The sequence below is a fragment of the Pantherophis guttatus genome, chromosome 1, assembly GCF_059756535.1.
Source record: "Pantherophis guttatus breed Tessera chromosome 1, ASM5975653v1, whole genome shotgun sequence".
NCBI classification, from domain to species: domain Eukaryota; kingdom Metazoa; phylum Chordata; class Lepidosauria; order Squamata; family Colubridae; genus Pantherophis; species Pantherophis guttatus.
This window is the reverse complement of record NC_142063.1, coordinates 96763974-96908152: the sequence shown is the minus strand read 5'-3', so window position 1 is coordinate 96908152 and position 144179 is coordinate 96763974. Positions and strand designations below refer to the sequence as shown.

Genomic DNA, 144179 nt, shown 5'->3' with positions numbered 1-144179 from the left:
AAACTTTTATTCATTAAACATGAAACTCAGTCAACTGAACATTTAAAAATGTATCACAAATATCATTGACTGGCTCAGATGGTTGATAAGGGTTGCTGCCAGCATCCTAGGTATCAACCAAGTATCTTCTTAAAATGTATGTTGTTCCCAGTAGTGCAGTCTTTTGCAGCTCCACTGGTGCTACAGCAGGAAGCTGCAACTTCTTGATGTATTTTGCAAAATTCTTGGACATGGTACCAAGTGCCCCGATGGGTATCACTGTTACATGTTTCATCCATAATTGCATAGTTTCAATGGCCAGGTCGCAATATTTCGTGATTTTTTCCATTTCTTTTTCTTCTTTCTGGCATCTCCTGGTACAGCAATATCAATAAATTGTACATTTCGGTTTTTGACAACTGTGATATCTAGCATGTTGTGTTACAAATGACATTGAGTCTGTATTCAAAAGTCCCACAAGATCTTCACCTTCTTATTTTCAATAACTTTTTCCACTTTATGTTCCCATGACTTTTCGGATATAAGTAAGTTGTATTTTTTACATAGTGGATTAATTTAGCAACTCAATCATGTTGTGCTTTGTAATCATTTTGCTGCACTCACATATTAAATGTGAAACAGTTTCAACTTTGTTGTTGCAAAGTCGGCAGTTTGGATTGTCAGTGGGTTTTTGTATCTTCGCTTTCATGGCATTAGTTAGTAGTGCTTGTTCTTCAGCAGCAAGTATTAAAACTTCCGTTTCTTTCTTGATGGCTCCCATCTTAAGCCATGCCCATGTCAAGCTGTTATCACATATTCCTTCAATGTTTTTCAAGTGCTGTCCATGCAAAGCTTTGGTTTTCCATCCATTTAATCTGTCATCCAGATGTTTTTCTTTATATTCTGCCTTTGTTTCTGTTGTTTTTATAATGTTCTCCATTTTCACAGCCTGCAGCAATTTTTCTGTACTTTGGTTCACATAGTTATTCAAACTTCATGTTTCTTCTACAGTGATGATGATGATGATGATGATGATGATGATGATGATGATGATGATGATGGAAAATCAACTATTCATTAATAGCTCTGGAAACAGTCTTAATCAGAAGCAATGGGTAAATATGAATGAATGGCATCATATGAATGCTTATGAGAAGAATATTTCACAATCAAGACTGAGTCACAGAAAAGGCTGTTATGTCTAGATGCCACCTAAAAAATCTTTTAAGCCAGGATGCCTTTGATGATCTTTAGAAGGAAGTATGGATAAATGTTGGAACAGATGATTTTTCAGAAATCCTGATCCCAAAGCTTTTAATTCAAAACTGGCAAATCTTACTGAGCAATCCGGCTGTCCTATTCTGAATAAGCTATAACTTCTCAGTTATTATTCAAAATCAGCCCAAAGGAAAAATGTGTTGTATTTCTTTAAAATAGAGATTATGGATAAGAACCTAAGAAAAATCCTGCTGGACCATTTCCAAGGTTTTTCTAGCCCAGAATAATAATGATACCCTCCCACTAATTTTCCAGAAACTGCTATTGTGAGATAAAATGTAATAAATTTAATTGATGTATGGAAGGTCAGAGAGACTGCAAACTGCTGGTAGTTCTGATTAAGGAAAAGGGCATGCTCATATTTCCCTTGGCCATTTAATAACTGACTGACTGTAAAATCACCATTTTCTACCATGGGGAATTTTTCTGAAATCCTTTTTTAAAAAAAAAAAATTTGAAAACAAATTGAGAACCAGTTAAAATATAGAACATTTGGGTTAAACTCTACTACATATAAATTGTATTTGTGAACTCAATGGCACAGAGATTATTCTGAGAGCTTATACACACGTAATATTAAGGATGTGGTATCCTTGAGACAGGGACAAATCTGTCAGTCTGGAAATAACAGCTCCCACGATGTTCCTTAATAAACTATCGAGGTGAACATTGGTTGTATAAGTTGCCTTCTAGTATAGAACCACTGGCACTACTTTTTTCTTTATAGGTCTATAAAACTGAAAAATTATATTTCCGAATGTTTTCCTTCTATGAATCCTGTCTTGTACCTAGTAACCTAGCACATCAAAGCTATTGGAAGCAATAAACAAATGAATTGAACTGAATCCTCCAGTTCCCAAACTTCTGCAGTCTTATTAAGTGTTGTTTCATTTCCTCCAAGATTAGGTGAAGCATGTAATTGTGTACAAGTTAAATGAGCTGAGCAGTTTGATCCTCTGGGATATAACTTTCATAGTGACAACAGAAAGGCCACTCCTTCAGGAAACATTTTTTTCCCCACAATTATAGATAGGCTGCAGGATAAGAAAGGGATTTTAATTATATGCAAAATATTTCAGAGAAATGCAATCAGGGGCTCCTCTGATATAAGCAGATGAGGTGATTGTGTTGTTGGCATGAAAGCACATCCAGGATGTGGTCTTATCTTTCATCTGTGGAATTCTTTAAGCCTACTTTGCTAGTCTATACAATGGTGACTCCAAGCTAATTGGTGGAGCCTTGGTGGCGCAGCGGACTAAAGTGGTGTTAAGTAGCACTTAGCTGCCAGCTGCCTGCAATTACTGCAAGTTCAAATCTCACCAGGCTCAAGGTTGACTCAGCCTTCCATCCTTTCGAGGTAGGTAAAATGAGGACCCGGATTCTGGGGGCAATAAACTGACTTTGTATAAAACAGAACACTGCTTGGGGGGGCTGAAAGCCCTACTAAGCAGGTACATACAAAAGTATAAAGGCTATTGCTTAACGCATTGTATGCCGCTCTGAGTCTCCGGAGAAGGGCGGCATATAAATTGAACCAATAAATAATTAAATAAATAATAAATTGAGTTTCTCAGTAATACTAAGCAGCCATACTTACAGCATAGCAGGACATCAGTCACAGCTATATGTGTATATTACCTGTTAAGGAAGCACCACAAAGACAGCAGCAAACTGTAAAACCAAGGAACTCCAAGCAGCATTGGAATATGTGTGTGTGTTTTGTTTGCAGGCAGAGACAACATCATATTGTTTCAATTCTAAAACATAATCTATCTGGGGAGCTCAAATTCTAGTTGCCACCTAGATCTACTCTTATTTTTTTATTTTTTATTTTTTAATGATAAAAACTTAACAGCTTTTATTGATACATGTAACAATCATTTAAGCATCAGCAATAGTAACTTCAACTTCCACCCCAGGCTCAATGCTGATAGAAGTTATCTGTTTGACAATCTCTGAAGGACTGTGTAAATCAATGAGGCACTTATGTATACGCATTTGGAAACAATCCCAAATTTTGGAACCATCACCACATGGTGTTTTTCTCGTAGTGATTTGCAGTCTTAGTAGGCATGCAAACATGCCTTTCACTTTTAGATTTTTTTCTTTAGCACCTCTGATGAGATCTGCACAAACCTTTTCAAGAGACTTCACATTGCGACTTGTCAAAGTAATTCTGATTTGATAAATTGCTACTTCTTGTTCCACAGGGGCCTTCCCAGTATCTTTAAATGCCATAGTTGCCGTGAAGCCTTCCTGACCGACTTAATCCCGGCCGAAGTGAACAGGGAACAGCGGTGAGTCAGGAAACAAAGAAGGAACCACAGCACAGACAACTGCCCACCTAGATCTACTCTTATTGTGATACTCAGTGAATCTTATTTTTGCCACTTCATTCATCATTGTGTCCACTCTTATAAGAGACAACAGCAGAATGTTGACAGGAAGGTTGTGGCCAAATCAGCCTAGAAAGCCAAATAAGCACCTCTCTGCTTTTATCCATTATCAGTCACCTTACTTTACCGCCCGCCCAAAAAATGGATGGTGAAACATAATCATTTTTTTAATACCATGAAGTAGTTGCTGTATAATCTGGACTAAAGGAGAAACTTTATTTTAACATTAGCAGAGTTAATAATTACTTATGCCTCTCTCACTTATCACAAACTGTATAGGTCCGTGATGGCAAACCTATGGCACATGTGCCACAAGTGGCATGCGTAACCATATCAGTGGGCACCCCAGCTCAGCTCCGGCACACATGCCAGCTGATTTTCGGGCCTTCTGGGGACACCAGAAGTAGGGAAACAGGCTGTTTCCTGCTTCCAGAAGGCCGGGGTGGGTGGGGAAGGCCCGTTTTTCTTTCTCACTTGGATCCAGATCCTCTCTATGCATCTGGGGAGGGCGAAAATAGCCTTCCCCACCCCCTCAGAGATCCTCCAGAGGCCCAAAATGGCCCGCATAGAATTATGGGTGTGGGTACACAGGCGCGCACGAACCTCCCCCGCCCCCCCTTCCTGGCACGCGATGGCAAAAAGGTTAGCCATCACTGGTATAGGTGATGAACATAGAATCAATCACGGGAAGAAAAAGAATTTGGGAGGGTATATTTGCCCCATGGCTAAATGAAAAGGGGAAAATCCCTTTGTAAAAAAGTCAAGTTCAGAAAATTTTTGTGACAAAGTTGTTAACTGTAGGACATAGATGATACAGGTGACACTTGATTCTGGTTGCATTCACATCTTCTGTTTAAAGAGGGCCCTTCTGTACCCCGACATGATGGATTTGTTATGAATCTTGGCAGCATTCTTGCCAAATTCAATTTCTATACAGCCATACTCCTGTTAGTATTTGCCAAATAGGACCACTACTGTTTAGGGCTTCACCATGTCTAAATTCAGCCATGGATTAAGTAATACTTTATCTCAATGAAGATTAAAATGAGTCAATAGAACTAAGCCTCGGACATTATTACTTTCAAATAATTATAAGCTGTTTGTGAAAAGCACCCTAACTGTGTTCCTCATTTGTCATGCTGCTTAATAGATTTTTTATTAATACAGTGCGAAAAAACACCTATAATACATTTTTCATTCTTCTTTCATATTAGCCAGCTAAGTCTTTATATTTCTACAGATAAATGTCTGCCGAGTAATCATAAAACTTTAATAACAGAATCACAGAAGGACATAGACCACTTCGGACAACTTAAATCATAGGTTGATACTTTTATTAAAATAGAATTTCTCTTTTTACATAATGAAAACACTAGAGCAACAGCTCCTACGCCTTGCATAAAGTTGTTTAATGTTCATTTTGATCAAGGAATCTCATCAGATTTGACGTCATTTGCTTCTGTTTTGATTTCTTTTCTAAGACATGTATTAGCATAATGGAATGGGCAGGAGCATTTGAGGAAACTCTTTGCCACTCATCCATTTTTATTTGCATCAAAAAGCCAAATATGGATCTCTCTCTAGGGAGCATAGGTTGTGCTAAGATCATGAAAGACATTTTAATTCATCTTCCATGACCTTTCATGATCATGATACAACATTTCTTAGAACTTATTTTCTGATATCATTCCCAGCATGTATGTGTGTGTGTATTACACATATTATTCTTATCAGCAGAAAATGTCTTAAAAGAATAATTTGCATAATCACAGCATAAATCCAAATATGAAATAGAGGTTAAATAAAAGAGATTCACAGCAAATGGGGAAGCATTGGGGTAGCATTGTTTGCTAGCAGCAGTAGTACTTCTATCTGTTCCTTAATTCCAGAAATGAAACAGAGAACATCTTCACAATCATAGTTCCACAATGTTTTTTTCAATAAATCATCAGTCAGGAATGATCAGGAATGATCAAAAGCCTTATCTGGGCATTCGCCTCAACTCCTCCATGTATTTTCACATTACAGAGGTACATACCAAATTATACCTCCATTGTGGAGTTATATTTGTAACAATCTCCTGTGAAGTGATCTGGAATTATGGTAAGGATAAAATATCTTTATTTATGCTCCCCTTGCTACAATTAAGCATGTGAGGAAAATGCCCAAGTCACACTAAAAAAGGAGTTGTCCCAAAATTTAATTTAATTTAATTTAATTTCGAATTTATATACCGCCCTTCTCCCTGAGGACTCAGGGCGGTGTACAGCCAAGATAAAAAAACATAGAATACAAATATTAAAACATTTAAAAATATATATAAAATTTGGCCCAAAAAATTAAAAATCGCAGACTAATTAAAAGGATTTAAAAATTTTAAAATTTCTTCTTAAGCCAACCCGGCTTGCTGAAAAAGATAGGTTTTCAGGGAACGACGGAAGGCATTGAGGTTCTGGATTCTTCTTATCTCCGGGGGCAACTGATTCCAGAGGGTGGGAGCCCCCACAGAGAAAGCCCTCCCCCTGGGGGCCACCAGCCTACATTGTTTGGCTGATGGCACCCTGAGGAGGCCCTCTCTGTGGGAGCGCACGGGTCGATGGGAGGTCATCGGTAGCAGCAGGCGGTCTCGGAGATAGCTAGGCCCTATGCCATGGAGCGCTTTAAAGGTGATAACCAACACCTTGAAGCGCACCCGGAAGACCACCGGGAGCCAGTGCAGCTCGCGCAGGAGTGGTGTTACATGGGAGCGCCATGTTGCTCCCATCACTACCCGCGCTGCTGCATTCTGGACCAGCTGGAGCCTCCGGGTGCTCTTCAAGGGGAGCCCCATGTAGAGAGCGTTACAGTAGTCAAGGCGAGAGGTGACGAGGGCATGAGTGACTGTGCACAGGGAATCCCGATCAAGAAAGGGCCGCAACTGGCGAATCAGGCGAACCTGATAAAAGGTCCCCCTGGTAACAGCCGTCAGATGTTCCTCCAAAGACAGTGCCTATCCAGGAGGACTCCCAGATTGCGAGCCCTTTCAGTGGGGGCCAAAGACTCGCCCCCAATAGTCAGTGATGGAGTCAACTGACTATATCGGGATGCCGGGAGCCACAGCCACTCAGTCTTGGAAGGGTTGAGCCTGAGCCTGTTCCTCCCCATCCAGATCCGCACAGCCTCCAGGCACTGGGACATCACTTCAAGGGCATCGTTGGGGTGGCCTGGGGTGGAGATGTACAGCTGGGTGTCATCAGCGTACTGGTGGTATCTCACCCCAAAGCCACGGATGATCTCGCCCAGCGGCTTCACATAAATGTTGAACAGAAGGGGCGAGAGGACCGATCCCTGCGGCACTCCACAAATGAGAGGCCTCGAGGTCGACCTCTGCCCCCCTGCCAACACAAACTGCGACCGGTCGGAGAGAAAGGAGGAGAACCACCGTAACACGGTGCCTCCCACCCCCAACTCTTCCAGCCGGTGCAGCATGATACCATGGTCGATGGTATCAAAAGCCGCTGAGAGATCTAATAGGACCAGAACAGAGGAATAACCACTGTCCCGAGCCCTCCAGAGATCATCAACCAGCGCGACCAATGCTGTTTCCGTGCTGTGCCCAGACCTGAAACCTGACTGGAACGGATCCAGATAGGATGTTTCCTCCAGGAATTGTGGAAACTGTTGCGCGACCACACTCTCAACAACCTTCGCAATGAAGCGAAGGTTGGAGACAGGACGATAGTTAGCCAATATTGCTGGGTCCAGGGATGGCTTCTTGAGGAGAGGCCTCACCACCGCCTCTTTCAGGGCAGCGGGGAAGTGACCCTCACTCAAGGAAGCATTAATAACACCCTGGAGCCAGCCTCGTGTAACCTCCCGGGAAGCCAGTACCAACCAGGAGGGACACGGGTCCAGTAAACATGTGGCCGCACTAAGTCTCCCCAAAATCCTGTCCACATCATCGGGAGTCACAGCATCAAACTCCTCCCAGATAACATTCTCAAGACTGTTCCTCGTCACCCTGCCCTGATCTACCCAGTCAGAGTCCAAATCCCCCCGGATCTGAGCGATTTTGTCATACAGGTATTGTCCGAAATCCTCCGCCCTGCCTTCTAAGGGATCCTCCCGCACTCCCAGATGGAGCAGGGCACGGGTCACCCTAAACAGGGCGGCCGGACGATTCCCTGATGACGCAATAGAGGCGGAAAAGTAGTTAGACTTTGCCGTCTTTATCGCCACTAGGTAGGCCTTAATATGCGACCTTACCAGTGTTCGATCAGATTCAGCGAGACTGGCCCTCCAACCGCTCTCCAGGCGTCTTTTCCGGCGCTTCATTTCCCTCAGCTCCTCAGTAAACCAAGGAGCCACCCGGGATCGGCATCGGGTCAGAGGCCGCAAAGGCACAACTCGGTCCAAGGCCCCACCAGCCGCCCGATCCCAGGCGGCTACCAGGTCCTCGGCCGAGTCATGTGCTAGATCCTCAGGAAATGGCCCAAGCTCCGTCTGGAACCTATCAGGATCCATCAGGCGCCTGGGGCGGATCCATCTAATTGGGTCCGCCTCCCTGCGGCGAGGGGTCGCGGTTCGAAGATCTAGGCGAAGGAGTGAGTGGTCAGTCCATGACAAGGGTTCCATGTCTATATCCCCTATAACAAGACCACTCAACCACTGGCCAGAGACAAAAATCAGATCCAGGGTGTGACCTCCCCTGTGAGTAGGGCCATGAACTAACTGGGTCAGGTCCATGGCCGTCATGGAAGCCATGAACTCCCGAGCCACCTCAGACGTTTCACCGACAGATGGCAAGTTGAAATCACCCATGACTAAAAGCCTGGGTGTATCTACTGCCACCGTGGCTATCACGTCAAGTAGCTCAGGAAGGGCTGTTGCCACGCGGCAGGGAGCCAGGTACGTAAGCAACAAGCCCATCTGAACCCCACGGCCCCACCTCACAAGGAGGGACTCACATCCGGCTATCTGAGGCACAGTGGTCTCCCTCGGATCCAGATCCTCGTTAATGAAGACTTCAACATCATTGCAGTCAAATCTGTAAATAATAATTGTTATTTTGTGACCATCAACTTGTGGTAATAGAATTCTGCTCTTTGTTTGGTAGGCAATTATTTATCTTGTTGCTTTTTCCCCCTTTTGTTTGTATTGTCTAATGTTTCTGTTTTAAAAATGAAACAGATGTGGTGTGGTTTCAGAGGAGCGGGCTCTGTTATAAGTGCCTTCAATGACAATGCAGGAAAAAAATCTTATTTTGATCATCTTTGCTGTTTCTTTCAGTGACATGCTTTCTAGTAGTATTATTAACCCAGTTACTATTATTTTAATTACCAAAATTCAATATTTGCCAGAGTACAGACAATACAGTTTCACTGTTGATAGAGATGAATATGATTACAAAGCTAGGTTTAGATATTCATTTTCTCCCATCAAAGATTAATATGAAATCAAAATGTACACATAATATATAACTGATGTTCCACAGATGCCTGGTTATGTGTTTGCTGTTCTAATAAAAGCTGATAAAAATGGATATAGCATTACTTTCAAAGTTCATACACATTAACTATTAGATGTGATAAATAACTAAAGATTTAAAGAAAAATTCATTTCAGTGGAAGAGAATATTTGGAACTCAGGGTTGAACTGGTGTTTTTTGAGCGTAATTGATATCCTCCAGTTGTTTCATGACCCAGCTAGATAACATCATCAGTATGAGGGAGATTGGGGTCTGCTAGGTGTTGTAGATAGTGGCTTCTCCTACCAGTCTTAGGGTGCCTTCTTCCTTGATTCTTTCTTGATTAAGGCATTGTTACCACTCTGATTGTTTATCCAGTACTGTTTCCTGCTTCCCTGGGTGTTGGTCAGTGGTGGGATTCAAATAATTTAACAACTGGTTCTCTGCCCTAATGATTTCTTCCAACAACCAGTTCACCAAACTGCTCAGAAAGTTAACAACCGGTTCTTCCAAAGTGGTGCGAACTGGCTGAATCCCACCACTGGTGTTGGTTACTAGGTGTGTGCATGTGTTTTAGGCTGTTTGTTTCCTAAGCTTTTCGTTGTGACTTTTGCAGCAAAAACAAACAAACAAAATCTTCATTTATTAATGATAAATTGAGAGAGAGAGAGAGAGAGAGAGAGAAATGGCTGCACTTCTATACACTGTGTATATCAGCTTCACTGACTGCAATACACACAAATAACTTTGCTATAATTTACCAGATTATAATGATTTGTTGGCATAGTGGTTAGAATGCCGTATTGTAGGCTAACTCTGCCCACAACCAGGAGTTCAATCCTGACCGGCTCAAGGTTGACTCAGTCTTCCATCCTTCCAGTAAAATGAGGACCCATATTTTGGGGGGCAATATGCTGACATTGTAAACTGCTTAGAGAGGGCTGTAAAGCACTATGAAGCGGTATATAAATCTTAGCGCTATTGCTAAGTGCTATTTGTAGCAGTCAAGTAGAAAGAGTTACGTTGTGGAATTAACAGTCCATTTCCATAATTTCTCTGAAAGGAAAGATAATTTTTCAGGCAGTTTTAAGCATAGTTTTGCTCAAAGAATGACTAATGTGACATCTTGACTGGGTTTTGCCAAGCAGAGAATCTGAATATCTAATATTAGATATTGCTTGGCCTGCAGTTAATGATTTTGCCATTTTTGCCATGTCAGTTAAGAAAAAAAAAAGTCTCCTTCTAAAATAGAATGCCAATCCTTTTTCTGCCCTCTGAAAAATCACTTTACCCACCCAGAATATTGGTATATATTGTCATACCAGCATTTGGTTCCAATTAATCTTTAAGGTTTTTATTTTTAACTCAGCTTTTCTAGTCTGAATGAAATAAAAAAATAAAACCAGTTCTTTTGGGACCAATCATTTCAGCATTTTAATCATATAATAGAAATATTGTGGGAATTACTTAAAAAAAAAAAAAAACTTCCCTGCTAAGAGAATTTACCTGTTTCCCTCTACCCTACTTTTTACTTTCTGGAAAATAACCTTTTATTCATCTTCTGTTTGCCCAGCTTCTGTCTGTAACTTGGCATTGCCACTGCAACCCAACCCAACCAGCATTTCCCTCCTACATTAACCTGATTTCATTTTCTGCACCATATGAGAAAAGTGTATCTTCCTTCCCCTGTCCTTACCACTTTCTATAGAGGGACAATTGAGAGCATTCTGTCATATGGCATTATTGCCTGGTTTGGAAGCATTACTGCTTTAGGCAGGAAGGCGGTGCAGAGAGTGGTGAGGATGGCAGAAAAGATTATTGGTAGTTCACTTCCTTCTTTCCAGGATAAGGCATATCAACAGTAGAGACCTTCAAATTTCTAGGTTCTACCATATCGCAAGATCTAAAATGGACAGCTAACATCAAAAACGTCATAAAAAAGCACAACAAAGAATGTTATTTCTGCACCAACTCAGGGAGCTCACACTGCCCAAGGAGCTGCTGATCCAGTTCTACAGAGGAATTATTGAGTCTGTCATCTGCACCTCTATAACTGTCTGGTTTGGCTCTGCAACCCAACAAGACAGACACAGACTTCAGAGGATAATTAGAACTGCAGAAAAAACAATTGCTACCAACCTGCCTTCCATTGAGGATCTGTATACTGCACGAGTCAAAAAGAGGGCTGTAATAATTTTTACAGACCTCTCACATCTTGGACATAAAGTGTTTCAACTCCTACCCTCAAAACGACGCTATAGAGCACTGAACACCAGAACAACTAAACACAAGAACAGTTTTTTCCCGAATGCCATCACTCTGCTAAACAAATAATTCCCTCAACACTGTCAAACTATTTACTAAGTCTGCACTACTATTAATCCACTCACATTCCCATCACCCATCTCCTTCCATTTATGACTGTAATTTTGTTGCTTTTATCCTTATAATTTATATTGATTTTGTTTCCTGATTGCTTATTTGTACCGTATGACTATCATTAAGTGTTGTACCTTATGATTCTTGATGAAGGTATCTTTTCTTTTATATACATTGAGAGCATATGCACCAAGACAAATTCCTTGTGTGTCCAATAACACTTGACCAATAAAAAATTCTATTCTATTCTATTCTATTCTATAAGCAATGCTTGAGCAGGATCCGCAGGATTGTCTGGGATGCTACACATCCTCTTCATGACCTATTTTCCTTGTTACCTTCTGGGAGGAGGCTTTGTTCCATATAGCATCAACCTTGTGAGCCCTCAAGTTTCCTCTTTCTACTACGTAGTCAGTAGTGGAAAGAGGAAGTGTGTGTGTGTGTGTGTGTGGTAATACACACATACCCCTCAATCGGGCATTTGAGCGCATGGCAATAAGGCCAAGCGCTTATTTCAGGGCTCAAAAAAATATAAGACAGGGTCTTATTTTCGGGGAAACACTGTGTATGTGTGTATAGCATATTTATGTATGTATATAGCATGTGTATGTATGTGTGTGTATTATATGTGTGTGTATATATATGGCATATTTATGTATGTATATAGCATGTGTATAGGTGTGTTGTGTATTTTTTGGGTAGATATACACTTTCTCTTGAGAGCAGGCAACATAATTTGATTTTTAATGTGGGCCAGTGTGCTCACAGTAAAAAAACCAACAACAATAAAGTTATCTTATCTTATCTTCAATTGTGTGTTCAGTGTTAGGGCCCTATTTGCAAAAGGAGCTAAAGGCCAAGTATACTTATACCTTTTCAAGCATTTTACCACCTTTTTTCTCTGCTTTATATTTTCTTATTTTGGTCCATTTTATAATATTTTTCACCCATAATTTAATATATATATATTTATATGTAGTATTGAGGGTATTTTTATTTATTTATTTATTTGTATTCCACCTTTACTATTTTTCAAATAACTCAAGGCAGCGAACATATCCAAGGCAACTTCCTCTTCCTATTTTCCCCACAACAACACCTTCTGAGGTGGTTTGGCTGAGAGAGAATGGCTGTGTCTTTTTATTGTGAGGAAGAGGGAATAGAAAAAGACCAGGTTTCTCTATCAGCATTTACTAATAAATTAGATGTGGTGTACACATGTTTTGGTTGAAAATCCTATTGTATTTTTCATGAATAGAGCATAGCCACTTGAATTTTCCAATAAATTCAGTTTTTGAGACAGAACACAAAAATAACTCCACTTACCAGGAGTATAATTTTCCAGATAGCACATCAAATGTTGAAAATAACATCTGTGTTTCAATACACCCACTCCATTGTGTTTCTCAATGTGTATGTGTGCAATACAATTTCAAGTATCACTTGATCCAATAAAAGGAATTATCTCAACTGCCATGCTTAATCCTTTCTCTGTAGCTTTGATGCCATCTAGTGGATAACAAAATATTTAACAAGAAAAGCCAAAGACACATTAGTCTAGAAGAAAATATCAATCTTCAAAACTGTTTAAAAGCAGTCACATTTTTGTGTATTTCAACTTGGAGATATTTTAGGTATAATATATTAAAATTCATTAGATCCTCTCCCAAGCTAACCCAAGAGCAAGCTACATATGAAAACTAAGCTATGTACAAGTATTGTGGGATGAGCCATATTTGAAAACTATCAGTTTAAGTCAAATTCAAGGCCCGGGGGCTGGATTCGGCCTGTGGGGTATTTAGATCTGGCCCACAGGGCCACCCTAGAAACAGCAAAGGACCAGCTCATGGTGTCTATGCCAGTGAAAACAGAGTTCAGGAGGCCCTCCCAAGCTCTGTTTTCGGCTGCGATGGCCTCCTGCCGCCCTCTGCCAGTGAAAACGGAGCTCGGGGAGCCACCCACCCACCCGAGCTCTGTTTTCACTGGCAGAGGGTAGCAGGAAGTCATCACAGCTGAAAACGGAGCTTGGGAGCCCATTTTTGCTGACAGAGTACTCGGGCCCCCTCAGATGCCTCCCACATGAGTGACCTCAAGCTGGCCACGGCCACCCTGGCCCCCAAGGTCAAACACAACCCTGATGTGGCCCTCAATGAAACAGAGTTTGACACTTTTGGTTTAAGAGATCTTGACAATCCACTTCTTTAGAACCTGAACTCTCAAATCCTAAGATGCTCGGCGACCACTGGTCTCCAGGCTGAAATGCATTCCAACTATGATTCAAGCGTCATGGTTACTCCATATTTTACAATTCTCATTTCTATATATAAATCATAAGCTTGAGGATGCTTAGTTTCATTTTTTTAAAAAAATATTCTCTGATTTTTCTAAAAGTGGAGAACAAAACAAAATGAATAGTCATTATTTTACCCATTTTACCCAAAAGGCCTTTTCCAGATTTTCAATGTTAGTAGCTAAAGAATGAACCATCTTCACAGTTACTGATATATGCAGTCTCTGGAGAAGGTTCCCTTTCTTCCCAAAGCATACAGATGGTAGATGATTGTTGGGTGAGAATATTTCAGAGAAAACAAGGACTATTTATTTATCTACAACAATTTGTATCCTGATTACTCCAGTAGATTCCAGGTGGCCATGACGGATAGACATTAAAGTTTCTGCAGAATAATCTGTAGCAAAAAAAATATATCTTTGTTCCTTATTGGTCCAGAACAGAATCTAAGGATGGATAGCAGGTTAGATCAGGTAACATTCTACAAGTGAAGAAAAGGAAGCAACATTTTTATTAATACATTATTTTTATACTCTGCTTCTAAAAAAATCAGTTACCCAAATCAATTACGCATACTTCAATTTGTTTTTTGTCTGAGCAAAAGAACTTCTGTCCAATCTGGATTAAGCATTGATTTGTTTTCTTTCACCACATCCATGATTAATAGCAGCTTCTATTTAGTACTTCTACAGCTCCCTTGAATTTGGTAAGAGTTTTAATCAATGGTTTATTCTCTGAAAAAGAAAAATTAGAGTATCGATTCCTCTCAAATTCATGCTTATCAGCCTAGTAGAGAATGCCGCTCAGGGTACTCAGTCACCAAAACTGGCATCATTATCATCATTGCTGTTGTTGCTATTGTTTGTGCTATTGGCACAAAATGCGCAGTTCCAAAAACAGACATGCAGTTCCAAAGGTATTTGGGCAACGTAAATGCAAGTAATGCAAATGTTGCATCACTGTAGATGAAAACAGGTAAGCATAAACTAAACTCCAAATCCCACATAACACATAACATAACAGTGCTCGTTTCCCCCTATTCTCATTGGAGAAGATGGAACTTACATACACTAGTGTTGTTTCTAAGAAAGCACACCTCAATGTTTCCAGAATGAAGGAAAGTGTGGCTCTTGCAGAATACAGAATAATAATGTTGGAAGGGACCTTAGAGGTCTTCTAGTCCAACTCCCTGCTCTAGCAGGAGACCCTATACCCTTGATGGCGAGTCTATGGCATGCGTGCCAGAGATGGCACACAGCATCCTCTCTGATGGCACATGAGCTGTCACCTCAGCTCAGCTCCGCTGCGCATGCACGCATGCCTCCCGCCAGACAGCTGGTCTTTGGGTCTCTGCTGTGCATGCGTGGGGGGGCGTGGGCGTGGGGGGGGAATGTGCACATGCACAGGGGGCAGGGCGCATGAGGGGGGTGTGGGGAGCGTGCAGGGGGCATGCATTTTGGGGGTTTGGGCACACGCCTTTGGGCACTCGGTCCAGAAAAGATTAGCCATCACTGTCCTATACCATTCCAGACAAGTGGCTGTCCAGTCTCTTCTTAAAAGCCTCCAGTGATGAAGGTTTCTGAAGCCATTCCACCAGGAGCTCTGGTGGCTCAGCAGACTAATTAACATCCACTTACATCTGCTGCCTGCAATTATTGCAAGTTCAAATCTCACCAGGCTCAAGGTTGACTCAGCCTTCCATCCTTTCAAAGGTAGGTAAAATGAGGACCCAGATTATAGGGGCAATAAACTGACTTTGTATAAATATACAAAAGTATGAAGGCTATTGCTTAACGCATTGTAAGCTGCCCTGAGTCTCCGGAGAAGGGTGGCATATAAATCAATTTAATAAAAAAAAAATTGTTCTCACTGGGAAATTTCTTCTTAGTTCTAGATTGATTAGTTTCTATCCATTTTTTCTTGTCTTGCCTTCTGGTGTTTTGGCAAATAGTTTTAAATGGTTAAAGTTCCACTTGGCACATGCCAGCTTTAAATCCTGGCCACTCTGGGGTGCCAGGGAGGGGGGGGTCCATTATAAAATGTTGACAGCTGCTGCCAGTTCAGTTCATAGTACTAAACTAAATGGACCAATGGTTTGACTCGTCTAGAATAGAGAAGGTTTTTTCCTGACAAAAGCAAGTGGGGTTTTTCCAATGTATGACAAGCCTGTCGGCAAAAATGAACCAGTACATTCTTAGGACCACTGTGGTGCATCTTTTCCTGAAACAGGATTCTCAAGAACAAAGCATACCTATAAGAAAAAGGAACAGATGTGATGTGGCGATGCATGCTGTGTGCACAATTTATAATTTCCCTTTACTCTGCAGTTTTGTCTTCATCCCCAAATAAAAACACTGTGGATGCTCATGCATAGCATGACTCTAAAGGTGGAATGCAGCAGGATCTGACCAAAGAAAAATTAAAATCAGTGGGGAAAGTAACAAAGTAGTTAAGATAACAATGGACCACAACAACTAATCAGCAAAAGACAAAGGGATGTACTCTACATAGTTAGTTATGAGCATGTGAATAAACAAAGCATTTCTGTGTATTTGCTGCACATTTTTAGCCTATCATTACCAAAACCTGAGCAAAATAAGTAGATCTGCCTGCATTTATATATTTATTTATTCACTCATACATGGGAACACATACACACACACAAATACAAATTTAACTCTAAATGATTCCAAGTAGTTGATCCTTTAAAAAGCAAGAAGTGGCAGTGTTGCCACTTCTTTATAGAAACAATCTTCTTATTTATTTGTTTATTTATTTATTAGTTTGATTTATATGCCGCCCTTCTCCGGAGACTCAGGATGGCTTACAATGCTTTTAAGCAATAGCCTTCATACTTTTGTATATACCTGCTTAGTAGGGCTTTCCCCACCCCCCCAGCGGTGTTCTATTTTATATAAAGTCAGCTTATTGCACCCACAAACCAGATCCTCATTTTACCTATCTCGGAAGGATGGAAGGCTGAGTCAACCTTGAGCCTGGTGAGAATTGAACTCGCAGTAATTGCAGGCAGCTGGCAGCTAAATACTACTTTAACAGTAGTTTAGTCCACTGCACCACCAGGCTCCTGGCTGATCAGTTCTTGATTCTCCTTCTTGATTAATGAATGGCAATAATAATAATTTGGTAACACCAAATCACAGTAAACTCAAAATATGAAGTTGCAGCAAACCACAGAATGATGATTTATTAAACATCTATGCTATCCAACTCTCGGTTATATTAATTTATTTTATTTTATTTTTATTTTATTAAATTTGTATACCGCCCTACTCCCGAAGGACTCAGGGCGGTGAACAGCCATAAAATAAAACATATAGATACAAAATTTAAAACAGAGATAAAACCAATTAAATAAATTTGGCTGAACCATTTTAAAACCCCAATAATTTAAAACCAAATTTAAAATTCCCATTTAAAAGAGGAAAATTTAGGTCAGGCCAGCTTGATGAAACAGGAACGTCTTAAGCGCGCAATGGAAGGTACGCAGATCCGGGATCCTCCGTACCTCTGGGGGGAGCTCGTTCCAGATAGTAGGTGCCCCCACAGAGAAGGCTCTCCCCCGGGGGCCGCCAGTCGACATTGTTTGGCTGACGGCACCCGGAGGAGCCCCTCTCTATGAGAGCGTACCGGTCGGTGGGAGGCTATTGGTGGTAGCAGGCAGTCCTGTAAATAACCAGGTCCTAAGCCATGGAGCACTCTGAAGGTGATAACCAAAACCTTGAAGCGCACTAAGAAGACCACCAGGAGCCAGTGCAGCTCGCGCAGGAGAGGCGATACATGGGAGCGCCACATTGCTCCCATTACCACCCGCGCGGCCGCACTCTGCGCCAGTTGGAGCCTCCGAGTGCTCCTCAAGGGGAGCCCCATGTAGAGAGCGTTACAATAGTCCAGACGGGAGGTGACGAGGGCATGAGTGACCGTGCGTAACGAGTCCCAATCCAGAAAGGGACGCAACTGGCAGATCAGGCGAACCTGATGAAAAATCCTCCCGGTCACGGCCGTCAAGTGCTCTTCTAAAGACAGCCGTGAATCCAGGAGGACACCCAAGTTGCGAGCCCTCTCTGTGGGGGCCAATGATTCGCCCCCAATAGTCAGCGATGGCACCAGCTGACTATATCGGGATGTCGGAAACCACAGCCACTCGGTCTTGGATGGGTTGAGCCTGAGCCTGTTTCTCCCCATCCAGATCCGTACGGCCTCCAGGCACCGCTTCAAGGGCATCGTTGGGGTGGTCTGGGGTGGAGATGTACAGCTGGGTGTCGTCAGCGTACTGATGGTACTCCACCCCGAAACCACGGATGATCTCGCCCAGCGGCTTTACATAAATGTTGAACAAAAGGGGCGAGAGGACCGATCCTTGTGGCACCCCACATATAAGGGGCCTCGGGGTCGACTTCTGCCCCCCAGTCAACACAGACTGCGACCGGTCGGAGAGAAAGGAGGAGAACCACCGTAATACGGTGCCTCCCACCCCCAACCCTTCCAACCGGTGCAGCATGATACCATGGTCGATGGTATCAAAAGCTGCTGAGAGATCTAATAGGACCAGGACAGAGGAACAACCTCTGTCCCGAGCCCTCCAGAGATCATCAACCAATGCGACCAATGCCGTTTCTGTGCTGTACCCAGGCCTGAAGCCCGACTGGAACGTATCTAGATACATCGCCTCACCCAGGTACTGGGGGAGCTGTCACGCAACCACACTCTCGACAACCTTCGCAACAAAGCGAAGGTTGAAGACTGGACGATAGTTAGCCAATATTGCTGGGTCCAGGGAAGGCTTCTTGAGGAGAGGTCTCACCACCGCCTCTTTCAAGGCGGCAGGAAAGACACCCTCACCCAACGAAGCATTTATAATCCCCTGGAGCCAGCCTTGTGTCATCTCCCGGGAAGCCAGCACTAACCAGGAGGGGCACGGGTCCAACAAACATGTGGTCGCGTTCAGTCTACCCAGAATCCTGTCCACGTCCTCAGGGGTCACAGGATCAAACTTATCCCAGATAACATTCTCAGGACCTGCCTCCATCATCCCCGCTGGATCTATCCAGTCGGAGTCCAGATCTTCCCAAATCTGAGTGATTTTGTCATGCAGATACTGAACAAAATCCTTGGCTCTACCCTCCAAGGGGTCCTCCCTCGCTTCCTGGTGGAGCAGGGAGCAGGTCACCCTAAACAGGGCGGCTGGGCGGTTATCTGATGACGCAATAAGAGCAGCGAGATGAGTGCATTTCGCTGATTTTATCGCCACTAGGTAATTCTTAATATGAGATCTTACCAGTGTCCAGTCAGATTCAGTACGACTGGCCCTCCAACTACTCTCTAGGCGTCTTTTCCGGTGCTTCATCTCCCTCAGCTCCTCGGTAAACCAAGGAGCCAGGTGAGATCAGCGCTGGGTCAGAGGCCGCAAAGGCACGACTCGATCCAGAGCTCCAGCGGCCGCCCTATCCCAGGCGGCCACTAGGTCTACAGTCGAGGCGTGAGCCAGAACCTCGGGAATTGGCCCAAGCTCCATCTGGAACCTATCAGGTTCCATCAGGCACCTGGGGCGGTACCATCTTATCGGTTCTGCCTCCCTGCGGTGGGGTGCAGCGGTTCGGAGGTCAAGGCGAAGGAGAGAGTGATCCGACCATGACAAAGGCTCGATGACTATGTCCCCTATCTCGAGATCACTCAGCCACTGTCCAGAGACAAAAATCAGGTCCAGTGTGTTTCCCCCCATGTGCGTAGGGCCATGAATTAACTGGGTCAGATCCATAGCCGTCATGGAAGCCGGGCCACCTTAGATGTCTCACCCACGGACAGCAGATTGAAATCCCCCATGACCATAAATCTGGGGGTATCAACCGCCACCGCGGCGATAACGTTAAGTAGCTCGAGCAGGGCTGCTGCCACGTGGCAGGGAGCCAGGTACGTGATCCGCAAGCCCATCTGAACCCCTTGACCCCACTTCACAAGGAAAGGTCTCACAACCGGCCATTTGAGGGACAGTGGCCTCCCTCGGCCTAAGGCCTTCTCTAATAATAACCACTACTCCCCCGCCCCTCCCCTGTGACCTCGGCTGATGGAATGCCTGGAAGCCTGGTGGGCATATTTCTACCAGAGGGACCCCTCCCTCCGGGCCCAACCAGGTCTCCGTAATACCCGCCAGGTCCGTTCCCCCCTCCTGAACCAGATCACAAATGAGGGGGGCTTTATTTATTACGGACCTGGCGTTGCACAACATCAGTCGAAGGCCTGTGCCCTGAGGGTCTGTACAACCTGGAGAACGAGTGGAGCCTTATTAATGAATAAAACATTATAATAGATGACTGTACTGAAGTCAGAAATATAGATGAACTAAGAAATGGCTGGTTGGATGGTCAGATGCTCTCAAGGCAATGTCATAATTGTTTGGATGATGGGAAATGGAACTGAACTGTGAAAAGGGCAGATCAGCTTGTAATACAGAAAAAGAAGTTAAGTAGACATGGTTTCCTTAAGTCAGTGAAAGAGGTAGTTACCTTGAACATAAAAACTCAATAGATATTGCATTGATTAGACCCTCAGTTTAGCAGACCTTGATTTAGCAGTCTTTAGATGCACTGATGTTTCCCATTTGAAGCAGGCATAAAATCCCATTCCCATTTTATGCATCTGCAAAGTACACATAAGACATAAAATATGCGATGCATAACCTACCCGTTTACCATTAAATTTATGTATTTATATATCAAATGCACAAGGTCACCTATCCAACCATGTATGAAAAGTCATTCAAATGTAATGAATATTTGAGCCTAAAAGACATCTTTACCATTAGTTTGCTAAATCCACCATTTGGTGCCATAAAATACAGTAAAGAGAATAGTGACAATATCTCATCCAAGAGGGACATGCTATGAGAAGACGCAACCTGCTCATCTCTGTTGTCTCACCTGAGAGCATTAGAGTCACCAGGTTTTTCTCACCACTTACCCACCAACAGTCTCTACCTCTTGCTATCATTGCTACCAGGGGTGGGTTCTACTTACCTTTATTACCGGTTTGCAACGGGGAAGCGCGTGCTCGCTCACTTTGCTCGTGCACAGAAGCTTCCTGATGACATTGGGGTTGGTGGGCGGGGCCTCCCGCTGGTTTTACTACTGGTTCTATAGAACTGGTCCGAACCAGGGGCAACCCACCACTGATTGCTACATGGAGTGTCCTTTAAGTTTGGGTAGCCTTCACTGAGCCCATGCAAATTTGCAGGAACTCTTTGGGAATGTTAATATCTTTTGCAATTGCTATAATTCTTTTTAGCTGTCCTGAATAAAACCTATGGACTAGAATTATGAAATACACATTTTAATGTTTTTTATATTTAGTTTTTATTGTATGTGTTCATGCTGTACTGGGATAGTGGTTTTTATGTTTTAAAAGTTATTCCTATTTATTTAACTATTTTATTTACTAAAACTGTGTAGTTTATCTACAGACCTTCAGTAATTGGGTAGGTTGTAATAACAATATTTTTTTTATCAATAAAATGAGAGGCAAGTGCAGAGACATAATAAAAATGTATGTACTGAAATCTAGATTTGTTTATTTATTTATTCAATTTATACCTCTACCCCCCCCCCCAAAAAAAGCCAGGCAATTTCATAGTGAAGGCACAAGAAATATTTTAGCAAATGCATGCAGAGAAATAGCAGCATGTTAGATATTTGAACAATAATAAACTACTATTAAATACTGCTAGAAAATCAAGATATAGTTTGCATGTTTGCATAAAAGAATAAATGGGTACACTTTTCATTCCCAAGAGAGTGTTTTGTTTGTATACATTCATGCATAAAATTAAATAAAAATTAGTCTTGCTGTGTTGTGATTCATTCCTGGAATGCAGGAGAAATCAGTGTTAACAAAAATACAACCCTACACAAACTTAGTGAGAAATAGAAGTCATTTACTTCAAAGAATTTTACTCATGCAAAAATACAAACAAGACAGCCCAAATTCCTTGACTACTTGGAATGAAAAACAGAGCAGGGATTATGAACCTGTGCTCTCCAAAATTTCATGAGATGTTTTCTTTTCATTTTAACAGAAACCAAGAAGTCATAATAATGATAGTCATATATGGTAATCATATACTGGAAAGCTACTGTAGAAGGCTGCTAAGAAATGCATTAAATAAATATTGATAACTTGATTTGCATAGGCATAAGCCTGTTGAAAAAATGCAAAAACAAATAAAATTACCTTTATCTGCAGAGTATGACAAAGAAATGAAAAAGAAAAGAAAAATCAAAGGACAAGGAACTAAACAAAGGATATTCTAAATTTAAATAAGATGAAAAATAGACAATATGAATTAATTAAAAATTAAAAAAACATGAAAATTGCTATGCGGAATAGTGCTAAAATGAATGAAAATGAAAATAAATTTACAATGGAATAAAAATGAAAGAAAAATCAGTAAAGTCCAAATAAATCTTTTAATGAACCTGTACAAGCTGATCTAAAGACTTTCTGTTTGCATGAGGTAATAAACCATCCAAAAGGTTTTTCATAGAGTTTGATGAAGAATACATCTAATTGTGCATCTTTATAAAAACTATTTTAAAACCTGCATGAATTAACAGTTCAATAGCTTTATCTTCACAAGAAAGAGTCAATCATCATATGGCATTCCTAGTGGTGGGATTCAGCCAGTTCGCACCACTTCAGGAGAACCGGTTGTTAACTTTCTGAGCAGTTTGGCAAACTGGTTGTTTGGAAGAAATCATTAGGACCTGGTTACTTACGGGACCACCTACTACCATCAACAGCCTCCCACCGACCAGTACGCTCCCACAGAGAGGGGCTCCTCCAGGTGCTGTCGGCCAAACAATGTCAGCTGTCGGCCCCTAGGGGGAGAGCCTTCTCTGTGGGGGCACCAACGATCTGGAATGAGCTCCCCCCAGAGATACGGAGGATCCCGGATCTGCGCACCTTCCGCCGCGAGCTGAAGACGCTTTTATTTCATCAAGCTGGCCTCGCCTAAATCTTCTCCCTTTTAAATGTAAATTTTAAATTTTTAATATATTTTAAAATATGGGTATTTTAAATTATGGGTATTAATTCAGCCAAATTTATTTAATTCATTTTATTCAATTTTAAATTTTGTATATCTATGTGTTTTATTTCATGGCTGTGCACCGCCCTGAGTCCTTCGGGAGTAGGGCGGTATAGAAATTCAATAAAATAAATTAGGACAGAGAACTGGTTGTTAAATTACTTGAATCCCACCACTGGGCGTTCCCCTGAAAATCAGGGCTGAAAACCGATTCTAAGAATTCCTCTAAAGAAAGGGGAAGTGACACTTTTTTCTTTGGAATTGTTGGTGCACTCCAGTAAAATGCATGGGAAAATCCCATTCCCGGTGAAAATTAAAGTGGGGTTAGGATTAGGGTTAGACTTAGGTCTCCTTGGACTCAGAGCGAAATACTGATCTGAAGGATATATTCTTAGTGGTTTTCTAAGGAAAGTGGAAGGGACAGTTTTTCGTTCAAGCTTGTTTGTGGACCATAGTAAATTACATAGGACAATCCCATTGAGAATAAAAAATAAAGTAGGGACAAAATAAGGGTTAGGATTAGGGTTAGGTCTTGTCACGAGTGTTTTCAGAATTGCTGTAGCTACTTGATCAGTCACAAACAGTATGGATCCAATCAAGCCATCTCCTGTTTGCAATTAACTGCAAGCCTTCCCTGCCCTAATTAATTGCAGGTTAACTCCCCATATAAGCACGGACCTTTTTGCTTGCTATTTGGGCCTAGACGCTGTTTAGGCCTAGATGCAGAGCCAGTGCTGAAGCACCTGGACGCAGAGCCCAGAGCAGAGCTGCAGAAGGGAGGAGAACTCAGCTAAGGGGTCCTGATGGCTGCAGCAGAGATAGCAGCAGAAGAGGAGTCGAAGAGCTGCATAAAGATACTCCCACGGAGCTAGCTGCAACTGTGAGGTGAGATAGCTGGGAACCTTTTGGAGTCTCCAATTTCGGCTTGCCTTTTGCTGAGTTGAAGCACGCAAGCCAACATCTGAACTGTTGCTGCTGTTGGAGCTACAATCGGAGGGATAGCTGGACAGTTTCCCTCCCAGGAGCTTCAAGCCACGTTTGCTGATTGAATTGTTTTTCACAGGTGATTTTTAGCTGTGAAGCCTACGCTGCTGCCCTTCTACCACCTCGATGATGTATCGATACCGAAGCTGTTTAATATCATGTTAGTTTTTTCTTATGGACTGTTTCAGTATTGTGGAGAGGAATTTAGGGAGATGGCCTGGCTTCATTTAACCAAGATAAGACTTTGTTGTTAATGTGCCTTTTTAAAGATATAGTGTTTTTTAAACATTTTGAAGTAAAGTATATTTTTATACAAGACTCCTCTGCTAGTTTTATTTCAGTCCTAGTGTGTTTGTTTGTGAGCTGGTTCACGGTTCACGGTTTGGGGACAAACCTCAACCCCATCAGGTCTACTTAAACTCAGGACTGAAAACTGGTGTCAGGGATAGATTCTAAGAGGTCCTTTAAGGAAAGGGGAAGGTACATTTCTTTCTTTGGACTTGTTTGTGGACCACAGTAAAATGCATGGGAAAATCGCATTGCCAGTGGAAATTAAAGGAGGGTTAGTAGAGTTGCCAGGTGTCCACTATTTGAGCGGACAGTCCACTTTTTTCACATTATATTCACTATTTTTTTTCACAAAATAGTGGACATTTTTTTATTCAAAAGCTTTATGATGAAATGGTACATACTCTAAAGCTATACAGTCTAAGAGAATAAGGATAGGAGAATCACGTTTTGTCTTTTTTTTCATAAGTTAGAATGAGACAAAGATAGAATATCCATTGAACTCAATTCTCCAAAAAAATTAATGATGAGATTAAAATAAAAATATATTATAAAATTATGTACAGTTCACATTTTTAAAATGTATTGTAGCTTGTGTCGACTGACCTAAAATGGCGTCGAGTGATGAGAGTGATAGCGGCGAGATTTCGAATTCTTTAAAATGAAAGAGAGGAGTGTGCAAATACACCAAAGACTGGGAAGCTACTTTTGCATGGATTACCAACAACGAAACTGACAGAACAAATACGACGGCCTACTGTAAATTGTGTCAGAAATCATTCACAATTGAATATAATGGTATAAAAGCTGTCACACAGCATGCAAGCACAAAAAATCATTTAGATAAGGAGAAAATAGCTTCCAGCAACAAGCGAATCAATTCGTTTTTTATTGTTAAAGACTCCTCTTTCAGTGAGAAAGTGACTGTAGCTGAAATGGCTGAAACTTACCATGGGATCAAACACCATATTTCTTTCCTGGATCAAGATTGCGGTATTAAGTTAATGAAGCAAATTTTTGATGATTCAGAAATTGTAAAAAAGATGTCTTGTGGAAGAACCAAATCATCAGCTATTGTCAATGAGGTTTTGTATCCTTTTTCTATTGAGTTGATTTTCAATGATTTTAAAACTGGAATTCCATTTTCTCTCTCCACTGATGCATCAAACAAGGGAAATCGCAAAATGTATCCCATTGTTGCACAATATTTTACTTGTGAAGGACTGTGTGTGAAAATTTTAGACTTTTATGAGGATTCTTTCGAAGATTCGACATCAATAAAAAATCAGCTGTGTCGAGTTCTTAGTGATAACGAATTGGAAATAAATAATGTTTCAGCTTACTCAGCAGATAAATGCATCGGTCAATTATGGAGTGAACAAATCTGTTTACCAAAAATTATTGCTGGAAAATGACAATATTGTAGCTGCTCATTGCAATAATCACATTTTACATAACAGCACAAAAAATGCATTAAAGCAGTTATCTTTTGATATCGAAAATGTAGTGCTGAAGGTTTTTGCTGAATTTTCGAATTCTGCAAAGAAACGAGAAGAGTTGAAATCATTTTTTGAGTTTTGCGAGTCAGAATTCCATGAAGTTTTGCGCCATGTTCCAACACGTTGGTTAAGTTTGTTTAAAGCGGTCGAAAGACTTCTTTTAAACTGGATACCTCTAAAATTGTATTTTATTTCTCTTGGATCTGATGAGTGCCATAAGGTTATCTGGAACCTTATTTCGGATCAGGAAAATGAACTCGCAAAGGACGATGAACCAACAATTTCAGAATTGTATTTATATTTCACGCACTTCTTCATGTCAATAATGCAAGACACCGTACTGAAGCTGGAAAGCAAGAAAATTCTTGCATGTGATCTTCACATTATCATGTGTAAACTGCATGATTCTTTGCAAAAAAAATACGATGAGCAGTTTTTTGGAAAGAAAGTTTTATTTGCCTTACGTAAAAAACATTTGCCTTAGAATGCCGTGCAAAAGTTCAAGAAAGAAGCCATCAACGTGTATCAAAGAGCCATTGCGTACCTAGAAAAGTGGTATAATTTCACCGATTCAGTATATGAGATGCTAAGTTGTTTCAATCTAATTGATCGCAATAATCCTCCAACTTTAGAAGAAATGACAAACATCTGGTTATTATCACCATGGCGAGAAGAACTTCGACCCAACACTCTCTTCGATGAAATTTCTGCCTTAAAAGAAGTTTATGTTCATCTGCAGGGTGATTCATCCCTTGATAAGTGGACGTACTTTTTCAAGAAAGAGTCAGCTCCGAGTTTACTGAAACTGTTCCAGTATTGTGCATCAATTCCGGTATCAAATGCAAACATTGAACAAATTTTCAGCGTCATGGGAAATTTGTGGACTGACGAACGTAACTGACTGCTTGTACCATCAGTTCGAAGTGAACTTTGTATATTTTTTAATATTTCTCAACGTTGTACTGAAATTAAAGAATTATTCCTTAAACACAAAGAATTGATCAAAGCTGCGCAGTCAAATAAAAAATACACACGACAGCAAAGTAAAATGTAATACACGAGCAGCAAGTGGTCCGTTCAGCACTTTTATTATGAAAATCAGAACAGCCGACTGTGCTGCTGGGCTCGCCTTATAAAAGGAGTCAGCAGGCAAGCCGGCCAATGACAGATCTTCAAATCTCCCACCGGTGGACTGGCCAATCCGGCGGGGATGCCCATATACGGATATAACAATATTCTTTCTTTAAACGGGATGTTTTGTGATGTATCTTCTTGTTCCTATTTATTCACTCATTCGTGTCATCTAACATACCCTTTTCCCTAATTGTAGGAAACATTTAAGGAAAAGCTAGGTTTTCATATACTTCCAGAAGGGTAGCTCCTCAAACATCAAGTAGGACTATTCCAAAGAGTTGGGGTAACTTCAGAGAAGGAAAGCTTCTGAGGTCCCATCAGATGACAACATCTAATCAGATGACAGGGGACCTGGATTGTGCATCATATCTGACCTTTTGAGGCAGGCATATACCGTTGAAGGGGCACAATCCCACAAATAATTTGGCACTGTGGTTGCGGTGTTTTCAAAGAGCTAGTATTTAGAATGAAGAAAATAATTGCATCTTTTTAAATAAAATGTAATTAATAAGGTACATGAGTTGGAAAAGCCTACATATTTATTAACAACTAACTTGTTCATATATATTGAATAATATATGAACCCCTGGAGGCAAAAATAAAAAGTCAAATGAGCAGTTAACAAAAACCGCATTTGCCTATAGTGTTCTTCTATTTAAGAAATAACATTTCAATATGCTAAGAGGAGAGAAAGCTGGGGGAATTGGAGAGCTGATAACATTCACATGATTTTCCTCCTCTTTTATGTATTTCAGAATGAATAAGTGATAGAATAAAACTAAAAGCTGAACTCATTTGACCTTAAACCTGTAGTATACATGGCATTGATAGAGACAATACTATTACGCTTAGGCCAGAAGTCTACTTACATATAAACTACAGATCATGAGTTTCAAACTTTTGTGACTAAGAAGGCAGAAAACCTTCTCCTTCCTCATCAAATACCAGTGACAGGCTCACTGAGTAGCACAGTGGGAAGCTCTAATCTTCTGAAGGATATATGAGGATCATCACCAGCTTCTCCCATAAAAGAAGGAATCAATTCTGCACTTGCAATATCTTATCTGAGCTAAGATCCAGAGGTTGCTCACAACAATCTGAAATTTTCCTTCAAGAGGAAGACACTGCTGAGGAGCTGAAGAAATTTTCTCTCTGAATTGCACATTCTCATGTAGCTGGAAAAGATTCTTCACTCTAGGAACCTGGGATCAAAAAACATGGACTCAGCTGCGAGCCCATCTCCAACATTTCTCTTTCTGCAGACACTTGTGAACTCAATGATGTGTCAATGCTGCTGCTGTGGAAGATCTCTTCATTATTGCTAGATAGCTGAATAGGCAAGTAGCTGCTGAGAAGAGCAGCTTTCCAGTTATGAATAGTTCTCGAGTATTAAAATTACTATCTAGTGCTTCAAGATCTGAAGCCACAGAAGGAGGCCTGTCATACCTTTGCTCTCCCACATGGAATTTGTTGGTTTAAGTTCCATGGACAAAGGGGGTTCTGTATTACTAGCACAGCTATTTATTACAGTAGCACTAGCTTCATATGAAATGTTTTTGCTTGACCATGTGTTCTGTTTAAAGCCTTTTATGAAGCTACAAAGTCATAGATTGTGGACTCAAGGCTTGCTCTTTGAAAAGGTGCCAAAAATCATAAAGTTGCCCTCTCCTTTAATCCTTTCTGATCACCTCTGCCATTAAAACAGGGATTTTGGCAGTAAGGGAAAACTGAGTTCCTTCCCCACATGTTTATCCTTTGGAACTGCCTTCCATGTTTTATAATATTATTTTTGTTCTGGAATTTGGAAGACTTTTTTATAATCTTTGGTAAATTCAGGATCATGAATTGTCTTTATTTTTTGCTCTCCTTTTTAATAAAAAATTCCATGATTGAGAAGATGGATTTCTTGCAAATCTCTTTGTCAGCATGGTCCAAGTAGTTTGACTCCTCTATATGATTTTCACTACTCTATCTAAGAAGTGAGTCATTTATGGTTCTTCCACATTGAAGCACATTTTCTGATCAAAGCAACAGACTTCTTCTGAGCTTTTGCTGCTCTTGACTTCTACCTATGTTCTTTAACTTTTTGTAGGCATTTCCAAATAATCAAGATAGTTTCGAAACAGGCACAGAAGTCTAGCTTCAACCTCCTTAGACTCATACCAAATAAACTTACAAGAAAAAGTCCACATTATTAGTTATTTAATCCCATCAATGTTTGCTGATAACACACTGCCCATGAAGGCTTATATTAGGATTTCACCACTGCAATGTACTTTATGTAGCCAATCTTCGGAGCTGACCTGGAAGTGACAATTGACTTTTGCCACAGTAACCAGACTCTTGGATAACTCCATGAGGTTAGAATCACACTGAACCTGAAGTAGCTGTAATCTTGATAGTAAATTTCTGACTCCAAATCAATCTTTATCAGCCTAAAGCCCTGTACAACACTGCGGCAGGATATATTAAGCAGCACCTTACCTGACTTGACTCCACCATGCAACCCAGTCATTGAGAAGCCTGCCCTTACAAATATCAGGCCTTCTCAGTGGTACCCCACTTTATGAAACATTCTCACCCTGAAAGTACAGTTGACCTCTATCCAACATAATCTATTGGGTGTCTGTGAGATTTTCATTGTAAAATATTGTAAAATATTTCTACATTGCATTTTAATAACTTGTCTGTACTCTGCCCAGTCCTCGTTCATTGGGAAGACTATAAATATTGCAAACCAGTGGTGGGTTTCAAATTTTTTTACTACCGGTTCTGTGGGTGTGACTTGGTGGGCATGGCTTTGTGGGCATGGCAGAGGAAGGATACTGTAAAATCTCCATTCCCACCCCACTCCAGGGGAAGGTTACTGCAAAATCCCCATTTCCTCCCGATCAGCTGAGACTCGGGAGGCAGAGAATAGATGGGGGTGAAGCCAGTCAGAATTTTTACTACCGGTTCTCCGAACTACTCAAAATTTCCGCTATCGGTTCTCCAGAACAGGCCAGAACCTGCTGAAACCCACCTCTGTTGCAAATAAATATTAAATATACGAAGACCATAGTAAGCAATTGGGTTCTACTTGGATTACCTTTAGATGGAAGTCATACAGATTTTTGCAGCCTGGATTAAATGGCCCTATATAACATGATCATAAAAGGGAGAACGACATTTTCTAATGGTACTATAAAAATATTGTGATACATATGGATTCACTCAGAAAGCAACCCTATAACTCACAGGTTGGTAAAATAAAGAACCAGCCTGAAAACAATGAAAGTCAAACAGAGAAGAAACACAGGCCAAAAGTTTCTTCCTGGGTATGGTAATAAGTATGATCATCTTCTTGTTGTTGTTTTAGCTTAAAGCTATTTTGCTACTTTCTTTAAGCAAAACTATGCATGTTTTATGTAAAGATATTCTTTTTAGCCTGAAAGTATAGCACTGGCTTTGCCTTTTGTTGCTTATTTCAAAAGAATTCTAAGGAAGTCCTCCAAACTTCTGAAAAACCAAACATATTGATTAGGGAAGCCACTTTGGCAGACAAGTGTCCCCTTCCAACAAGAACAATACCCTTTGCAATTAAAAAGTTTTAATTAGTTTATCAAAGTATAAAATACAAAAGAGAAAAACATGGAAAAGTAAGAAGAGAGGAAGGAGGAAAGAGGCTATAGTGTAAAGGGGAAAAAAAGGAAAAAAGGCACCAATTTCCAACTCTCTTTGGCACATTCAAAGGTAACAATATTACAACCACAACTTTTTGCTTTTAGACAGCAATATGTACAAGCCATTTCTATAACAATAAGCCTGTTTAATTTACAAAAGTAGAATCAAAGTTTCTTTTTTGTCTCTCTCTCTCTCATTGCAAACACAAAATCCGGAAGCAATTTTGAACTAGAGACAAAATTAAATATAATCTCTTATTTGGATTAAAGAAACGTTTTAACCATCTCAGCTTTCCTTGCAGTGGGAAATAATATATCATTCAGTCTCATATTTTTAAATCTAGTCCAACAAGAACAATACTCTTAACATCTGAGTGGGATGCACAGAGCTCCCAACGTGCTGGGGGTGATTCATGATGCCCACCTGATACTCCACTGTCCATGCAACTCTTTTTGTGTCTTTATGTAGTGTCTCGCACCCACAGAAGGCATTTATAATCCTTGAAGATGTTGCTTTCCATTACTCGTACAAGTGATGGTTAGAAGCAATGCCTGCTTTCTTTGCTTCCTTTTGAAGCCATGTTTTGTTTGTTTTGCTATATATAAATAATTTGGAATTCCTCCAAGGCACACAGCCCTAATTAGCCCCTTTTCAGATGTGTTTGTCAATGCACCTCTTCAATAATAACAGTTTGATCAAGGCATGTTGGCTCTGGGGATGAGTATCCAGATTATTCTGGTAAAGAGTATTTAAAGACTTCTTGGATGGATTGTGAGGAGCTCAATGACACATAGTCAATCAGTAGCATCAGCATCCAGAACAGGGGTCTCCAACCTTGGAGCTTTGCTGGCTGAGGAATTCTGGGAGTTGAAGTCCATAAGTCTTAAAGTTGCCAAGGTTGGAGACCCCTGATCCACAGGGCAAAGGAACTAGGTGAGGCAGAATGAGATCACTCTCTTGGAAGAAGCTCAGCTCTTTTTTGTGTGCATTTGTGTGACATTACACACATACAAAAGAGGCATTGCGATCCTGCAGAAGTGTCTATGAGTGGCCATACTGAATATGTACATGATAGTAAATTTACTTTTGACTTAATCATGTTGTGTGAACTTGAAGTTTGAAAGCTGGCTCATATGCTGTGTGAATGCAACTGCTCTCTTTTCATTAATCAAAGTATGACTTATAGGATACGTGAACCCAGTCACTGAGTTTTATGACTTTGGGTAATTTAAACCTTCAGGTTTTATTCAATTGATACTTATGCCAACATTTCAATTATGACAATCTGACACAGCACAACCATTCTTGCCCTCTGGCTTCTGAAAAGTCAGCCAAATTTCTTCTGTTCAGCAGAAAATGCTTCCAAGTGTGCATAAATAGAGCTTGTAACCTTCTGATAGTGCTCATGAGAACTTTTTAACAAATTCTCACATCATATTTTTGCTATTTTACTCTCTTCATCCCCAATCTAGGATAATATTTTATGAATTTTAGTATGTGGAAATCAGTCCGTCAAACCTTAAGCTGACACAGCAACATTTTTCAGCTGCTGAGCATATTTGGAATTTTTAAAACTTACTTTAGGTATTCTTATAAAATAGCTCCTGTCAGTGGGCTTTACTGAGTGAGGTCAGTGACAAAGCATTCATTTAACCCCGGGCAAACAAAACAGATTACTACTTGCTAATTCTTTAAATCTTTCCTCAGGAAGACTTCTTATAATAAACTTTGTTTCCTAAAGCTAAAAATTCTTAATAGCAAACTATAAGACTGTGTTTGAAGTCTGGGGATACCTAGAGGCATCTTTGTAGATAAAAATGATGCTAAAGGCTGGCAATTTTCTTTGCATCATTACAACCTTCACGATTATTATTTGTAATTAAAAGTATATTTCAAAAAATGGAGAGTGAGGCCTGGGAAGTACCAAGAGAGATGTGTATAGGCTTGTCATTTATTTAGTCTTAAAATAAAATATTATTTTAAAAAAAATAAATGCCCAGATCTCAGGAAGTTGACAAATCTCAGGATGCATTGGGACAAAACATCTAAATCTTGCCAATTTTCAGCATTCTTACAGATTTTGGGAATCTTCGGGATCTGCTTTTTTCCCCAAGATGTTGCCTGGAGTATCTTAAATAAATGTTGAATGTCCTTAAGTGTTGAACATTGTCATTATCTCCTTTAAAATTCCAGAATGTAGTTCACTGTTTTAAATGACAAAGTATTTGATCATTTGAAACCTGTTCCATTGTTTGAATTAATCATACCATGAAGCAAAATAGGGTCTAAAATATTCCAGAATTACCTAGAGTTGGTCAGCAGATACATTTAATAAATAATAATTAACATGAATTGAGTCCCATATATTTAATATGCTGGCTTATATGCTCCATCATATCATCTGAGCATCTATAAAGTTTAAAACAAATTTTGCGAAAAACTAAGTATATTTTGTATATTTACAAGTCTTTCTATTCCTAACCCTAACCCTAACCCTTGCTTTTCAGTGAATGCACCAATATGATCATGGACTCTCTAAATCACAGGTGTCAAACTCGATTTCATTGAGGGCTGCATCAGGGTTGTGTTTGACCTTGGGGGGGGTGGCCAGGGTGTGTGTGGCCAGCTTGACGTCACTCGTATTGGAGACACCTGTGGAGGCCCAAGCTCTCTGCCAGCAAAAACGGGCTCCCAACCTCCGTTTTCGGCTGCGACAGCCTCCTGCAATCTTCTGCCAGAGAAAACAGAGCTCTGGAGGGCCGCACGCCATTTTCCCTGACAGAGGCACTGCAGACCGGTCCTTCACTGTTTCCAGGGTGGCCTCATGGGCCAGATCTAAGCACTCCGCAGGCCAGATCTGGCACCCGGGCCTTGAGTTTGACAACCCTGCTCTAAATTGTTGTAGGCCAAACAGAGTTGCTTTTTGTAAAATAGGCGGCCATATAAATGTGATTAATGAGCCACCCTGTGTCTTCAGAGAGGGGCGGCATATAGAGGAGCCTTGGTAGTGCAGTGGTCTAAGGCACCCTGTTATTAAGCTGGTTATTAAGACCAGCTGCCTGCAATTACTGCAGGTTCGAATCTCGCCAAGGCTCAAGGTTGACTCAGCCTTCCATCCTTTCTAAAGTAGGTAAATTGAGGACCCAGTTGTGGGGGCAATAAGCTGACTTTGTATAAATATACAAAAGGATGAAGGCTATTGCTAAGCACATTATAAGCCGCCCTGAGTCTCCGGAGAAGGGTGGCATATAAATCAAATTAAAAAAAAATTAATTAATTAAATTAATTAAATTAAATTAAATTAATAAATAAATAAAGCAGGTGATGAAAAAGATTTCCACAAGTACAGAAAATGGTCAGTGTATCTATCCCCAATGCATTTGTTTACTTTCAACAATAAAAGTGTACAATTAAGAACAAGCTGGGGCTAGTTAAAGAAGCATGGAAGCAGGACTGAAGAACACATAGCCATTCATAAACAGTGTTCTATCTTTTTCCTCTTTATTTAAATTTCCTGGTAGCATTTGTGATTTAGTTTAAGCCTCTTGGGGAACTGATACAGTTGTGGGTTCCTACCTGTTCACCCCGGATCGGGCAAATCGGTAGTGGTGGCAGCAGGAGGCTTCGCCCACCCACCCAGACACTTCTGCACATGTACAGAAGTGTTGCGCGTGAGCACGCGTGTGCCCACGAGCGAACTGGTAGCATCGAATTTTGAAACCTGCCCCTGAACTGATAGGTAATATAAATGCAGATAAATGTAAATGCAATAATAGAACGGATAACTAACATCAGTTGGCCATACCTTTGTTTTGAAAACAATATTAGTAACCAATTGCAACAATATCTTATAAAAGTTGATGATTTTGGGGGGAAAAGCAATGTAAGGAATTAAATGGAAAATGTTGATATCTCAATCACGAAGCAAGATACAACTGGCAGTCCTGAAGCAATTTCCCTGGAATTATTCTTTATGCAACATCAGCATAAAAATGAATAAGAAATCAACATTTTAGCATTTACAGCAATTTTAAAGAAGGAATACTTCACATCGATAAATCAAAATACATCATAGTACTATGAATACATTATGTTAGAAAGAAGTGGTATCAGTCAGCCTTAAATATTTTTTTTTTGCACTTTTGTAGAAAATAATCCAGAGTAACATCTAATATAATTGTTTTTAGAACGTATGATAAGTTATATTTTTCTTAAGATAATTGGAGTCAGGGGCTAGAAGGTTGACTCAGCCTTCCATCCTTATGAGATCAGTAAAATGAGGACCCAGATTGTTGGGGGTAATATGCAGACTCTGTAAACCGCTTACAGAGGGATGTAAAGCACTGTGAAGCAGTGTATAAATCTAAGTGTTATTGCTTTTTAACTTGATTGCATCATGTAGCACTCTCTCTTTTATCTTCCCTACATTGAATTAAAGAAAATAATGAAAGTGATAAATTAAATGTCTGACTCCATAGATCTAAAAATATAATATTACCATCAAAAAATTTGTAAAGGTCATTAAGCTGTTTTGAAATAGAATACAATATTCACAAAATAGACTGCTCGATCAATCTGTGTCTAGCCTTCATTTTGAACAGAAAATAACAATAACAGAGTTGGAAGGGACCTTGGAGGTCTTCTAGTCCAAACCCCTGCTTAGGCAGGAAACCCTACACCATTTCATACAAGTGGTTGTCCAATCTCTTTTTAAAAACTTCCGGTGTTGGAGCATTTGCAAGTTCTGGAGGCAAGTTGTTCCACTAATGAATAGTTCTGTTTCTGGAAATTTCTCCTTAGTTCTAGGTTGCTTCTCTCCTTGATTAGTTTCCACCCATTGCTTCTTGTCCTGCCTTCAGGTGCTTTGGAGAATACGGTAGCTTGACTCCCTCTTCTTTGTGGCAACCCCTGAGATATTGGAACACTCTTTCATGTCATCCCTAGTCCTTCTTTTCATTGAAGCAGACATACTCAGTTCCAGCAACCATTCTTTATATGGCTTAGCCTACAGTCCCAGTTATCTTTGTTGCCCTTCTCTGCACTCTTTAGAGTCTCAACATCTTTTTTTTAAGTCGTTGAGTTTTTTCAAATGGAGTCATATTAAATCAACATAACCCTTTGCTGTATTATTTTCATCATCACTGAGCAATTTGCTCCATGTCCAGGTATATTCTTTCGACAGTCTATACGTTTTGAGCAAATTATAATCAAATAAGTGCTGCTGTAAAAGTATCATAGTATTGAGTGGGATGCCCTGTATAGTCATTGGAAAGAATGCTTTCCCTTCCCACATCTCAGCATCTAAATATGGGGATGGGGGGGGGGAGAAGGTGGCCAAATGCCAACTGTCATGCCAGGGGATATGCCCTAAGGAACAGGCACAAGTCTTATAATGTGCCTTCCGGAGAAGGGTGTTACCTTGGCACAAAATGTAGGTGGTATGGGGGCTTCTTAAACTGTTCATCATGACCTACTTGGGGGTCACAAACAAATTTGATGACAGTTGTAGCATCGGGGGAAGAATTGAGCATGTAGGGAAGAATTAGTTTCATAATTCATTCCCACTCTGCTGTAACAGCTCCATTGGTCCTTCAAAGATCCACTCCAGATGTTTTTTGTATTGATGGCCATGCCCAGAACATTTCCAAGTAGGACATATGTGCATGTTTCTGTGAATATGGGAGATAGTGTGAGACTGTGAACTGCCTAAACACACGGGCTGAATTATAGGAATTATACAAGTCTGGATGGGCTCAAAATACTAGCAACAGTTTTGTTACTCACCACTAGCTCTTTTGTTTATGGGCCTCTAGATTTTTATTCTGATTAAAGGACTGCAGAGGAATTTGGCTCCAACAACTCTGCCTCAAGGGAAATATTCCTCTCTGTGGATCAAAAACAACTTAAGCAAAAACAACTTCTCTGTTTGTTGTATGTACTCTTGTCTGAGGGATTATGTTCACCCTTACCTTCTCCAATTAGTTGAGCTTTCTCTTATTAGACTTGGAAAACAAGGACCTTTTATTGTTTATGAAAGGTACTAAGAAACTTCACACTTTGCTATGCATCATTCAGTTACAAAGAAGAAATTTATACCTTGTTGGATGCATTATACAGAATCAATTATTGATTGACTTGTACGACTAGAATGCCTGGTAAATTCAAGTCCTCCAAGAGAAGATACAATTTCCTTCAAAAAATATACCTCTCTTGTGGATAAGCGCTACTGTAGTACTGTTTGCAGTTCAGAAGCAGAATAAATTATTTAAAGAATATAAGTCTTATTTCTTTTATGTAGAAACAAATTGTTTTTTTCAATATGCACACACACTTGCTCTAGATTAAACCAGAAGGAATGTCTAATCCAGCATGAATGATTTTGTTGTTTTAAAGTACTTCTGTTTGACCTGAATTTCCCTATTTTCAGCCACATTGCAGAATCCTGTTAATTTTCTTGGTATCATGAATTATTTTGTAAAGTTTTATTGTGTCCTTTCTTAGTCATTTTTAACCTAAAACATGCAAATACAATCATTGTCTGCTTTTTTGCATTGCTTACAATTGCCAAATCCTAAATTGCTTTCTGAAGCCATAGGGTCAGTTTAAAATCTATTGATTTAATTTCAGATTCTGCTAATTTGATTGACACCTCTGATAGTCATGATAATTCCTTAGTGTTGAAAAATCCTTTTAAAACTCTTCTCTATTCTCTTCATTTTAAGTACAGTACCAAAATTTCAACCTTGGTCTTGTTTATTATGGGTAGTCTTCATTCTGATATATATATTAGTTTACTCTAAATGTTACTGAAACAAGAAAGTCCTTCTACTCATCCTGAGACAGAAGGCATAATTTATGGGCACTTCTATAAAATATACACTTTATACAGTATATACACAATACACACCGAAAAACAGCTGTCTTTCTGGCAAATATAAAAAATATGCACCCACTCATTACATCCCTTCAAATAAATGTATCTAATCCTCCCAAATATGCACATCTTAATGTATACAAAATGCTTAAAATGTATTTGGATCCCTTTGCTATATATAGCTTTGTGTTTTTATTTCTGACGATTTGCCACAACAATAGAGCAAGAAATAAAAGCACAACATGCTTAACCATAGTTTATACAATAAAAATCTATATTAGTTGAGTTTGCACAATATTTGAAACTATAAACAATGCTTCACAAACCACAAAGGTTGAGCTCATACAATCAAGACTGGACAAATTATTATAAATTAGCATGTTATAAAAACCCAGTTTATATGTCCATGGAGATTCTTAGTCATCCAGACTATGGTTGTCCCAAAGGTGCTTTTTCATGAGGCAACTGGACTTTCTTGTTATTCTTTGAAGATGTTTCCCTTCTCATCCAAGAAGCTTCTTCAGCGCTAATGTCAGAGCTGAAGAAGCTTCTTGGATGAGAAGCAAAACATCTTCAAAGAAAAAGAAGAAAATCAAGTTGCCTCTTGAAAAAGCACCTTTGGGACAACCCAGTTTATAAAAAAAAAAAAAAAGAAGGCGGCAGCAAGTACCCACAGGATGCCTGGGAGCAGATTCCTTTATCTTTTTGGCAGGTCAGAACTAAAGGTGAGATTATGATGTGCGATTAAACAAACACAGGTCTGCTACAGCTTGCAAACCATTTTCTGTACGGCAACCACAACATTATCTCAGTTATGTTTTTAAAAGGACCAGCCTTTACTGTAAGAAAAGTTAACATGTAATAATATCATTTAAACAGCCAATGCTAAATAAAGCGGAAAGGTTCTCCCATTACTTGCACTTGAAAAATGTGTGTGTCTGTACGTACACATAATTTTAACTCTCTAATAATTGTTAGTGCAAACTAATCCCGAGCAACACATTGAAGAAGACATGCATAGCGCTTTCCTTGGGAGTGCAGTGCAACATGGAAGCTTTGGTAGGTATCCTAACGCGAGCGTCAAAAGGGACGGGGAGTAAATCCACCCCCACCACCAAAAAAAACCCAGTGCGCTTGTTCGCCTGAGAGAGGGATAGATAGATGTCATCGCATTTATTTAATAAATAGCAAACGAGGCCGACTCGCCCGTGTTGTTGTTGTTGTTTTCCCTCCAGAGAGCGCGCCTCCCCACCACCCACACGGCAGCGCAACTCGGTTGGACTTCGGGAGAAGTCGGAACGCTTCGGAGCCTCGGCGAGGGAGGGCGGGGGAGGCAGAACCGGAGGAACCGTGAGAAACGACTCGGGCGACTTCTCGCGAGAAACTTGTCGTCGGCCATTTTGCCATTGATTGGCGCAGACGGCGATAGGGGGGAGGGCGCCTTGGCTGAGTGGAAGGGTAGGGGGCCGGGCGATAGGGGGGAGGGAGGGAAAGGACGGTTAGGAGAAGAGAAAAGCGGAGAGAGGAACATGAGGATGAGTCTCCCGCGACACCCTTCGCCGCCTTCTCCCTCCACCACCACCACCACCACCTCCTCTTCTTCCTCCGGAGGCTCTTCTTGCTGACGACGACTCCCCGCCCGAGTCCTCCGAGTCCTCCTCCCCCCCCCGCCGGCCCCAAGCTGGCTGCGCCACTGGCCATGGTGCCCAGCGAAGACAACCAGCTGGTCCCTAAAGAGGTGAGCGCTCCTTTCGCGCACGCTTCTTCTTTCCGGACGCCTGAGGGCGGCGAAGGAAGAGAGGCCAAGCGACGCCTCTGCCTGTGCGGGAGAAGGGCGAAGAGGCGAAGGCCTCCTTGTCGCGGTGGGGGTTAGGGTAAAAGGGAGCGCCAAGGCGGAGGAGAATAATCCCTCGCCGCAAGGGAGCTGGCCGTGGTTGAAGCGGTCTCGCTGCGAAGGCCGGCAGGTCGGGCGGAGAGAGAGAAGCGGGGTAGATTCCAACGAGCGGCGTCTTAAGGGGAAAGGCCTAGCGGCCGCTTGGAGAGGCCCTACGGCAGAGGCGCTGGGAAAGGACGATTTAACAAGGTCTCGGCAAGAGGCGGCGGCGGCGGGCCGGAGGGTTTAGGGCCGGTTTGGTGGCGGCGGGTGGGGGGGGGATGGATAAGAGCTGTCAGTCGCGGGAAGCCTGGGGGTGAGAAGAGATTTGAAGGGTTGTCATTCCGGCTATTTGGGGGGTGGGGGGGTAGCAGACCTTTGGGAGATTTCCCCCCCCCCAATTTTTTCTCCTCAAGGGCAGCTTTGATAGGGAGAGCAGTTACGCGCAGAATGGCTTTTGCTGAATGGTTTTTGCGTTCGGCCCCCGAAGCGATAGAAAACATCCTTGGGTGGGAAGGGCATGATGGTTAAGTCAAGAACTAACCATCGTAAGTACGAAAAAAATATATATATATAGGTCCGCTCTCTTTGGAGGCAGGTGTTTTGCAGGTGTGGATAAAAGTTGTTGGAAAGAGGAGCGTCTTTTCGGTTAGTTTTCAGAACTGAGTTTTGTGAATTGGAGCGGATGGTGTTAGTATTTTTTTTTTTTTTAAAAAAATAGGATTATAGTCTTGCGATTGCTACCACGTCTATTAAAATGAGTTTTCTTCTTGCTAGCGTTCCCCCACTATGGCAGGGTCCTTGAAATGAGTTTTAAGCTATTTTAATTGACTTATAAATTGCACTTTACTTTTGTGAGTGTTACTGTGTGCTAAGGTTATTGATTTTTATCAGGGATAGTTTTATGGGCCATTGGATGATGTAGTACAGTAATAGGATTGGAGTCAGATTGGTCTAGTAGTGGTTAAGGTGGTGGATTAGAAGTTGAGAGACTGGGAAGCTTTGAGTTTTCATCCTGCTTTAGGCATGGAGGCCAACTAGATGTCTTTGAGCTGGACTATCTCTTTCAGCCCTAGGAAGAAGATACTGGCAAGCCATTTCTGATAATGTTGCTAGAAAAAAAAATGCATGGACTTGTTCCTGCAGTCACTGGGAATCAGATTTGATAGACAACAACAACAGAAGTGTAGTAGTAGAAGTAGCAGTGTTCCACATAGAACTGTAGCTGTCAAATTTTATTTTTTGAAGGAATCTTTATCTATTCAATTTGTCTGCCATAGAATCACTATGCACAGTAAAAGATACTGTGATTTCTTCTGTTGGCCTATAGAATGTATGCTTAGATCACAGGGTTGAAATTAGGCTTAGTGGTTCTCATACTTGTCCCTTGTGATTTGAAAGTTCATTTGAGAACACAAGTAATATTTGTTATTATACGCAACAATGTAAAATCACAGCTGCCAGTTCTTTAGCCAGTGTTGGCTTCAAATTCACCTTGAATTCTTCCCAGGAACCTAAGATGTCATAATGTACTGGCCTAATATATTTGCAGTTCCAAGCAGTATGACCTTTTGTAATTGAATGATGGAAATTTTCTCAAAGCACAGATTTTCTAAGTGCTATCCAAGATATTTTTATATGGCACTTAGTTGTGTAACCACCACTGCCAATTTATGCGATAATCTTTCAATTTTGATTTTCAGATCTTGATACTTTGTGATCTTCTCCAATTCTCTCTCCCTTATTCTACATAATCTGGTATTATCCACACTTTTTTCTTTCCAACCACAATTAAATCTGGCGCATTATGCTCTGAGACTTTATCATCTTATATTTGACATGTAATATTATTATTATGAAATGGTTATATAGTGTCATTGAGACAACATGAATTTGCGTAAACTCTGGAAAACAGTGGAGGACAAGGGATCCTGGTGTGCTATGATCCATGGAATTGCAAAGAGTTGGACATGACTTAGTGAATAACATTTATTATTAGATTTTTATCTTTTTGATATACAGTATATTAGATCATCTCAAAGCGACAAACATACCTAAATTCCTTGCCTCCTATTTTCTACACATAACCCTGCGAAGTGTGTTGGACTGAGAGAGAATGATTGATCCAAAGTCACCCAGAAGGCTTTCTATACCAAAGGGAGGCCTAGAGCTCCCAGCTCTTCCGGTTTCCGGCACTGCTGCATGCACAAAGGCCAGCTGATTGTCGCATGCATGCCAGAAACCCAGAAGAGGAACGGACAACGCTGTGCATGCCAGGTGACATGACTCCGTGTGCCACTTCGGATAAGCGTGCCATAGGTTCGCTATCTTGGCTCTAGTTCCTAGGCCAGCATTTTAGCCACTACATCAAAGTGACTCAGTTTACTTTCCCTCTCCAACTTTATCATATAGAAAAATAAACAGTATAGACAAATGTAATTCTCAGGAAAGCTGATTTATCCTGATTTAATCTTTTTTTATTTGTAAACTGCCCAGAGTCACTTAGGTGAGATGTGTGGAGTAGAAATTTGATAAATCTTGTTATTCATAAATTCTGGTTCTCCTAAGGAAATTTCAGATTGGTAGATATGTTAATAAAGAAAATTGTGCAGTAGATATCACTGGTACATCAGACTAAATACGTTACCACTTTAAAAGAAGGTATATGTTAAGTGTACAGAACCTCTGTCAATACCCTTGCACGGTATGCAGAAATCTTATGTTAGGTTTTGATACTGAAGCAGCTTACAAGATGTATGGCAGCTTAATATAACAAGTGAATTTTACTGTAAAAATAGTGTCATGTTTAATTATTTTGATACCAGAGAAAACTGGGGTGGGGATTTTAATATTTAGGTGGTGACACAGCATATAATCACAATTCATTGCTGAACTGGAATCCTGATTCTAAACTTATTACCATATTCAGTATAATATATCTGTTTTATGGCATTAATGTAATTAACTTCATAAAAAACACATAAAGTAGCTGTTTCTGTAAACAGTATTTTCCTGTTATTCCACCCTATCCACCATAATATTGTTATATCTTGTTTATCTTGATGTTGCGGTTTGGTGTATTTCTTAAACCCTAGCCAGCATTAATCAGCATTTTTCTACCTTAAGCCTTAATTCAATACATTAGTATTAAATAAATCTTCTCCAACTTTGATTCATTGCAGGTCTATGCACTTTAGTTTCTAGAATTTTCAGGAGTGACCATGCTAGCTGGGGACTTCAGAGAATTGAAGTCCACCCATCTGGAAAGTGTCCAACTTGGGCAATGCTGTACTAAATGATAGCAAGGACATTATTTTGGCGGCAGTTTTATTTTTAAAAGTAATGGACAACTCTGCCTATAAAGTTTAAAATCCTAATAATATGTAATGATTATCTAGATATACATAGATCACATTGAATGAGAGAGAAAAGAATAATAGTTCAGCATTACTTGGTGTCCAAGAAGCAAAGGGAGTGTTCGGCAGTAATTATAGATAACTAGCCTAGGCTGGAATGATTAATGGCAGAGTCTGGCTGTGATCATTGTGCTTCTAGTTATAAAAGATAGCATTTAGGCTATCAATTTAAACAGCATGAGCCATGAGGATTTAAAATGCTTTCCCTTTTTGTGAAAAGGATTCTGGAGAAAACAGGAAATAATTTTCCCAAATCATATATTTTGAAGAAATCAGTTACTTATATCTATAAATAATATAAAGAAATAAATACTTTATAGTGTTACATAATTTTATCTTTCTGGTTTTCTTAATTTGAGGTAATCCTGCTTTGAAATTAATCTCATGTTTCTTTATTGAGAAATAACATCTGAATTTATGAATTATAAATTAATTGCCAAATTATAAAAAGCATTTTTAAATTCAGCAGAGTTTATTTTTCAAGTATGTGTGTTTATGAACGCAACCTAGTGTTAAAAGTATTTTTATATATAGGAAAATAGAAAAATACACTATTCCATATTTGTGTAATGATAATGACAAGAAAAACATGCAGTATGATACTTTACATTCTCCATTTAATGATTGCTTAAGAAATATGGTAAAAAACTTCATAAAAACCAAGAATGCTTTTATTTATATTATTCATATGTAATTAATTCCTAAGCATTTGTTCAGAGTCCATGTATTAAACTTTGAATGCTTGTTCTACAACATGAATGAAAACAAATTACTGATTTCTTTTTGAAGCTTAACAAATTCTGAGGTATCAGATGAAATACCACTATATATTAAAAAAAAAAAAGAGAGAAACCTTGATATAACTAGTATCAATCATATTGTTGTAGCAGGGTTCATATTTAAAAGCACCAGGGAAGTGTAGAATTGTCTTGTGTGCCTTATGCATTTTTGCAATAATGGTGAGATGAGGCTAGTATGAATGTCTGTAAAATAGACCTTGGAGAAGCACATGATTTGTTGTTTCTGTGTGTCCAGTCACAGGAACATTGTCTCTGTGGGTAGGGAATCTTCCTGTATCAGAATCTTCAAGGACAGCTGAAGGGAGGACATGACATCATGCCAGTGATTAAATACTTCGAATTTAGTTAAGTATGTTATAGGGGAGGCAAAGTATCTGTTGGATTCACTGGCAATAAAGGTGGGAACTTGTCTATATCAAATTGGTGCTCTGTGGCTACTGCGGGCTGTTTAATGAGAGCTTTGGCCCGATCACATCCCAATCATCCCATGCTGAGTAGAACACCTGGGTTATCAGATAAGAGTATGCCCACACAGTAGCTTCCACTTTCATGAGGTCTATCTCTAGTCTCTAAGAGGCATTATAGACACCTTTTTGGGCTTGAAGAGCCAGTCTTAGAAATTTGGATTGAACAAGCTCTAATAGTGCAGAGTTGGAGAAAAGGCCATAAAGAAGTTATGCAGTTGGTTTGGCTTTGAACAATATGAGTGCCGCAGGTATATTTCATGAGGAATTTAAGGATGACAGATTAAATGTATTACAGCATCATCTGCATAGAGCAGAGCAGAGATGGTCTTCCAGTTTTCAGGAATGAAAGTTTGTGTTGAGGAGATAGCCTACCATGAAGTTAATAGCACTTAACAATATCCCTTAGCAAAGCTGGAATTCTGGGAGTTGAAGTCCACAAGTCTTAAAGTTACCAAAGTTGGAGACCCCTGCCTTAGACTTACATACTGCTTCAGAGTGCTTTACAGCTCTCTATGCAATTTACAGAGTCAGCATACTACCCTCAACAATCTGGGTCCTCATTTTACTGTCCTCAGAAGGATGGAAGGCCGAGTCAACCTTGAGCCAGTGGGAATCGAACTCTGGCAGTCAGCAGAATTAGCCTGCAAAACTGCATTATAATTATTGCGCCACCACCATTAATATAAACATTTAAGTTAATCTAAAAATTGAATAAGAGTGGGACCAATATGCAGCTTTGCTTGATGATCAGTTCCAATTGCAATGAGATCCCTTTATATAGCATATGTATTAGATATAATAAGCATCTGGCATTGAAGGTTTCCCGAGTATTTCCCATATTTAACTCAGAATACAAAATCAAAAGCTACTTTAAAGTTTGTAAAGGCAGGACAAAGAGATGTATTGCAGGAGAATATTTTTCAAGCAGATGTACGAATACTAGGCAGTAATAAATGGTGGATTGGCCTTCCTTAAACCTGGCTCGCTCTTCTGTAACTATGTTTTCCTGTCCCAGCCAGTCCTGGAATTTCCATTGTAGGTGTCTTGCATAGATTTATGCTGATTGTGTTGAATCATTCCAATTTTAGTATATGTGCTGCCGAAGTGAGCACTGATTTATGCTGATTGTGTTGAGGAGGCTGATCCATTTATAATCAGCAGGATCATGCTTTCACCTTTTAGATAGATAGATAGATAGATAGATAGATAGATAGATAGATAGATAGATAGATAGATAGATATAGACGGACGGGATGGAAGGACGGAGAGACAGAGTTTCCCCCAAAATATGATCTATTCAGGAAGCAAGTCCTAGCTTGATTTTTACACATGTGCTCAATATAAGCCCTCCCCAAAAATAAGCCCTAATTAAGACCCTGCCCTCTCCAGGACTGATCCGGAGCTCTGTTATTGCTGCAGAGGCCTTCAGGAAAGCCTTGCTGGCCTTGCCAGCCAAAGAAGTTCCTGAAGGCCTCTGACAGCGAAAAGGAAGCCGGGGGCGACATGTGCAAGTGAGGTGAGTCAGTGGATAACACCCCCACCCCCACCCCGAAAATATGGCACATGGTGCCTTTTTTGGTGGCAAAAAAATATAATACGTCTTATTTTGGGGAAAACATGGTAGGTAGGGAGAAAGGGAGAAAGAGAGATGATTAAAAGTCCCCAATCTTTGGGGATTCAGCTATAGCTGTTGATGCAGGTAAAAGTGAAGCCAGGATGGGACGTAGAACCCCAAGTTAATGGATTCTGAAATGATTAGATCATCTTCTAAGACCTTTTGTAGTCTTAGTTAAGCAACAAGATTCTTGATCTCTGTCATTGTCACTGGTGCCCATGTTGGCAAATGTTCTTAGTTTGACTAGGATGTCTACTTCCAATAGAGATGCCATGTAGAGTTCCTGAAAATATGCCTTCCAGGACCTGCAGGGCTGATGTGACAATCCACCATAGAATGACTATTTCTTTGGAAGCTTGATGTGATATGCCAAAATGAGGATGGACCATTGGATTTGACTACTTGAATGAATTGGGTCAAGTTATTTTTTATTGCTTCTTTTTTGTTGTATGCCAGAAGTTGCTTGTAGTATCTTTTCTTCTGGAGGAGAAGTTGTCAACATAATATTGGATAAATAAACCTGTAATGTTAGCAAGAGCTTTTTTGGCATTAACACAGTCATCAAACCATGGCTTGAGTAGTGCTATTTTTGCTTCAAGGGCACTGACCTGGTGTGTATCACCGAAATCAGGATAGGACCAAAATGAGATTTTCCCTTTTCTGAGATATGCCCTGTTGGGTTTGGGATGTGGCATCAACTGAGACCCCAGGATAGGGGTGGTGCAGTGGCAGTGCTCATCCAAAATACTTGAGAGACATCCAGGGGCACTATCCAATAGATTACTGGGTGTGAGATCCTATTTATTAGGTTGGGTTCTAGGGTTTAGTTGGGATTATTGCTATTCTTCCAGTTTCCTTGCTGTGTGGCAATCTTCCTTTCTGAACTCCTTGACTCCAGGTTAGTGGTGAAGTTCCTCAGATTTATGGTCTTGAGAGGCATTACCTTGTCATCTGTAGGTGTGGACTTGGAAGTTCATGGCCATTGTGACAGCCATGGGCCTGTAGCAAGTCACCCATGGCCAATGTTTAATAGTGGTCATACATGTGATCTTTTATTTATGTCTGAATAGTGGCAAGGTGTTGAGGATTTGAGGGAAATACTGATTTCTCCTCTGTCATAGTCAAATCACAGTTCTGAATTTGCAAGTCTCTGGTGTCGCCCACCCCTCCCTACAGGAAGGCTGGAGTTATTGTATTAGTTCATTCCAGACAGCTAGTGGACCTGGTTGCGTTCCAGAGGGAGCTTAAAGTTATTTCAGAAACTGAAGCAGTTGACTTGTTTAGTGATCATTCAGTTATTATGGTGGTGACAAATGAATGGCTGCTTCTGTATTGTTCAGAAAGCTATCCAAATTTTTTCAAATGTATAGAATACTAGGGTTGATAGTACATTTTGGGATTTTCCTGACCCATTTTGGGGAGACACACAAAAAATACATAAGTATTTTAGGAAATTTAGTACTTCATATGGGATACCAGTTTCTTCACTTAGACAAATACGTTTTAGTGTATTGATTTTAGTAAATTTTGTCATTAGCCGTTTAGTCCCATGTTATACTCCCATGTACTTTTTTGTAGAATTAAACCAATCTTTTTTTATACATATTAAATATTCATTTGTGTGAGAAAATGAATTTTACATTGGCTAAAAGTTAGCTTCTTTAAAAGCTGAATTTTTAAGTAAATATTTGATAGCATAATCATACTATTTTGTGTTTATATATCTTAGGAGATGCTTTGGAGATGCAGACAGAATATATTTGATGAAATGAAGAAGAAATTTTCACAGGTAGTTTAGTTGAAGTGAATGTTTAAAACAGCTCAGTTTTGATAGCATGAAATTAGCACTGTGCACGAGTAAATAAAATGATTTGCAAATGCATTAGAGTACTAATTTTTAATATATTTCTAAGAGTGGAGGATGATTTGGTATCTTATATGAAACTAAGACTTCATTTTAATATCTACAAAAATCAAAAGCATGGTTTTGAAAATTCTAATAAATGATAATTTGCATGACTTCAACTTTGAAACTTATAGTTTCAAAACCGATACTAACGAAAGGTATTCTGGATAATTTAAAAATTGTGCACCTTTTTCAATTAATTTAGCAAAGGTACTGCTCTAATACCGTTTTTGGAATTCTAGTCAAAACAGCTTGCTTTGTTTTTTATATTAAGTTGTATTTTAGTTAACTGACAAATGTGAAGTATGAAATAGTTGATGAAAGTACCTTGTGTGTTTTATTTCAACTTTTCAAAGTTTCAAAGTTACACTGCTCATACTAATATTTCAGTACACAAATACTTCTGCTCTTTCTGTTGGATGTGGGACTTTTCTACCAATAGAATAGACATTATATATATATTTAAAAGTAAAATAGCCGTTCTCTTACTTATCAGCTTTTTCAATTTCTTCTGTGCTATTTTTTTTTTAATGGTTGGAATATTTTATAGATAGTCCTCATTTAACAATCACAATTGGAGGTAGCAACTCTTTCGTTAAGCTAAATGAAATTGCGACTGTGCTTATGATCTCATTTCAACTTTTCTTTCTTTATAGAGGTTGTAAATGTGAGGAATGGTTGTAAAGTTACTTTTTCATCACTATCATAACTGAACAATCGCTAAACAAAGACCAAATGAGATGCTGTTACTGAAGAGTTAATAGCATTAATGTGTCATAGCATAGTATTTCAAATTAGAAAAAAACAAAGTATGACAATGAACATAATCCAGAAATTGCCCATTCTAAAAGGTAACCCGTATGATCAATTTTTAATAAATACATGTTTTAATTTTTAATTCCCTCTTGTTTTTTGTGTAATTCAGTTTCATCCTAGTTGCAATGCGTCCTTTCCTAAGCAGAAAGAACAAAATAGAAAGTGATCTAGGAGGGAGTACCATTTTTTTTTCAAAGTGAAGCAAGTCTCTGTATGTATCAATATCTTCGTTTGCATGCAAACTGACCATTTTGATAATCATCTAATTACATGAATAGCATTAATAGACTCTCAGAGAGAACCTTGTATCCTCTTACTTGATCATTATAAAGCAACATGCAATTTCAGGCAAAAATTGCTTTTTTCTAGTTAATGTGTTACTTTTTTTTTAGGAAGGGCATAGAAATGTTACGTCTCAATTAATTTTTTTTGTTTCTAAGCCCAGCCTAAATGTGAATATATATTATTTGACTTAGAAGTACACTTGCTTAGTTCTGTAGGATCTAAAAATATGATGTCTTGCCTTTTGGTTTCTCACTTTCTAGTTTTCTGTTCTGATTTTTAATAATTAATTTTTCATGCTGTTTTCAGTTATTGACAAATAGCATTTTTATTGTAAGCACCATTCATCTCTGCAAGCAAGTAGGCACTTTTAAAGTGGTTCTCCTTATAAATTCTTTGGAATTTCCTAGAAGGCTTAGGGAATTTCCCAGTGATTTAGTGAACAGCTTGATTATGTATCTAGTCAACCTCTGAATAACATTGCCTCCAAATGGCCTCTGCATTGATTGATCTTGGGTTTCTCCTTGATCAGATGAGTGGTTCCTAGATATGAAACAACAAAATAAATTCCTAGAATGATGCTGCCAGAGAGAAAAAAACAAATGCAAATGAACATGAAATAAATCCAGATTTGTACCTACAAATGGTGGTTAGGGCAAAAGAACATTGTTATTACTCAATCCTTATTGCAGGATACTGCCCAGCAGCTTTATTCAAAACAACCTGGGTTTTGATGAAATGGATAGGGTTCTCAGTGGGATACCCTATCTAGAGTGAATTGGATACTTGCCCATGCTAGCTCAACCAGAGAAGACATAAAAAGATGGATTCAAGAGAGGGTGAATATCTCTCAAATGGAACATTCTTCAAAGAGGCAGTGGTGTACTCCTTTCTTAAGAGGCTCCCACTCCATCCAGTCATCTTAAATAACTTCTGCCTGATCTTTCTTTTTTAGAAAAGATATTAAAGTGATCTTCTTTCTTCAGAATGACATAGATGCAAAGTACTTAGATCCATTTAAGATTTAGAATATGAGAATGGGTGGAAAATTGGTAGTCTCCTGAGTTGTCAGCATTAGTTAGGGATTAGAAATGTTTTTCTGCAGAGTTATACACCTTGGACACTGAGCAGTTTTGCAGGAGGTAAGATGGAATGAGAGATGAAATCATTGGCCATTTCATTATGATGGATTCCTAGTTCCACCCCCTTCCTTATATTGACCTCTGTATGAAGCTTATGGAAGAGGTCATCCGTTGGCATATGCAAGGTATCAAAATGTAGGTTATCTCCTATGTCTCCCTGGGTAAAAATGTTGACTGGGTGGTTTAGAGGCTTCAAGGACTAGATATGGAAAAACCTCATTCCAGTGAGATGGAATGGCAGTTGACTGAGATGTTTTCTCATCCCAGCACAGTTCACCCATATTGCAAATCAGCTTCTGCAGGGGGAGGGAAATCAGTTTCCATTGCAGCCTAAAGTTTCTCCTCCCCTTCTTCTCATCTTGTAGCTCCTGCTACAGTGGCAGGTGGAAGTTGTAGCCAAGAGCTGCACTAATCTTGGAATGAGATGAATTAGGTATGTTCATTTAGGCTCTTGTTATCTATTGGTTGCATTTTTGCAATTCCTTCTACATGAACTGCCTTTGAAGACATCTTAAAAACTTCATGTGGTACAAAATGCATCTGCCTGCTTGAAGGTGAGACCTATTACAATCAGATTATATTATTGTAGCAACTTTATAGCTGCCACTTTGTTGGCAGGTACAATTCAACATATTGGATATTATCTATAAAACTTTATATGATTTGAATCCTGGGTATTTTTCAGACATTTATCCATATGGGATATGCTTGCCTAATACAGTCAGCAGAAAGGGCAAGCTTCATGTCCCCACTCACTGGGAGATAGATGGAGTGAAGACATCTTAGATAAAGCTCTAATACATTGTTAGTACAATATTATTAATATATAGAGTATATTAATCACTTGATGAAAGGTTTTTCACTTCCTAAATTGGAAACAATAATTATTGTAATTCCTGACCCCTATAAAATTTTGCAACAAATTTTTACTTCTCTTTTAAAGATTTTAAATTTTTATTCAACTAATTGAAAATAGACTCAGTAATTGGTAAATTGGTTAATTTAGATCAAGATGTCATTTCTAATCATTTTTGTAAATTTGGCCATATTTAAAAAAAAATATGGACCTAATCTATTAATCATCAATAGCATTACTTCCTTGAATTTGTATAAAATATATTGAACAAGGGATACCAATCAGAACTGTCTTTCATTATTTTTTTCCTTTTCTCTTGGTTGTGGAATAATTAATAATAGCTACAAGAAATATTCACAAAATTAAAGGTTTAGAAGTAAGGAGAAAAAAAATGTGTTGATTTTATCTCTAGAGCCTATGAGTCTTGGGATATCCAAGCCATCTCAAGCAGTTTTTGGACTAACAAAATATTAAGAGGTAAAGTAAGGCTTGTAAAGTTTTGACCCACAGTCCATAATACTGTCAGTTCTAGATAGGCTGCAGAACCAGAAATTCTATTGGCCTATAGAATTTTCAGATAATAATAAAAATAAGCCTATTAATGGACTGTAATTAGATAGCAAGTCTGGTTGTGTTTGGTTGGTTTAAACTGCAGGCCTGCTTTATGTTAAAAGATTTGTGATGCTGGTAAGTTTTGATATCACTTAGAGTTACTTAGACAACAACATGAGCAGCATATAAATTAAATAAATACGACTACCTTGTTTGTTTACACTATTTCAGAATGTGGTTACGCTAAAAAATAAGTCAGAATGGTTGTATTTTTAAAACTGTTATAAGACATAAATGCAGTTGCTAATCTAAATCTAACAAAAAATTTAAAAACTTTGCATTGTTAAAGCAATTAATTTAAATAATTAATTGGTTTAACAAAGCAACAAAACAGTTTTTTAGAACATGGACATAGCAATTACAAAATATTTTCCACTGTCACAACTACTATGGTTTTGGAACTTATGCAATATCTTTCTTTGAATTAGAAGCTTAATCCAGCATGGTGTTTTAATATAGAATGTCTGTGCTACATTTGCACATGTCATAGTCATGAACTCAGTTTATGCTTGGATCTTCGTGCCAGCAGGCATGACTCTGTACTTTGTTCAGCATTGATTTCTGGCTTGTGTCTTCTTAATATATTTGTATACGCTTCCCCTATACTAATTCTGTGTGCGGAAAAAGTTGCATTAAAAAATTCATCTACATTTTCATTTGTATCTAGATATGTTTTTATAGTATAAGCTATGCAGATTCTATGAAATAGTGTCTACATTTAATAAGCATTTAAGCAGCTGTATACTGTTCCAGTCAATATTTCCTAATTGTCTTTGAATATAATCAAATAATAATTTAGGTTTTATAGGAATTGATAGTATAAAATTGATTAACAGATATTCTGATTAAAGCTGTAGAGCCTGGATGATACAGTTTTAACAAGGTCAACTAGGACCAAATAGTTGTATTCAAGGGAACCTGTTGATGTTCTTCTATTTTTGAAAATTGTTCATATTATTTTGTTTAAATTTCTTAAATTACAGTGTTCCATCTGTAAACTGAAATTGCATAGTTAAGAGAAATGACTTTCTAAAATAGAACATACCTTTGTAATCTATTTGTTCCTTTCATTTCAGATTGAAAATGCTGCTGATGAACTTAGAGTGCTTTGTATAATACAAGATACTACCAATGCTAAAACAGTGAATGAGCGCATCACATTGAATTTGCCAGCTTCCACCACAGTAAAAAAACTATTTGAAGATATAGCCTCCAAAGTGGGCTATGTTAATGGAACATTTGATTTAATTTGGGGAAATGGAGTCAATGTTGCTAATACGGTAAAAGCAAATATCTACTAGTTTTAGGCATTTTAATAGAATACTTTTAAATGGCTGATGTACAATTTTTTCTGTTCATTTTCATGGTATTTTTCATATTAGCACTTGTTTTCCCTTAATAATCCTTTTTTTGTTCAAGACAAAATTTTCTCTGGTGTAATGTGGAAAAATATTTTAATGCAATTTTTCATAAAATAATATGTAACACATAACATAACAGATAAAATATTTATTTATTTTCAATTATTTCTTTAATTTATTTTTATTTTCTGACTTACTGTTTTCTGAAGATGACAACAGCTAACTAAATTTTTTCTGATTATCTTAAAAGCATAATGCCTTGTATTAATGTGGGTATAAAAACAAGTAAAATTTAATAATCCTGTAGTAGTTTTGGGTGAAGGAACAAACAGTGCTGTTTGTTAGATTTTTTTTTTTAATCAAGACATTAAAAAATAGTTGGTAATTTCTACTGAAAGCATCTATCTTTTAATATGTTTCTGCCAATTATCGTCTTAAATTCATCTGTTGCATACTCTGAGTCAGTCAGTCTATGGTATAAAGCCTGCAACATCTTTTATGAACTGATGAGAATGGGATGGTTTATTTATTTATTTATTCATTTATTTTTATCTTTCTGTTTTTAATAAGATCAAATCAATGTTCATATTTAAAATATAAAATAATTAGAAAGCAATGAATTAAATCCTCTGACCTGTAGTTTTATTCTTTTACCTTCTCATTAAAGGTCTTAGATATACTGCACTTTTAATACCTGTGAACGTTATTTTTAGTATTTAAGTTCCAGTGTGTTACTATTTAGGTCATTAGGAGATTTATTAAATAATAATTGTAAATTAAATGGTAGGCAAGCATATATTGTAATAAATGTTTGTTATTTAATTTTGACAATCTTGAGGAATATGGATTTTCTTTTTAAGAAAAATATCTTATCTAATTTATGCTCAACATAAAGAAAATTTGTTAATTGACAGTAATATTTCATTGTATTTATATTACTTCTATAGAGTTAAAGGAATATGCAGCTATTCTTCTTATGCCTGAGTTTGGAAAATGTATACTAACAATTCTAATAAATAAATAATTTTATTTTGTTTACTGTAGACACCACTGGATCATTTGAGTGATAAATCTGTTGTTGATTCTGGTTTTGAACCTGGGAAAAAGAATTTTCTGCATTTGACGGATAAAGATGGAGAACAACCTCAAGTGGTATTGGTAATGAAATATTAATTTGCTGATTCTGTATCTTATCACATGTTAAGATTTTTTTCCCCTTTTTGTTCTGAGTGTTCTAATGCTTACCTTTGATTTTCATAGCCATTAAGTAAATCCTTTCTAAAAAACAAAACCAGTCTGGTTCTCAAACATACACTGAAGAGCAGACATTTCTAATACAGTTTGGACAGCATAATATGACTTCAGATTGAACTCATTAAATAGAATCTGCTTGTTCTGACCTTGAAACAGAAGTTCCCAGGGTTGGGATGTTCAAGAATTGCAATGTTTCTGCACACTTTGGCTATGTACTGCATTTTAGGCAGAACCTAAAAGAGCCAAACCAAGAAGGTGCAATTCTGTTGGCACTCTCATGGTACCTGTTTTGGCTCTTGGAATCTTAAGCTTAATCACTCTATTTAAAAAAAATAACAAAATGTTTGATCTCATGTGTTAGGAGTTCTATAGATAGGAAAAGTAGCATAAGCACTTCTTGCAATCCTTACTTAGATTCACTCTATACTCAGTTCCCCATCTGCTTCTGTAAATTTCTTTTTTGTGTCTTTGTTTGAAACTATCTGTAATGCCAAGGATGGGATTCCTATTGTGAAATGTCTTGTGAGAACATGGACTTTCTTTAATAGGCTATTTTTCATTAGTTAATTATAAACTTGAAACATACATTAATAGATGTGTCCAATGTTTTAGGAGGAGTCTGGTGGATCAGATGACCACAATCCTGATAGATTTATAGGTCCTCTACCAAGAGAAGGTTCAGTTGGCTGTTCCAGTGATTACGTCAGTCAGAATTACTCTTATTCATCAATTCTGAGCAAATCGGAAACGGGTATGGAGATGTCTTTTGTCCTTTCCACTGGTTATAGCAATATTATACTATCTTAAAACAACTTACAAAACTGTCTTAAAAACAATTTAAGTATAGGAGAACAAGTTGTAAATCCCACTGTTCATGTAAGATTTTGAATGAGGGATAAGGGTTGCAGAATTGGTGGTATTATAGTTGCTGTCAAGAATATTGCAGATATGTAAGAAAAGGTGACAGAACAGGTACTGTAGTTGCTGTTGAGAATATTGCAGATGTGTAAGGAGAGGTGACAGAACCACAAGGGATGTGGTTTATTTTTTTCTCCTACAGATTTTTACAGGTAATCTTTGATTTAACGACCATTTAAAATTACAACAGGCTTTTAAAAAGTTAATAACAATTCACTCTAGTAGTTGCATCTGCCATTGCATCATCACCATCCCACAGTCACATGATTGCATTTTTGGTGCTTGACAACTAGCTTGCATTTACAACTGATTGCAGTGCTCCACAGTCATGTGACCATGATTTGCAACTTGCCAGTTTCCAGCAATTTTTGCTGATTGGATTTGCTTAACAACCTTGTGATTGCTTTACAATCATTGACTTTCACCTCTAAAAATCCAATCCTTGTTGTAACTGTTAGGGATTTTTTTATTATTAAACACGAAAATCCCCTCACTCTTTGTCATAGGTAAAGCTTTCATTTTGTTCCATTTAATGAAATGCAGGTGTTTATTTCTGGTAAGAACAATTGAGCACAAAATTATTTTTCAATATTTAAGTAATAGGGTAATAGTTCTTACTTAGAAGAAATCCATTTCATATTCCCCTATGCAGTTCACCTTTGTGAATCTAATAATTAGTTTTTAATAACTAATACTCTAAAAATGCAATCATACTAGAAATGAAATTTGCTAGTATCTAGTATTTTTTCTAACTTGTTTGCAGGGCAAATAAAGATAAATAATTAATTAGCATTGAAGTGATAGTCACACTGTGCTAAATTACAAGGTGTTTAATATGTTATTCTAACTCAGTGTTGTAGTTTTTCATAAGTCCTGTTTAAGTCATGTTTTTACTATTGGTATATGTTTCGGAATTCTGAAGAAACGTGTTTTTTGAATATCCAATTAAGCTTTAAAGTACTGTTGTTCTGAGTAGATAACTATTGGCAAAAATTTTGATTTTGGAAAATTGAAATAGAAATAATAATAAATATGCCCAATAATGTAATATTAATTCCTCTTAAATCTTAGTCTTATTCTTTTTTAAGATGAGCATTATTACTAATGTTATACTATTTTTTAGGATATGTGGGTCTAGTAAATCAGGCAATGACCTGTTATTTGAACAGTCTTCTACAAACTCTTTATATGACTCCTGAATTTAGAAATGCATTATATAGGTAAGTAGATGGATTTCATTAATTTTGTTATTGCCTTACTTGGGTTATGAAAGTCTTGCTAAACACCTGAGAGACTGCTGCAATTAACAAATTATTTCACCAATTTACATAGTCATTTGCAATCTATTCAGTGTTCTAACCTTGACTATTGTTGAGAATAGCTTCATAGATGTACTTCTGAATTTAATCAATCCTCTTTAAAGCAGAGTATGACATATCATCAGTAATTTTCAAGGCAAGGATTTCCTGGAACATACTTGTAAAACTATTTGATATGTCATTAGCTTTCGGACAGATGCAGTGATAAGGAGACTTCCTTTGCAGTCTTTTTTCCCCCTTAAGTTTAAACGTAGATTCATAGTAGAATTTAGAATTGCAGAGAAATATTAAAAATGGTTCATAACAATTATAAAAACTAAAATGTTGGTTGTTATAAAAGGATTTTAAAAGACGATCTATAGACCTATTGTAAATATTTCCCTATTTTATAGTACAATTAAAACTCGGGTTCTTACTTGTTATCCCCTATATGGTTGTGTAGTCATATTTTGGAACATAGTATGGAGATATGTCTATGGAGATTCTTGGTCTTCCAGGTCATGGCTGACCTAAAGGTGCTTTTTCAAAAGGCAACTAGACTTTGTTTTCCCAAAGTTGTCTTTTGAAAAAGCACCTTTGGGAATGTAGATAGTGTTAACTTTTGCAAGAATATATCTGTAAGAGTTCAGTATGATTTGATGAATGATGACATGTCATAGTATTTATACTAGAAAATGTTCTGATTATGGAGTACTTGAATATTTAAGCAGGGAGTTATCTCTTCTAAAAAGTTTCAATATCAGGCTGTAAAGATCATATATTTAGCCTTTTTTTTTTCAAACTGTATCTTGAAGAAATATTTCCATAACAACTTTCCTTTCGGATATCACTTTTTAATACAAATGAATGTTAGGAACATTTCATTTTCAATAGGGTGCACTAAAATAATTTATTTGTCTGTTGGTACTAATGTTTGTTTGTCTTTTTCAATAGATGGGAATTTGAAGACTCTGAAGAAGATCCAGTGACAAGCATCCCTTACCAACTTCAAAGATTGTTTGTTTTATTGCAGACCAGCAAAAAGAGAGCAATTGAAACTACAGATGTTACACGAAGCTTTGGATGGGATAGTAGTGAGGGTAATGATAACCAAATATTTGGTTAAATTATAATTATATTAGGACATATATTGACTGACATTGTCTGTGTCCTGATTATCAGTTATGTACTTGGTCAGGATATGCATGACTCCTACTTGGTTACATATTGAACAATCCCTTAGCATTCCTCTATAACTGAAAAAGAAAAAGCCACAGATATGACATGCTGTCATATCTCAAATATCTCTGATTAATAGCATTCAGAAACTAAGGATATCAGTAGCTTAAAATTCACTTTTGCATTTATACTTATTTACATAGCTGTTGAGAATTGACCAATTTAATAAAGTTTAATAACCTATTCTTATTACAAACCATAAATCAAAATTCTCAGTTCACAGTAACAAAATAACAAAAGTATAGGAAGACAATTTACAGTTTAATATTAGAAAAAATTACTTGATAGTAAGAACCGTCCAAGAATAGACCAATTTGTCTATCAAGATGGTGGACTTTTATTTTCTCCAAGCAGGTTGGAAGACATTCTTTGAAGATGACTTAATATGTTTTCCTCTATACTAAGCAGAACTGTTGGCCTAATTTATTGGTTCTATTGTTTAGTTTACTTAAAGTTCAGTATATCATGCCAAAGATGTTAAACTACAGTTATGAATCCCTGTATTTTTTTAAAAAAATAATGTTTGAAAATAATTGTGAGGTCAGGCAAAATGAGAAAGGTAAGAGAAATTTCAGTTCTAAAACTAGCAGTAAAATAAATTTAGTGTAATGTGATTTTGTAACTGGGCTAATGAATTGCTGTGATGGGATGTATGCCTGTATTAATTAAATAAGATCACTTTTGTTTTACAATAGCATGGCAGCAGCATGATGTGCAGGAACTCTGTAGAGTCATGTTTGATGCTTTGGAACAAAAATGGAAACAAACAGAGCAGGTATAATATTTTTGGGATTATTCTTGTGGTAATGAGATAACAAGAAATAACAAATAATTAGAATAAAACCATATTAATTAAACAGTACTATACTTATTCTAGATTTAAAGGCTAGTTTTAAACACTGGGATGAAATGGAAAATTTGTGCATTTGTTTACCCAGAACTGTTGAAATTTGAGGAATTCATTCTGTATGCATTTTATATGAAGTGTCATTATTTTACAATATAATACTCTGGGAGGCATCTTTAAGTGGATTGTAGTCAAGGGAAGGCAAGAGTTATGTGATCTTTCTGCAATCTTACTTCCTTTCTTCAAGTTGGAGTCTCCTGGTAAAATCCCCTTTATTCAGGAGCCATCCTAATTCTTTTGAGCTTATCTTTTTTTCGCCTCACAACCTCTGAAATTAAGTCTATCTTGTAAAAAATATATAAAAAGAACTTAGTTATTCCTTTTTGCTTGTTTTTGCCAAAAGCTGCAAAATACTTGCTGCTTCCAGACTTGTTTCTGTGAGTCTCATAATAACTTCTGTATATACATGCCTAAAGTAACCAGGGACGACCCCCATCCCTATATATATTGATTGTTACACTACCATCAGTTTTCAGAAAGAGCAGTCTAATGTGAAAGCAAACATTGTTTCTGAAGGAAACAATTGATAACATTACTCAAATTGAGCACTAATAGGCAGTTGTGATATTGCTCACAGAAAACTGGTGGTCTAGGCCAGTGATGGCTAACATTTTCTGGACCAAGTGCCCAAAGCGCATGCGTGTGCGCACGAACCCCCAAAATGCAATGCACAAGTGGTCTCCCGCATGTGCCCCGCCCCCTGCACATGCATGTGCAGCCCCTGGATGCACAGCAGAGACCTGAAAACCAGCTGGCCAGCGGAAGGCGCGTCTGCATGCGTGGTGAAGCTGAGCTGTGGCGACAGCTTGTGTGCCCATAGGGCACTGCGTGCCACCTTTGGCACGCATGCCATAGGTTCGCCATCACTAGTCTAGGCTATTCAGCACTGTCTCCATCATGTTGTGCTTCAAATTTCCATTTAACATATTTACACTTCTACAGATGCAAAATAGTGCCATAGCTGTTGTCCAAAGGAGATCTTGCAATATCTCCTGCAATATCTTCTACCTCGTCTTAATCATAAGATGGACCCCTTGCACAAAAACGTCTGCTCTTTATTTAAAGAGTCTACAGTCAGTAGACTAATATTTGGCAACTATACAGAGGTTTCTTTAAAAGCTGTTACTTGTGAGTCCTTTATATTCATGCAATCTGTATATGGGTAGTCCTTGACTTACAACCATTTGTGTAGCTATCATTCAAAGTTACAACAGTACTAAAAAAAGTGACTGGAGACGGACCTAGATTCCTGGTGGCAATTCAGCATTGAATCTGTATCACATGACTCCTGTTTTTCCCTTTCACATTCTTGTATATATTCATTATACCAATCTTTACTAATTTTCCACTGTTTCTTGTCCAGTTCAAGAATGTACCAAATAACATTTTGAAATGTATATATTTAGTTAAATATATCTGCATATATTTCATGAAAAAGAACATTAAAATCATTTTATATATGAATATGGCTGTTAAAAAAGAGTTAAATGTAAAAACAATATGCTTTTATAAATATTTATGAAATTGATATGGGCTTTCAGTAGAATTAGGCATATATTTTTAATTGGAATAAAAATAAGCAGAATTCTCATTAAACATGATTTAAGACAAATTGGATAAATAAATACTTGCCATGAATTTATGTTCAATTCTATTTTCACTTTAAAAAGTAACTGAAAATAGGCTGAGATAATGAATAGCCAGAGAAACAGCAATGAATTTTAAATACCGTATTTTCCGGCGTATAAGACGACTGGGCGTATAAGACGACCCCCAACTTTTCCTGTTAAAATATAGGGTTTGGGCTATACTCGCCATATAAGACTGCCCCTCTTCCAATGCACACCAAATAAAAATTAAAAAACATCAACTGGCTCACCTACAATGTAAAAGCAGCTGTGCTAGACCCAAAATGGCCCCTGTAACAAGCAGGAACCTCACACAGCCACAAAAAGCCCCCCCAAAAAACTTTCACACTCTAAACACACACAACACAACACAACTGGCTCACCCACAATGTAAAAGCATCTGTGCTAGACCCAAAATGGCCCCTGCAACAAGCAGGAACCTCACACAGCCACAAAAAGTCCAAAAAACCAACTTTCACACTTTACACACACCAGCTTTGTGAGATTTTGTGTGTTTGTGTAGTTGGAGTGAAACACTACAGAAACATACTAAATCTCAGAAAGCTGCACAAATATTATTTTATTTTATTTTTATTTTTATATGAAAGCTAAATTTAAAACTTCCTAAACTTTAAATGGCTAGGTCTAAAAAAGAACAACTAAAAAAACCCCAATTGACTATTTTTTTTAAAGCTCCCAAAGGGGAAAAAAACTTACCCAATAGAACAGGGGTCTCCAACCTTGGCAACTTTAAGACTTGTAGACTTCAACTCCCAGAATTCCTCAGCCAGCTTTGCTTTGCTGGCTGAGGAATTCTGGGAGTTGAAGTCCACAACTCCCTCCTTGCTTGATTGCAGGCAGGGAGTTGCTTGCTTGCCTGAATAGATTCAGGCAAGCAAAGCAAGGCAAGTGTTGCGACTAGCAGCTGAGGTAAGCAAGCTGGAGGGGGAAAACTTTTTCCCTTTTACATGGCTCTGGCCATCCCAGCTGAGTTGCAGGGAACTCAGCTGGGATCGTCAGAGCTGGGATCCTCAGAGTAAAAGGGAAAAAAACTTCTTTCCTTTTACGTGGTTTCTGGCGATCCCAGCTGAGTTGCAGGGAACTCAGCTGGGATCGTCAGAGCTGGGATCCTCAGAGTAAAAGGGAAAAAACTTTCTTCCTTTTACGTGGTTTCTGGCGATCCCAGCTGAGTTGCAGGGAACTCAGCTGGGATCGTCAGAGCTGGGATCGCCAGAGCCATTTAAGGCTCATCAGAGCCTTTCGGGCTGGTCTGCCTGGTTACAGGAGAACGACACCCGGCGTATAAGACGACCCCCGACTTTTGAGAAGATTTTCATGTGTTAAAAAGTCGTCTTATACGCCGGAAAATACGGTATATTCTATAGTTCTTTTTAGTTTAAAGAATGCTATTAATAAGTTTAAGGATTAATGGCAAAATTTAGAATACATATCCTGAACTACTATTATAAAATATTCTTTTGCAATTTAGAATATGTAAGCCATCTAGATTTAAATTCTTCAGGAAATAATGCTTCATAAAGGTAAACAAATTTGTTTTTGGAATATTGAAAAATTTTTCCCCTTCAAATGCAGGCTGATCTCATAAATCAGCTCTACCAAGGCAAGCTGAAGGACTATGTAAGATGCCTGGAATGTGGCTATGAGAGCTGGAGAATTGATACTTACCTGGATATTCCATTGGTTATTCGACCTTATGGCGCCAATCAGGCCTTTGCTAGCGTGGTGTGTATGTTAAACTGAATACTACTGCGTCTTTCTATGTAATAATGCCACAGTACTGTCACTTCTTTAAAGGTAAGCATCATCCTGGAAACTCCATCTTGGGTTGTCCGTCTTTGTGCAGTAGACCAGCTAGCAAGCTTTAGAAGACCCTTCAATAAGTCCTACTAGTGCATGTTTGAGAAAAGGAAAAGCAGTCAATTAACATGTGAAATTTTAACATTGCAAATGTAATAAAACAACACATGTTCTGCCTTTCTTGTAGAAAACTATACTTTTGAAACATAATATGGGCTTTAGGTGAATTAATTATTCTGAAACTGTTGGTAAATATTACAGCAAATAGGAAAGGAATTCTTATTTGCTCTAATATTTACCAATAGTTTCAAAATAATTAATTCCAATAATGAAATGGAATTAATAATTAATTCCAATTCCCAAATAGGAAAGGAATTCCTATTTGGAATTCCAGATAGCCTTTTGGTTGGACTGGGGAAGGAGAACTTTAAATTGACAGTATTAAGACGCCTCTGGAATATTCCTTAAAATCCCAATAAACTATTGAACATGCAGTTTGAGACCAACTTCTGTGGTACTTGTACCTCTCTGACTGGAGCCACATTGCCAAATCGGTAATTGAGCACTATCTAGTTCCCTCCAACCTCTCATACTAGCCATCTTGCTTTATTTAGGATGCTTAGAGTGGGATAACCAGTGATTATCTGTTTATAAGGGAGACTCTGATTACATTGACTAAGTGAGGCAGGAAGGATTACTCCGAATTGAAAATAGATATGCTGATCATTCCAGATTTCCTAACTACCTTCCCATCATGGCACTGTGCAAGCAACAAAGGGTGGATTTAAAAAAAAAGTCATGAATCAACCCTGATTCCTGTCGAAAACATGGGCAGATTCATACAGTTTTCTGTCAATATTTTCAGAACTTTGCCATTCTAAGATAGCTGGCATGCTTCCCTATCTGCCTTTCTGAATTGTAATTGTTTTTATGATATTCCTAAATTAATGCTTTTTGCAGTGTATAACTTAAAATTTATTTGTTTTTTTTTTTACCAATAGAGTTTGTATGGTTCAGGTTTCAAAACAAGGTTTTATAGGCAACTTTAAAAACAAAGGGATTATTATTTAAAATGATTACATTGATTTAAGTGATGTAGCCTATTGAACAAATAAACCCAGAATTTCTTTGGTTGTCTGGTCTTCCAGTTGCATTTAAAAAACAAACCCAAGAATGTATATTTTATAATCTCAGTTAAGATACAAGATAGATATATACAGATATAGATGCCTAAACCTAATACTAGGTTTATGTTGCCCAGATTTTTTCTCCAAGAATTTCAATCCAAGCAAATGCTAACTTCTTGCCAAATTAGGCTTCTGCTCCTAGCCCACTTTTGCTCATCTTGAACATTTAGACAGAGTTAGGTATTTTAAAATAAAGTTACTGTTTTAAAGAGATTGTTAGGCCTAGCCAAAAAATGATGTAAAACAATCCAGCCAAAGTTCAGTTCTTTATTTGCACATACCATTTAGACTGAATCTTGCCAGGCTAAACCTAAACTACTCTACCCTAATGGATATGCCCAGGAAGATTCACATAGGCACATTCCATGCCAGACCATCAAGAGATAGCAAACTGGTAAGCTAGACAAGAAGTTGAAAAAATATCCTTGAAGAAGACAAAGGCAATCATTTCTGTACTGTTGCCAAGGAAATGACACTGACATAATAACACCAGAAGCCAAGGTCACCTTGAAATAATCTTTACTAGCTAATCAGTTCCTAGATAGCCAGTGGAGTGTGATAATCTTTCTGATTTTAAATGAACAGTTTTTAGAAATCTTTATGCTTTGTTAAGTTTGATATGCTATGCAACTTAGCAGAATTGCAGATAGTACATTTTTATGTATATAACATCACTATAAAATGTTTCTCATAAATAGAATATTTAGGATCTTCATATTCTGATTCGTTTCTTGTTTTTAAATGGAGAATACTCTTGGATAATGGAAGCTAGTTGGATAAAATGCTGTGTCTGTGTTGTCTTTCTATTGGTAAAATATTAAGGGATGGACCTTGACAAAGAAGCAGTTTTGTATATAAATAACATACGATTCTCTCCCCCCACCTTCCCATATATTCTAACTAAGGAAAAATTGCCTGATATCAAATAACTTTCAGATAGTCATCGACTTATGACCTTTTGAAGTTTTTGTGGTGCTGAATGAAAGACCTTAAAATAGGTCCCTGAAGTTTTGGCCACTGCAGCACCTCTGCATAAATCAAAATTTGGGCGCTTGGCAGTTACAGTCATAGGAGCCATCTATTTTCTTCCCACCTTTTTGTTCCTTATAGTCCGCAGCCCCTGCTGCCCTAGCCAGCCTTCACCAACTTCTTGCTGTCTCTGCTGACCAAGCGTATCTAACTTGGTACTTTATAAGGAACTGCTAGCTGCACATGGTTGCGCAGGGCCGTTTCCTCATGAGACCTGGGAAGATAGCCTCAAGTGGTCAACAGTTGCCTCACCAAAGGCCTTGTCAGAATCGGGAGCAAGAAGATGGCTAAGATCAACTGGGGCTTTTCTACTTGCTACCCACAAGACAAGGAGTAAGGTAGCCAAAGGAACAGAGATGGGGGAGATAGGCAGGTGGCAGGATTTGAAAAGGAGGCACTTACCAAGACTCAGGACTTGGAGGAACCAAGCCCAGAATAGCTTGGATTGGGGTGGCTACTCACTTAATGACCTACAATTCTCAGTTAACAATGGCAGCCAGAAGTAGTGGGATTTCCGTTACTAAGCAGTATGATCACATGACATCTCACTTTATGACAGCATTGCTTAGCGACAGAAATTCCACTCCCAATTGTGGTTATAAGTTGAGGAGTATCTGTATTATTCCTGTTTAGTTCAGACAGTATTGTCTGTTTTCCTTACGATTATCCAAACATGAGACTCAATATTATGTGCTGTCTTACTTACTGTGTTAATAATCTATTCATCTGAAATACTAGATTTTTCCTACATTAGATTGCAAAACTGATCCTCTATTTAGAAAAGTATTGTAGTTGTAGTTTTCAGAATTTTGGAACTATGGAGGATACTTTCTTTTGGAGAAAAGAAAAGTTGCCTGTTTCTAAATGGCATTCTCTGAAGGTAGTATCCTCCATTGATCCTCCATTAAAAAGGATAAATAAGAATTTGACTCAGAACAAAATAATCATAATGGGATCAACGCATGCGCTAATAGGGCTTGTAGAAGGGAATGTAAAGGTCTTTTGATCTTGCTAGTGTGTTTCTGAGGGGACTTGCCACAGACGACACTATCCAAAATAGAGGATCTGTGGAGGATATTACCTTGAAAGAATTCTAGTTAGAGGTAAGTGATTTTCTATTTTTTTTAAATATAATGAATGTTACTAATCTTTGTTGCCCCTTCCCAAAATCAATCTGGTCATTGTTTCTAATTGTCATTGCAAATATTTACAATTTCTAGTAGTATTTTAAAGGAATTTTTTTATAATTAACTTTATTTAGGTATATTTAGTTGTTTCCTGCTGACTCTTCAAAATAGACCTTGAGGATTTTTAACTATGATCCCCAAGGCCCATGTACCCATAAAATATATGGGTACTATTTTGATACTTGTTTTTAAGACTGCTACAAGATAAGATAACCAACAAAAAATATATATATCTGGACTCAAGGCTCTTTGCAGACTCTGCACTGCTGCTTTGTAAAAAAAAATGTAAACAATGACATAAACCACAAAACTCATCCTTGGTCCCCCTGAGACCATTAGAAACTACTCCAAAACTCATTTTGGAGTTTTACACAAAATTTCATATGCATTCTGCTATATGAAATGCCAATGAAAACAGCTCAAGGAAGAACTTATATTACCATAATTTTTCTTTTAGTTCTAGGTTGTTTGAACATGGTTCAACAAAGTTGAATATGGGAAAAAAAATTAAACCCCACACAGTTGCAAGCTCAAGCCTCACGTTTTCCCCATGATAGACTGCAAATTGTATTAAACATTTGAGGAATTGCAAATAATATTTTAAAAATGTAGCCTAAGTCATCTTTAATAAGCCAGAACCCTTGTAAAAATATATCTGGCAGTCATTCAACAACTGATAGTTATTTTTGGTAAGAGCTAAGGTGGCGCGGTGGTTAGTGGTTAGAGTGCAGCATGCAGGCTACTTCAGTTGACTGCTAGCTGCAGTTCGGCAGGTCAAATCTCACCAGCTCAATGTTGACTCAGCCTTCCCGCCTTCCGAGGTCAGTAAAATGAGGACCCAGATTGTTGGGAGCAATATGCTGACTCTGTAAACCGCTTAGAGAGGGCTGTAAAAGCACTATGAAGCGGTATATAAGTCTAAGTGCTATTGCTTTTGCTATTTTTGCCTTGAATACCTTAGCTACAGAAGAAATACAGTAGATCTTTTCTATTTAAAAATAGTAGTTCTGCTGCATTAAATATTCTTACCTACATATTTAATTTGAATATTTTATCATTGAACTTGAAAAAATAATCTTCCAGATGTTTATAAATTTAATTTGCTCTAGCTTGCTTTAATCTTGGATCTACATGTAATCTTAAATGTAGAATTGAAATAGATCTATTTGTCATTTTCATTTTCATTTTTTTTGCTTTAATTTATATGCCGCCCTTCTCCAGAGACTCAGGGCAGCTTACAATGCGTTAAGCAATTTAAATGTCATCTTAGAAAAGATCATTCCCTTTATTTAATATTTAATAATATTTAATTATTCTGATCAATAGGAGTTTGAAGTGCCCTTTTTAGACCAGTAGAAGCCATAAAAAAGTGAGATTCATAGAAAAGTATAATTTAGGAGAGTAAAAAAGTATTTTAATTATATTGATATTCAGATTAAACCAAAGTACAACCAAGGTATATCATCACTGTAGTGCTTCTTGTTTTCATGTTACATAAAATAATCAGCCCAAATAGTTACATACACAAATAAGAATTAATCGGCTTCAGAATAGGCAACAGGAGTTATTGATCTATGATACAATAAGTTTAGCCATGTGTACAGATTTAATCTGACAGGTACTAAACAATCTAATCGCTTGCCTAAACATTTACCTAGAACAAAGGTTACAAACAATTTTCCAGTTTTGGAAATATATTTGTGTAAATATTTTTAAATGTTATAGTCCTCAACTTATGACCACAATTGACACCTGAACTTCTTTCACTAAGAAGTTGTTAAAACAAAGTTGTTAAAACAATTGTGCTCAATTTTACAACTTTTTTTGCTATGGTTTTTAAGAGAATTACATGATTGTTAAGTAATTCTGGCTTCCCCCATTGACTTTGCTTGTTGGAACCCCTCTGTGACAATCACAAATGGTGATCATGTGACTTTGGGAACCTGCAACTGTCATGAATATATGGCAGTTGCCAAGCATTTGAATTTTGATCACATGATTGCAAGGCTGTGGTGATTGAAAGTGGAAGAATTAGTCGTAACTCGCTTTCTCCAGCACCATCATAATTTTGAACAGTCTGGTCCTAAGTCAAGAACTATTTGTAATTGCCCTAAGAACACATTGTTAAGCATATTTAGATCTAGTCTAAAAAGAGACCTACTAGATTTTCGAAGTGCCATTTTGAATATCATAGAAAAACTAAGATGACATTATAAATAGCCAGAAGTAGTAAATCTTACATAACGAGACAAGATTTATAACAACGTTAAGCCAAAATTTCTAAATTCAAACAAATTTAGTTTGTTGAACACATGATGATTGCTTTCTACATAATGTTTGCTTTATACTTTAACAGTATAGGAATGTTTCAGAAAGACCTGTCCTGAAAGTTTTAAAACCTTCCAAAGTCACTTTACTTTTCTCTCATCCCATCTACATGCATGAGGGAATGGGGGTGGGGGTGGAAAGAGAGAGAAAAAGTTTTTGAGTATAAAGGAAGGCAGAGGAAAGATCAGATAATTGACATTAATCAAATAAGGCATAAGTCCAGGCAAAGACTGTGGAGATAAAAGGGAGGAAGAGAAGCATGTTCAAACTTATAAGGTTCTCTAACTACAGTATAGCTGTCCTAAGAGATTTAGGTCTACATGATATCTGTTTCTTAGTCTGCTCTGGGGCTGACACACACTGACTTTTCAGAGAATTCAGAAGCTGTAACAATTAAAAAAAAAGAAGTCCGTGTCTCTTATCACAACAATTTGTGCATTGACTTTTGCATTGACATGTTACATTACAGTAGCTTGTGTAATTTTATTATAAGACAATAAATACTGTGTTAATGTTACATTTTGCTCTTGTAATTAAATCATTATCGGTGTTAGTTGAATACTGTTTCCCATTAAGTTGTTGGGGGGGAGTCTTCCTTACCTTTATGTCTGCCACTAACTCCACTGATTTTTCAATGGGACTAATTTCAATTAATATGATCTGCAGATGAGAGCAATACAGCAATTTGGATCTGATTGGTTGCACTTGATTTGAGGAAGTAAATACTTGGTCCTGACTGTATATTTATAGAGATAATTTCATGGACTATTAAGAATATAAAACTAAAAGAATTAAAGAAACTACACATTTTATAATTATAAAATTACAAAGCTGCTAGAAATTAAAAAAAATACCAGAATGAAAAATAAGATTATTAAGAACTATGTAAATATGTTTTTTTAAAGGTGATCTGTAAAAAGATTAAAATACTTGGTTTAATTTTCTCCTTGGTAAGCAATAAAGCCATTAAATAACGCATTACCATTCATGGATTTTTATCTAATTTTAGAAGATCTTTAGGCGCATCACTTCTTTTTTTTGTGTGTCTATATAGCACAGTATGGTTCCTTGTTGACTTGCACATCACACAGAGCTTACATAAATTTCACATGCCTATTTTTTCAGTCATTCACATACCATTTACTTCTTAATTAAAGAGGTATAGTTTTGTTTATCTCAATATTTCTAGAAAAAAAATAAACATTATGGTATGCACAACTAAAGAATTGTAATTAGTACATTTTCCCTAAAAATATTTAAGCCATAGTTACAATCAAAATTTCTGAAGTATGTGTAAGAAATGTGCATATTGGCTTTAGATTTTAATATGTATAATGTGGGGTCAAACTTCAAATTGGCATGCACTTTAGAATTTTCAGTAGCAATTCCTTTTGATAAAAAACAATGTTTTGCAAAAAGTGTTTTTTTTTCCATACCATGGTTTTTAGATAAAGTATGCGTTTTCTAGATTTTTTGCTTTGTTTTGTTTTAAAGAGCAATCATAGAAAATTATAGCAGCATCTTACTTTTTACTTCAGCCTCATGACCACCATCCCACCTCTGCTCTGCTATTGGAGTTAGGAGCTTTTTTAAAAAGTGTCTTCTGTTTCAGCAGTGACAGAATTCTTACCCATGTGAAAAAGCTAGGGCTGTAAATGTTTTGTTTTGTTTGTTCTTAGTGCTTCTCTGAGCTCTCAGAAATGGAGGGAGAAGGGGTGAATTGGAGGCTTTTTGAAGACCTTCCCCTATCCTTGATCTCCTCCCAAAGTGGGATCCATCAAACAACATGCTTTAGATAGTAGTCTTATAAGCTGTGCACCAGTCATTTTGCAATTGGTGAGTCTTCTGCCCAACTAAGCCCCCTTTTATTTATTTAGACTCCAGGGAACAACTGTTGATGAGAGAAATTGAGTCACAGGATTTTATTTTATTTTTTATTTTATTTTATTTTTAATGATAACATTTGCCTTGAAATTTACACAGTGATAGCAGGCTAATGTGTCTGTTTTAATCTTTGTGGGCAAAGGTTCTTATGTAGGTTGTGAACCTGGTTTCCTCTCAACTTTCTCATTTATCTGATTCAGTGTCTTAATAGTTTTGAATTGAATTTAGAACAACACTAAATTTTCTTCACCATATTAATTAGTATCTTTTGATATAACATTATTAAAAAGATTTGTTATGAAAAAATGGGTTATTGCATTGAAATCTAGATGGACATTTGGTTAAGTGTTTTTTACAAAGTATTCAAAATATTCCAGTCACATTTAAGCTTTGCAAGATAATAAATTACATATTTAAAGGATTTTTCAAATATTTTAATATCCTTTAGCATCCATTTTTCAGATTTTTTTACTGATAAAATGATAGAAAAATAATACAAAAATGCTTTAAAAAAAGCCATGAATTAAAATATTCCAAACATATATTTTATAAACCTGATAAGGATAAGCAGTATTGACCTAATGCTAAAAGGAATACTTCAGTGTAAAAAGGTAAGCTTTTCTATAGAGAAACTTCGGGAAATAAGATATCGCTTTCTCGGTCCTTCTCTTTCTGTCTCTCTCTCTCTCTCTCTCTCTCTCTCTCTCTCACACACACACACACACACACACACACACACACACACACACACACACAAATATACAAATGCATAATCCTTGGTGTTCCCTGAGCATTGCTAGAATGGAGTGAGGTTTGGTATCTATTTATATACCCTTGATTTCTCAATGTTGGTGAAGATGTTATTTTCTCCTTAGTAGTTCCTTGATTAGACTGTTGTTTACTGCTTGTTACTGGTGTTAATTCCTGTTTATCTGGGGTTTGATTGCTGGCAAGGAGGTGTTATGATCTTTTTGTTTCCTTTTTAGCTTTTGCCTTCCTTGAATGGTATGCAGAACTTGTTTATCTTGTTTATCTCTATGTGCTTACTCATGACTGATTTGTCTGAATGCCAGGCTTCCCCGAATTCCCTAGAGTTTTTGGATTTAACTTTGTCTAGGATGCTCAACTGCAACTTTGCTTAAATTGGCCATGTGTTGTGTCATTAAGGAGATTTCATCATGATGTCTGATTGCTAGTTGATGTTCCTGGATGCACTCTGCTAGTCTTCTACCTGTCTGTCCGACTTAGTGGCTCTCTCTTGATTTACTTAAGATGTTTTGGAGGGCTTTAGTTGGCTTGCATGTTATGATGCCATGTGGTTGTAAATAGTCTGTTGGTGGTTTCTGAGTTGTTTTTGATGTTTGGCAATGTTATCCTTTTTATAGCTTGTATTGGCTGTGTTGTAGTGGTTGGAGTGTGGTCACACTCTACCTGATAAAGTTTCATGGCTAGCCATGGAAGATGTTGTATAGGCACTCTTTTTCCTTTTCTAGTGTTCTAGTTTGCTCCAGTGCACTTGTGCTTGTCCCACAGCTCCTCTTGTGGAAGGTTGGTTTGTTACTTTGGTATTTGAGCACTTGGTTAGTGTACATTATTTTTTTTGATAGACTTCTGTTTCTAATTTGCCATTATTTTCTCTGCTGATGAGGATATCCAAGAAAAGTAGTTATTGTTTTCTTCTTTCCCTTTTTTGAAGATGCTGTTGATTGTTTCATGTGTCCCTTTGTGAAAAGATGCAATCTACATACTGGATTCATAATTTGTTGGAAATGCTATAGTTTCTAGATGTTTAGTTGTATTTAATGAAACTTGTACAGAGAAATACATTCAGCACTTAAGTTTTCAGGTTAATGTGGAAATATTCTCTAGAATAGATAGAATTTTAATAATTAAAAATATACTGTATATTTGGTAAAGAACTTGTTCCCATTAAAATAAAACCAGCTTTAAATCAAATGGCTGAGGATATGGAACTGATGGATGGATGACTGCCTATGCCACTGCGATTTAATGTGATGTGCAAGATAACAGATTTTGCTTTTGATCGTTTACATTACAATATCTAAACATAGGAACCATAAATTATTTAATAAATAATGTTTTACGGATCATGATTTGGCTGCTTACTGAAGGGAAAATATAAAAGAACTTATCACTTGTTAGATACTTTTCTTCACTGGCTTGTGTTATAAAATTCAAGAATCTTTGATGTCTAGTTATTAAATATTGCACAATGTGTAAAGCTGTTTTTTTTTAAATTTCTGATTAGGAGGAAGCTCTACATGCTTTTATTCAGCCTGAGATCCTTGATGGTGCCAATCAGTATTTCTGTGAACGATGCAAGAAGAAATGTGATGCAAGAAAGGTAAACACGTTTTAATCTAAATAATAAGGTGGGTGTATTAATATATATGAAATGCAATTAATCATTGACAGTTTGTTTCCTTTTGTATCTTACAGGGATTGCGATTCTTGCATTTTCCTTATTTGCTGACCTTGCAGTTAAAAAGATTTGATTTTGATTATACCACTATGCATAGGATAAAACTTAACGACCGTATGACATTTCCTGAAGAGCTAGATATGGGCTCATTCATTGATATTGAAGATGAGGTAATAATCAGTATTTACTTGGATTATGTTTTAAGAAATACCTTAATTGACTCTGAATTACAAACTTATTTCATATCAGATTAATTTGAAATTTATTCACAATATCAGGATCAACTGTTGTGTATTGTCTTTTCCTTCCCCTTTCAAACTTAAATGTAAACTTAAACTTAAACTTAAATGTAAAACCTAGACTTTCTTTGTGACTGCTACACATACATACAGACACACATGCAGTAGTGCAAGGTACCAAGCAATAAGGAGAAGATGCAGGCCTTTATTTCCTGAAGTGCCTCCTTGCTGTCTATTTGTAAAATGTGCTCATCTCTAAGTATTAGTGTATAGTAAGAGAGAACATATGGATCCATTCATTGTTTAACTAAAATAAGTCCGTAGCATACTTTTACAAAGGAATTCATTGTACACAGATATGCACTGTTGACTCCACTTTACAATTTCAATTATTTTGTAAGACAATTATTTTGTCTTACAATTTTGTCTTTAGATAATTACTTTGTACAAATCCTTATTGTTTATAAACTAATCCTTATAACTTGTTTTAAGAAGTCTCCTCAAACAGAGAGCTGCACTGATAGTGGAGCAGAGAATGAAGGCAGTTGTCACAGTGATCAGATGAGTAATGACTTTTCTAATGACGATGGCATTGATGAAGGAATATGTCTTGAAAACAATAGTGCTGCTGAAAGAATTTCAAAAGTTGTCAATGAAAAGGTACCTTATATAATTTTATGCTATTTCAATATGCCTTTTAAAGGTAAAATTATTACATAGTTACATTGTTAGAATTATTACTAAGTATTGTACACAGTAACACAAAATATTGTTTGTCTTACCAAAACTTGTCAGTAAATTGATAGTACAGTGTTAACTGATTTTTCAATTAACTGCAAAATAACCTGAGGGGAGACCATTAAAGCTTAAAAAAAACACCCATGGCCACATACAGGTAATCCTTGATTTAAAACAATTCATTTAGTGATCATTCAAAGTTACAAAGGCACTGAAAAAAGTTACTTATGATCATTTTTCACACTTACAACTCTTGCAGCATCCCCATGGTCACATGATCAAAATTCCGATGCTTGGCAACTGGTTCGTATTTATGACAGTTGCAGTGTCCCTGGTCATATGATTACCTTTTGCAGTCTTCTGACAACCAAAGTCAATGGGGAAGCCAAATTCATTTAACAACCACGTTACTAACTTAACAAATGCAATTATTCACTTAACTGTGACAAGAAAAATCGTAAAATGGGGCAAACTCACTTAACAAATGTTTCACTTAGCAACGTAAATTTTGGACTCAGTTGTGGTTGTGATTCAAGGTCTACCTGTAATAGAGATAGCCTTATGTCAATTGTCTGTCTGCCCGTCTGTCTTACAGACAACTATCTATCTTAAAAGAGACATTTTACCAATACCATAATGAGAACATGAATTACATGATTTTAGAACAATGAATGTCAGTAGCTGATTTCATCTGTAAGAAAATTGTCTAAAATAGCAGCAGTTATTTTGCCTAATTGCAGGTAAAGGAAAATAGCAGGTAAAGGAAATGCTCTCGGATCGGACTGGATCGCCCGGTCTGGTAGCGATCTTGGCCGATGGTTCAGCGATCTGGTAGCGATGGCAGAGCAAAGCTCCGCCCACCCATGCGGTTGTCATTACTTCCTGGTTTTAACCAGGAAGTAATGTGTTTTTTACCTTTGCGCATGCGCAGAAGGTTTTGCACATGCGCAGAAGGTCTGCGCCTGCATGTGCCATGCGCGCGCGCTTCCAAACCAGTAAGGAAGGTAAGTAGATTTCACCCCTGGAAATAGTATTAGCTAACAATTCCCAGCGAGGGAAGAAACAAAAGTGTAATATAAAATGTTGGTTTTCATAGCCATATCCAACTTGCTGAAATACATTCTGGGGCCAATTGCTATTGCTGAAAGTACCATAGCAAGATGCTGCTTAAAATACCAAAGAGATGGTAAAAAATAAAAATGAACAGATATTATTAAAAGTAATAATATAAGTAATAAATGAGCAGGATATATTAGAATTAGAGTGATTTGGGGGGATAATTTAATATTTATAAAATTTGTTACTACTTAAATATTCTTATAAATGTTCAGATTTGTTTTGTTTGCTTTAGTTTGTTTCTTGTCAGGGGAGCTAGTTATTTCACAAAATGTGACTGCAATAAATATGCTCTGATATAAATAGGATAAGAAACAAGAGGTCCTTTTAAATGTTAGTATTAACATTTGAGGGTTTAAGTACAAATCAAAGGGCATGAGATATGAATAGTATGAAAAATAAATTACTTAGTAAGAATTTTAAAAATTAAATAAATGTTACAAATATTTTCTGACCAATCTGTATTTGCTATTTTCTCTATTGTACAGAATTCATTACTATATGAATTATTTTCTGTTATGGTTCATTCGGGAAGTGCAGCTGGCGGTCACTATTATGCATGCATAAAATCCTTTAGTGATGATCAGTGGTACAGTTTCAATGATCAGCATGTTAGCAAGGTAAGTTATTATAGTGATCTCAACAAGGATGTCTATAATGAAACAAAACAGCATATAGATTTAAATTTAAGCTGCATGCAGATTTAAAAAGTGGCATCAGCTTGTCCAAAGTAGGCTAGGTCAGGAAACAGATTTTAAATGATTAGAGTTGGAAGGGACCTTATAGGTCATCTAGTCCAACCTCCCACTCAAGCAGGAGGCCCTACACCATTTCTAACAAATGGCAGGCCAATCTTTTATTGAAAGTCTCAAGTGATGAAGCTTCCACAACTTCCGAAGGCAAGCTGTTCCATTGGTTGATTGTTCTCACTGTCAGAAAGTTTCTCTTCATTTCTAGGTTGAATCTCTCCTTGGTCAGTTTCCATCCATTATTCCTTGTCTAGCCTTCAGGTGCTTTGGAAAACAGCTTGACCCTTTCCTCTCTGTGGCAGCCCCTCAAATATTGGAAGATGGCTATCATGTCTCCCCTGGTCCTTCTCTTCACTAGACTAGCCATGCCCAGTTCCTGCATCCTTCGTATGTTTTAGCCTCCAGTCCCCTAATCATACTGGTTGCTCTCTTCTGCACTTTTTCTAGAGTCTCAACATCTTTTTTATAGTGTGGTGACCAAAACTGGATGCAGTACTCTAGGTGTGGTCTTTATTGAGTGATATTAGTACCTCCCTTGATCTTGATTGCATCCCTCTGTTAATGCAATTTAGGATTGCATTGGCTTTTTTGGCTGCCGCTGCACACTGCTGGCTCATATTTAGCTGGTTGTCCACTAAGACTCCAAGATCCCTCTCACAGTCACTGCCATTAAGCCTGGTTTCCCCCAGTTTATATTTGTGCTTTTAGTTTTTCTTACCTAAGTGTAGGACTTTACTTTTCTCTACATTGAATTTCATTTTGTGAGATAGGGCCCAGTATTCAAGTCTATCAAGATCCATCTGGATCTTGAGCCTATCTTCTAGGGTGTTAGCTATTCCTGCCAGCTTAGTATCATCTGCAAATTTGGTGAGTTCACCTTCTATTCCCTCATCTAAGTCGTTTATGAAAATATTGAAGAATACTGGGCCTAAGACAGAACCTTGTGGCACCCCACTGCTTACTTCTTTTTATGTAGACTTAGATCCATTAAGGACTACTTGCTGAGTACGGTTTGTTAGCGAGTTGCAAATCCATCTGGTGGTGATGCTATCTATCCTACTTTTTTCTAGCTTACGAAGAAGTAAGTTGTGGTCTCCTTTGTCGAATGCCTTGCTGAAGTCTAACTATATTATGTCCACAGTATTTCGCTGTATTTCTTGACAATGTCTGAAACTTGGCTTTTATTGAGATAGGCTCTAATAACAGAATCTTGAAAGCCTAACTAGATGTTCCTTTTCCTCCCTCTTATACTCCAGGGAGTTTAAAGTTTGTATTTCTTCCTAATGTTTTCTTTATTTGCGGGTGGTAAAGACATATTTTTGTAACAGTCACTGCATGGTTTTTCCAGGCTCATCTCTGTGGCTTTAACATGGTTAAAGGAAATTCAAGATTACGCAAGCTAAGGAAATCATTAGGAAGGGAGAGAAAGATTAGCAGGCAGATTGAGAACAAAATATGTTAATTATCTGCTGAAGCAAAGGAAGGGGGAAATGGAATATATTCTTCAGAGAGGAAACTTCTGCTGATTGGTATATATTATAATGGTTGCGCATATTAGTTTTGCTTATTTTATATAAGGCTTCCACTTTGTCCTTACCTGCATAATACATTGCTGATTGTATCTACAGTATTTTTTGGAGTATAAGACGCATCTTTTTACCCCCCAAAAGGGGGTGAAAATTTAGGTGCATCTTATACACCGAAGTAGCCCTGCCCACCCACTGGCCCCCACCCTTTGGCCTGTGCCTCGCATCAGTTACCTCCTTGCAAACAAACAGCAAGAAAAAATAGCCCCTTTCAGCTTCAGCATAGGTTAAATAGCACAAGTTGATTAGATTGGCCTCCCAACTCTCAGTTGATTTGCTCTCAGCTGTTATGCGCAGGGCTCTGCTGCTAGCTGCAAAGAGTGCTGGAGCAGATTTTTTTTTTCTGCTAGCTATGCTGAAAAAACGAAACTGAAAGTAAAGCAGGCTCTTTGCTGCAACGTAACAAAATGAGGCAGGGAGAGATTTATTTTTCTTTTTGCTCACCAAAAAAGGAAGGTGCAAACAATGGGAAATTTAGGGCAAAAGAGGAGAGTTCAAGATTTTAAAACACAAAAGAAAAAAAGCTCTATTTAACTAGGGAATTGTAATAATTGAGATACTATTAATTGTATATTGTGTTGAAAACAGAAATAGTTAAGTTGTGGTTTGGAGGAATATATGGGGGAAATTATTTGGTTTATTATTATTGGTAAATATAATTAATTGATTTGTAAGAAATTGGATTGCATGGAAATAATTGGAATATTCATGTTCATATTGATTAATATACAAAAAAGATAGTTATAACTGATTTATATAAAAATGTTGAATTTGTATTAAACAATTGTAATATTAAATAATTAATCAATGTGAGGATGGATATAAAAATAGATGACAATGGGAAGGGGTATAATATAGAATAGAAGGGAAAAATTGAATTTGATTAAGATTAGAGCTGAGAATGAAGGGTAATATTGGTTTTTTTAAAAAAAAATAGATGAGGAATAAATATGGCAAAAAGGAAATATAGAAATTATAAATTTAATTGAAATGATTAAACACTGTTTAAATTTGTGAACCAGCCAAATACTCTGTTCAAAGAAAATACATTGTATATTTGTATGTGTGTTTGTCTAAAAAATTAAAAAAAACTTAAAAAAAAAACAACCAAAAAAGGTAGGTGCGTCTTATACTCCGTTGCGTCTTATACTATGAAAAATACGGTAATAACTAAACATATTTTTAAAGGACTCCATATTACTCTTCTATCACTCAGGAGATGGAAGAAAATGGCACTGTAATGCAGATGCCATGACTTTAAATGAAATAAAAAACTTAAAACTCTTAAAAGATCAAATTCATCTAAAGAATTTCATGAGATTTTGTCTTTTTGTGGGAGGTTACCCATTGTTCAACATTGCAATATCCTGTTTTCTTTTTCTCTGCTTATATATTCAAGTTCACAGAGAAATATGATTTCCATGTATGGCTTGCTTATGTTTCCTGGAATATTATATTAAAAATATGCAATTCATTTAAATATACTAAATGTGTATCGCCTTAATTTTCCAATTAGATAACTCATGAAGACATTAAGAAAACTTACGGTGGATCATCTGGAAGTCGTGGCTACTACTCCAGTGCTTTTGCAAGGTAGATTGTACTTCTGTAGCTGCTTAACTTTGCCCTTTTAATGGATTAATACAATTATTTGTTTTAGTGACTAATTAGTAGATGTATATGTTGCACATTCATAAATGATTCCAGTTGGTTTACAATGCAAATATATAAACCTTTAAAAGCCTATATATAGTCATTTAAAAACTAGCAACATAAAATCCATAAATACCTTGACATTTGTTCAAAATGAGGAACAAAAAATATCTCAGCATGTTGAAAGCAGTGTTCAGTCCATAGCACAGAGATGGGGGAGCCTCCATTTTGAAGACCTACAGCAGATTGACAGACTTTGAGAAAAGCAGGTATCGTCCTGGCAACTGTGACCAGAATGGCAGTTGGAAGAGCTTCAGCTATACCAATCCAAGAGTGATTGGTTCTGCCTCAGGAAGTCAGCCTTAAGGAGCAGATATATTGTGGCCAAGACCAGTCCAGCTGCTTTTATAAGTAGCCTGGTGTAGCACCTATAAGTGCGCTTCTGTTTTCATTATCCAGCATTATCCTTGATTATTTGGCACTTTTGAAATGGCAGCTGTGCTTTTATCATTTTGTGAAAAGTGAGGCTCCAGATCTTCTGCCTTGATAAATGGGATGTAACACATTTGAAGCAGAGAACTCTTGTACCTTTAAGAATTATTCTTTGAGGTTTATAAAAATGCTTCTGGATTTGAATAATGTGCTTTTTGATCCTTTGATTATAAAGGTTAAATGCATATAATTACTTTTACTAAGATGTAATTATGCATTTTATTTTGGGCTATTAAATGCATATGTATTTTAACATGCAAGATATAAATACTATTTTTTGTTTGTTTATATCACTGCAATAGCTCGACAAATGCATATATGCTTATATATAGACTAAAGGATACAACTAGAAATGCAAGTAAGTACACATTCCATTATTCACAGGTTGATTGTGGTTTTAATGATATTTCTAATGTGATTGAATCACCTCATTTCTATAAAACCTAGCTAAATTGCTTTTCTTTTCTCCAGTTCATGAAAGGAGAAAAATTAATCCAAATTAATGGGAAGACATATATAGGTTTCTTTTCCTCTTTGAATTTGATAGCATGCTGCAGCAAATAATTTTTTTTGAACATGGATTTGGAATGGAGGTAAAATGACTGTTGGAAGTATATTAGTTCAGATTAGCTGTTTTTGAAGAAAGAGTAAAGCAGTGTTTTGTTTACTAAATCTCATGCACTGAGCTATAGATTTTATTGGTTGATATGTGCTTATTTTTAAGTAGTTTAAGTAGATAAGTAGTTTAATATATATAGACTATGCATAAAGTGTGTGTGTGTGTGTGTGTGTGTGTGTGTGTGTGTGTGTGTGTAAAAGAGAATAAGTGGGTCCATTTTAGCAGTGCGTCCATTTCACAAATACTCCTAGACAGCATTCCTTAAGGTCCCCAAACTTGTTGGTTCTGTGGACCGATGGTGGAGGCAACAGAGGGGGAATGGTTTTATTCATGAACTTCATTCACAAATGAAACTTTGCACACTCGCAGGCTGCTTCAACGGCCCGTTTCCGAACAGGCCTGCTAGTGGTCTACGGCTCAGGCTAAAGTTGTATGTGTAATTTAAAGTAAGATTCGTTTACAAAATAACAAAATACTGCAAAACCAAGTATTTTTTTAAAAAAGCTCATGTTCTTATTGCATTAATAGAGTTCTTAGAAGTCAATGAATATCCAGAGCATATTAAACGATTAGTAGAAAAAGAAAAGGAACTGGAAGAACAAGAAAAGAGGCAGCGTGAAATAGAACGCAATACTTGCAAGGTATGTTTTGGCACATTTCACCTCAAATGTTTGCTTAGAGCAAGATGAGCAGATGATTTTATACATATTGCTAGATGGAGAAAACCCTTTATTAAACAAGGTTAATTCTAAACTGGGTGGACAATATTAAGTTTCTGACAGCAATGGTCTGGTTTATGATTATAGGCTGCATTGGCATAACACATAAGTCAATATATTTCACTTGAAATGGATTAAAATTTAAAAATATTTTTTTCTTTGCACTTGGCTTATGTTTTTGATGTATTTTAGAAATTTTGAAAATGCATATTTTTAGAACCTAGATAAAGTAACTTAATACATATTCTGGAATTTTGCTAATATAATACCGTGTTTCATTTGTTCATGTCACCTTTTGAACAGAATCATATGTATTGTTTATTCATTGATATAGTATTATCTGTGAGATATAATTTGCTGATTTGAAAGAGTCTTTGAAATGTAAAAGCATGTAAGATGATTATGTTTTCCAGATTTTTTTCTTTTAATTGTTGAATATCTCTTTTCTAACAAAAATGTTCATGCACAGAACATTGTAATTCAGTATGCTATCAAGTAGATTGAAAAATCAGTTTGATTTTTTTTCTGTCATTGGCAATTACAGATAAAATTATTCTGTATGCATCCTGTAAAACAAATAATGATGGAAAATAAACTGGAAGTTCATAAAGATAAGACTCTGAAGGAAGCTGTGGAGATAGCTTATAAGGTACAATACTTTACGGGGTAATTGCTAAATTGATCAAGATCTCAAGGGCTACATCAGTGTATACATGGGGTTCGTTGATGCCATTTGTCTCCTTATTGGCTTTCTGTTTGCATTGGGCAATATTAGAATGATATTGGTTGGTTGAGTCATGAGCCAAGTATAGGGCAGTTATAAAAAATCATTAAATAAATATTTTTCTTACTGTACTTTAATACTTTAATCTTACTGTAGCTTCTGTTGATATTCTTTATTAATTGAAAGCCATAACAAACCCATTGTGGTATAGTAATGAAGGTATTGGATGAGTGTTTGAACTCCTAGAGGGAAGGGAGGATACAAATATAACAAAATTATTACATTTGTGGCAATTGTGCCAAAGAATCTTGCCAGATCACATATTAATGGACAATAAAGATAATGTTGGTATTATTTTTAGATTAGTGGCCATGCATGTAGTTGTTAGATTTTTTTGTTTTTGTTTTTTGTTAACAAGCATGACATATCTGGAGAAGTTGAAATTAGAATGTTTTTCTGCAGTTTTGACTGAACACTTGAATAGCATTTCAATAACACTATTTTTCACTTTTGTATGGGTTATAGATAATGGATTTAGAAGAGGCAGTTCCTTTGAATTGCTGCCGTCTTGTTAAATATGATGAGTTCCATGATTATCTGGAACGATCCTATGAAGAAGAAGATGACATTGCAATGGGAATCTTGCTTGGTGGTGTTAAATCAACCTACATGTTTGATCTTCTTCTGGAAACCAGGCGACCTGATCAGTCTTTCCAATGTTACAAACCTGGTGGTAAGTGATACTTTATAAAATTGTGATTTTATGAATGCAAAACAAAATTATTTTTGATAATCATACATTATAGTAAGTATATTATCTTTAAATTGAGTATTTACGGGGCAAGTGTTCCTTTTAACCTTTTTTGCCATTTGTGATATCATCTTCATGGTTTATATTTATTATTTTGGCAGAAGTCATGGTAAAGGTTCATGTTGTTGACCTAAAACAGGACACAGTGGCTCCTCCAATTAGTGTCCGTGCTTATTTGAACCAAACAGTTACAGAATTCAAGTATCTCATTTCGAAGGTAAATAATTTCCACTTTATTCTTTTTTTCTGAGTTTTTCTTTAGAGTATTAAAAGCGCTCATTTTATCTTGTTTTTCCTGTTACCCTAGGCTGTACATTTACCTGCTGAAACAATGCGTGTTGTTTTGGAACGTTGCTATAATGATTTGCGTCTTCTCAGTGTGGCTAACAAAACACTTAAAGCTGAAGGCTTTTTTAGGAGCAATAAAGTAAGATATTTTTTTCTTTAGTTTTTCTTTCAAAGTATAAATATAAATATTGTATTAATCTCAGATTGTCTGCAAAAACATAATAAAATGCTTTTACAAAATAATTTCCAATAATAAATGTACAATATGTCAGAGAGACAATAATTTATTTGTTCGATAGGAATTTCTTGATTTCCAGATAAGTCACATTTATCTGTAGTTTATGTACAAAAGATAGTTTCTGTAAGAGGTTAAGATTTTTCCTTGTGGATTTACTTTTTTTTTTTTTTACGTTTTAGGTATTTGTTGAAAGTTCTGATTCTCAAGATAGACAGCTGCCATTTACAGATTCACAGTTATGGAAACTCCTAGATCGCCATGCAAATACAATCAGACTGTATGTTTCATTACCGGAACAGTCTCCTGGATCATTGTTCAGAAGGACAATATTTCAAAAGGCGAGTGGAGATTCAGGCAGTTTAGATGCAAATTGTGAAGCAGGGAAAGGATCTTTACCTAATGCAAAATCTGTAGAAGCTATCCTAGAAGAGAGCACTGAAAAACTTAAAACCTTGTCCTTACAGCAACAGCAGCAGGAAGGAGATAATGGCGACAGCAGCAGAAGCACAGAGGCCAGTGACTTTGAAAATATTGAATCGCCTTCCAATGAGGCAGATTCATCAGCATCAATTGAAAACCAGGAACTCGAAAACCAAATACAGGTTTCTGATACAGATAATTTCCAATCAGAGGAGCGGTCAGATTCCGATTTGAACAATGACAGAAGCACAAGTTCAGTGGACAGTGATATTCTTAGTTCCAGCCACAGCAGTGACACGTTATGCAATGTCGATAATGCCGCTATATCCTTAGCGAATGGACTTGATTCACACAGCATAACAAGCAGTAGGCGATCCAAAGCCAACGAAGGGAAAAAGGAAACATGGGATACGGCCGAAGAGGACTCTGGAACCGACAGTGAATATGATGAAAGTGGGAAAAGCAGGGCAGAAGCCCAGTTTATGTACTTCAAGGCAGAACCCTACATTGCAGAAGAAGGTTCAGGAGAGGGGCAGAAATGTATGTATCAAATACGGTAACGTGCAATATGTTTTTCTAGAAATGTAGATTGCTTGTTTATTTATGTCTATATGTTGTATACATTCCTGCAAAATATGTTTATACATGCAGGCTTGCTGTTTGCATAAAATGAAAGATGGTTCTAGATGTTTAGATGTAGGTACTCCTCAGTTTACCACCACAACTGGGACCAGAATTTAAGGTAGTAAGTTATACAGTTATTAAATAAATAATGTGGTTGTTAAGTGAATCATTTGTTTATTAAATGAGTCATGCAGTCAGTAAACAAATCCTGCTTCCCCCATTGAGTTTATCTGCTGGAAGCTGATTGGGAAGGTCACAGATCATGATCACATGACTACAGGGTGCTACAACTGTTGTAAATGTGAGCTGCTCGTCAAACACCTAAGTTTTGATCATGTGACCGCGAGGATGGTGTGATGGTTGTAACTTCAAGGACAGGATGTAAATTACAGATGAAAGTCACTTTTTTCAGCACCATCGTAACATTGTTAAACTAATGGCCATAAGTTGAAGACTACCTATACTACTAGACATGCACATGCATTTAGGGAATTGGAGTAGAATCAAGTTAAATTCAAGAAAAAGAAAGCTGCATCATTTTCCTTCATTGGTAGAGAATGCTGTGATATTGAGGCTTTGATTTATGACTTCCTCTATTGATTAGAAAAACTTTGGGAAATACTACCAGAAGGAAGCTGCTGCTTCCATCTGATCCACAATCAGAGAATAAATCAGGTCATTATTTTTTTTTAATAAGCAGAGGAAGCTGTAAAAAATGTAGGAGGAAGCAATTCTGTACATACCACTTTGGGGTATATGAAATGCAGAGTCTAAATCAATAAACTTTAAGGCAAGAATAGTTAATTGTTCAAAGTTTGGCAATATAATTGTTTTAAGGGAAGATTGATTTTTGCCAATAAATTGTTAACAAAACCATTGTGCATCTGTGACACACCATGTGCAATTGCTAAAAATGACATTTTCTGAAAATTTACTACAGCTTTGAGTATAAATTAAATGTTAAAAAGAAGGCAATTTCAAGATGCAGTTTAACTGTAATGCATAATTTTAAAACATACTACTTTTTCATTAGACGGACCTTCTTTTTAAAATATTAAGTGGTATAGCTTAATAAATTATTATTTATAATCTCACACATGCCCCAATCACCTGCTGTACAATTTCCTTATATGTGAAGTTACATACTGTAGAATACAGTGTTAATGGATGTGATAACTGTCTCTGATCACTTGAAGTCTTATAACTTGAAACTAAAGAAGAAAAGGGAATATGTGTATCTATTAATAATATGAATGAAATTATATTGATATACATGTGGCATAAGAACAGAGTTTGTTTTTCAGATTAATTTTTTTTTTCTTGGTTTAGGGTTGTTGATTCATGTTGATAAAAGAATTACACTCTCTGCCTTCAAACAACTCTTGGAGCCGTTTGTTGGAGTTCCATCTTCTCAGTTTAAGGTCTTTCGAATTTATGCCAGCAATCAAGAATTTGAGAGTGTCCGGTTGAATGAGACTCTTTCATCCTTCTCAGATGATAACAAGGTTAGCAAAATATGCTATTGAATACTAGCGGAAAGCAGTTAGAATGTAATGATTCACTCAATTATTTTTCAGGAGAATGTTTTGTTGTTTTAATATAGTGAGGTGGTATTTATCTTTTTAAAAATCTACCATCTGCAACTCAATATCTTTAACATTTTGTATACAAGGCAGTCCTCATTTAACATACACTCGTTCAGCAATTTTCAAAGTCACAATGGTGCTGAATGAGGGTACTTATGATGAGTCCTTTTAGTTGCGGCCATCACTGCTTCCCCATGGTCATGTGATTGTGATTTGGGCAGTTGGTAACTGGCTCATAATTGCAATAGTTGCATTATCCTGCAGTCCCATGATCACCATTTGTGATCTTCACTGCCAGTTTCTGACAAGTAAATTCAATAGGGAAGCCAGTAGGAGGTTGCAAATAGCAATCGTGATGATGGGACACTGAAACCCTACAGGATTCACCTAACGGGCTGCCAGAACTGCTGTTGTTAGTCTTAGCAAAGGTCCTAATTACCATTGGTAAGCAAGAACTACTTGTATATCTATTTGAATCTGGAGGTGTTTTTTTTTTTCATTTCCAGTCAAACAAAAATACAATCTCAATGGTTTCTCACCCATACCTGCATACACATCCTATTATTCACATTCCACTGGGTCTCTTGACACTGAAGAAACTTTAGGAGATTTGTGAAATTATAGAGGGATGGTAGGAAGGTGGTTAAAAGTAATCAATATTGCATGAATTTAGTTAATACCTGCATCTCATTCTTTTCCCTGTAAAATTTTCATTCAAGAGTAATCCAATATTTTTATAGGAACAGAAGTGTAAAATGCTTATACTCACAATTTCTGAGATGCTTCTCCATAAAGGCATCCACTTTTCTCAAATTTGATTATTGAATTTTGAAGTGCATTACATTGACACAGACACAAACATTTAATAGTTATTTAACTGCCAGCATTCTGTGTTAAGAGACAAGTAATATCTTGAAAGCTTTTTATTTTTTCTTTTTAACTTAAAGATAACTATCAGGTTTGGAAGAGCACTGAAGAAAGGGGAATACAGAGTCAAGGTTTACCAACTTTTAGTGAATGATCCAGAGGTAAGTAAGATGTGAAACTCCTGAAACATCTTGAACAACATAATTGTTAAAAAGTGAACTTCCTACATCCAATGTAACCAGTAGCTGAAAAATAAGATTTAGCAAAAGCTGCACAGTTCCAATATGGGCATCATATTACTAGCAAGTTTTAGAAGCAGTTAACAAAATAGATTCTCTGGGAAATGTACTCTTACGCTCTAATTCACAATTTTTCTAATATGTATACATATTGTTCTGATGGGACACAACTCTTTAGAGTAGCAGAAAACTGTTGTTTGAGTTGCCAAAAGAAACTTCTGACAACTGTAATAAAAGTAAGGAGCATCCCATTTTCATCTGATTTCTGTTAGCCTTCCATGAGGAGGATATTTTGATATTCTGGTTAAAGACTCCCAAGTTCTCCCCACTTCCTTGCGGGGATATTTAAAGAATTCTATGGGCGAGAATAGGAGTGAAATGTTAATTAAAGCAATAATTGGAAAGCATTTTTAAGTAAAAAGTGTATGTGTCTCGCATGAATTCAAACATAAAACTAATTGCTAGAATAAAATGTTTGCAAAATAAATAATTATTTTTAGCTAAGTGATCGGAATAAAATGTATTTTAAAGAAAGGAAGTTGCAGTTACTTGAATCATAAGGCATCCCGGCTATCAGGTTTTTTTTGTTACCTGGTTTAAGTACAGGTCTTCCCTGTTAATATTTTCTAGCTACAGAAAATAATAATAATCAGTTTCTTTTTATTGATAAAGAATCATGGATATATATGTCTGATGCACAGGAGTACTGAGCCTTTAATGGAAGGTTGAGATGCACTATTAATAAAATTTAATACATAACACTGGCATATAAAATAGTTTGCATAAGTTTTTATCTATATAGCAACCTCTTTACTCCTCCATAGACAAGCCATAATTAAAATTAGAAGCTTCTTTGATTGCTAAATTCTAAACCAGTAATGCCATAAAAACGGAGTCTGTGGCCAGAAGGGCCTTTTGACTGGGGCACCAGTTGTGGCCTTACTTAGAACAGGACACTTTGAATATATATTCTTGCCTATTTCGTGTCATGCCTGTATTTCTGAGATCTGCTGTACATGGGATTGTCCTTGAAGAACACCTGAAAACTTCAATCTGGTACTTTCTGTTTTTGAGGACAGTTTAAGACTTCTGATTACCTGGAAGCTTTATATGGCTCAATATCTGGGTATATCCTGTTCCTCAGTCTGGATAAACAGGGAGCACCTCTTGAAGTGTGATGCCAGGGCATGCAGAGGTAGGCATTCTTGGTGGATGCTCCCCTTTTGAAACAGTTTACCACTAGAAAACAATGCCTTCCCCAGTCTCAGCGCCTTTCAGAGAATAATGAAATAATTAAAAACAAGGGTTTTTTCTAGAATGCCTTTGAAGATGCAATAACTAGAAAAATATCCACACTATTATGGCTTCAGTTTTGAATGTTTTTTTTTATTATATTATATTGTGTGCTGTACTATTTTTACCTAGATGATCTGTAATGAGCAGATTTTTAAATCAAATAGGTAATCCTATTTACATCCTTTTTTGTGTCCTGATACACTATTGTATATATTTTCCTTTCCCCTTCAAGCACACATGGACAGCACAGAATTCACTGCTGCTGGCAGGCAAAAATTCTTTGTTGATATATTTTGTGCAAAGAGAAAGTAGGGATACTCACAATATGAAAGCTTTCTAACACATTATCTATTTAAATGTGTTTTCACAGCCCTGCAAGTTTCTTATAGATTCAGTTTTTGCTAAGGGAATGACTGTGAGGCAATCAAAAGAGGAGTTACTTCCTCAGCTCAGGGAGCAATGTGGGCTGAATTTGACTGTTGACAGGTAAACATCATTAAAATGAATCTCAAAATTCTTCTGTTGACCATATCATATTTTTAAAAAAGTCATACATTTATTTTCTTTTGGACTTTTGCTACAAATAAATCATTATACTCGTGTTTTGTTTTATTGATATTACTGTGTTTTGTTTTGTAACTGAAATGAACCAGCATTTATTTACACTTTCTAATACGTAGCACATGGTAGTAATCTTTGCATCAGTCTTAGTTTTGAACAACCAATACTTTATAGATTTTCTAAGACAAACAATTCTTTTGAGTTTTTTTTTCTTATAAAATGAAGGAACCTGACTGAAAATTTTAATTTGGTGCTTTTAGCTCTGGCTTAAGTTCTTCTGATAAAAACATGTCCTGTACCTATTTCAGGATAGCACTCTATCTAAATTAAATGTGGTTGCGACTAGATTTTATACATTAGTTTATAAACATATACTAATACCTTCAACTACTGTTTTGTTTTTCCAATAGATTTCGTCTAAGAAAGAAGACTTGGAAAAATCCAGGGACTGTGTTTCTGGATTATCATGTCTATGAAGAAGATATTAATATTTCAAGTAACTGGGAGGTTTTCCTAGAAATACTTGAAGGTATCAATACTTTGAAGTCAATTATTTTAATTAAGCTTTACAATTTTTATATTATATACAATTTTAAATTATATAAAAGTTGATTGTGTTGTCTTAAAAGTAAACTTTTGTGGAAAAAAATTACAGTGCAATTCCATATACATGTAGTGAAAAATAAATCCAGCTAAAGCCTGGTGACAAATATTAGGGTTAGATTTAGTGAAGCAACAGAGTATATTTCTAAAATTTTATTGTAGCTCAGAATGTAAAGTTGAGAGGCTTTAGGAAAGCATTTGGCTGCTTGAAGAATGTCTTAAATCTAGACAGCATACTAAAAAGCAGAGACATCACCCTGCATATAGTAAGGCTATGGTTTTCCCAGTTACTGTTCTGACCTAGGCTTCAGGAGACAGTAAAAAGCACATGATTAGTCCCAAAAGCCCTCTTTTTATTTCAACGGCTATGAATTATGTTCATTCCCAGCCCTTAATGAGTCACAAATAGTTTGTAAAATCTGCCACAGTCCTTCGGGATAAAGCTGATAAGCACCCACCTTTATCTCCCTTGACACACTGTCAAATTCCTAATTGGCAGTTAGCTTTGCAAGGCCACAGGGAGCACAGAATCAAAACAGAGCTTCAGAATTTAAACTGACCAGAACGAACAGCCTTCCTGCAAAGGCTCATGTGCCTTTGCTCCTCCTTTATGTCTTATGGGAGGGGCAAATCATCTCCAAGCCCTTCTCCGGAGTTGTCCCTTTTGTCTTAACTGTTCTTGCCTTCTGGCAGCTTTGCACATGCGTGCACTACGAACATGCTCCCCCTGATGTCCACAGAGATTGTGGAGGCTCTGGAGGCAGCACATCTCCCAGATGGCCTTGGCCCCCTCTCTGTCTCCGACACAGAGCCTCGTCAGAGCCTTTGCCAGACTCCAGGACTGGCCCATGTTCTTCCCCAACCTCCTCACTGTCTGACTCTGCTGTCAGCTCCGCAGGCCGCCAGCGGACCACAACAGTTGCAATGTATGGTTATGAAAGTTGGACCATAAGGAAGGTTTGAGACCTTTGAACTATGACGCTGGAGAAGACTCCTGCGAGTCCTTTGGACTGCAAGGTGATCAAACCAGTCAGTCCTACAGGAGATCAACCCTGACTGTTCTTTAGAAGGCCAGATCCTGAAGATGAAACTCAAATACTTTGTCCACCTAATGAGAAGGAAGGACTCACTGGACAAGAGCCTAATGCTGGGAACAATTGAGGGCAAAGAAGAAGGGAACAACAGAGAATGTGATGGCTGGATGGAGTCACTGAAGCAATTGGCGTGAGATTAAATGGACTCCGGGGGAAGGTAGAGGACAGGAAGGCCTGGAGGAATGTTGTCCATGGGGCCGCGATGGGTCAGACACAACTTTGCGACTAACAACAAGAATGTCTTAAACTAACGATATGAATCTAATAAAAAATACAGGATCATCCAAGATCTGAAGAAAACTTCTAGACTTCAAGCATTTATTTTTCATAAAACATCAATTGAGATTTTCCAATCTGCTTTTAGGTCCATTGTCTCCTAGATAGTTATATTTTTACTGGATCTCCAGTCCCAGATTCCTGGAGATCAGGATACTACTTATCTGGCTTGGAACTTGCCCAAGAAAAGATGCTTCATCCCTCCCATGGGAGAAAAAGCAAACTAGATAAAGACGGAGCTACCCCTTCCTTTGTTTAAAAGCATACTTTCTCACTCATGGTTGGATCTTGATCTCTTATTTAGTGGATAATCTCTGCTACCTAGAGCGATAGATCAGATTGGCTGTCCTTTAACTCTTAATATCTCAAACTTTGGGGTTGACGTTTCTCCCTATTTACTCCAGATAGCAACAGCTTTTGTATGTAGTAACATACAAAACAACAAACTATGCAGCTGTCTTTTTTACTTATTCAAATTTGTTCTGAGTCTTTTCCCTCACTCCCATCCGTTCAAATTTGAAACAAAATTTAAAACATGATATTTTGGGCAAGATTATTCTAATTGTGGTTTTTTGTTTTACATACATTTGTTTTTATTTTTTTTAATGTATTTCGTTTATACAGTCACAATTAGCAAGACAATCTTCACACTTAAAGAAAATGCTGTAAATAAACATTTAAACATCTCTTCCTGAAATATTTTACTGAATACCCTTACATTCCAAATAAACTTTTAGAAGCAGAAAAAATGAAATCTATGTCACAACTTGCTGTTCTGTCAAGAAGATGGAGGCCATCAGAGATGAAACTGGATCCTTTTCAAGAAGTAGTTTTAGAGAACAGCAGTGTTGATGAATTAAAAGAAAAGGTAAATTAGCCTCATTTATATAAATATCCCTCTCTTACAGAATTCATAGTTACTTTCTTTTGGAAAACTCTAAAAACTTCTAAATAGTTACAGTGATCATTAAAAGAATATTTTGGGGTTTATTGGCAAATTCAAACAGTATGCTGTGCCACAGTGTAGCAAGAGTTATACAATATGCAAAGCCAATTTTCCCCAACTTTGAGATATATATAATGTTATGCTATGCTATGCTATGCTATGTTATGTTATGTTATGTTATATATAATACTAGTTAATACAAAATATTATATAATTATATTATATTATATTATATTAAACAAAATATTATATAATACTCCAACCAGTGTAGCCACTTCTGAGAATTCTGGTATTTAAAGTCTGCCCAGTTGCTATGCTCTGCCATAATGCAGTTTGCTTTTGACTTAGCCTGTACTGAAAACCCAGTCAAATGGGAGTTATTCATAAACCGTGATTAAACAAACTATATTCCAGCCCAATGTATAAACCAATTTTCTTTTAGCATATAAAATATCTGCTTAATTTATTCCTAAAAAGATATAAATTAGGTTTTTAGAGTACAATAGAATTAATAGTAATACAATTACTTCACATAATTTAAGAAATCAAGCCTAAATAAACACTTCTTCATCTTAATTTTCCCGATGTTTTAAATTGCAACTCACAGCAGCCCAAGTGAGCAGTGCCAGTGGGAATTGTAGCCTAAATAGATGGAGAAATTCAGCTGAGGATTATTGCTTAGACACCCATAAGATAGTGTATCATTTATATCTGCATTAGATAAAGCTAAAGATTTACTATGAATGAGTTCAGAAATGAAAGATCCAACTGCTATTTTCTATGAGAAAACAATGTGCTCCAAAGTGCTTTCAGTACATATTTTATTCCATATTCGCACATTGTAATTTGATTATAAAGACCCATAACTGTTACACTTTAGGCACTAATAGTTAAATATTCAACTTTAAAAATACACTTCATAACCCATCACCTGTTGAGCCATCCTTTTAGAGACATTTCCTTACCTAAACAGAAGAATAGAATGACTTTTGGCAGACAAAAAAGCAATGGGAACAGGAACAACTTCCAACTTCCTGCTGGCTACCCCATTGATTTTGCTGGAGGGAATTAGCAGGGATCTTTGGAAATCAGAATCACATGATTACAGCTAATCATGATGACACTGCAATGACCACAACTTTGTGAATACAAGCAGTGTGAAGATAATTTCAAATACATGGGAATAATGGGTTGTGAATTTTGCACAAATTCTTTAAGTCAGTGGATTTGAGATATCTTGATTAAAAAATGTTTGCACTATGATGTAGTCTCTGGGCTACTTGAAGATTACAGAGTTTTACCGTTTTCCCTAAAATAAGACATCCCCTGATAATAAGCCCAATCGGGCTTTTGAGCGCATGGCAATAAGGCCAAGCGCTTATTTCAGGGTTCAAAAAAAATATAAGATAGGGTCTTATTTTCGGGACAACACAGTAGTAATATTTAGATTTGTAATACCAAAGGTGGTAGGATAGCAAGAGAATTTGCTATCAATTTAAATGATAGAATTTGAGCAGAAGCAGCAAAGCTGTTATCTCAAATTGTTGAACTCTTTAATAAGCTATATAAGTTAAATAAAATTTTGCTTACTTTTAAGACATTCTGATAGACGTTCTAATAGAAATGTAAGTCAGAGTGAGAAAGATTTAGAAGCCATCTAGTCCAAGCCCCTGCTCAGTTCAGAATCTACTAAAGCATCATCTATTCCTTGTTCTTTAAGCACTTGTTTTGTTTGTTTGAATAATGTATATATTTTTATGTTTTGTTTCTTTTGCTTTTTTATTATTTTAAAAGTAATAAAATATGTATAAAAAGCATCTATTAAAGATGACATTTAGCTTTTTTAGATTATTTAAAAATAATAAAAAGCTAGGAATGTCTATCAGTTGAGATGCCAGGTTTTGCACAAAATACAGTTGAGATGCTAGTTTTTGCACATAACATAAATTGGGAAACAGCCAGCAAGAATATATGAAACTTCATATACCTGACTTTTGGAAATAAACTCATTTGATATATATTTTTCACAGCTTTGCGCAATAAGTGGAATCGTCTCAGAAAATATTGAATTTGCAAAGGTAAGTTGTTACTTATTTCTTCAAGCTGCTGGATGTGATTCAGATGTCCTCTCAGCTGAGTTTTGTTCAGAAAATGCTGATCAAATACTAATACCTTTTTCTGCTATAATACCTGAATCCTCTGAAGGAGATATTGATGAAATTGAGCAGGGGGAGAAGAAAAGACATTCTCTCCTATCAATTTTCTTTCTTCCAAGTAGAATGAAAGTGCTTGTCTCTTTAATATATGAGCCGTAAAAATATCCATCAATTGGCTAGTCCTTTTGATTTAATTTTTGATTTCATATAGCATTGGAAAATGTAATTAAGTCCTGGCTGATCACCTACATCTTTTTGAAGTTCAAGCCTGCATTCTTTTACAATACAGAAAGTAGCCTGACTGAATGGAGAAGTGTCAAACTGGCTTTTCCTAGGAGGACTGAGGGAGATTGGGGGATAGATTTATTACACATAACTGAAAAATGTGATTAAGTCGTGTGTTTTGAAAAAGGATTGATTTGGAAATAGAGACATAAATGAAAAACAATATTGGTTATGGTCATAGCACACCTACATTTTGAGTATGTATATTTGTGTTGAACCATAACATACTAAGTGAGATTTGTCTTTAGTGAGATGAGTGGCCATATAAATCAAATAAATAGATATATATATACATACTTTACTAAGATACTCTGTTTATCCTTTCCAGGGTAGAGGGACATTTCCATGTGAGATCTCCATTCTAGAGATACATCAAGATTTGGACTGGAATCCGAAGGTTTCCACACTGAATGTATGGCCTCTCTACATCTGTGACGATGGAGCAGTAATATTTTATAGGTATATCCTTTTAAGTCATTACCTCCTATATATTGAAAAATTTCCAATATGAAAAAACAGTAATTGTAGAAAAGTGCATTAAATAAATCAGAAATGAGAAATGACTCAGGAAGGAATGATACGTTGTTCATTTTCTGACTGCATTAGTTTGACTATCTTTATGATATTGTCAGAATTTTGCATTTCAACTGCTTACTTAGGTAAGCAGAGTATAAGCATGTTACTCTTTAGGAGTGAAATTTTTAAGAAGAAAACATTTTATTCAATGTTTTCAAGATACATATAGCTATATGCTAGCACAGTCTAAAATAATTAGATTTTATGCCTACTACTAGATTTGAAGCTAAGCAAAAGTAATACAGAAATAATATTTAATATAAATTTAATCAGTATTCAAGAGATGTATGTCGTACTTGACTGCAAGGTCCTGGTAAATGCTATATTCTCAGAGAAGGGATTCTTAACAAGCATCTTATAGCTTTTACTGAACAGGAAGACACAGTTCAGTACAAATAGTCTCAAGAGTATCCAGGGTCTGACCCTTGGAGGGTTTTCAAGGTGATACCCAGTATCTCTAATTCACCCAGAAGCAGATTGGCAGCCAAACTGGCTCTTGTTGTACTTGTATCACATGAGTAAATCTAGGGCGACCATTAATGATCCTAGGTACCTTATGCTGGAGCAGCTGAAGCCTTCAAATAATATTCAACAAGAGTCCTACTGAATAATGAACTGCAACAGGCCAACCGTGATGTGATGGGGGTATTCGTGATTGTGTACAATGCTCCCTGATCCAGGAATAGTACTTTAGATATAATTATACAAAGGTCTCACTGGAGAAGAGCCTAATGCTGGGAACGATTGAGGGCAAAAGAAGAAGGGGATGACAGAGAATGAGGTGGCTGGATGGAGTCATTGACGCAGTTGGCATGATCTTAAATGGACTCACTTCACGACTAACAGCAGCAGCAGCAATACAAAGGTCCTAGTAGCTGTGGTCTGCATATGCTACTCAAGCAGGAACTGAATCCTAGAAAACCTCCAGGTTATAAGCCAGCTGTACTGAAATAATTTTAAAAGTTGCCTTTGTTTTTACAAAATGTGCAATTATATAGCGTTTTTGGGATCTACCAGTTTACATTATTGACAAGAATAACGTACCGTATTTTCCGGCGCATAAGACGACTTTTTAACACATCTTCTCAAAAGTCGGAGGTCGTCTTATACGCCGGGTGTCGTTCTCCTGTAACCAGGCAGACCAGCCCGAAAGGCTCTGACGAGCCTTAAATGGCTCTGGTGATTCAAGCTCTGACGATCCCAGCTGCATTGCCTGCTAATCAGGCAACGCAGCTGGGATCGCCAGAGCCATGTAAAGGGAAAAAAGTTTTCCCCCTCCAGCTTGCTTACTTAGCTGCTAGTCGCAACACTTGCCTTGCTTTGGTTGCCTGAATCCATTCCATCAGCAAGCCACTCCCTGCCTGCAATCAAGCAGGCAGGGAGTTGTGGACTTCAACTCCCAGAATTCCTCAGCCAGCAAAAGAAAGCTGGCTGAGGAATTCTGGGAGTTGAAGTCTACAAGTCTTAAAAGTTGCCAAGGGTGGAGACCCCTGTTCTATTGGGTAAGTTTTTTTCCCCTTTGGGAGCTTTTAAAAAAATAGTTAATTGGGGTTTTTTTTAGTTGTTCTTTTTTAGACCTAGCCATTTAAAGTTTAGGAAGTTTTAAATTTAGTTTTCATATAAAAATAAAATAATATTTGTGCAGCTTTCTGAGATTTAGTGTGTTTCTGTAGTGTTTCACTCTAACTACACAAACACAAAAAATCTCACAAAGCTGTATGTGGAATTTTGTATGTGAAAGTTTTTTTGGGGGCTTTTTGTGGCTGTGTGAGGTTCCTGCTTGTTGCAGGGGCCATTTTGGGTCTAGCACAGCTGCTTTTACATTGTGGGTGAGCCAGTTGATGTTTTTTAACTTTTATTTGGTGTGCGTTGGAAGAGGGGTAGTCTTATACGGCGAGTATAGCCCAAACCCTATATTTTAACAGGAAAAGTCGGGGGTCGTCTTATACGCCCAGTCGTCTTATACACCGGAAAATACGGTAGTTTAGAAAATGACCAGTTATCAGTTTGGTAACTTGCTCCTTTTGGATCTTTGAATGGCAAAGATCTTTTCTAATTTTCCATCTTCTCCTCTGAACTGGCTGTTCTGAAGTACATTCTGAGCATTGATTTGGCATTAAGAGCTGTAAGTTCTTGACTCTGTCCCAAAATTATGTGAAATATGGGTGCTTTTATCTTGTCCAGAAGGTGTTTTGTGTGTTAGGGACATCAAATGTGTATTGCCTTGTTAAAAATGTGTAAATGTATGTTTGTTGTAGAATTTAAATCCTTTTTTTTTTATGTAAGGGATAAAACCGAAGAAATGGTGGAACTAACTGAAGAACAGAGAAATGAACTCATGAAAAAAGAAAGCAGTAGACTTCAGAAAACTGGACATCGTGTGACCTACTCCCCTCGTAAAGAAAAAGCACTAAAAATATATCTTGATGGAGCGCCAAATAAAGATTTGACTCAAGACTGATATTTATTTCAGCATTTTCTCTGGGAAATTTTTCTTAAGTGTGAAAAAGGTACACAACTACTGTGTAGTGCCATTATGGCAGGACATTAGGTATAAAGAAGAGGCATCAGCACTGATTGGTAAAGGACAGCCCAGTCCAGTTCAGTGCCCAGTCAAATCCCCGTTTGACTTGGAATCACGTTGTGCACTATAGTCAAATGTACTGTAAAGAGAAAAGGGATGTGCAAATAAAAACCCAGAAAAGCGGGGAGGGTAATCGGCAAAAATTGGAGATAAATGTGCACATAGCAGTAGCTAGTCAACTAGCCACAGACAGGATATTCATAGCTTAATAAAAGCTGTGCAAAGGCCATGAATGATTTTTGTTTTGTTTTTTCACTGATACACACATTACCTCACAGAAGATTTCTGAAGTAAATGTGACAGTGGTTTTTATAAAAGCAAAGATGTGGAAATGGACTAGAAATGTGATGAAATTGGCAAAACTCATCCCTTAAAGCTTACAGGTTTAACTCATTGGACTCATCTTCCATGAAGCGAAGACACCTGGAGAAAAAGTATTTTTAGTAAAAGTTACCATTGCCAGCAGGTGGTGTTTATTTTGCAGAAGTGTTGTAACTGATTTTTAGTTAGGTTATGAATAATGGCAGTCACTATTCTGTTCAGTGTGTAAATACTATTTTGCTCTCCTGAGTTACCAGAAATACATTTCAATTGCTTACTATGGTATTTCTTTCCACATATCAATATTCACTGTGTACATTTAAGAGTATAGCTGGCTATTTAAATTTGTATCCCTTTTGTTTTGGGGGGGGCAACGTTGGGTACTTAGATTTGTAATGTTTCCTTGTTAATGAGTTTCAGGGCTTTTTGTTTGATTAGCTACTTATTTTTGTACATTTTTGGACTGGGATTCTTTCGAGTTTGCTTTTTCTAGCATCATTGCAAATCACACTTTTTCTTGAGAGTTGATTCATAGTTTTTATATGTAGCTTTTTTTAAATGAATGGCCTTCATTTAACACCTCCCAGTATAGTTTGCAGTAGTTCAAAATGTGGTACAGATTGATGCAGAACATATGATTTCAATGCAAAGCATATATGAGATTTAATTTGCTACATAAGAGCAATTACAGACAATATCATAGAGGGGTTTCTTTTTCTTTTCTCTTTTTGAAAATGCTATCTAATTTATATCAGTCAAAGGTTTTGGTAAATTTTTCCATGCCAGATGCTGTTTACAACCATGAACATGCAAATAAAACATTTGTTCATTCTATTGTTACTTTAATGACACTTTGAAATTTATTGTAATAGTCAAAATACAGGATTGTTTTGCAAGAAATTCTTACGTAGGAAGAAAAGCCTTTTGAATTGACTTCCAAATGTTTCTTTGCTAGTAGATCTTAAATTGCCATGAATACTTGCAGCTAATTGTGGAAGGATATCACAGGTATTTGAATATGTGAAGCTTTATTCTGCACAGATGCCAGTGCTGCACAAGATCTGAATAGTTTGTGTTTAATTTCTTTTCTAATTCATGAGGGATCTGGAACTGAGGTACATACATATTCAAAGAAAACATGAATACAGTTCCTAGTGAGGCCTTTGAGATAACAACCAAAGATTGGAGAATATAGGCAGATGTGGTAGACAAGGCCAGTATGCACATTCATTCCTACATTGTTTGAAACTGTCACTCAGACAAAATTTTGACCAGGACCCCAATATATTTTTAAAGATTAGACAATGCTGCTAAAAATATAATGGTTGGAAATAAGATTTCTATGGCATAGCAAGATGGTTATTTAAAAGAAAATCAAGAAAAGCTCTATTCTTCCAGTATTCAGATACTAAAAAAACCCCAACCTAATTGCATTTTCCTGTTCATGGAACTGCACTTAAATTTTGAGGATTTGAAGAAGCTAAGCTAAGGCTGATTGGAGCTGTACTGTGGAAAAGGTATACATCCTAAAACATCCAAATGATCAGCTTTTTATGTGTGTGTGTATATGTATTGCCAGGGGTTCAATCCTCACCGACTCAAGGTTGAGACTTCCATCCTTCCATGATCGGTAAAATGAGGACCCATATTGTTGGGAGCAATATGCTGACTAAACCACTTAGAGGGCTGTGAAGCGGTATATAAGTTGTAAGTGCTCTTTATAGATACACACGTATGTTTTACATGTGTTGCCATGAGTGTTTCAGCTTTATTGCAGTACTTGTATTATTGCAGTACAACCCACCCAATTTCAGCCATATTGTCATTCAGGAAATGTTCATTCCAAACCAAGATGTGCAGATCATAGACTACCACTTCTACCCAGTGTAATCAATATAACTAATTAAAACAGATTCTCCTGTTATGCTATGCATATACTAGATACCAATTTCCATAGGTTCTGGTCACAAAGTACATACCATCCTTCAGTGTTGCTGAGCTTTAAAAAGGAAGAAATAGCTGGAATTTCTTTTAAAGGAGCAAAATATACAAGAAATACATAATTCAAACCACCCGGCTTAAATTAATTCAACCCTAATTCTTACCCATCTCAAAACAGTACTTAAAAAGCAGAGATCTCTACCCATTATATTTAGCTTGAGCTTTAGAAAAGGAATCTATTTTCATGAATCTAAGTGGACTTAACTGCACTTCTATGCAGCAGAGAGAAGGTGCAGATATACCATGTGTATATGATAACTCTTGAAACAGCAATAATAGTGCACGTGTGATCAATTAACTTACTGGACTTATATTTCCTCTCCAAAAAAGTCACTAGCCATAGCTAATTTCCCTGAATCAGCCATTCCATCTTCCAGTTCTTTCTGCACTTCTTTGATCAGTCTTTCTTCATATTCACCAGGTATATCTTGGGTTACAAAGTCCAGAAGTGATAATTCATCCGCTAGTAGTTGTTTTTTGTCCTCACTTTGGGTCTTGTTCAGTGATAATTCACAGAGAGAGTCGCTGCTATAACTGGAAAAAACAAATTCCAGGTTTCAGCATCATATTGGAATTAGTTAGACAAATATGTATATGATTACAAATTACATTTAAACATTCTGACATTTAAACTGCCTTTATGTCCTTTAAATGTTCTTTTTACAATTTAGATAGACATGTACATTTAATCGTGAGTACATGGCAATGAAACCTGAACATAAATTAACAATTGGACTGGTTGTGTTGTGATTTAAAGCACAAAAAGGAAAGCACCACAGAGAGCCTGGCTTTTGGAATTCTTTCCAGCCGCTTAATAAAAGCTCTGCTTTAGTTCATGTTAACTAAGTGGTGCCTAACAATATTCTGTCCATATGATTCTCTCTAAAGGATGAATTGGGGGATTTCAGGTTGGTTTTTGGTTTTTTGTTTAGTTTTGTTTTTTGTACTGAGCAGCTTTTAGTCTTACAAGACCCACTCGATCCCTACTTTGACAACCCATATCTGCAAACAATAATTCATACTGAAAATCTGAGTTGCATGACAAGAGCTATCCAAATGGAAATTGCATCCATTATGGTCCTTATTAAATCTCAGTGCATCAACTCAGAAATTGATCTGTTTACCTCACAGGATTAACAGACAATGCCTCATTTTTTTCACAGGAAGGAGGGAGGGGGGATTCTCCAGTCTCTCTGTAACACCTCTTTTCTTGAAACATTCTTGTTTTACATGTTCCCACACATTACATAGTTCTTAGGATCAACAGAGATTCAACTGCATTTCCATGATACCTGTTGCCATCAGGATGAGGTAATGCAGGCTATTATGTTGGTTTCTTGGAAGTTTTGTACTCGAGCAAATAAATGGACTCAGGGATTAAATCATAGGCAAGTTTTGAAATCATTCTACACCAGTAAATAATTTATTCACGCTACGTTAGATGCGAAGATAACTCCTGAAATTTAACTTTATAAAATTTACAACATAATGAGCAATATAGAAAACAATGCTATTAATACAGTGAATTAATCATGTTAAGAGAAGGATTCCTCTTTGCAATCAATGGCTATGGCCTTTAAGTGGAGTTGTTACTACTAATTTAAAAATGCCATGGTAGTCACATACTAATCCTTCCAAGCAATACAATGTAATCTTCATGACCTTTGTGGACAGTGATGCAAGTGACAATAGTGACCTTCCATCTGGGATTGATAGCATATTCAGAAATTTTATACCAGTAGACTAAAATTATATCTCTTGACAATCACTACCTTTGACTCAGTTTAAAAACTTAGGGCTGTGAAGCTTAGTCTGATTTGTAACCCAGTAATAATAATAATTCCCTGCTGGGCTACTTTCAGCCTGCCATATCATGCAATGAATCCAGGCCTATCTATCACCCTAAATCATGCAGTACATCTTTAAGGAGTTCCTGCTTTCTAGCAAAGTTAAACCCCGCTGCACAGCTGATCATCGGAAATACCAGTTCAGAGGAACCGGTAGCCTTTTTTTTACTACTAGTTCACCTGAACCGGTAGTTTTTATCACTACCAGTTTGCCCGAACCGGAGCAAACCGGTAGCATTTCATCCCTGAGTGAGTTCTAGCCTCACATTGGACATGGAGCCAGCTTGGTGACCTTGGGCCAGTCAGTCACTCTCAATTCTAAGAAGAAGGTGGTAGTGATAAACCAATTCTGAAAAGCCTTACCAAGAAAACTGAAGGATTAGTTCAGGCTGGCACAAAAAATAAATCCCTGTATTGTGGCAGCCCTTAAATCATTTTAACCATCCTTTACTATTGGACCGTACAATCTGTACAAATGTGACAAATATGTGCACCTCTGTTACATAACAATCTAGGCAGGTTCAGGGCTATGTAAATAGACAAAGTATTTTCCTTTTATTTTCCCCATTTTGTTGACTCATAAAAGTAAGTCAGCTAAGTCAGCTAAAGCATTTTGTATAGATGGCTCTCCATCCTCTGAAAATCTCCATGAGGTAACCTATTTCTCTGGTTACAGCTCTCATCATTGGAAACAACTCCTAGTATTTAACCAGAGTGTAGTTTCAATGCTTTCTGGTTTTATATTTATGATTGTTACTCCTGAAAATCAACAGTAGTGGAAACTTTGCTTGAAATACAAACAGCAGCCTTAGAAAGTGGCAAGACAAAGAATGTCTTCCGTCTGTCACATTCTCTTACAATCTCAAACTACACAAAATTGCTCTTGATTACTGCTAGTTACAAATTTGTGTGTGTCCATTGTATTCTTCCAAAATCTAAGAAAGCCTTAATGCTTGTGGTTGGAAACAATGATTTTGGTCAGGAGCTATAATCTGAAACCTTTAAGGAAACATTTCAAATACACATATTTCATAGACTGCTACAGGCAATTTAACTCTCGGGATTTGGGGGACTGTATTTCATATGAACATTTACCTTGCCTTTTGACCTTGAATAATTTCCCTGCCTTTTGAATAATTTAGCTTGAATAATTTCCATATAAAATATATGTTTTATATTTACATTTGCAGATAGTAAGAAGTTAATCTGATTTCTGCTTTGCCTTGATTGCAAGCTTCCAACACACTTGTGCAGTCTTATCCAGAATGCTAAATTAATAAGCACTGGTGTGTTCCTCAAAACTGAAATACTTAGCCTGATCTTAATTTTCCAATGAAGTTCTGAAGAGAGTTTAATTCTTCTTAATCTGAAATTTTACCTCTGCTTCTGACAAATCAACCCATGAGCACATGGGCAACGATCAAGAGCTCCATCTGGTTCCAGCTCCCAAGTAATTAGGTTGAGAAGCCCATCTGAAGGATTACGGCAAGGTTCTCTCTCACCAGGGAAGGGGGTGCATATGGGGAACAAAAGATCTGTTGAGAAAAGTGGAAGAGCCTGGTTATTTTTATTATATGCAAAAGTTGAATTATTTATATTATTCATGTTACTTAATTTAACCACATTTAAAATTACACCATAACACATTATAACTGAAAATTAATGGTAGATATTTTATCTAACTATTATTCATTTCAGAAAAAGGTTTTGAGTTTACTTGAGCTACAGACACAATACAGTATTTATGACAAGGAAGCCCAAAGGAAATCTTGCCCTGAAGCGCCATTGGCACATATACATACACACATACTTAACTTCACAACTGCTATGCAATTTGTAACTAGCATTACATCAATAATGTTCCTGTTACAAACAAATTTAACTGAATCAGAGAATTGGAAGCTGCTATTTAAACCATTAAATCCAACCCCTGCTCAGTGTGGGAATCTTTTAAGCTTTTCTTTGAACATTCCAATGGAATAGTACCTAACGTTGTCTGGGTTCCTTTATCAAATTCCCACTCTTGGGGAGGTTTTTCTAACATTAAACTGGAAAATGCCTCCGTGTGACTTAAAATGTGGAATTCTGTATTCCACACTCTGGAATGAGTAAAAATAGACCATAACTTTCCTTTCATCTACTTGAAGAGTTATTCCCTTTCAATCATTTGTTCTCAAGCTACACACATCCTGATCCTTTGATCTTTCTTTGCAAGATTTAATTTCCAATCCCCAATCATATTCACTGCACTTCTCTGAATTCTTGGAATTCTGCTTCAAGTGTGGTACCCAAAAGCGGACATAGTATTTGAAGTGGAATCTAACCGAAGCAGAATAGAAGGCAAAGATTACTTTCTGTGGGATCATCTATTTCTATTGGTGCAACCTAAAATTGGATTTGTCACGTTTGCGGCCACATTACTCTACTGTCTAATATCAAGATGTGGAATTAACTACTATTACAAGATGTTTTTTATAGGTATCCTCCGTCCTACACTATATAATCGATATTTTTTAGTTTCCTTAGACAAGAACTTTACACTTACATCTGTTAAATTTCATTCAGTTCCTCATAGCATATTGCTCCAAAGCAAAGCGCGTGCGCGAAGAGAACCGATGGTAACACCGGTTGGAACCCACCACTGGTATGATGATAGACATACCTATTCTATTTTGGTTATCTGGCCTTTCATCAGTTCTTCAATACTTCTCACAGATAATATATGGATTTGCACTTAGTCTATTAGTTCCTTCAGCAACCTAGGATGCAATTCATGTGGTCTCTGAAAATGGACTTCTAACTGTATTTCTTTGAATCTTTCTCCTTTCCTCCTGCCCTTCCTTGTGGAACACAAAGTTTTTCTTGAAGAAAACGGAACCAAAATAAGAATTAAATAGATCTATCTTCCTTTGTTACTTGTTAGTATTTTGTCTTTCTTGCTGAGCTGCTAATCTATTGATTCTTTTCCTTTTATTCTGATAATATATGAGCCTGTCACAGATTCAGGATGGAACAAAAATTCAGGCAATACACAGACCAGCTCTAAGTTAAACTTTCTTTCTCCTCTGTTGTTATAAAGACACGAAGAAGGCTTTTAACTTTCTGTTTCCACTCTGAACTTTCTGGGAAATATTCCAAACTTGCACCTGTTCATCTCTATCTGGGCCTTTTCACTCTTGGCTGTTTTCCCAGACTGCATTTCTTACGGAGAAGCTAAACTTTACTGCTATTCATGAAGGATGAGAAACTTAACCAGAATATCCTCATGCAGGTAGCTTGCCTAATTCCACTGGATATTTGTTATGGAGATGACTAGCCTACTACTTCATGATGTTCTTGCCCCTGAGCTTTTAGATTGAGAGAGTTCTTTTTCCTTCCTGAAGGGTGGTACCTACACAGCTGCCACCACCGGAGTGAGCACCTGATTTTTAGAGAAGTTGGCTTTCTCCATGCTAGTATCTATATATTTATTTATTTATTTAGCTTCACAACTTTATTTAGCAGACACAGACTTCAGAGGATAATTAGAACTGCAGAAAAAACAAGTGCTACCAACCCGTATACTGCACGAGTCAAAAAGAGGGCTGTGAAAATATTTACAGACCCCTCACATCCTGGACATAAACTGTTCCAACTCCTACCCTCAAAACGACACTATAGAGCACTGCACACCAGAACAACTAGACACAAGGATAGTTTTTCCCCGAACGCCATCACTCTGCTAAACAAATAATTCCCTCAACACTGTCAAACTATTTACTAAGTCTGCACTACTATAAATCTTCTCATCGTTCCCATCACCCACCTCCTCCCACTTATGATTGTATGACTGTAACCTTGTTGCTGGTATCCTTATGATTTATATGGATATTTTTTCCTGATTGCTTATTTGTAACCTATGACTATCATTAAGTTATGATTCTTGATGTACATATATCTTCTTTTATGTACACTGAGAGCATATGCACTAAGACAAATTCCTTGTGTGTCCAATCACACTTGGCCAATAAAAAATTCTGTTCTATTCTATTTTCTTCTCTCTAGCCTTATTCCTTCTCATGTACAGTAAATGGCTACTATTTACTATTATTAAGGCTACACATTCTAGAGATCTTCCAATCTTTGGGGTCTACAGCAAGGCACTTCTGGAGCTCTTTATTTCCCTTCAATATCCCTTTCTTTATAACTTGTCAGTGGATGCTCCCAGCAGGACTGGAAGGCTGTTGGATTGTACTTGTGACTAGTTACTTTAGTCCAGGAGTCGGCAATCTTAAAGACCCATTTGGACCCGTTTCCCACAGAAAACACTGGAGGTCACAAAACCCTTCCCATGCCTGACTATTTCCTGAGCAGCCACAAAACTAACATATGTAGTTAAATTAAACGTTCTGTTTTCTTCTAAAACCTTTTCTTGGATTTATCCATGGTTGGCTTACTGGGGTCGAAAAGCTCAATAAATCATGTGCCTGTGGGTGTCACGCATTGGCAGTTGTGACACGTATTTTGAGTGACAGGGTGCTGCAGCAGAGGGATGAAAGAGCCACATGCGGCTCCAGAGCCGTGGGTTGCTGACCCCTGCTTTAGTCGAACATCTCTTACCTTCAGCAAGGGTGATTCTAGCTGGTCCCAACTGGAGCCTTGTATAAACCAAGTCTACTGTGGCCTCAGCTGTTCCCCACTTGGCATACTCAACTGCTGCTGGCAAGGCCATAACTATTCAAAATATAAAAGCCTTTTCTTTTCATTGGCTCAGATGACTGCCAGTTTATTGTTTGAAATTTCCTAAGATCCACAGAGTGATTTAACTTTGACCACAACCTGAATACCATGCTATGCAGAGTTCAATTCTCTCACGCCTTGTCACAACTGTATGTGAATGATGTGAGGGATAAGTGGAATTAATGAGTATTTTTTTCTCACAAAGCCTTTTTTTAATTATTACAATCTTTTTCTAGGGGAGACATGATAGCAGTGTTCCAATGTCTCAGGGGTTGCCACAAAGAAGAGGGAGTCAAACTATTCTCCAAAGCACCTGAGGGTAGAACAATAAGCAATGGGTGGAAACTAATCAAGGAGAGAAGCAACCTAGAACTAACGGGAAATTTTCTGACAGTTAGAACAATTAATCAGTGGAACAACTTGCCTGCAGAAGTTGTGAATGCTCCAACACTGGAAATTTTTAAGAAGATGTTGGATAACTATTTGTCTGAAGTGGTGTAGAGTTTCCTGCCTGGACAGGGGTTGGACTAGAAGACCTCCAAGGTCCCTTCCAACTCTGTTATTCTATTCTATTTTATTAATCTCTGAGTTTTCATTTACCTGCACCAGCTCCACTATGCTGGCCTATGTGACTTGCTTTGTGATCTACTCTCTTTCTGTTTTCAAGCTTCATTACATTTGACTATAATCCCTTCCTTCCTTCCTTCCTTCCTTCCTCCCTCCCTCCCTCCCTCCCTCCCTCCTACCCTCCCTCTTTGAAATATCTGCAACATGTGTTCACCTTGGTTGGACAGATTTATAACATTACCAAATTAATTCATTCAGACTTCTTAGCAAGGATGGATATTGAAACCTGCAATACAACTCTGCTAAACGACCATCCGTTCAGTGACCATTAAAAATTATCACCAGCACTGAATGAAGGGACTTATGATCCATGCCCAAAGTTACAACTGTTGCAGCACACACACACACACACACCTTTATCACAATTGCAATCTGAGTGCTTGGCAACTCTTCATACTTAACAATAGGTTGTCAAGAGTCCTGCAATCATGTGATTGCCATTTGCAATCTTCCGTCAGCTTCATCTGGTATGCAAGGTTGTAATCTGTAGCCATCTGACTGGTTCCTGGCGGCTGGCTGAAGAAGATCTACCCTGAAAACTCAAGTTTGAATTCTTGCTTGGATTTCAGGCAGATCTTTTTCAGCCAACCTCTTGAGAGTGAAAGAGCTGCTTGGTTCTTTGGAGAGGCTCCACTCTGCACAGCGCCTAATCAATCTGGAAGGCAACACTTTTGCTGACAAATAGTCTGATTAAAAGGGTCCTTCTCTGCACACAGAGTGTGGGGAGGGAACTCCAGCTCTCGGCCAACTAAACCTGGATCCCAAGGATCCAAGCCCCATTCAGTTTGCCAACACAAGGGGTTCCCTTCTGTGCAGGAGAGAAAGAGCTCTCCTTTGGCAGGCAGCTCTTTCACTCCATCTGCTTAATGACTCGTGTGGTTGCTTAACAACCACAACTGAGGGAACTGGGATAGCAGTTGTTAAATGAAGTGGTCATGTGGATATCTTACTTAAGGACCTCAACAACTTTCAACCAAAATTCCAGGCTCAGTTATGACCAATAAGCAAAGACTAGCTGTTGTTGACACAATCTGCTTACCCAGGTTTTGTCTTTCTGGGCATCTTCAATGGACTGGAAGGATGGTAAACAGCTGTCAATATCCTAATTTTCTCCAAAGAACTCTAGACTAATGTAGTTGTACATGGTCTTTGCAGTATCACTTGTCTTCACATTTGTCAGCAGGGAAAAATAACTGTCACCAGACTTGATAAGATCTGAAAAATATTCTCTCTATTCCTTTATGCTTGCTCTGGGCAGACAATAATCTCACAAGACAATGGTTCCAGTTGCCATACAATTTCTTACAACAGTAAATCACCAGCTCTCGCAACTCTTGCCTTATCTTCTTTTAGGACATAGCTATCCTTTGGAGATTTATGATCCTCTCTTTCTCTTGTCTGTTTTTTCCTCTGAACATTCTGAGGCTATTTCATCTACGAGGGTCTGAAAACCATTCCTGATTTCCAGTAGTGAAGAATATATCATCTGCCTCTTGCTTCTGCCTGCAACTTTCATTTCCTGCACAGCTCTGTTTATCTGCCTTTTTAATGGAGGAAGGCGTCCATTATATATTTCTGCCATAGAGCTTTTCTTTGAACTGATAAATCCACTTCACATTTTTACAAGTGAACTATTATCACTCATCAATCCAATTTTTGGACTTTTATTTCAAGGAAAGCAACAAGCATGATTTGATGCAAATATATTCCATGAGGTGTTTTTTTTTTTCAGGCAGCAAAATATGCTATAAGCAATGTAGCTCAAAATGGAATTTCTGTCCATTCATCTTCGCTTCTTAAGAATCTTTCTACTGGCTGTATACTGTTTGTTCTTGTCTTTTTTTCAGGTTAAGCACAAAGTCTTGATTGTTATGGTATCCCCCTTAAATTCCCCCGCTGAACTCCCCAAGCAAATCCACTAGTTCTCTCTGTTTATTCACTCAGTTTCTCTGTAAGGAATCTGCTCTTCGCTGAAATGAAATCTTAGACGATATAAAAACATGCTCCTTTGAAACAAGATGCTTACTTGTGAAGAATGTTACATTAGACCATTTCTCTTCGATACAAAGTATTTAAATATTAACACCATTTAATATCTTAACGGAAATACAAACCCATATATACAGATATTGTAACTTGTTCTGTTAATTATCCAGAGGAAACAAGAAGAACAATTTTTTTTAAAATATATAAAAGGGACTGACCTTTTGTAAATGCACAGCACAAACCCGGATTGCAGTCATGTTGATTTTCACAAATTGTTCCATTTTCTCCTTTTGAGACAGCTTGCATGCACTCACCCCATACACAGAGTTGTTGTCCGCAACACTCCACGTCCCGAGAACAGTGCTTAAAAAATGAAAAATTAACAAAAATAAGAAAACGTCCACAGGAACAACTTATTGGAAGCATTCTGATCTGATCTAATACTTAGATCTACAGTGAGATTTGGAAAAATGGAGCTCTGTCTCTCTCACTGTCTAGTATGACATAACCTGTTTTTTTTTCTTCTGACCCCCCCAAAAATAAAATTTATAGGCAAACAGATGTAAGCGCAATACATGTCAAATCTCAAAAAAGTCTGGAAATTTTAAAAGTGCCTGTAATTTTATTGTTTTAGAACAGAATATGATGAAATTTGCAGTGACACAATGTTAGTGCAGTGAAACAAAGGCAAAATATTCAAGCCGTCATTTGACATAATACCCAAAGAATTATACACCAATGGATTAAGGTAATATGCTATTTTAATTGCTAAAATGGTTTGAATATATAGTAAGATAGCTGTGCAAAATGGAAAGCAAGTTATTTTTGAAGAATTTCAAGCAAACAAGAATGAAGAGTTGTATTTGTGACAGGAAATATTGAGTTTTCCCTTCTAGATCCTAGGTTACCTACTCTGACATTAAATATCTTCTAAAATATTTTTCAAACTATTTCAGTGCAATTTGAACTATCAGTTCTTAAATAAGACTAACAAGATATTTTCATGAGTCATGTTCCAAGGTAATACTCATTTTAGGCCAACCAAAAATTTAAAAAGGACTTGTTGAATTTTTCAAACCCTAATCTACTTTATTTGATACAATTGTATCAAAATATGAAGATTCTAGTTAGAAAAAAAAGATTAGGCCATGGCTTGTATATGAAAGTAATTAAAGTTCCTATAGACCCTTGAGTCTCCAATCAGTTTAAATCAGAATAAAGAATACTTCTCCGTAGGTCCTACAGAAGCTTCATTTTATCCGATAAGAACCCAATGTATTAAATTACATTAAAACAGACTGATTAAATACAACCTACTGCATGCTTTCTCAATCTGGATCTTCTGTAGATGTATGGATTTCCACTATAAAAATCTTCTGGCCACACAGCCATTGCTGTGGAGATCACCACCGTTCATCGCTGCCGTCACCAGCCATCGCCACTGTCACCTATCGCCACCTCCGCATGCCCCATTTTCAGCCTCCATGCATCCTGTTTTCAGCCTCTGCACGTCCCATTTTGGGCCCGTTCCAGCCGGCAGGGATGCACGGAGGCCGAAAATGGGACGCACAGAGGCGGCGATAAGTGACAGCAGCGATTGCCAGCGATGCCACCGATGGGTGGCGGCAATCCCCGCAGCCTGGAACAGCTGATAGGAGGTATTCCGGGATGCAGATCCAACCGTCAATCAGCTGCTTGTGCTAAATCAGGCTGTGCTGAAGCTAACCATGCTGTTTGCTGTTTGCTGCAAGAAGGCAAATTGCTGGGAAACAGAGGCAGATTTTTTTTTCTTGATTTCCTCCCCAAAAGTTAGGTGCGTCTTATACTTCGGAGTGTCTTATAGTACAAAAAATACGGTACCTGGAAGGCATCAAAATTTGATGGTTGATCTAGAATAGCAGTTCTCAAGTTGTGGGCTGGGGAAACCATTTCATGAAAACCACAAACTCAAATAAATAAATAAAACATTTTAAAACTTCTGGATTTTAATTTTTAATAGAAAAATATTGTTAAACATAATCCACATAAACCAAATCCCTTTGGGGTCTCCAATCATTTTTAATAATATAGAGGGCCTGCAGCCAAAGTATTTGAGAACCACTGATCTAGAAGGTTTTCTGACATATTTTACATTTTACAGAAATGGGTAATAAAGTGTGAGTATTCAGAAGCCATTTTATCCATGCTTTTCCAACTTTAGAAACTGTCTGGTTTGTGTACATAATCATCAGGTCCTAGAGCCTTCAGATGAGACATCATGTATAGGCATAATGCAACAAACAGCTATCTTTTAACGATTTAACTCTAACCTATCAACTTATAGATAGAAAAAGAAAGTGGATAAAGATGAAATGCTCACTGCGTGTTGAGGTTTGCAAATGTGACAGTTGTACTCCAAATCAGAGAATGCACAGTATTTTCCAATTTCACAGTCTTCATCTATAATGCACTCCTGAGAAGAAGAAGAATAACAAGTCTTCAGTAAAAGGAAAACTGTGGTTATTCAGTAAGACTGCAGGCAACCAAAGATCCATTTTTGCTCCCAAAGCACCTAGGATAGCAATGTCACAATACTGCATTATATAAAGAGTCAGAAAACAATCCTGATGTCCCAAAATGAATTTATTTTTATTTTTATATTTTATTTTATTTTATTATTTTATTTTTTATTTATAAAATTTATTGGCTGCCCATCTTACCATAGGTTAACTTTGGGCAGCTTACAATTACATCTTAGTTAAAATATAAAATGTTAAAATGTTAAAATCAAACTTACAGCCAAAGATACATGGGGAGAATGGGAATGGAGTGGGGAATGGGGTGGGTGGTATTTTTTTTATTAATCAACCATTTCCAGCATGCCTCTCCTCTGCCAGCACAAGTGGTATATACAGTGTTTATATACAGAGTTCCATCAGCCCAGCTGGTCCTAATGTTGCAAAAGTGCTTTAGACTATCTTTTTGATGAGTTTTCTCTAAATTACATGCCCCAGACTACATAGAAGCATAGACAACATTTCTTCCAACATGAAAACAGGAGAACTGATTTGTGTATATGGCTCTCCCTGACTGATTGCCTAACCCTATACTGGACTAATTTATTCAATCATACAAAATCAAACATTCCAAAAACACAAAGGAGCCTAATAGTTTGTTCCACTTTTTTCAATGTAGATATCAAATAAGTAAAAAATACAGGTAGCCTAACAACTGGTCGGAGTTACAGGCAGATCTTTTAAAAAGCTACTTACAACCGATCCTCAAAGTTACGACTGCTGGCCCCCAACTGCAGTCACATGAACGCATTTCGGGCACCAAGCAACTGACGCACATTTACAGTGACCTGTGGTTACACAACTACAATTTGCAATGCATAAAATGCCCATTCAGAAAATTGATTTAACGACTTAATCAATGATTTACATAACATCTGTGAAGGCTTGCTTTATGACCATCTTAAAACTGGTCACAGAATCAAGTCCAATCAGAAGATGTCTCAACTTATTATTGCAACAACGTAGACCAAAATTCCAGGCTCCACTGTGGTCATTATGTTAAGAATTACCTGCACGTAGCAAATACATTTCACAGTAATTTATTGTACTGAAGGAAAACCAGTTTTCTCTAGCACTGAAGAATACAAAGTGTAAACTTCCAAATTATATCAAACAAGTGAAACAATTTCTAAAGTAGACTAAAGCTGGAAGGGACCTTGGAGGTCTTCTACTCCAATCCCCTGCTCAAGCAGGACACCCTATACCCGTGATGGCGAACCTATGGCACACGTGCCACAGGTGGCACGCGGAGCCATATCTGTGGGCACGCAAGTGTTACCCTACCTCAGCCCAGCGTGCATGTGCGTGCTGGCCAGCTGATTTTTGGGCCTTCCCAGCCCACAGGAAGTCAGGAAATGGGCTGTTTCTGGCCTCCGGGGGAGGGGAAAGCCGTTTTTGTCCTCCCCAGGCGCCAAGAAAGCCTCTGGAGCCTGGGGAGGATGAAAAATGGCCCTATTGGGCCCACCGGGCCTTCGCATACCAAAAGCAGGAGGAGCGGGGGGGGGGTGTCACACACATGCGTGGGCAGATGGGGTGCACTGAATTATAGGTGTGGGCACATGGGCGTGCGGCCCCCCCGTACTCCCACTTTTGGCATGCAACAGCAAAAAGGTTAGCCATCACTGCCCTATACCATTTTAGACAAGTAGATGTCCAGTCTCTTCTCTAAAACCTTAAATTTTACTGACTCATATTTAAATTTGACCAAGAATTTCACAGAGAAATCAAAGTTATTAATTCAAAGTTATTGATTTATTGTTGCACATGCTGAACCAATGACTAATCCCTCAGAACAAACCAAGGAAATAATAGATTTGGCAGACCTCAAGGTGTCTTGGATTTTATTAAATAAAAAGTGGGCCCCTTCCACCCAACTCCTGCATCCTTACTATGAACATACTCTGTCAGGCTGTGCTAATACGTTTCCATTTGGCAATCCCTGTGACAAAGTGATGATATCTGAACTGACCCCTCCCAACAGTTCTGGATAGAACAAGGCTTTACCCTACTGAACAGTAGCTCCCTTGTGCAGACTTTTGGCTCTCCTATGAAACTTTTACTCCTGTTACTATTAGCCTTACTTTGGCATGTTTGAGTATCTGTGGCTTTCCTAGCCATGCTGCCACAAAGTAATAGTTACTGCCAAACTCCCTCCTCCCATAAAGTCTGATTTATATTCCTGATGCACTCAATTCTATGGCCAACATTTATGCTGTCAGTCTCAATAGCAATCTCTCTTCAGACAGGAAAAAAGCAATCACATCAGTTTTAATTCTTTGCAGCAGCTCCTTCTTGACCAAGTCTCCTGCTAGCCGTTAAGTTTTCCACTCATTCTGCTTGACTCATCGAAGACTAAATATTTTAGGTCTTCACAGTAACTTTAAAATGTTTTTCCCTGCCTTTCCTTCTCTGATTTATCTTTTTTTAGACACTGTCTTGGATATTTGGCAATATGCTGTGTTTCATGTAAGAATCAAAAGTACTTTAGCTGCAAGACCTTTTAAAGAAAGGTAGGGTCTCAGCAAGTCTCCACAGAGAAATCGATGAACTATGTAGCGAGCATAAAAATTGTCTTGCTGCAAACCTGTTGCAAAACGTATTAAGAACTGCATATATGGATAAAAGTAGGGGTGAAATGCTCCCAGTTTGGACTGGATTGCCCAATCCGGTAGCGATGAAGGCGGGTGGTTCGGAGAACCAGTAACAAAAATCCCTGCCACCCCCCATGCCCAGCTAAGCCGCACAATCATCAGAGGCTTTTTTTTTTTTTTACTTTTAAAAGTATTTTTTCTACAACCTCTTTGGCTGAAAAAATGCTTTTAAAAGTAAAAAAAAAAAAAAGCCTCTGATGATTGCGTGGCTCAGCTGGGATCGTCAAAGGCATTTAAAAGAAAAAAACCCTTTTTTTCTTTTAAATGCCTCTGACGATCCCAGCTGAGTTGCCTGATCGGCAAAGGCTTTTTTAAAAAGCCTCTGCCGATCAGGCAACTCAGCTGGGATCGTCAGAGTGTTTTGAAAGCATTTTTACAACCTCTTCGCCGAAGAGGTTGTAGAAAAAATAGTTTTAAAAGTATAAAAAAAAATTGGCCATGCCCACCCAGTTACATTACCCACCACTACCACCAAGCCATGCCCACAGAACCGGTAGTAACAAATTTTAGATTTCATCACTGGATAAAAGTCAAATGTATTCACTAAAAGAAATAAATAAAAACACTCTCAATATCAAGCTTACCTCCTCAAGACGGCATCCACAGAAAAGATTTACCACAACCTTCTTCTAAAAGGTTTCTATAACTTCCCAGATTGGCTAACTCCACTAAAATTCCTACTTATCTTCTAAGAGTCTAAGCGTCTGAGCTCAGGTAGAGGTTGCCACTGCTGAGGCAGTATAGTTGCTACTAATGATCAAATTACAAACGCAATTACTGTGGCTTGATCCTGGATGGATGGGTGGGTGGATTGATGGGTGTATGGATGGACAAAACAAACATGATAGTCACAATCTAGAAACCAATAAAAACCTGGTCTCAACTCTGCTCAAGTCAAAGCAGTTCCATAAGTGAGACACAACTAAGTTAATGGTTGTCATCCAGTTGTGAGTTATCCCTTTCAGAAAAGGAAAGCAATGAAAATGAAGGCTTTTTTAAAAAAAAGAATTACCCTAAATGTTTAGCTTCTGGTTACAAATAAAAAATTGACTTTTTAGATCTTTGCAATGCTACATTTCCTAGAATATAGAACATGAAGAATATTTCCATATTTTATGACTATACTTTTTGTTCAACTGCTGGGCTGCATAAACATGTTGGTCATTATGCTGATTTTATCAATAGCATCATAACACAGAATCCAGGTGTGGCAATTGCCTCTTGGAATAAATAAAAAATTCTCTTTCCTGTAAAGATACATCAAAATGTTATGTCTGATCAGCTTGACTAAATTCGTGACAATAAAAACAAATGTGGAGTTGTTAACAAAGTGATTTACCATTAAATCAATAAGAGCAGAGTTCTAATTTCCTTTCTCTCAACCATTAAACTGAATACGTGTTTTTGCAAAGTCAAAAAGTTGGCCCTTACTTTCCTTCAATATAGGTTAAATGTCAAAAAAGAGGTTTCCAACTTATTTCCTAGGTCAGAAGAAAGGACACCTTCCTTACAAACACTAAGATTTGAAAGACAGAGTCATAGTAGGTGATCTGTTTACTGCCAAATCCTAAATAGCTGGTCCAGCCTAACTCAAAACATTTTTTTTCAAAATCAACATACCAGTTCTTTCTGCTCAGAAGCACAATATGCACAGAATAGTCATTGAAAGAGTAAGCAGAAATGAATCATAAATATAATCATTTTGCCTGAGAAGAGAAAATGAACTGCTCTATGACACAAATATGACAGTATTTTTAGGCATTGAATAGCAGATCCTGTAATCAATAAGAATTATCTTTAATGGATATAAAATGAAATCCATGTGACTAAAGATTTAATACCAGAGCATATTTATAACAGCTGATCTAAAACCTTTAACTTTAAAATGTAAAGGCTGTTTTTCTACAGATGCATTACCCATGCAACCCTGTTATTATGATTTACATGTTTTCCTCTGTAAAAATCTCATTACTATATTCCAGAACTCAAAACAAAAAAATCAAAGTATGGTGTCATGATGGAAATAAAATTGAGAAATAGCTTTTGCTTTTATTGAAAACACTATTTAATTATTAAATAGATGCATCCTTACAAAAGAGATAGGGCAGAAATGCAAAAGTAATACATAGTAAGCCCACATTATTAATTTCTTTTCTTATCATAAAATAGGGAATAAAACTATTATTAGAAAAGAGAGAAAATACAAACAAGGACAAACACTTTCTCAGTATTTTTAGTGGGGAAAATAAGTTAAAACAGTAACAAACATTGAAAAAAGTTACTGAGATTTTGATTCAACAATGTTGGGAAATTGAGTATAGTATTTTAATCCAAACCTTTGTATTTTAATTAATCACCACAAATTTGTGACATCCACAAATAGTATAAACTTTCCTTTTAGAGAAGAACAGGATATAATATAGCAGACTGCATTCAGTCAGCAAAATATTCCTTTCAAATTCCCCCCTAAACTCTTCCTATGTAATTTGGAAAATATGAGAACAAAAATAAGTAACAGTGCAAAATGGAATCATATAAAAAAGATTAACTCTGACATACAAGAGGTGCAGTTTTAATACCATAAATAAGGTAATAGTTCCATATATCACTACACTCCTACTGATTTATTGGTGAATATTTTCCTATTTATTTGAAAGAAAGATGGGCCTGAGTTAAAGAAGAATCTCCCTAAGAAAGTCAGATTAGACTGAAAAAATAATCCTCATAAAATCTAGTATAATTTTCCTATTTTAAATTATTTTAAGAAAAAAATAGCATCTCTCAAGTAAATTAAAGCCTACAATACATATAATTTAGGTTCTTGGAGGAAGTCTCTCAAGTTATTTCATGAAAACCAATTCTAATAACTTTTCTGGTGACTGATCTTCTCACATGTAATGAAATAGTTCATTTTTAAAAGGCCCTCTAAAGTCTATTTTTGAAAATGATAAACAGGGGACAGATGTCCGATTCACCAATTTTATCAGTATATGCAAAAACATAAGATACAACACAAGTTTTGTCAAACTCAAAGATAGTTGTCTAAACAATTGTTCTAGTTGACACAGAAAACAAATAAATTCAAGAGAATTCCAAATAAAAAACAGTATGATTAAATCCATATAAAAACCTGTGAATGAAAGCTACACAAGTTACAGATTTAAGGACGTGTGGTTTTTCTACATTTTCTCTGCTTATCAGGGAACAGAGAGGAAAGCTTACTGGTTATTTTGTAATCAGAAGTAAGGAGTACAAATCTAATTTCTGATCACGTTCATGTGTTGTATTAATTTATTACATTAATATAACTCCACATTGATTTAAGTAATACTAATGTTTGCACTAAGATTTCTTATCCATACAATCAGAAATTACATATCAAAGCCACAAGCAAGCTAAAATCAATATTAATTACATTGCAATCTTCCCTCCAAGTATCTTCAGTCTGCAACACCAAACATCCCAATAATTTAGAGAATTTTGTGATAATTACTTTAAAACACATGACAGTATGCCTGGCATGTATGAATGACAACCAGTGACAAATTACAGTCACCAGAGTAGCCCATAAATATGAATAATGCATATTATAATGGACTGTTGAACAATCCTATGTTTTAGTTACGCCATATAGGTTTTGATAACTTTTGCTCATTTATTGATATGGTATTTTTCAAAACAAGAATTACTTACATGATTTCTCTTTCTGTCTTCTTGTATTGATGTAATAATAGTCTCAGAATAGCTAGTAGATCCAGTTTTGTTGTCCGTTACCTTAGAGAGCAAAACAGGTACACAGTGAAGCAATGGTTTTAATCCATTTAAATAATGTTCTAGTGCTGGTTTGTTTGTTTTTGTTTGTTTGTTTGTTTGTTTAGTTCTATGAACAGAATTATCACTTATAATTATTATGAAACAAATACTTTTGAATTGTGACATGAAATTGGTGGAATTTGGGTTTGGGACAGGGGAATGAAATTTAAAGTTAATATCTTACAGAACCCCATCCAATTTCCCTAAACATAATATTATATATTAAAAATCTGAAGGAACTACACTTAATGAAGTTACAAAGATAACCACTATTTGCAAAAGAAAGAAAGAGAGAGAGAAAGAGAGAGAGAGAGAGAGAGAAAGAGAACAAACTAATCTGTCATGAAACCATTTATGATTTTACTGCAGAAAGGGAGCTATGGCAATCCAAGACTGTTTTCCTTGTTTAATAGTGTCGAAAATGGGTTAATAGTGCCCTCCAGATGTGCTGCTTGATGCCAGTCATCCCTTACAGGTGGTGGTCTGATTCAACTGGAGAGGCTTTTTTAGAACAGCCTGCAGAATCTATGCAACATCTCTAATCTATAAAAATGGCCAAGGTTTAGCTGCGCTACTTTATGCTATTTTTAGAAAAAAAATAAAGCCGGAATCAGTACATTAAGCCTCTGAGGAAAAGCATTTTACTTTTACTCCTAGAATTTGTCAAAATGCCCCCAATATCCCCACCACCACCATTATTAAACCTTTCTCCTATAGCTTTGGAACCATGACAGCAAGTAAGAAGTATGCAGTCAGTTATAAAATGTTGCCCACAATTGCTTTAAAATAGTTTCTAGAGATCTCAATAGAAACTGGAGGGCCAAGCCACAAAAATTTACTAGAGTTATGCAATAGTTCAGATTTGTTGGCAAAAAGATGCTTCAGAGTATATGATAAAATAAGACTCCAAACTGTGCAACTTCTTAAACCAAACATATATTTAAAAAGCTACAATTGGGTGAATTCTGATGCACTACCGGTGCATCTGGTGAACACTAAGTTGAAGAAATCAGAAATTATATAGGAAATATACACCTATAAAAATGCATAAAATAAAAGCATTTCACCTTATCAATTTCTTGATGTCTATGTATAGTTTTATTTCCAACTTTTGTATCTGTGTAGGATTCATTATGGTAATTGGCAGGAAGCTTCTGAAATTCAATTATCTTTTTATTTTTTTTATTTTTATTTTTTTAATTAAACTTTATTGGGGTTTTCTTTAAAAAAAACAAACAAAAAACAAAGGACAAAAACAAAAGAGAAATAAGAAGAAAAAACAAACAAACATTCAAACAATAACATGAAACAACATATACATAATATAGCTTTTCAATTTGTATCGGATGTGCAGTGTTTTAACTATTTCCATAGATAATACTTGGTGACATTTTAACTCACTTTTAACCATTATTTAATACACCTTTAGATCTTTCTTTCATTCTATCATGCAACCACTTGTACCACCTTTCCCACACCATATAGTAAACTGACTTTTCATCATTTAATTCATAGGTTAATTTAGACATCTCTGCGCACTCGAGTATTTTCTTAATTGTAAGCTCTTCTGGTGGTTGAATTTTCTCTTTCCAATACTGTGCGTATGCCAGTCTAGCGGCTGTAATGTATATGATAAAATAAGACTCCAAACTGTGCAACTTCTTAAACCAAACATATATTTAAAAAGCTACAATTGGGTGAATTCTGATGCACTACCGGTGCATCTGGTGAACACTAAGTTGAAGAAATCAGAAATTATATAGGAAATATACACCTATAAAAATGCATAAAATAAAAGCATTTCACCTTATCAATTTCTTGATGTCTATGTATAGTTTTATTTCCAACTTTTGTATCTGTGTAGGATTCATTATGGTAATTGGCAGGAAGCTTCTGAAATTCAATTCCCATTATCTTTTTAGAGCCTTCTTCCTCTGCTTCCATCTAGAAAAATTATGATTAATGTTACAAATACTTGTAAACATCTACATGAGTAAATATATATTTCCAGATAGACTCAGCTTTGCATAGGACAAGTGACTGACTTCATTATCCATGCAAAGTTATTAAATTTATAGAGCAATATACACATGCACAAAGCTCATTCAAAACTTTACTATTTGTGGTACAGTCTGCCTTGTCTGAAACTGCAGAATATTTATTTTACAATACAGAGAAGTTTGTTATGCAGTTTTGGTGGAAGAGGAAATGGAAAATCCTTTTGAAGGTGAAAGGTGATATTTTTGGAAAGGAAGAACAAGTTGGCAGCAATAACAAATTTCAAACCAGAAACAATTTTCTCTTAAGATTCTATTCCTAATTATTTTCTCTGGATACTGCAATTCTTCCTCCACTACTCTGAGCGTCTAGGCTACACCCATGGTAATTACCTGATTAAACTTCAATTTCCTGATGCTATATTACCAATTTTGTAAAATTACACAGCTATGTTATCCTTATGAATATGAATAGATATAATCAAAAGTTGTTCTCCAGCCTTTATTCCAGAAATTAATATGTGCCTGGATTTTAAACAAAACATTATTTCATGTAGATATTTGGTGTAAACTCAAAAATATAAAATACAGATGTATATTATTACTTCAATAATGATCACAATAAAACTAAAAATACTGCGATTTATACTTTTCATCATAGGAGGAAAACACATTTGACACAGAGTTAAATAAAATGTTCATTCGTGAAAGACAGTAAAGAAAAAACTATTAAGAAACAGGAACAGTCTAGAACCGTGATGGCGAACCTATGGCACACATGCCAGAAGTGGCACATGGAGCCATCTCTCCAGGCACGTGAGCCATCGCCCGTTGCTCTTCCAGGTTCCAGTGCGCCGGCCAGCTGGTCTTCATGTACGTGGGAGTTTCGGAAACTGGAAGAGAAGCTGCCCGGCATGCATGCACTTGCTGGGAAGATGATCTTCTGGTTTCTGGCTCGCGCATGCGCACCAGCCAGCTGGTCTTCGCCTATCCATGCATGCCAGAAACCACAAGACCAGGTGGTCAGTGTCCATGTGCATGCTGGAAACCGGAAGATCATCTTCCTGGCATGCACATGCACACTGGGCACCTGCTCTTACGGTTTCTGGCACGGGCGCGCCCCCATGCACGCCATCTTTTCGGCACTCGGTGCCAAAAACGTTCACCAACACTGGTCTAGAATATGTTTCTTTGACAAATGATTACAAAGGCTTTTACAATCACACCTATTTTCTTGTAATCTTATTCAATCTTTGAAAAGGAACAGCTGTCAATGATTCTGTTATTTGATCTCTAGGACAAAACCGGCCACGCCTTCTTGGTACCTAGCCTAACCCAAAAGAGCAAATGCACATATCGTATTTGCCTTTAGCAAATACGCAGTAAACCAATCAAGAAAAAAGAGCTGCTTAAAGGTATTCAGGAGTAACTGTTCTTCATCAGGAAAAATCTGATGATCCTTCAAAAGCTGCTTATTTTGAACTATCTGAGGCAGGAACACAGCCAGATTGGTAAACTAAGAAGTTTACTATCCATCTTTAATCTATTACCAAACACTCACCTATAAAGCCCTTCATGACTTGGCTTCTAGATATGTCCATGACCATATGCTGTAAGGAGAACTGGCACATCTGCTCATATCTCCTTTCAAGAGATTGGGAAAAATTGTTTTTTCACTGTGAACTAACCAATCCGGCAGGAGTCATTTTGAAATTTTGCAAATAAATAAACAAATTACCACAATTTTTAATTTTCACTATACTCATGACTAAAGATTTACAATTTAACCAATCACAGAGGAATAGAATTCTTAGGAAGGGAAAACAAGATTGTCATAAAATTAGGGATCAATCTGAATACAAATGGCACACTCCAGGAGTTGATCTTATTGGCAGCATAGATCATAGATCATTCTGCCAATACCAGTCACACTCTATTAATAAGAGCACTGTTCCATCTTTCCCTAACTGCAGTGTTAATTTTCAATGTTGGGCTTATTCCACAGCACATTCTTATGACAAGCTATGGGTAAATCATTTTAAGGCTGTTAGGCAGTCAGTTTTCACCTTCATTTTACAGTAGAGTCAAACAAAAACTAGGCACAAGGTTGAAAACTGTGAGCGAAATAAAAAGCTTGACTTGCACCATTGATTCAGCTACAATACTTGAACACTGCTTGATCTATAAGAATCAAAACATGAGATTATGCACTGACACAAAACTATAAGCCCAGTTCATGTGAACAGGACCAGAATAATAATTAATTAGAAGTATAATTTCCAGAAGTTTAAATCAAACCATTATGTTCCAATGTTTAGTGAGAATGTCTGTTCAATACAGAGACCCCTTTTATTATAAGTCTGTCCTGTTGCTGCTTATCATAAGACAGAATGGAAGGTGGGAGAAGATCAATGCAATTCTAGCTTTCCACGGCAATTAAAAATTCTCCGCACATCAATGGAAAGGAAGTACATTGATTCCAGTGACATTTGTCTGAGTAGCGCAATGTGCTGGTGATAGAAATCAGAAGCAGAATCACACCAAGACTGGCTGTGTCCCAGAGAAACACAAGAATGTTTATAAACAGGCTAGGCTTAATCTCTAAAATGAAGTGCTGGCACCATCGTGCCTAGACAGGTCTTCTGATAGGAAGCTGTTTTTGTTTCATCCGAGATGAAGCCACTGTTTCCATTTACAAGTGAGAGGAAACTCTGCTCTTAGTCAACAGCACTTGCTGCCCACCAAATCCAAGCCTTGACTCTAGACCCAGAGGCAAACAAGCACAACATATACTTGGAAAACAGAAAATTGGGTAGAAGAGTTAACTGTGAAAGTACAAAGTACTAGATCTCAGAACAAAGAAAAGCACAAGTACATTTTTTTCAGCCTGTCAGGAAAGCAAATTTGAAACAGCTGAATCACTTTCAGCTCTGTAAACAAAAGCTGGGCTATACCAGAATATCAAGAATACTGAAGACAGATTTAACAGCCTTTTTGGTCAGAATAAATGAGTATGTGAGGGGAGAGGGAGAGAAGAATAAATCCATGAACAAATTATTCTTTTAAAAAAAACCTGTTGATTTTACACAGCAGGACCTTGTTTTGTCTTGTCTCCATTCCCTAAAACATGATGCTTTTCAAAATCATGAAAGTATTTTTCCCTAGGGTGTGGCCAAGGCAAGGGCAGGGAAAAAGAAAATGGATAACAGATACAAATCTGCTTTGAGATTCAGGATCATCAGAACAAATACTTCTTTTTAGAAGCCCAGGCATAAAGAGTCAAGGTGATTGGCAGATAGATCATTCACAATGAAGAACAAACTAACTAACAAACCAGGGAAGCAGCAGGGAAGAGGAGGGAAGCATACATCATGACACTCAAAAACCGAACAGAAAAGAATGAATTTCCTACCCAAGTATCATAAATAGTGCACGTTAGTAGGGGTTGACATATCCAAGGCAGTTATTCAAGCAACATCCCCTCTAGCTGATTTCTAGAGAAATAAATAACAGAATTTAAGGGAAGAGACCTTGGAGGTCTTCTAGTCCAACTAGCAGTGTTCCAATATTTGAGGGGCTGACACAGAAAGGAGGGGGTCAAGCTATTTTCCAAAGCACCTGAAGTCCAGACAGGTGGATGGAAACTGAACAAGAAGAGATTAAGCCTGGAAATAAGGAGAAATTTTCTGACAGTGAGAACAATCAATCAATGGAACAGCTTGCCTTCAGAAGCTGTAGGAGCTTCATCACTGGAAGCTTTGAAGAAGAGACTGGACTGCCATCTGTCAAAAATGGTGTCGGGTCTGCTTGGACGGGAGGTTGCACTAGATGACCTACAAGGTCTCTTCCAACTCTATTAATCTGTATAACCCGCTGCTCAAGCAGGAGACCCTATAGACAGATCTTCTCCATGAAGATCTATCCCTAATGTGTTCTTTCAAGTCTCTCAATGGTGCATTCATTGTCCCTGTAATTGAGTTCAATCACCTTGCTCCTGATCAAGCTCCTCATCTCTTTCCCAGCATCAAGTAGGGCATGTCAGATTTTTCAATTTTAAATTTCCAAACATTAGGGGTACTCGAAAGTTGTGACATGCCTTGGGGATTGTAAAGGTATTTGGGTTACTTTAATATAATTTAGATATGCTTGGTAAGTAACTACATATCATAACTTTTTAACATTTTGTTTGTTTCATTTAGAGCCTTACTTCCTTATTGATGTTTTTACTCGGTTTAGTTACTGTTTTATTATTTTCTCTTTGTCTTTTCTTTTATATGTTTAATATAATATTTTAGTATATACTTCCAGTTATTTTTAATGTATTTGAATTGTTTGGACTTTATTCAAAAACCACATCAAGGGATGGGGTGTTTGTTTTTAAATAAAATGTGGTATACAGAAGTTTCAAACAAATAAGAAAATCCAGAAAATTGAGTAATGACTTCTATCATGAGAAATTGTTTTGCTGCAGTTGTAACGTATTTTTGAGATTTGTGTATTATGCCACCAAGAAAATGGCTTAATTATTTGGGCTAATTACATAAATATTGTTGCATAAGAGTAAGTGGTGGGCAAGTTGTTGAATTAATACAAAAATTACTAAAAATAAAAAGTTTAATTGATTCATGTGGTTGATGTAGGTTGCTATGAATTTTATAAAACAGTAACATCTAAGCCATACTGAAGCCAGACACTGGGTTTGTTCCAAGCTGTTGCTTCAGTTTATGCTTCAGCTGTTATTTTCTTAGCAGCTAGGCTCCAATAATTAATTCCGAGGTATAGAGTGGGAGGATGTGGTACCCTGCTGTTGGTGGACTAAATACCTTGCAAGCTGTTGCCCAACTCCAGATAGAATTTTCTTAGCTGGCTAAGAGAAGTTGCCATGAGCACCTGAGAAGAGCAGCTTAAGGACACAATGAGCTAAACCCCACCCCCACCCCCAATGCTGATGAATAAGAGGTCTAGGATTCAGAAGTTTTTTTAAAAAAGCAAACATTTAAAAAGACACAGACAGTTAGGCAACAACTAGAAAATACACTCTTGTATAAAGTGTCTATTTAACAGGATTTACTTCTTCTAAGAGGGTTTGGTATGCAGCCTATTTTTCCAAACTTGACTAGTATGAAAAGTACAGTGCTCCAAATCAAATCAAATGGGGTTGGAAACTCACTAGCTTGACGTGCACATTGTGCTATGTCAGTTTAGTTTATTTAGATGCAGATTATATGAACAAACCACTGTGTTTTGTAAAGCAGGATGTATGGCTTCCAGTCCTGTCCATGCATAGTCAACTGTAGGTTGGCAAAAAAAATCAGATCCATTTCTTTCCAAAATGGCATGTTCAGGATATTTGTGAAAGGGTATTTTGGAGGTGAGAAAAAATATGAGACAAGACTGTTAGACAATAAATTTCTCCTATATCGGAAAAGGGGAGGGGGGGGCACAAAAAAGTTTCTAAAATTCCACATGTGTGTATATTTCATTAGTCTGCAAAGCAACAAATCTGCCAGTACTATTTAATGAAGTAGATGGATTTCCTTCCACACAGTTACTGATTTAACATTAGAAGATCAGCAACAGGAAAATGCGCCAAATTAGATCTGTCCATTTTTCAATCATGAAAACAGTTAATCAGGATGGAAAACAAGCTCAAACTCCACCTTAATGTTACTGGCCTGAAAATATGTGTGTGATTCCAGGGGAAGAAAAATGAAAGACAAGCTGAAAGTGATATTTTTTTTCTTTGTATTTTTCTATAAAATAAAAGCACAGATAAGACAAGATTGCAGGCCTACTCTATGAACGAGGAACAAAAATTAATGTCTTCTTTGTAAGAGATTTGCAATTAAATTTCTACATAGATATGATGAATAAGTTCTTTTGGCGTGCATTTTAGAGTTACAGATACTCTTTTTTATTCTGCCTCATTCTCCCTACCATCTCTGCCTTTGACACTAATTAAGTCTTTTTGACAAAGATCAGATTAGAAAATGATGTTACATATCAGCCCTTCAAAAATACATACTGACTATAAAGCATGCCCTGTAGTATGAATTAACCCTGGAGGTCTAAAACTATATAAATATTAGCAGAATAAAAATAGTTGTTGATACTGGTGATACTTAAATAAAATATTCACACCCTTAATGTTTCACACTCTCTGTTGCCCATTGTCTAGGCAAGTCACCCAAATTAACCTACACAACCCTACTAGGCTGAGCAGGTAGATTCTCCACCATTTTATTACACCTCATTATTCTCATTACACAGACAGACGCATACCTTTTCTTCAAGTATTCAATTAAAATGGTAATCATTTCAGGAGCACAGGTATGTTATATTTTAATCTTCTTGTTGTTAATCTAAACCCCTGAGCTTAAAAAGCATATTGTAGCAAGATTCCCCATCAGCTTTAAACATTAAATTCTTTCCCCAACTCTCGGGACTAAAGTCTTACCTCTTTGACTGCATTGGTCAGCTTGTATTGAGTGTCCTCCATCAACTCCTCAACTTCTTGGAGCATTTCATTCAGGCTAGTTTCATCCTTTGGAAAGCTTAGAACTATCTCCTGGGGTTGCTCCTTTTTCTTATTGTCTGAAGCAGGAGCTGAAAAGACCATGCCCAGAAGAGCTGGCAAGAACAGCAGTCTTGTCAAGCCAAGCAGAAACATCGTCAGAGCTGGCGCAATGATTCTCTACAGGAAAAGACCAGAAACAAAAACCTCAATCATAGTTTTTCCCCAGTGAGAACATGTCCTAAGAGAACTTCCAAATCCTCATTACTGATATTAGATGATCGGTACTGAAAGCCAAGAAGATGACTCATTCAAGTTCTAAGAATACTAATCTAGCTTTTTCTTCAAAAAGCTGGAACTTCTACTCGTTACATTAACAGTAACCTTCAAAAATGCTGCAAGGCTGAAATTTTCTTTTCAGAATTCCAGCTCCAACAAAGTACTCAAATCTCTCTTCTCTTTTCTATCTCTCTTTTCTCACACCTGGATACGTACAATATCTACCACTGGGTTTGCCATTCAACATTAAGTTCTTTTGGAGGATAGTTGTCCTACAGGCTCTTGCCTCCCTCGATTCTTTGGGTGATTTCTGCAAACTAAGCCATATTATAATACCATCCTTTTGTATATTTTTAAAATTGTTGCATGAAGCAACATCTGCAGGTTGTCCTTGTTTAATGACTAGCTCATTTAATGACTCTCCAGAGTTTCAACAGTGATGAAAAAGTAACTTTATGATCAGTCCTTGCCTTGCAGATCTGCAAGCAAAGGAAAGCTAAAAAAATAAGATCATAAACACATTTGCAGTTTCACTTGGCAACTGCTTTGCTTAACAACTGAGTTGCCAGGCTCCACTATAATTGCTAATGTACTGGAGTCTGTCCAAAAGGAACCAAGGTGGACAGGCCAGGAAGAAAAACTAATGAGGACTATCTGTATGCAACCCTTCTTCTAACATCAAAGCATCGTTTGATTTCCCCAAGCTTCTGAGTTCCATTAACTAGAAGATGTTTCAGCATATACTTGCACATACAAGGATTGCCAGAGGGATTTTGAGGTGGAAATGATGTGAAGTCCCTTGTTAAGGAGAAATACATCATCTCTACAATATGAAGTATCTTCTTGAGATAAAGCCTAACCATCTTTGAGTGAATGGTGCCATTTTGGCTACATAAGAACAAACAAACTCTTTGAGGAAATGAGTAGCTAACATGGCATAAGGCTGTGGGGTTGAATATCACTCTGATCCACAAATATAAAGGACAACTGAATTGTATTTATATATTTAAGATGTACCAAATGTTCTTTTTTAATTATAAATCCTTACAAGCGTTCCTCTAGTTTTACTGCCTGCTTACATTTTGTTTAGCATCTTAGTTGCTAAATGAAGACAGAAAGGGCAGAGATACTGCCCTATCCTAAAAGCTAATTTCTTATGTACCATGGATTTTCATATACATGGATATTCTCCAATTTCCATCTTCATGAAAGTAACAATGTGTACAATTGGCTACAAAGGAACACCTGTGATCTCCGCAATCAGGGCAATTACAAGATACTCCAAATGTATCTATTTTTGAATCCATGTTAGTCACTTTTCTAGCTCAAGAAGCATTGTCTTCCTATGGACAATTCCCACCATACAACCATTCGCCATATATGTGGCAAATTTAATTCATAGTTATGTCTAAAGTATTCTGACCCACAAGTGAAGGATTTAATTTGTCCTGAGTATCAGTCCTGGTTTGCATCTCAGTACCAAAGTTTTTAATCCAAAATATATGATGAATGGATTCAACTACCAAGAAGCAATTTAGGGGAATTTCAATAATACTTGATACAGATGGATACTTTTTTAATTTATTTTTATAATTATTTATATCCTGTTATATTCTCCCAAAGGAACAGTATAAATAATAATTAAAATGCGCTCAATATTATTTAAAAGCAAATAGCAAAGATCTATGATATTTCCCATGACACAATTTTTGGTAATGGCCTTGAGATGGAAGAGTCCACATTAACAGGATTCTGAGGTAGCTGCTGTCTTCCTCACTTTCCGTTTAGAGAGTTCTCGTAAAGATATCTATATATCAGTCTTTTACCCTAAAGGTGCTTTTTCAAGAGGCAACTGCACTTTCTTTGAAGACGTTTTGCTTCTCATCCAAGAACTGAAGAAACTTCTTAGATGAGAAGCAAAATGTCTTCAAAGAAAAACAAGAAAGTCCAGTTGCATCTTAAAAATGCATCTTTGGGACCACCATGACCTGGATGACTGAGGATCTCCATAGACAAGAGTCTTTTACCCTCATAAGAAAGTCAATTTGGTGTAGATTATTAAGGCATTTGGTGTCAACAACCAGATCCACGAATGAAGAATTCAAATAGCTAGTTTATTGCTGAAGCCTATATCCAGGAATCTTCTCAGACTGATGGTTTAGATAAACTCACCCAATGAATTTAATGGCATTCAAAGGGGGAATTACACTTTGCCCACATAGAGATTCCAGACTAATTCCGCATTTGACTTCCCCCACCCCACCGTTGGCTCAGCCAATCTCTCTCCAACACCTGACCACACCAGGGAACTGTTTCTTGTCCTGTCTTAGATACAAATCTAGCTAGGTAACTCTGAGCCGGTCACTGTCTCTTAGCCCTAGGAAGGAGGCAATAGAAAATCACTTCTAAAAAACATTGCCAAGTAAATTGCCCAAGCAATCAGCAGGAGTCCACACATTTGAAGGACAACCTCCCCCCCCATGAGAAACATTAGGTAAAAGGTAAAGGTTCCCCTCGCACATATGTTCCTAACTCTAGGGGGCAGTGCTCATCTCCGTTTCAAAGCCAAAGAGCCAGCACTGTCCGAAGACGTCTCCGTGGTCACGTGGCCAGCAAGACTAAATGCCAAAGGTGCACGGAGCGCTGTTACCTTCCCACCAAAGGTGATCCCTATTTTTTCTACTTGCATTTTTTACGTGCTTTCGAACTACTAGGTTGGCAGAAGCTGGGACAAATAACGGGAATTCACCCCGTTATGCGGCACTAGAGATTCGAATTGCTGAACTGCCAATATTTTGATCGACAAGCTCAGCATCTTAGCCACTGAGCCACCCTAATGAAGAACATTATCAGGATGCATTACTAATTCACTGTGCACCACATATGCATAATTCATCCACATACAGTTATGTATGTTACAGACTACGGAAAGCTTCTAGGCAGTTTGAGGCCTCAGTCTGTTTCTCCCCCAAATATTAAGCCCAAGAATTCGTACTGGACTGTATTATTTATTCATTCATTCATTCACTCTTTAGGAGTTTATTTATTACTCTTTAATTACTTTATTAGCAACTCAAGGTAATGGCCATACCTATTACTCCTGCCTCCTAATTTCCCCGTAATAACAACCCTGCGAAATAGATTGGACTGAGAGAGTGACTGACCAGAATCATCACCTAGCTTTCATGCCTACGATGGGACTAAAATTCTAGGGTCAGCATTTCATTACTACACGAATAAAATCATTAAAAAAAAGAACAGTCTTAGAAAATGTAATGAGAAAAGGGTCAAAGTTCAGGGAGCGGCTCTTTGCCCCAGTTGCACTGAGGTTGTAGCGATAGCCTCTTTCACCGTTACAACACATCTCCTAAGCAGGCAGAAAATTAATGGACCAGCTCTTATAAAAAGGTCTCAAAGGTGCTTTTTTCAAAAGGCAACTGGACTTCATTTTTTTTCCTTTGAAGAAGACATTTCTCTTCTCATCCAAAGCTTCTTCATTTCTGATTGGATGAGGTGGGATGAGGGGGAGTCCTCGACTTACAACAGTTCATTTAGTGACCATTCAAAGTTACAACAGCATTGAAAGAAGTGCCTTATGACCATTTTTCACACTTACAACCTTTGCAGCATCCCCACGGTCACTTGATGCTTGACAACTGGCTCATATTTATTTATTTATTTATTATTTATTTATTGGTTAGATTTATATGCCGCCCTTTTCCGGGGACTCAGGGAGGTTTACAATGCGTTAAGCAATAGCCTTCATACTTTTTTTTGTATATACCTGTTTAGTAGGGCTTTCGCCCCCCCCAAAGAGGTGTTTTTTTTATACAAAGTCAGCTTATTGCCCCCACAAACCAGGTCCTCATTTTACCTACCTTAGAAAGGATGGAAGGCTGAGTCAACCTTGAGCCTTGGAGAGATTTGAACTTGCAGTAATTGCAGGCAGCTGGTGTTACCTAACAGTGCTTTAGTCTGCTGCGCCACCAAGGCCTTATGACCATTTTTCACACTTACAACCTTTGCAGCATCCCCACGGTCACTTGATGCTTGACAACTGGCTCATATTTATGACGGCTGCAGTGTCCCGGGGCCACATGATCACCTTTTGCGACCTTCTGACAAGCCAAATCAATGGGGAAACCAAATTCACTTAACAACCTTGTTACTCCTTTAACAACTGCAACGATTGAGTCACTTAACAAACGTGACAAGAAAAGTCATAAAATGGGGCAAAACTCACTTTGGCAAATTTCTCACTTGGCCACATAAATTCTGGGCTCAATTGGGGTCGAAAGTCGAGGACTACCTATACTCCTTTACAAGGATCTGGTCAAAATCCTTCCATCCCCCACCTCCCACCCCACCCAGTCAGAACTGAAGAAGTTTCTAGAATGAGAAGTGAAACGTCTTCCCCAAAGGGGGAGGGAAAAAAACCCCAAATCCAGTCGCCTCTTTTTCTTTTCTTTTTTTTAAAGCACCTTTGAGACACTCGGGACCCGGATGACTGAGAACCTCCATAGGCATCTTGCAAAGAGGCATCTTGCGGCGCGCGCCGTCGTCCGAAGGCTCCCGGCTCTTCCAAAGCGCGGAACCATCCGAGCAGCATCAGCCGCGCAAAGAACCGAGCCGCCGATTCCCGAGGAAGGCGAGAAGGCTGCAAGAGCAGACTAAACCCGATACGCTCCATCTGAGCCTCGGGGAAGCCTCCCCCCAATCCCAGCCCTGAGGAGAGTCGAGGGTCCAAAACCTCTCGATCCCGAAAACCTTCCACTCCTTTCAGGAATCGCTGCTGACTCGTTCGCAGAGCGCACGGGTCGATCGCTTATACACGTGACCAACGAGTAAATAAACAGCATCTTTCCATCGCCCAACCCCAGCCCAGCCTTCCACAGCCCGGCGTGCCTACCTACCCACCAGACAGAAATCCTAGAAGAAACCGGACTTTTTTTTTGCCCTCCGATCAGCTCCTGGATCTGGAAAAGGCGCGCTAAGCTCCTCCTGGGCCTGCCTCTCGCCGGTCTGCAGCCGGTCTCCTTGGTGCGCCTGAGCGAGGGATGCGTTGGCACCTCCGCACCTCCTCCTCTCTTCGCCGACTGGCTGGGCCACCCGCCCTCGGGACGCGGGGGGGTGGGGAGAGAGGGGAGGACGAGGAAAGAGCCTTTGGGGAAGCTGACCCAAGGCTGGGAAAAAAACGCAGCTGCAGCAGTTCCCGCGCGCGCGTTCGCGGCATTCGCCTGCCCCGGAGCAAAGACCTACCAAGCCCCGGGAGAGTGGAAGAAATGGGGGGGGGGGTGTGGTAAATTAGTGTGGGGGGGGAACTGCTAGTGAAGGAAAGAGCCAATTAGCAGCCCCTCCCTCCGCAACCTCTTCTCTTTCCCGCCCCCTCCCCACCGCCACTTGAATTAGCTGCCCCGGAGCGGAAGGTTGTTCTTGGAGCGGGTCTGTGGTAAAATAATGGGATTGCTTTAGAAGACGGGGAGGTGCGGGAGGGGACTGATTTTTTTCGTACGAAAACAACAACAGCATTGGTTTTAATTGAGGTTTACTTTTTGGATAAGTTCAGTTGAGAGACGGCTGCTTTCTCAAAAGTGGAATGAGATCCGGGTCTGGAACAAGCGTCGTCCTGCTTTCTCAAAAGGAATGTAGACTTAAAGTAACATTTGATCTGCTCTACACTTCAAGGCGAGACTTTCCTTTGCAAAGCGAGGCAGGCTGAAGCTTGATTGGCAGAATACACTTATTAGCATTTTTTTCCCCTTTGTGACAGGCTAATGTGACTGCCGGTCTAAGCATCATTTAAACATAAAATAATTTTGTTATTTTTAACTGTTTTGAATGCTCAGCGGCTAAGACGCTGAGCTTGTCGATCGAAAGGTCGGCAGTTCGAATCCCTAGTGCCGCATAACGGGGTGAGCTCCCGTTACTTGTCCCAGCTTCTGCCAACCTAGCAGTACGAAAGCACGTAAAAAATGCAAGTAGAAAAATAGGGATCACCTTTGGTGGGAAGGTAACAGCTTTCCATGCACCATTGCCGTTTAGTCCTGCCGGCCACATGACCATGGAGACGTCTTCAGACAGGGCTGGCTCTTCAGCTTTGAAACGGAGATGAGCACCGCCCCCTAGAGTGAGGAACAACTAGCACATATGTGTGAGGGCAACCTTTACCTTTAAGAGGTTTAGGGCAGGAAACATCTTATTAAGTACTTGCCTAATTGAGCAAATATAGAGTAATTCCACCATGGAAGACCTAAGGGTTGGACAACGTTAGAGAAGGTGTGGAGAATTGTCCAGTTCCAACACCAGGTTGAGAAAAACTGAATAGGGACTAATACCAATTTACAATAGTGTTGCACTGGCCATAACAGGTAGGTACGCGCGCACACACACACAACAAACTCATGCCTTACTTAATGGCTTTTTTCTTAGAGAAAGTTTTCAGCTCTCCTCTGCACAACATATCAAGTGAATAACAGACAACATTTATGGGGCTCAGTTATGCTTTCAAATACTTCAGACTTCATTAAATTGGAAACAGAAACTGAAATTAAAGAATTGGTTCTGTGTGTTTTGAAAAAATTGGATTATTCACTATTATAGTCCAGTCATGGGAGTTTTGCCACAAAGTCTTTGCTTTTTATCTGTTAAATATGACTGTTGAGTTAAAGAGCTCACACTCATCTTGCTCATTTTCTTCATGCTGAGCATTAATGTGTAAGACTATGAACATTTTGCACTAAACTTTCTGTAATCTGTATCTTCCAAGTGACCCCAAAGAATTAATTTCCATGCTTTTCATCACTCTAGCCAGTTGCAAAATCAGCTGAAATTCCTGAAGGAGATTTTTGTTCACTTTTTTCCTCTCTGGTAGGCCTAAATTCAGATTTATGAGCCCGTTATGTACTGCAAAGAATTGTTAAACTTTTTTTGGAATAATTATCTGGCTGCCAAACCATGGAAACCTGGCAGCTAGAGTATGGACATTGGAAATTGTGACTCTTTTCATGTCGATTTTTTTTTTAGATAGGGAAGAAATGTGATGATAGCTGAGTTTGAACCATTCAAAATATAGAAGCAATCATTTTATGCCTCCAAAATTTTTACAGACAAAATTCCAATTGTAATATTCACACTGATTTTTGCTGTTAGGAATGTCTGTTGTACATTTTGATAAGCCCAAATTATGCACAAATGCACAAATGCATTTTGATCTACAGTAAGGTGACCAGACGTCCCGCTTTTGGCGGGACAGTCCCGCTTTTGAGCAATTTGTCCCGCGTCCCGCGGCGTTTTAAAAAAGTCCCGATTTTTCATTCTGCCTCCTGACTCCCGGCTGCCTCCTGAATCCCCGCTGATGGCTAGAGGGAAAAAAAAGTCTTTAAACTCTTGCCGCGGGGCTTCAAAGGGCCGACCTACAGCTGATCAGTGTTAAAAAAAAAATGAATAGACCCATGTCTGCAAAAATAGAAAAAACAGCCCCTGTTAACAGCTTCCGCTAGGTTAATTAGCTGCAAAAAGCTGCAAAAAGTTCCTGGAGCAGATTTTTCCCCCCCTAGCTATACTGAAAACAAAGGCGAAAGCGAAACTAAACCTGCAAGGTGACAAAATGAGGCAGAGAGAGATTTCTTTCTTTTTCTTTTTCTTTTTCCTCACCAAAAAAGGTAGGTACAAAACTGCAAACAATGGGAAATTTTGGGCAAAAGAGGAGAGTTCAAGATTTTAAAACACAAAAGAAAAAAAGCTCTATTTAACTAGGGAATTGTAATAATTGAGATACTATTAATAATTGTATATTGTGTTGAAAGCAGAAATGGTGAAGTTGTGGTTTGGAGGAATATATGGGGGAAATTATTTGGTTTATTATTATTGGTAAATATAATTAATTGATTTGTAAGAAATTGGATTGCATGGAAATAATTGGAATATTCATGTTCATATTGATTAATATACAAAAAAGATAGTTATATAACTAATTGATTTATATTAAAATGTTGAATTTGTATTAAACAACTGTATTACATAATTACATAATTAACCAATGTGAGGATGGATATAAAAATAGATGACAATGGGAAGGGGTATAATATAGAATAGAAGGGAAAAATTGAATTTGATTAAGATTAGAGATGAGGATGAAGGGTAATATTGTTTTTTTTAAAAAATAGATGAGGAATAAATATGGCAAAAAGGAAATATAGAAATTGTAAATTTAATTGAAATGACTAAACGCTGTTTAAATTTGTGAACCAGCCAAATATTCTGTTCAAAGAAAATACATTGTATGTTTGTATGTGTGTTTCTAATTATTGCTATTTATTCATATTTGTTCTCTTTTATTCTTTAAAGTTTAACAATTCATTCTTAATCTTAATATCTTTATATTTGCTTGGGGTTGGCTTTCTTCCCTTTCATCTTTTTTATTGTACAGCAATCTTTCTCCTCAAACCTACCACCACTCTCTTTTCTTTCCTTCTTACTTTCTCTTCCCCCCACCCTCTTTTTCTCCTCCCTACTTCCTCTTCCTTTCTCCTTCTCCTCCTCTCTTCCTCCCTCTCTTACCCTCACTCCTACTCTAATTTCCATTCCTTCATCCCTCTCTATTGCTGTATCCTTTAATGCATATGGACTACTCAGAGGGCTGAAAAAGTTATTTTTGACTGGTCCTCACACTTTTGACCAGTCCTTGAACTTATGACTGTCCTCACATTTTACATTTTTGCCCTATCTTGTCACCATGTTGAAGAGAAGCAGTTGTGAAATGACTGACATGGTTGTTAAGAATGCTGCATGGGCATAAATGTGAGGATGGTCATAAGTGTGAGGACCAGTCAAAAGTGCGAGGACCTGTCAGAAATGACTTTTTTCAGCCCTCTGGTTAATCCTTTTGTGCATATGGACTACTCAGAGGGCTGAAAAAGTTATTTTAACTGGTCCTCACACTTTTGACCAGTCCTCGAACTTACGACTGTCCTCACATTTTACATTTTTGCCCTATCTTGTCATCATGGTGAAGAGAAGCAGTTGTGAAATGAGTGACATGGTTGTTAAGAATACTGCACGGGCATAAATGTGAGGATGGTCATAAGTGTGAGGACCAGTCAAAAGTGTGAGGACCTGTCAGAAATGACTTTTCAGCCCTCTGAGTAGTCCCTATACACATAGCCATGGCCACCCGGTCACATGACCAGCTAGCCACGGCCACCCAGTCACACGGCCTCCAAGCCATGCCCACACAATAAGTCACGCCCACAATGGTGTCCTTCTTACCAATGTTAAAATCTGTTCACCTTACCCTATACACATAGCCATGGCCACCCGGTCACATGACCAGCTAGCCACGCCCACCCAGTCACACAACCAGATAGCCACGCCCACCCAGTCACATGACCAGATAGCCATGCCCACAAAATAAGCCACGCCCACAATGTCCCTCTTTACCAATGTTAAAATCTGGTCACCTTAATCTACAGATTATTCACTCATCCTTAATTATTTTTGTTTATTTATATCTAATTTTCATTACATTTATAAACAACTCAAGATGGCAAACATATCAATACTCCTTCCTCCTCCTATTTTCCCCACAACAACCCTTTGAAGTGGGTTGGGCTGAAAGAGAGAGTGACTGGTCCAAGATCACCCAGCTGGTTTTCAGGCCTACATGAGGACTAAAACTCCCAGTCTCCCAGTTTCTTGCCTGGCACTCTAATCTCAAGATCAATATTGACTCTCATCCTCTTCTCATTCCGTGGGACAAATTATTGATAAGCGTCCAGTGCTGAGGAGAGATGAAATAAGATAAGAGATGCCTCAGTATCATCAGTCATAATGTACATCATAAAAATCAGAATCAGCTTTAATTTATCATTGGCATTAGAGAAAAATTGAAACAAATGTATTCTCTGGTGGTGCATTTACAAGCTTCAATACCTGCATGGACCTAAAACGGGTCTCCAACCTTGGCAACTTTACGACTTGTAAACTTTACGACTTGTAAAGTAAAGCATGCACTGGCTGAGGAATTCTGGGAGTTGAAGTCCACAAGTTATAAAGTTGCCAAGGTTGGAGATCCCTGACCTAAAACACCTTCATACTCTCACCTCCGTTCTTCCAATGGAAGAAGGACATCCAACTATCATAGATAAAACACTGAACTTTGGTTTTTAAAGGAGGAAACACATTTGCTTGCTGCTCCAAAGATGACTAATTTGAATGTACTCTTGGAAAAAAAGAATTATTATTTTCTTGTGGCCTCCAGGCAGACTTGGCAACAACACTCAGGCTAGATCTATAATCTTCTCTGCTAATCACAAAGGTTCGTTAAATTGATAGCTGTCTCAGGTTTCACACAGAATATTTTCTACTTTTTCTTCATATATATATATATATATATATATATATATATATATATATATATATATATATATATTCTTTTATTTGTAGGCTTATATGTGCATTACTGTTCTAGCGATGGTTTTTCCTACGTAAATCAAGATGTTTGTATTGCCATAGTTGGGTGATATCTCAAATCACCACTTTCCAGGCTTTATCAGACATTTTGTGTTGTCTGCTGTGAGACTTAAGGGAGACTAAGATAGATCTATTTCGGCCTTATAAGGCTTCTTCAGTTAGCCACACCCTTATTTTATGACTCCTCCCTGTAAAGGTCAAATATTTATTTTGTTCTTTTATTCGTAGGTTTACGTAGGATTTGAGCAGGATTTTTGATTTACGAAGGAAAAACCCTGGCTAGAACAATAATGCACATATAAACCTACGAATAAAAGAACAAAATAAATATTTGACCTTTACAGGGAGGAGTCATAAAATAAGGGTGTGGCTAACTGAAGAAGCCTTATAAGGCCGAAATAGATCTATCTTAGTCTCCCTTAAGTCTCACAGCAGACAACACAAAATGTCTGATAAAGCCTGGAAAGTGGTGATTTGAGATATCACCCAACTATGGCAATACAAACATCTTGATTTACGTAGGAAAAACCATCGCTAGAACAGTAGTGCATATAGATATAGATATAGATATAGATATAGATATAGATATAGATATAGGTCTTTGGTTATTCGGGTTTTCTCCCACGTAAAATTGGAAGTGTCTTGGCGACGTTTTGACGAAGTCTCATTCGTCATCTTCAGGCTGGTGTTTTCGGCTTTGTGCTTCTAGGAGCAATGTGAGATCGCAGCTGTTTCTTCCTTTTAACTGTTAGTGGGGGTGTGAACTGATTGGGTGGGAGCATGGCTGTGTTCTGATTGGGTAGAGGTGTGTTCTGATTGGTTGGGGGTTTGGCTGTGCTCTGATTGAATGGGGGCTTGGCTGTGCTCTGATTGGATGGGGGTGTGTTCTGTTTAGGTGGGGGCCTGGTTGTGCTCGTGTTCGTCTGAGTTGCAGGGGGATTTGAGCTGGTGAGCTGCATTGCTGTTGTTTGGCTTCACGAAGCCAAACAATTACTATTACTATTTTAGTAATTAGCGTATATAAATGTGTGTGTTTTTAAACTAGTTTTCATTGAACTGGTTGAATCGTATTTACAAGTTTGGTCAACCTTGTTTTTGTTCTACTTCTTTTACCTGTACTTCTACAAAAATCTATAAAATTATACTGAAAGTACTCTACTATTTGCTACCCATGCTCATGTTCTCATGCTAATCCCATTGAAAATGCAGAGTTTTCCCCAAATCCTTATTTCTAGCATATAGCATTGTGCCCTATTCTGAGCCATAGCAAGTGGCACGGTTCAAATATAAGTAGATTCTTTCTTTCCAACTATAAGCAGCATGTATGTGCTGAAATTCCATGTCAACTTGTTGGAAGAAATATCCTTCTGGGTTTAGTTCCAAGTGGGGGAAAAGACACTGGAAACATGGAGACTGCTTGGAAAGATGGTTTAATGGTGGGCAGGATCACATGGTTTGAGTTCCTGAACAGAAAAGGGGTGAGATGCTGAATGTGCCTTGGTTTTTATGCCCTCTCTGAGCTTTGAACTTCCTGGGGCACAGGAAGTGTATCCTGATTGGTTGTCAGACTCCCAGGAGGTGGGAGTCTTAGCTAGCCTTGCTGGCTGATGTAATCTTCCCAGATGCCATATGGTGAGTTTCTTTTGCTAGATGGGTCCTTTGTGTTGCAGATGATGGTTCATTGACAAAGGTGGGGGGAATGAGTGAGCTTGGCTGAGGCCTTAATGGCCCATTGACAAAGATGGGGGGAGGCAGGAAGCTGCTTTGTCTTTCTCCATTTCTCATCCAGGGAAATATATTATGCCTTTTTAATATTTCCTAAAATATTTCATTCTTCTAGGAGACGGGTGGGTGCTAACTTCCTACAAACTAAAAGCTTATTGTTGTACTATATGTGGTGGAAGTGCTTCTTAAAACCTTTTTGGCATAAAGTACCTCTGCCGCTGTATCAAAAGCTAAAATCCTTTCAAGAGTATGAATAATATGTTTACCTTAAAACATCAAAACTTTAAACTTTTTTAGTTTTTCTTCAAAAGATAACAAGCTTCAAAATTCAAAAGTAGTACACTATTGTATTTTATACTGTATTCTGTTTTTTAATTTAATCCTCTGTTACTGCCTAGAGTCAATGCTTTGGGATGGGCAGCTGTATAAATGGAATGAATGGATGCGTGCATGCATGAATGATTGAATGCAAATACATTCCATGCACAAACAACTAGGTTAGAATACTCTATGCTCTAACTGACAGTTGTATGGTTTCAATGTTTTGGTCTATATAGGAAACAAGGCAGGGCTGCTTTGTTTACAACTGGACTACAATATGGTTTTGGACAGAAACATTTTAGAAGATAAGAATAAGGAACAATCAGGACTAAAGGTATTCTTTGGCAACTGCGCACATAGGCATCAGTGTGGCAACTGAGTGGAAGGCCAACTGTGCTGTTGTGTAGTACAGGGTCAGTGGAAAGATGAACATAAGAAAGGAGACATTCAGGAGGCAGGTGAGGTGATGAGACATGGCATGCTGGGAACCACTGGTAAAAGTCTGTGTGTGTGGGGGGGTGTTACGCAGGCTGGTTAATTGGCAGAAGGAGAGGACATTGGGAAGGTTCAGGAAGGGTGAGTTATGCTGCAGTTGGATTTGGGCAACTGAGGGAAGGGAGGGAAGAAAAGTTGCAGGTAGATCAAGGAGAACAAGTCATGCAATATGCTGCAATGGGACATGGGTGTCAGAATGGAGCAGAGAAGGGAAGGAATGGAATGTGTTGAGAAATGGGGTTAGCATACAGGCAGGGCAAAGGGGTTGTGGGATTTTGTTCTGACCCAGCCTTAGCAGAAGCAAGAAACAGACTCCTTGTCACGAAAACCCCCTCTTTATTTACCTCTTGTGAATTAATTGCATTCACCCACTGAAAAGTCCAGGCAATAGTCCTTCAAGGAGTTAACTACAGTAACAGGCGTTATCAGTTCCTTGAGATAATTGCAAGGCCGTGAGTTCCCAGCCGAAAGGCTGCAAATTAAGTTCTGGCAAGCAGTCTTTGTGGCATGAAACAAAATGAGCAAAATCTTCAGAAATACAAACTCTTGTCTCCTATGACAACCACTCCCCTTTCCTTCTATTTATTCCCCAGCCAGGGAGGGCCCATTCAGCATCCACGTGTGCTTTGCTTCCCAAGTTGACTCCTTGTCCTCTGTTGTTCACCTCTCCTAACTGCTCTGCGCATATGTGCATCTGGAACAGGCCCCAGTTGTTCTTCCTTCTCACTCATATCAGCCTCCAAAGGCAGCTGCCTCTCTGGTGGCTGGGAAATGTTGGACGACCCTGGCTCTATTTCTGTGTCTGACACAGAGCATCCATCACAGCCTTCCCCACACTCCAGAACTGGCCCAAGTTCCTCCCCAACCTCCTCCTCATCCGAGTCTGCAGCCAGCTCCACTGGCAGCTGGCAGGCCACAACAGATTTATTTATTTAGGGTATGGCCTACAAGGCCAGGGAAGCTACAATATTATGCACGTAGTAGAAGTCTAATCTGTTTGTTGCACCGGTGCACCACAAGAGGGCAAACTAGCTTCATACTGGTTGGACATACAGCATTCTCAGAGGGAGCTCAGCTAGCACTTCTTCCATGCTCCTTCACTGACTGCATCCAGGTAGATCCAGCACCGATTCCAACTCCCCCTGCAGAATGGAGCCAGCAGTTTCCTACCACCAAAATGGGGGTACTTATCTATCTGCTTGCAAACAATGCTTTCAAACTGCTAGGTGGGTAAATGCTAGGGACAAGAAATGGGAGCTCACTCTATCCCATGGAACTGGACTCGAACCACCTGAGTGCTGGCAATTTCTCAGCACATCCAGCATCATTAAGCCTCTGCCCCACTGCATCCCTAGAGATGTGGGGAAAGGGTTGGCACATTCTAGTCTTTCCAATTTGCCCAGCAAATCTGCCAGGGTTCTGCCCAATTTTGTTTCAGTCAAAACCTGGAACAACCAAAACATTCTACGCTTCTGTTGAACTGTGATCAATATGTGAGGGTGTGGATCAAGTTCTCTGTTCTACATGGATGTTGTAATCCTTTATTGTGGGTTTGAATCTTTGTACTCATTTAAAGAGCTCATTGCTGTCTTAGAATACCAAGTGGATGTTTAAAAATCATCAGATAAAAATATTAAAATGACTGAGACATTGGATAAATGAAGAATGACTACAGAGACACAGCACAAGTTCTGACTTCATTTCCGAAAACTGCCATGTTCAAAGTAAACAGGAAGTAATGATCAGGTAGTGTCATGCTTGATGCCAGATCTCTGGATTAGCAAACGTTTCACTGATGACACTGTCATTGTTAACATCTCTCTCACTGTAAAGCCAGTGAAAGCAGAGGGATGCCAGGGACTTCATTTCTTATCTTTGAAGTTAAAAATAGCGAGCCAGAAATGTTATTAATAGATAGTATCATAACTCAGAATGGCTGCTCCACAATGCCCTAATAGGAGCAGTCCTTCTGGATTACATTAAGAGAATGACATAGTTTTTCTGTGATTGGTAATTCCATTTTAAAAACTGCCTGGTCACACTTTAATCCTTCAAAGTTTTCATGAAGTGCAAAAAGAACGTAGACATCTCATCTATAACTGGAAATGTACCTCCCACTTGATCCCCGTAGTAGGGTAGCCTGAGGACATCTCTTGTTCTACAGTTCTGTGTAACCTGGATTAAAAACAAAAAATAATAGCATTTTACTGAGAAAAATTAAGATTGTAAGTATAACTGATATAACTGGACAAGCATTAAAATAGGAATGTTTATGGAAGACCTGGGCAGCTTTTTAAGATTACATTTGTGTCTGACAATTGGAAGAATTATTGAAACTCTACAATGTAGAAAATAGTAAGAGTGAGTGTAAAAATGACATGGGGACTAACTTGTTAAAAACGCCTGAAAAGAGTTTGATGAGCAAAGGATGGAAAGTACCGTGTGGCTTCATGCCAGTCAGAGATTGTGAAGACCTTAGATCTTCAGGAGATCTTAGCAATGGATGAACGTGAGAGTTTACTGGATATCTTCTGATTTTTCAAAATGAATAGGCTTGAATTATAGAATGTTATGCATAAGAGTTAATTGATGTGCAAAAAGAAGGTTATGATGGAAGGAAAGCCATCATAATAATTTTATAGTTATGTAAACTGTGTTTTATTCTGTTTTTATTGATGTTGCCCAAAATCACATTAATGAGATGGGTAGCTATATAAATTTGATAAATAAAATAAATAAAGCATATATGAGAACAAATGCAATACTTAGAAAATGGTTAACTGATCAGGGTGTATTACAAGGAAGTATGACATCCCTTTGATGGTTTAATGTATTTAGGACAAAATGTATACAGAATATTTTTTGGTTGAGGACATGAAAATCTATTTTCAAAATTGATAGATTTTCAATGAAAGTTAGATTGTGTGTGGATATGGATCTGAAAACGAATGTATCAAAGATCAAGTGGAGTGGCCAATTGCAATTTATATGATCCAATGTACCATAAATTACAAAAGTTGGCTTAATTGCTAAAATAACAATACAAGAGGCTAACAGTAATTATTTCAAAATTATAGATAAACCATCCTGGGTAAATTACTCATAAAATGTAGTTAATACTTTGAAGAAATAAATCAATCAATAGAATGGTTGGATGAATTCATATTTTGCATTACATGCCAACGTTGCATTACAATATTGACATATTTTATATGCATATATAACTTTTGGAGAATACGGTTACCAAGTCTTGACTTTGAAAGAATTAATATACCATTGACAATAGGATCAAAGGTAGATCAGTAGGATCAATAGGAAACACTGCCACTCTGAAGTTGCAATGGTACTTTTTTTTCTTAGAATATACATAGCAATTATTTAGAAGATATTTCTGCTGGGTTCCTAGCCCTCCTCTACACTCTGCTAAAGCTTCCTTTGGCTGCACTTTGCGCCATGAAAACATCATGTCTTGCATTGCTAGAGCATTGCTTGACAGCTCTTAATATTGGGAAGCAACCAAAGTTAAATCATTTCTTATGAACAATACTTTGAGAGTGTGACTTTTTCTAATAATTTCTCATGTCATCCAACTACAATTTTTTTTTCAGAATTATCTTTTAGTCTACTCCCTCTTCTGTCATACATTTGTTCTGTAATTCAATCTTCATTCATTCTCTCCATCTATATGGCCAGACCATTTCAATGTACTGTTTTAATCACTAGTCAATCACTTTTGTATCAACTCTTATTCACTACCCATTTAATGTAGGGCAAAATCCTGTTGCTCTCCTCCAATTAGACTGAAATATATATTTCCACTGCCTTTATTTCTTTTTTCTCCTGACATAACATAACCAACTCTCATTGACAGATAATAAAGGCAGAAGCCAACCGTCGGGATTTTAATGTTTTAATTTTCACAATAGGCTTATTTGTTAATGGCAGAGTTTGATTATACATGGATTGAATTATCTGTGAGTGTGATGGAATGTGAGAATGACCTTGGGAGACTGGCAGCCGACGGGCAGGAAGGATCAGTTAAAAGGAAGAGCAGCCCACAATTGAACAACAGGCAGAGGAAAAAAACCTAGAAAAAATCTGCCCTGACTTATCAGATGGTAGTAAGAAAAGATTGGAGATTTGTACTGTCAGACGTGTAAGATTCTGTTAATGTATCCTTACAATAAAATAGAATTAATTCATCTTGTCATGTTTCCTATCTGACCTATTTGGGAGGTTGATGGGGAGTATATCAAGGTTATATGGGTATTTCTTAAAAAGTGTTACTATATACCTGTGATGGCGAACTTATGGCACGCGTCCCAGAGATGGCACGCAGCACCCTCTCTGATGGCACCCTCTCTGAATTGCCCCAGTTTAGCTTTGCTGTGCATGCGCTGGTCTTCAGGTCTCTACCGCGCATGCGCAGGGGTGGGCCGCGTGTAAGGGGGCCACATGCACAGGGGGCTGGGGCGCATGCAGGTGGCTGCACACGCATTGCATTTTGGGGATATGTGTGCAAGCTTTGGGTACTCAGTCCAGAAAAGGTTAGCCATCACTGCTATATACCAATTAGTCCTTCACTTATAACCACAATTCAACATAACATTTAGGTGGATAAGTGAGACATTTATTCAGTGAATTTTGCCCCATTTTACAACCTTTCTTGTCACATTTGTCAAGTGAATCACTGAAGTTGTTAAGTGAGTAATACGGTTCTTAAGTGAATCTAGCTTCCCCATTGACTTTGCTTGTCAGAAGGTCACAAAAGATGATCACAGGATTCCAGGACCATCATAAATATGAGCCAGTTGCTGAGCATCTGAATTTGGCCATGGGGATGCTGCAACAGTTGTAAGTGTGAAAAATGGTCATAAGTCCCTTTTTTCAGTGCTGTAACTTTGAATGGTCACTAAATGAACGGTTGTAAGTCGAGGACTACCGGTACTCGTTGATAACTCATCTGTAGAGAAGATGAACCCATGTATTTTGAGTGTATTTTGGCACCTGAAATTTTGGCTTATCTGCAAGTATGTATGGTAGCTTGCCACTCAGGTATTTGACAAATGTGAAAAAGAAATGGAACACTACAGTGTTAAATTATACAGTTCTCAAGAGCCGTTATATATTTACATGGAATATATCCAGGAAAAAAAAGTTAAACGTAGAGATGGCAAAATGATATGAATGATTCTTTCCATGGAACTAAACAAGTAAATTTCTATGAAAAATGACCAACATCGTAGAAATCAAATTGCATCACACTCGCAGGAATGAAAGAGGTCATGTATGTCAGTTTACACAACAAAACGACATAATTCCGTGACTGCATAGAGAACAAAATGCACATTCTGCAACTTAAAAAAAAGCCTTTTTATAGCCATCTATTCCTAAAAGAGGGACACAGTGGCTCAGTGGCTAAGATACTGAGCTTGTTGATCGAAAGGTTGGCAGTTCAGCGGTTCGAATCCCAAGTGCTGTGTAATGGGGCGAGCTCCCGTTACTTGTCTCAGCTTTTGCCAACCTAGCAGTTCGAAAGCACGTAAAAAATGCAAGTAGAAAAATAGGGAACACCTTTGGTGGGTAGGTAACAGCGTTCCGTGCGCCTTTGGAATTTAGTCACGCTGGCCACATGACCACAGAGATGTCTTCAGACAGCACTGGCTCTTTGGCTTTGAAACGGAGATGAGCACCACCCCCTAAAGTCGGGAATGACTAGCACATATGTGCGAGGGGAACCTTTACCTTTATATTCCTGGAAACAACAAGAAATAGAGAAAGATTACCCACAGGCATGCTTTTCTTTTTTAATGTAATTATTGTTATTAAATTTTTTCTTACAAATAAAAATAAAAACAATGGGGAAAACAGTAAGGGGAAAAGGAAAGAGAAATAGAGGGGAAGAAGGAAAAAAGTAATTTATAAGTAAGTAAATTACATAATAAAATTATAATCTCAGCTTTTTATTTGTGTGAAGTACTACCCATTAATATACCAACAACCTATTTAATCATCAGAACCCAAAATCTTTTCATTTTTATCTCTTTTGAGTAGAAAGGTCAGAAGTGATTTCCAAATGGAAACCTTGTACCTTTCTTGTTACCACAGTCATGCGGCCGATTAGTACATCCACACATCCTGCAAATTAGTATTCTCATAAGACATGCATGCTTCCCCCCCCCGAATGCATTATTGAAATA

General features: G+C 37.7%; 2 protein-coding genes, 1 long non-coding RNA gene and 1 pseudogene across 12 annotated transcripts; 1 reads left to right on the top strand and 3 right to left on the bottom strand.

Moving 5' to 3' along the window:
• Window positions 1–3069: 3069 nt before the first annotated feature.
• Window positions 3070–3540, bottom strand: LOC117666075 (small ribosomal subunit protein uS10 pseudogene; annotated as a pseudogene).
• A 35024-nt stretch (window positions 3541–38564) lies between these two features.
• Window positions 38565–96819, top strand: USP47 (ubiquitin specific peptidase 47). Of its 10 annotated transcripts, none has more exons than XM_087878720.1 (30): window positions 38669–39045; window positions 47208–47267; window positions 52169–52372; window positions 53498–53611; window positions 54320–54458; window positions 55749–55845; window positions 56878–57023; window positions 57858–57937; window positions 61291–61440; window positions 71400–71495; window positions 71591–71743; window positions 72308–72472; window positions 74155–74286; window positions 77518–77594; window positions 78449–78504; window positions 79294–79406; window positions 80029–80133; window positions 80734–80941; window positions 81121–81236; window positions 81327–81446; window positions 81725–81883; window positions 82010–82505; window positions 83919–84094; window positions 85123–85203; window positions 86948–87063; window positions 87549–87667; window positions 89849–89979; window positions 92088–92135; window positions 92827–92957; window positions 95361–96819. In XM_087878720.1, exons 1-30 carry the CDS (start codon window positions 39007–39009, stop codon window positions 95533–95535), a joined length of 4002 nt encoding a protein of 1333 aa, XP_087734846.1. In that variant the 5' UTR covers window positions 38669–39006; the 3' UTR covers window positions 95536–96819. The 10 variants fall into 10 exon arrangements, with proteins under 10 accessions (XP_087734849.1, XP_034272984.1, XP_034272981.1 ...); XM_034417094.3 differs by having other exon boundaries at window positions 72305–72472; XM_087878733.1 differs by adding an exon at window positions 48310–48411 and having other exon boundaries at window positions 38735–39045; window positions 72305–72472; window positions 81725–82505.
• Window positions 96618–129771, bottom strand: DKK3 (dickkopf Wnt signaling pathway inhibitor 3). Its single transcript, XM_087878741.1, has 8 exons — window positions 129450–129771; window positions 124633–124869; window positions 117985–118122; window positions 116059–116139; window positions 109519–109611; window positions 107378–107522; window positions 101206–101362; window positions 96618–98514 (listed from the first exon to the last, which is right to left on the bottom strand). The coding sequence occupies exons 1-8, from the start codon at window positions 129564–129566 to the stop codon at window positions 98289–98291; spliced, it is 1194 nt and encodes a 397-aa protein (XP_087734867.1). The 5' UTR covers window positions 129567–129771; the 3' UTR covers window positions 96618–98288.
• A 4747-nt stretch (window positions 129772–134518) lies between these two features.
• On the bottom strand, window positions 134519–143733 carry LOC148116491 (uncharacterized). Its single transcript, XR_015729896.1, has 3 exons — window positions 143554–143733; window positions 140091–140154; window positions 134519–134746 (listed from the first exon to the last, which is right to left on the bottom strand). It is a non-coding gene; the product is annotated as an uncharacterized LOC148116491 (long non-coding RNA).
• Window positions 143734–144179: the final 446 nt, after the last annotated feature.

Coding starts and splice junctions, on each gene's coding strand:
- DKK3 (XM_087878741.1), bottom strand. CDS start 129,566: ATGGTTCCGCGCTTTGGAAGAGCCGGGAGCCTTCGGACGACGGCGCGC. Junction 118,123..124,632: donor TGACCAATGCAGTCAAAGAG/GTAAGACTTTAG, acceptor TAATTTTTCTAG/ATGGAAGCAGAGGAAGAAGG. Junction 101,363..107,377: donor GTGCTGTGCATTTACAAAAG/GTCAGTCCCTTT, acceptor TTTTCTCAACAG/ATCTTTTGTTCCCCATATGC.
- USP47 (XM_034417090.3), top strand. CDS start 39,007: ATGGTGCCCAGCGAAGACAACCAGCTGGTCCCTAAAGAG. Junction 82,506..83,918: donor TTCAGGAGAGGGGCAGAAAT/GTATGTATCAAA, acceptor TTCTTGGTTTAG/GGTTGTTGATTCATGTTGAT. Junction 89,980..92,087: donor TTGATGAATTAAAAGAAAAG/GTAAATTAGCCT, acceptor TATTTTTCACAG/CTTTGCGCAATAAGTGGAAT.